The following is a 127,096-nucleotide window of genomic DNA, read 5'->3' as shown; positions in this document are numbered from 1 at the left end:
AACCTTTAAGTTATAAAACTAGTGGTTTTAACATATTCAACATATCTTAATAATATCTTCTAAGCAGTTATAGTTACTTACATAATGTATTGTTAGACAAGTATATTGAACTATTTTCCAAAAAATTTTTAATTGTGGATATTTATTTTATTTTTATTTTTTATTTATTTATTTATTTATTTATTTTTTCCCACTGTACAGCAAGGGGATCAAGTTATCCTTACATGTATAGATTACAATTACATTTTTTTCCCCACCCTTTGTTCTGTTGCAACATGAGTATCTAGAGAAAGTTCTCATTGCTATTCAGCAGGATCTCCTTGTAAATCTATTCTAAGTTGTGTCTGATAAGCCCAAGCTCCTGATCCCTCCCACTCCCTCCCTCTCCCATCAGGCAGCCACAAGTCTTTTCTCCAAGTCCATGATTTTCTTTTCTGAGGAGATGTTCATTTGTGCTGGATATAAGATTCCAGTTATAAGTGATATCATATGGTATTTGTCTTTGTCTTTCTGGCTCATTTCACTCAGTATGAGAGTCTCTAGTTCCATCCATGTTGTTGCAAATAGCATTATGTCATTCTTTTTGATGGCTGAGTAGTATTCCATTGTGTATATATACCACCACATCTTCCGAATCCAATCATCTGTTGATGGACATTTGGGTTGTTTCCATGTCCTGGCTATTGTGAATAGTGCTGCAATGAACATGCAGGTGCATGTGTCTCTTTTAAGTAGAGTTTTGTCCGGATATATGGCCAAGAGTGGGATTGTGGGGTCTATGTATAGAGTTCTAAGTTATCTCCAAACTGTTCTCCATAGTGGCTGTACCAGTTTACATTCCCACCAACAGTGCAGGAGGGTTCCCTTTTCTCCACAGCCCCTCCAGCACTTGTTATTTGTGGATTTATTAATGATGGTCATTCTGACTGGTGTGAGGTGGTATCTCATGGTAGTTTTGATTTGCATTTCTCTTATAATCAGTGATGTTGAGCATTTTTTCATGTGTTTGCTGGCCATCTGTATATCTTCTTTGGAGAAATATCTATTCAGGTCTTTTGCCCATTTTTCCATTGATTGATTGGCTTTTTTGCTGTTGGGTTGTATAAATTGTTTATATATTCTAGAGATTAAGCCCCTGTCGGTTGCATCATTTGAAACTATTTTCTCCCACTCTGTGAGTTGTCTTTTTGTTTTCTTTTTGGTTTCCTTTGCTGTGCAAAAGCTTTTCAGTTTGATTAGGTCCCATTGGTTTACTTTTGCTCTAATTTCTATTGCTTTGGGAGACTGACCTGAAAAAATATTCATGATGTTGATGTCAGAGAGTGTTTTGCTTATGTTTTCTTCTAGGAGTTTGATGGTGTCCTGTCGTATGTTTAAGTCTTTCAGCCATTTGGAGTTTATTTTTGTGCATGGTGTGAGGGTGTGTTCTAGTCTCATTGCTTTGCATGCAGCTGTCCAGGTTTCCCAGCAATGCTTGCTTCTTTTTCCCATTTTATGTTCTTGCCTCCCTTGTCAAAGATTAATTGACCATAGGTGTCCGGGTTTATTTCCGGGTTCTCTATTCTGTTCCATTGATCTGTCTGTCTGTTTTGATACCAGTACCACACTGTTTTGACGACTGTGGCTTTGTAGTATTTCTTGAAGTCTGGGAGAGTTATGCCTCCTGCTTGGTTTTTGTTTCTCAGGATTGCTTTGGCGATTCTGGGTCTTTTGTTGTTCCATGTAAATGTTTGGATTGTTTGTTCTAGTTCTGTGAAAAATGTCATGGGTAATTTGATAGGGATTGCATTGAATCTGGAGATTGCTTTGGGTAGTATGGCCATTTTCACAATATTGATTTTTCCAATCCAGGAACATGGAATATCTTTCCATTTCTTTACATCTTCTTTGATTTCTTTGATTAAAGTTTTATAGTTCTCAGCATATAGGTCCTTTACCTCTTTGGTCAGGTGTATTCCGAGGTATTTGATTTTGTGAGGTGCAATTTTAAAAGGTATCGTATTTTTGTATTCCTTTTCTAATATTTCGTTGCTGGTATACAGAAATGCAACTGACTTCTGAATGTTAATCTTATATCCTGCTACTTTGCTGAATTTATTAATCAGTTCAAGGAGTTTTGGGGTTGAGTCCTTAGGGTTTTCTAGGTATAGTATCATGTCATCTGCATACAGTGACAGTTTGATCTCTTCTCTTCCTATATGGATGCCTTTTATTTCTTTTGTTTGTCTAATTGCTGTGGCTAGGACTTCCAAAACAATGTTGAAGAGCAGTGGTGAGAGTGGGCATCCCTGTCTTGTTCCAGATTTGAGTGAGAAGGCTTTCAGTTTTTCCCCATTGAGTATTATATTTGCTGTGGGTTTATCATAAATGGCTTTGATTATATTCAGGAATGTTCCCTCTATATCCACTTTGGCGAGGGTCTTGGTCATGAATGGATGTTGGACTTTGTCAAATGCTTTTTCTGCATCTATTGAGATGATCATATGATTTTTGACTTTCCTTTTGTTAATGTGGTGTATGATGCTGATTGATTTGCGTATGTTGAACCATCCTTGTGAACCTGGGATGAACCCTACCTGGTCATGGTGTATAATTTTTTTGATATGTTGTTGGATTCGGTTGGCTAAGATTTTATTGAGAATTTTTGCATCTCTATTCATCTAATTGTGGATATTTAAATAAATGTATACTCTTGTTCTATTTTCTAATTTTAATTTTATGGAAAGGTATTACTTTTGTGGATTTCTTTTGTATTTACATATGGTTCTATACTTTTAAAAATTTTATTATTCTCATAGTGTTTAAACACAATATTGCAAATAGCATGTATTGTATTAATACAACTTGGTTGCTATTGCTTGGGGTATGAATTGTTTAAAGGTGTTAGAGGTATTTTCAAATTATTTTTCTTTTTTTTTTTTGGCTACACCCGCAGCATGTGGAAGTCCCGGGCTGGGGATCGAACCAAGCCACAACAGCAACCCCAGCCACTGTAGTGACAACACCAGATCCTTAACCTGCTGATCCACAAGAGAACTCCTTTGAATTATTTTTCAAACATTTTCTGCCACTTTAGTGGTCTCCAGCAATGAATTGACATATTAACTCCATTTAAATTTTCACCAGTACTACACACTATGATTTTCTAAATAATTTAATACAGGAACTTCATTATTGCTTTCATCTGAGATCTTCTACTATGAATGAAGCTGAACAATTTTCAATTTACTTACACACTTTAAGTTACTTTTCTATATTTGTCCATAAGGTAGTGGAAAATATTTTAGCAACCTTTGTGCATTAAATATAATCACCGGACATTTCATTCAGTTAATTTTTTTATCAATGTTTTTAGTAATGTTAATTCTTATTGTGCACTTAGTGTTTACATAGCTTAAAGCTTATGTCCATGAAAAGAGTGGTCATGCCACTTAAGAAAGGAGTGAAAACAAAGTCCTGGACATTTCCTGGTTGGGATGAGCCCCTGAATATGCTGGGTAGGAGGGCTCTTTAACAACCAGCACCTGTTATCAATTCCAGAGCAGGGGCAGAGGGAGAGGGACCATTCTGTTAAAGATCAAACTAAGGGAAAGGAGGCCTCTTGTCTGGAGACACGAAGCTAATCAAACTCAGTTCCTTTCCCTGCCCCACATTTGTTTGCTCATTTAACCAGGCAAAAGCACTTAACCACACAGAAAAAACAGCTTCTACTCTGTGAACATAAACCTCATTTCACCTGACCCACAGATAATGGTTGGGTTGGCAGCCTTTCAAAGGGTACCAGCTCACAACCCCACCATTCCCTTAAAAGAGCACCAGCTCTACATTCAATTTGTGCAATTTTTTTTTTTTTTTTAAAGAACTGAATGCCCCTCCATTTGTTCAGCTGTTTCCACAAAATGGGCTTTTTCTTCAATCTTCTATAAAATCTCATTTTCAGTGTTGGGTCAGAACCCAATTCAAAAATCACAGCTGACAACATGCAAACCCCTGCTTCAGTATGTCATCATCTGTGGTCATGTAATTGGCTCTCAGGTAAATTGGTTCTCATGTCAAAGACCCTCCGCCAAGGTTGAGAGCTGCTCAGCACTCTAGCTGGGGGTAATGTCTGGGGCTTGGCTGTTTCCTGCTGTAGGGACCAGCCTTCAGAAAAGATGGATGATGACATAGTAGTTTGTTTCTCAAAGGACGAGATTTAGGGGGATTATTTTTCTGTTTATTTGCTTGTTTTTGGCAGGAATGCTTACAAGGTATTCTGAAATATACACAAGATTAAAACGATGCAAGTTAAATCTTTTTAAAAAGTAATTTTTCATGTTTGAGGCTTTATTTAAGTGCTGTAAAACACGAAGCCTACCAAATATAAATAGAATGCTGGTGCCTTTGCCAGATCTGGCCCACCTTGAGTAGTTTAGTGTCTTTAACTGTATCCTCTTAACTTCCTCCTTTATGTTCCCATGCAGATGAGAGCACCTCTTTACACACTTCTTTATCCCTACTGCCTGATAACATCCAATACAGGGTTGTTGACTGACTAACTGATGGCTTTTTTCTATTGTTTTGGGAGCTGGTTAGACTGTTAGTAGTAGTAGTGCCACAGTGACCTCTCTTGATGAAACCAGAAAGTGCAGTGAGAGAAACTCCAGATAGGAGTCAAGCTGAGGTTGGAATGTGAGCTATTCCTAGGCTCAAACAGAGAAGGGCCATCAGAGGTGACTAAGGCCAGAGGGAACAATAGAGCTGGGTTCTGCAGCGCTGCCCAGCATATTTCTTAACAACAGCTCTGATTCTGTCTCTCCCTATTGGCCATATGCCCAGAAGCACAAGCTTAAATTCACTCTTTTTTTTTTTTTTTTTTTTTTTTGCTTTTTAGGGCCACACCCACAACATATGGAGGTTCCCAGGCTAGGGGTCGAATCAGAGCTACAGTCACAGGCCTACACTACAGCCATAGCAACGCCACATCTGAGCTGTGTCTTCTTGACCTACACCACAGCTCATGGCAAAGCGGGATCCTTAACTCACTGAGCGAGGCAAGGGATCAAACCTGAAACCTCATGGTTCCTAGTCAGATTCATTTCTGCTATGCCACGATGGGAACTTCATTAAATTCACTCTTTTAAATGATTTTGCTACTTTTTCATCATTCAAAGAATTAAATATTTCATACTGTGCATTGCTTTTTCACAATCCAACCAAGCAAGGTATTCTAATCAAAGCAGTTTATAAAACTCCATGCCATATTTTAGAAGAAAAAGTCATGGTGATTTAGAGTAGTTTTTGAAAAAACTGTTCTTTTAATTTTTATTTGTTCTTATTGCTCGTGTGTAGATGCGTGGAGCCACTGGTCCAACATCACATCCCCTTTTCACTTCCGACATACTCCTATTGCTTGGTGTCAACCGAGGGAAAGAGGAAGTGGAAGAGACAGCCTCTGATGGCATGGTCAAGAGAGCCACACAGTCGAACCCTCACAGGATGAGGGTTTAGGAGTTGCTGACGTGGCTCAGTGGTCAACAAACACTAGCATCCACAAGGATGTGGACTCCATCCCTGGCCTCGCTCAGTGGGTTAAGGATCCAACATTGCTGTGAGCTGTGGTGTCGGTCTCAGATCCCACATTGTTGTGGCTGCAGCTGCAGGGTGTAGACCAGCAGCTGCAGCTCCGATTTGACTCTTAGCCTGGAACCTCCATATGCCACAGATGTGGTGCTAAAAAGACAAAAAAAAAAAAAAAAAAAAAAAAAAAAAAATCCCTGGCTTCACTCAGTGGGTCAAAGAATCCGGTGTTGCAGCAAGCTATAGTGTAGGTCACTGATGAGGCTTGGGTCTGGCATTGCCATGGCTGTGGCATAGGCTGGTAGCTGCAGCTCTGACTGGACCCCCAGCCTGGGAACTTCCATATGCTGCACATTTGGCCCTAAAAAGAAAAAGAGAGAGACACATACACAGTGGAACACTACAAGGTAAAGACTTTTTAAAGGAATTTAGAAATTGCATTAAGAAATTAAATACAAGCAAAGACAAGGAAACAACCTAAATGTCCATCAACAGAGGAATGGATAAAGAAGATGTGGCACATATATACAATGGAATACTATTCAACCACAAAAAAGATTGGAATACTGCCATTTGCTCCTACATGGATGCAACTAGAGATTGTCATACTAAGTGAAGTCAGACAGAGAAAGACAAATATCATATGAGATCGTTTATATGTGGGATCCAAATAGGACACAAATGAACTCATCTACACAAAGAAACAGACTCACAGACATAGAGAACAGACTTGGGGTTGCCAAGAAGGACAGTGGGAGAGGGATGGACCAGGAGTCTGGGATTAGCAGGTGCAAACTGTTATAAATAGGATGGATAAACAGCAAGGTTTTATTGTCTAACACAGGGAACTATATTCAAATCCTGTAATAAACCATAAAGGAAAAAATATGAAAAAAATGCATATATATGTATAACCGAATCACTCTGCAGTACAGCAGGAATTAACAAGACGTCATAAAGTAAGTATACTTCAATAAAATAAATTAAAAAATAAAAATGAAGAAAAGAAATTAAATTCGAGACCCCTTAATCCTATGAAAGAGGTAGAAATGGGAATGCAAATCATAAACCCTTCCGCTATGAGGGAGCAGGCAATAGAGTTAGCCTGGAGACTGGCTCTAAACTCACTGTTCCAATTTTAACCTTTGCACGGACTGAATCCCTTCCCTTTCTGCCCAATTAACTCGACTCTCAGATGGGACCATACATAAAGCATCCCATCTGGACAGCCATCCTAGTTTCTATCTAACACAGAGATACAAAGCCACCGATCTGTAGTATACTGACAACTTCGAGGTTAAAGAGAGACACACAGGAGGTAGGGTATTTATTTGACTGGAAATGAGATATTAATACAAATGTTATTGGAACAAAAGAATGATTTTAGAAAGGGTCACAAAGGACAGAGTATACAAAACACCAGGTGAAGAATTCAAACATTTTAGTTCCCCAAATGGAGATTGGGAGCTTACTGGCTCTTCACACTAGCCCACCTCTGGGGACTCAATCCTGGGGTCCCATTCAAAGGGGGCCATAGCCATAGACCCTCGTCACAGCAATAAATAAATCTTTCACAAAACCATTTTCCGTGGAATTCAAAACAAAGAGTTCCATATCAAATTATCAAACTATTTTTGTAAGACTGCAGTTTTAGTCTCTTTATTTTTCTTCACACACCCTGTCCCCAAGGCTTTTGAAGACTGCTAAAAATGATAGAAAACCTGAGAAAATAACAAGAATAAAGTAGAAACAACAGAAGAAAGGAAACCAAAGATGGGGCCAGAAAATGGAGCCAGAAAAGAAGCTAAAAATATGCACAAACACGGTACTATGTGCCCTCTTATGCTGGTATGGACTATAAATGTGGCTCTAAGCCTTCCAGCAGCTAAAGTCAAGGGCTTCTGTGCAGACTTTCCAAGACTAAAGAAAATGAAATTTACAAAAGACAACCAAGGCTTCCTGGTATTAGGACCAGGAAAAAACAAAAATAAAAAACAAAACCAAAAATTTATGCTTGGGCTCCGTGAAAAAGGAATTACACAGTAGAATAATGTCCTCATATTAATACACAATTTCATAGGGCTTTTCCTTAAATTCCTCCTCAGGATGGGGTGCCCAGTTTAATCTGAATTCCTGATAAGAAAGGGAGAATATTCCCACAAAAAATTATTCCTTGTTTTTCTGTGATACAAAGTTACCTGGGATCCTACATATTATTAGCAAAATCTGGCAACTCTGGGTGAATGTCTCCTGTAGAAATGGCAAGCTCTAAGTCTGTGCATATTTACAATATTGGTCACAGTATATGACCACTTGCAGGGCCTGGAAGCAGGAAGATCAGTGCTAGAGTTTAGACTTTTTTTTTTTTTTTTTTTTTTTTTTTTGTCTTTTTAGGGCCATACCCACAGGCACAGGAAGGCAAGATCTGAGCTGTGTCTGCGACCTACACCACAGCTCACAGGCAACGCCGGATCCTTAACCCACTGAGTGAGGCCGGGGATCGAAACTGTGTCCTCATGGATGCTAGTCAGATTCATTTCCGCTGAGCCACAGTAGGAACTCCTATAGCTTAGAGATCTTGAGCATCAAGGGGAAAAATGCACACACAAACTCAGAAATTAAAACATTTGATGGGGAAATATTTTGGGGATAGTTGAGATTTAGAGGAGATTTTATTTTTAAATGCCTGTAAACCTACTGTTTCGGTCAGTCCTTACTATTCATCTACAATTTGTGGAATGCCAGTGTTTCTGCTTATTTTTTGGTTTTGGTGCCATATAAAATAAATGGACACGGAGGTAGATTAATATCTTAAGATAGAGCTTCCAATCACTATAATGGGGTGTGAGAACCTAGTAAGATATTCCACATGCATTTTCTTTTCTTTTTTTTTCTTTTTTTTTTTTTTTTTGTCGTCTTTATTTTTAGGGCCACATCCGGGGCATATGGAGGTTCCCAGGCTAGGGGTCGAATCTGAACTGTAGCCTCTGGCCTACACACAGCCACAGCAAGGCAGGATCCAAGCCACATCTGTGTCCTGAACCACAGCTCATGGCAATGCTGGATCCTTAACCCACTGAGTGAGGCTGGGGGTGGAACCTGGGTCCTCATGGGTGCTAGTCAGATTCATTTCCACTGTGCCAGGAGGGGAACTCCTCCAAATGCATTTTCAAGCATGATTTGCTGACCAAAAGGTACTTGACACAAATGGCATTGCACACATTTTCTAAGTGTTTTTTAATTTTGAACGCATTAGATCTGACTACATATAACTATTTACATAGTACATTAAACTATTTAGTACCACATTTTAGCTAAATTTAGAGGCTTGGAAAGAAAAGCAAGCACCACAGCACTCAAATAGCTGTCACCAAAGCTATTCGAGTTCCCCTTTTTATTTTTTCTAGATGGAATGCCCATATCATGGTTATTGGTTATTATCAGGAAGAATACATGTTGCTTCTTTATTCACCTAATAATTTATTCTATTAATTTGAGTCTGAAAAAGTCAAGCATGGCATGTTCTCAATGTAACTATTTAAACACATAATCAAAGTGGGGACTGAATTTTCTCTTCTCTTTCAGCTCAGTAAATATACTTAAAGATAGTTTTCAAAATCTGCTTTCTAAAATTTTGTATCCGTACTAATTAAAAGGTACTCCCAATATTTTAGAGTTCAAAATTAATCTCCAATTTGACATTCAAGAATTTTATTGAACTCAGAAAACAAAATTTTGAGTGTAAAATTTCTTGACAGAGTTCCCGTTGTGGCTCTGTGGGTTAAGAACTTGACATCGTCTCTGTGAGGATGTGGGTTTGATCCCTGGCCTTGCTCGGCGTGTTAAGGATCTGGCGTTGCCATGGCTGCAGTGTAAGTGGCTGCTGCAGCTCCAGTTCAATCCTTGGCCCTGGAACATCCCTATGCCACAGGTTCAGTCATAAAAAGGAAAAAAATTCTTGATGTGTATCAGTATGTTGAGACACTGATCAGTGAAGAAGTCTATTCTTTCAGGCTGGTTAGGGCTATATTTCTTTACAAAACTAAGTGAAAATCAGAATATCAATTTGAGGGAAGCAAAACAATTTAATCTAATTAAGTTTGTATTGAATCATAGCAAGAAAAGAAAATTGATCTCTCAGGTCGGTAGTGTCTTGGGACAAAAAGAGGATTAGCAGTCTGCTTAGGGCTCTGCAAAGCCCATGAAAATTCTCAATACACTTTCACTGGTTCTGATGTTTCAATTACTTAACTTCTCTGATTCCCAGTTTTTAAGTTTCTCACATGGCGAGTCCTATTAGTAACATCCTATAGGTATAAAATTTGATTTTGTATACCTAATGTTAAATCTTATAGTTATTATGGATTTTTCAGTAATCTAGGTTGGCTTAAAGATTTTGACTCTTCTTTTACTGATTACTGCAGGTATTTCTTTTAGTAAAAGATAAGTGTTGAGGGAGTTCCTGCTGTGGCAGAGGCTTCAGAATCTGACTGCCTTGGCTCGGGTCACTGAGGAAGCACAGGTTCAGTCCCCTGCCTGGCACAGGGCGTAGAGGATCTGGTGTTGCCACAGTTAAGGCGTAATTTGCAACTGCAGCTCAAATTCAATCCCTGACCTGGGAATTTCCGTATGCCTCGGGTGTGGTCATACCATTTTAAAAAATAGGAGTTCTAGTTGTGGCTCAGCATGTTAAGAACCTGACGAATATCCATGAGGATGTCGGTTCAATCTCTGGATCTGGTGTTGCCACAAGCTGCAGTGTAGGTTGCAGATGCAGCTCAGATCCCGAGTTGCTGTGGCTGTAGTGTAAGCTTTGATTCAACCCCCAGCCTGGGAACTTCCATGTGCTGCAGGTGCAGCTCTGAAAAAAAAAAAAGAAAAAAAAAAAGAAAACTAACTAACTAACTAAATAAATAAATAAAAGTAAACGTTGAGTATTCAGCTTACAAACATATGCAGTGTAAAATCCCTTTGTGCCTTTTATTTAATTGAAAACGTATTACAATTCATGTTTTAAAAACACTAAATATGATTTGTAATAAAAGTTTTCTTTACCTCAAACCTATCGTTCCCTATCCAGAAGCAAAACTGATTGACAGTTTTTTGTGGATCCTTTAGGAAAATGTATGTATATAAGCAGAAATGTTAAATATATGTCTTATCTTATTCGCTCTTTTATTTTTAACATATTTGCTTTAACAAATGTGTACATAGTATGCGTGGTGTTTTATAGCTTGCTTTCGTTAACACAAGAGATCCGTTGGAGAGCTTTCCATATCGACAAAGTTTTTAAAAACAGTATATTGTTTCACTGTTTGGAGGTACCATCATTTACCTGGCAATAGTTCTTTCGATGAACACAGTTTAAGATGTATCATCCTGTAGGTTTCAGCTGCAGCTCTGATGCCCTCCCTAGACCAGGAACTTCCATATGCCACAGGTATGGCCATAAAAATAAGAAATAAAAAAATTGTCTCATCAGTCTTCTACTGTATAAACAATATTGCTAAAATTATCCTTGTAAATCCATTTTGCAGGTATGTGTTAGGATAGCTATAGATAAATCTTAGAGAGTCAACTGTGGATTCAAAGAGATTACACAGCTTTAGGTTTGTTAGAAATTGCCGGTTGCCCCCTAAATAAATTAATTTTTTTCCATGCCAACTCACAGAAGAGGAGACTACTTTCCAGCACCTTTGGTAACAGTACCTCTTAGGGATATTTTAGGGATATCTTATAGGCCTTTTGCCTTATGGGTGAAAGAAATTCTACCTCCATATTGGATGGATTTGAAATTCATCAATTATGGATGAAGTGGTGGTTGGCATTTGTCCATTTGGGGCTGCCCAGCAGCGTCCCTTGTTGTCAGTCCTTTATCACACCTCCCAGTGACTCAAGGCTCGATCTGGAAGAGTGCACCTGCCTGTGTCTTGGGATTAGGAGGTAGAGTCTCCAAACATCTCTTTGCAAACTGTGGGATCCATCATCCCTACTCCCCACACATCAGAGTAGGGAGCCCATGGAGGGGACAGTCCCTTGGGCAGTTAGACCTTCTGCTGGCCCCTGGGACCTAAGGAAATGACTCAAATGCAAGGCAAGGACACTGGTTGAAGCCACAGTCATTGCAGGGGCAGCTACTGTGTGAAGGTCTGGCACCTGCACTGTTACCTTGGCTGTGGTTCTTGCCACATGGTCTTCTGGGGCCCTTACCTGGTTTGGAACATAAGCTGTTATTGCTCTGATACATTTTCAATACGTTCACGACCTCTTGGAGAAAATGAGCACATTCCTTCTGCTTTAACCAGGGACGCGGCCACAATTGCATAGAGGCTCAGGACGATATTTCTCTCAGTGGCGAATCCTTTAAATAGAGTCTTTGCTCTATTTAAACCTATCGTTGGAGATGATCTGACAACCTATTTATCTACAGTTTCCTCAGGAATTCATCTGTAGTGTTAAGTAAAATAATGCTAAATTATAAAGGAAGAATGATTAGAGTGAATCCATCTAGAAGGCAGTGATACCAGCTCTCATTAAGGATTAGGGCATTTTAAACAACTCTATATAAAATATGTGAACAACAAGGACCTACTGTATAGCTCAGGGAGTTATAGTCAGTATCTTGTAATAACTTGTAATGGAAAAATCTGAAAAACCATTGTTATATATAGATATGTGTGTGTGTATATATATGTATATAACTGAATCACTTTGCTGTGCACCTGAAATATTATGTCAACTATAAATCAAGATGAATAAATAAATAATGGATTAGGATTTTTTTTTTTCCACACCTGCTGCATGTGGAAATTTCTGGGCCGGAAATCAAACTTGCACCACAACAGCAACCTGAGCCGCTGCAGTGACTGTGCTGGATGCTTAACCTGCTGCACCACAAGGGAACCCCTGGATTAGGGTATTTTAAACAAAAAAATCACACCATGGTATAAACTGGGAAGGATAAACACACAAACACTCATACACACACACAACCACACACACACACACACACACAATGATGTTCAGGGTTTAGAATCTGGAACAGGGTGATGAGAACTAAACTTTGTTGATCTCTAGGGTCCAAGATGAGTAAAAATAAGAACTTGACCCTAACTATAAATACATTCATTTCACTTTACGAGCTAGTGGAAAGGATCAGAAGACGCCATTCCAAAATGTGCTACTTTGGTACAAGGGCTATTTTGATCTGGAGGCAAATGAGAATCGACAGATGCAGAAAGAAACCTCAGAGCTTCTTCTGTCTGAATAAAAGCAGTAACATCAGAGAATGACAGCCATACCTTCCCTCTCCTGGGGAAGTTTTAAGGCTGTGGAGAAGATGGAGATTTGGCACCAGAAAGATCTGTACAAGCCAGCCTCACTAAGATCATCCATTCATTTCACCGACCTATTTACCTCCCCAATGTTTACAGCCCCTAAAAGCCTAAAAACAATTTTCCTTTATCTTGTCACTTTCCTACACATTTATTTTTCTTTGTTAAGATGCTCTCTCAGTCCAAGTTCTGACCACCCCTTTAAGTTACTCATTACTGAGTGTCTTGCATAGGTCGGTGTACCGCACATATTAATAAAACTCTGTTGTTCTTTGGTTTATTTGCCTTTTTTTTTCAGGCCCCACCTGGAGAACCTAGAATGCAGAGGAAGAAGTCTTTTAATCTCACTTAAGCAAGCAGCAAACAAACTTAGCAAAGACTGTACCAAATAAAAATGTCTGTGTCTGAGTGAGAAGACGCAGCTGCCTAGGGTTTGGTGTCTGACAGGTGCACAGCCTGGTGAAAACTTTCAGTTCAAGAAAACCTGAAATCCTGAGAGTTCTATTAGGCAAGGCAGTGTCCTGTCTGCCTCACATGTCTGCCTACCTGGTGCTACCTTGTGTAGCCATGACTTGTTGTGACAAAATTGCTTTCTATTTTGCTTCCGTGTTCTTCTTCCTATACAGATGGAAACTCCCAGACTAGAGCTTCAGCTACAGTCGGAGCTACAGCTGCTGTCCGACATCAGAGCCACAGCAACACAGGATCTGAGCCGCGTCTATGACCTATAGCACCGTTCATGGCAATGCCAGATCCTTAACCAGCTAGTGAGGCCAGGATTGAACCTGCAACCTCGTGGATCCCAGTTGGGTTCTTCAACCACTGAGCCATGAAAGGAATCCCTATTTCTGCCTTTTTTTTTTTTTTTTTTTTTTTTGCTTTATATAATGCTTTTGAAAGTAATCTGAATGGTTATATGTGTCAGGGATTCATTTCTTTTTACTAAGAAGATTTCCACTATGATTACATTGTAATTTGCTTGTCCCTTCATCTGTTGATGGACATTTGGGTTGTTTCCAGATTAAGGTAATTATGAATAAGGCTCCAATAAACATTCCTCTCTAAGTCTCTTTGTGGACAGATAATCTTTATTTCTGTTGAGGAATACCTAGAAGTGACATTTCTGGGTCATGAGGTGTGTTTATCTTTATGAGAAATGGCAAAAGAGCTCCCCAATGTGGTCAGGCATTTCTGTATTCTTACCAGCAATAGATGAGCTTTCTATTTGTTTCATGTACTCACCAGCATCTGTTTTGTCAGGGTCTGGGGTCATAGCCTCGCTAGTGTGTATGGAATGGTATCTCACTGTGGCTTTAACTTGCATTTCCCTGGTGGCTAAGGATGGTGCGCAACTCCTAGGAAATGTTCATTCCAGGGTGAGGTTTTTTTTGTTTGTTTTGTTTTGTTTTTGCCATTTTAAATTGAACTGTTTGTCTTTTTTATTATTGCTTGCTATGAGTGCTTGATGTATTCTGCACTCAATTCTCTAGTCAGACATATGTATTGTAAATATTTTTTTCTAAAACTTCATGATTTTTTCATGAACAATGGAAAGTATATTTCATAACCATTTTCTGGAATAGGTACACCCAAACATTCAAGTGACAGACATATCAGGCAGTTAGAGCTGCAAGAACTTTGTGTAAAATACTATGCCAAAACTCAAGGCCTTAAAAACCATAAGCCAGGGGGAGGGAGTGGGAGGGATGTAATTGTAATGTATACATGTAAGGATAACCTGACCCCCTTGCTGTACAGTGGGAAAATAATAAAAAATTTAAAAAAATAAAAAAAAAACCATAAGCCTTATACAGCAACCATAGGTCCAGGTCAGTTGGGGTCAGCTGAAGCTTCCAGGCTGGGGTACCTCTGCTCCATGGGTCTCTCCTTGTTCTCAGGGGTCAGTGGGTGAGCATAGCCATAGTCTCCTGACAGAGGTTGAGACACAAAAGAACCAGGAGAAACATGTCAGGTCTCTTGAGCCTTAGACTCAGAAGAACACAGTGTCATCTTCACATCAATCTATTGACTAAAGCATATCTCATGGTCGAAACCAGAGTCAAGGGGTAGGGAAAGCATGCCACAGTTAAAGACCTGTGCAAAATGATGTGACAAATGGCATAGATTCTGGGAGACTCATGATGTGAAGGAATTTTATTTTTACAAAGAAAATGACATCTACCAAACATACAAAGAAGAACTTATATCCGTCCTCCTTAAACTTTTCCAAAAGGTTGAAGAAGGAACACTCCAAAAGACATTCTATGATGCCACCATCAACCCAAATACCAGAACCAGATAAAGATACTACCAAAAAAGAAAATTATAGACCAATATCTTTGATGACTATAGACACAAAAATTCTCAACAAATTTTAGCCAACCGAATCCAGCAACATATAAAAAAGATCACACACAATGACCAAGTGGGATTCATCCCGGGTTCACAAGTATGGTTCAATATACACAAATCAATCAACGCCATACCACATTAACAAAAGAAAAGTCAAAAACCACATGACCAACTCAGTAGATGCATAAAAAGCATTTGAAAAAATCCAACATCCATTCATGATAAAAACTCTTACCAAAGTGGGTATAGAGGGAACATACCTTAACAAAATAAAAGCCATTTATGACAAACCCACAGCAAATATATTACTCAATGGAGAAAAGCTAAAATCCTTCCTGCTAATATCTGGAACAGGACAAGGATGCCCACGCTCACCACTTTTATTCAATATAGTATTGGAAGACGTAGCCACAGCAATCAGACAAACAAAAGAAATAAAATACATCCAAATTGGAAGAGAAGAGGTAAAATTGTCACTATATGCAGATGACCTGATACTGTATATAGAAAACCCTTAGGACTCCACACAAAAACTACTCGAACTGATCAGTGAATTTGGCAAAGTAGCAGGATACAAGATTAACATTCAGAAATTGGTGGCATTTCTATATACTAATAATGGACAGCCACATGTAAATCAATTAAATAGGAACACACCCTTACACCATGCACAAAAATAAACTCAAAATGGCTTAAACACTTAAACATAAGACAAGACACCATCAAAACCCTAGAAGAGAACACAGGCAAAACATTCTCTGACATCAACCTTACAAATGTTTTCTTAGGTTAGTCTCCCAAGGCAACAGAAATAAAAGCAAAAATAAACCAATGGGACTTAATCAAACTGATAAGTTTTTGAACAGCAAAGGAAACCATTAAAAAAAAAAAAGACAACCTACAGAATGGGAGAAAATAGTTTAAAATGATGCAACTGACAAGGGCTTAATCTCTAAAAATACAAACAACTTATATAACTCAACAGCAAAAAAACCAACAACCCAATTGAAAAATGAGCAAAAGACCTGAATATACATTTCTCCAAAGACAGTATATAGATGGCCAACAGGTACGTGAAAAAATGCTCAATATCACTAATTATTAGGGAAACACAAATCAAACCTACTACCTCATAGTAGAATAGCCTGTCAGAATGGCCATCATTTACAAGTCAACAAATAACAAATGCTGGATAGGGTGTGGAGAAAAGGGAACCCTCCTACCCTGTTTGGTAGGAATGTGAATTGGTACAACCACTATGGAAAACAATATGGAGCTACCTCAGAAAACTTAATATAGAACTACCTTATGACACAGTAATACCACTCTTGGGCATATATCGGGACAAAACTTTCCTTTAAAAAATACATTTACCCTTATTTCATTGCAGCACTATTCACAATAGCCAAGATATGAAAACAACCTAAATGTCCATTGACAGATGAATGGATTAAGATATAAATGGATTAAGATATAGATTAGATATATATCATGTGTTATATATATATATATATATTAAAAAGGCAGTATATATACAAAATGGAAATGTAATATATATATACACATATATATATGATGTGGTATATATACACAATGGAATACTATTCATTCATAAAAAAGAGCAATATAATGCCATTTGCAGCAACATGGATGGAACTAGAGACTCTCATACTGAATGAAGTAAGTCAGAAAGACAAAGACAAATACCATATGATATCACATATCTGGAATCTAATATAGGGCGCAAATGAAACTTTCCACAGAAAAGAAACTCATGGACTTGGAGAATAGACTTGTGGTTGCCAAAGGGGAGGCAGAGGGAGTGGGATGGACTGGGACTCTGGGGTTAATAGAGGCAAACTATTGCATTTGGAGCACATAAGCAAGAAGATCCTGTTGTACAGCACAGGGAACTCTATCTAGTCCCTTATGCTAGAACATGATGGAGGATAATGTGAGAAAAAGTATATATATATATATATATATATACATATATGTATGTATGACTGGGTCACTTTGCTGTACAGTAGAAATTGACAGAACACTGTAAATCAACTATAATGGAAAAATAAAAAGCATAAAAAACTTTTAAAAAGAGAAAAAAAAAAGAAAATAAACTAACATCTAAGCTAAAGCCTAGCCGATGAGCATGAATTAGAAAGGCAAAGGTGGAGAAGAGTGTGTTAGCATGCGCAAGAGGTGATGAAGGGCAGGATGACTTGCGGTAGCATAGAGGTTAAGTGGAAAGATCTCCATAGTCACAGAATGGAGAGTGGATCTCAGAATGGAGACACAAGAGGCAGGCATGCTATTACAATGTCTAGGCTAGAGCTGATGGTCCAACAAACAGGTAGATGCAATAGGCATGGAAAGATGTGATTGGACCTCAGTGACAGCTGGAGTCACAGTGAGGAGTCGTGGAGATTGACACTTTGTGAGATTAAAGGGAAGTGAGTGAGAAGTCAAGTAAAACGCCAAAAAATCTTGAGCAATCTACAAGTGATTTTGTATTTAATGAAACAATTAGAGGAAAGATCCTCTTGGATTGATGGGAGGTATAGATAATATATGTTACCCGTGTTAAAAGAAAAACTGAGGCATATTTAATATCTTAAGGGTTGATATGAGCAAACATCGATTTGAATCAAGTAGCATACAATCTATAGCAGGAAGGAGCTCTGTGGAGCTATATGAAGTGGAAGATTTTTATAGCAGAAGGGAGCTGCAATAAGGAAGTTACACCAGGAAAAAAAAAGGGGATTGACCATGACAAGAGTACTTTCCTTTAGGCCGTGAAAGGGTCTATGCAGATGACCTAGTGAGATGATTTCTGATTAACTGGGTTAAGAGTCCATTTCTGGAAGGGCTGAAACTAATTTAGTCTGTTTGGTGACATGGGGCTTAGATAAGTGACTCCATTTGGGACTTGTTGTCTTTAACGCCTGAGAGATATTCCAGAGGCGTTGTCCTGCAGTTAGCAGTGACTGTGACTATGAGTGCCATAGGGAATTTAGGGCTGGCAGATGATTAATGTCTCCCAAGTATTGGCAGATTTGAACACCAGGGGATAGGGTAAAAATGCTCATGGTTTAAAAATACAGGAAAAAGAGGACAGAAGGATGAATGGTATCAGCCAACAGCTGAACCACGAAAGAGCGGACAGATGAGGGCATCTTGCCAGGGAGGCTAAGAAGAGCCTCCAAAACCTCGGGAAGAAGGCTGTGGAGGAAGTGGGGTGCCAGCCTGTGCAGAGGGAGAGGCTGGCTAGCTGGGGCAAGAGATAATCAGTGCAGACTTCTTGGTGAGACCCAAGCGCATGCGATTTGAAGGAGAAAATTTCCATAGGAATTGAGGCCCCCCCTTCAGTAGGGAAAGAAAAGATGAGTATGCAAGCAAATAAATGGTTTATCTGCTGATGGTTTCTCTTTCTTTTCTTTTCTTTCTTTCTTTTTTTTTTGGTCTATTTAGGGTCACACCCATGGCATATGGAGGTTCCCAGGCAAGGGGCTGAATCAAAGCTGTAGCTGCTGGCCTACGCCACAGCCACAGCAATGCCAGCTCCGAGCTGCATCTGTGACCTACACCACAGCTCACGACAACACAGGATGCTTAACCCCCTGAGCGAGGCCAGGGATCGAACCTTCGTCCTCATGGATGCTAGTCAGATTCATTTCTGCTGAGCCATGATGGGAACTCCTAAATGACTATTCTTGTGGAAAGTAGAGGAGGTTTGGAAACAAACAAAACAATGAAAATTGGGAAAGAAAATTAAGAAACCTAGTTGTTGTCCCAATAGCATGAAGGGTCCAGGAGTGGTAAGAGATTGTGAGCTGATGATGTCCAAAATCTTACTGTCTGCTGCTTTCCACCAGTGTTTGGGTGCACGCACAGAGAACCTGGCTTAATCCACATAAAAGTTTGCCAAGTGTAGTGCTTTGAGGACGCTGGATTTATTTTACTCAAAACCAACTCCTTCTTTCATAATTTTAAGTTGTTTTTAGAATTTATTGAAAAATTCAGATTTTTAGTTATGTTGGATGCTTCTCAAAAATAATCAATGGTTTAGTCAATGGTAAAGACATAAAAATAGGTTTTCCCATAACAATGTCTGCTTACTTGATATGCTTATGGTGACTTCAATGGGCACAATGAATTTATGAGTTTTTATTTGTTTTTACTTTTCTAAAGCTTTTTTATTAGTTCCCTTTTATTGTAGTTGATTTACGATGTTGTGCTAATTTCTGTTGTACAACAAAGTGGCTTAGTTATACACATATATACATTCATTTTTATATTCATTTCTATTATGATTTATCCCAGGAAACTGGATATAGTTCCCTATGCTACACAGTAGGACTTCATTGTCTATCCAGTCTAAAGATCCATGGGCAGAATTCCCATTGTAGCTCAGCAGGTTAAGAACCAAACTAGTATCCATAAGGATTCAGGTTCAATCCCTGGCCTTGCTCAGTGGGTTAAGGATCTGGGGTTGCCACAAGTTGTGATGTAGGTCACAGATGCAGCTCAGATCCAGCATTGCTGTGGCTGTGCCATAGGCCAGAAGCTGCAGCTCTGATTTGACCCCTAGCCTGGGAACTTACATATGTTGCAGGTGCGGCTCTAAAAAGGAAAATAAATAAAGATCTACAGGCAAGAAAAACAGATTTGTGGTTGGCAAAGGGAGAGGGGGTGGGGAGAAGGATGGACTAGGAGTTTGGAGGTAGTTTGAGGCAAATTATTAGCTTTTCTTCTTTGCTACGTCCAATACCAAGGGACAAATCCTGAATAGTGATATGCTAATTTACCATGATACTTTCAAATTTTTTGAAAAAAAGTTATATAGATCAACATTTTACATGTTAATACATCTAACTTGAAAATACACTTTAAGTAGGCATCATTTCACTATAGCCTTTTAGCTCCTGGTATAACCATGAGTGATGATATATTTTCACATTTCAAAGAGTTAAATACATCTCAGGATAGAAACACTTTGAACTGTTGGTGGAGAACCTAAGGATGGTAATACATTAAAAGGTTGTGATAGAGCATCCATGACCAAGCCATGAGTTGTTTAAACAGGAGTAATCTAGTTATAAAAGGTGGAACGCAGTTACTAGTAGAAGAATGCAGGTCTATTTACAGAGACAATTACATAATCTAATAAGAAGATTTATAGACATGGGCTCTTGTCTTGTACCAGCCCTAATAGAGGAACTGGTTTCACAGCTTTATTTGATGTCTGTGAATTAAACAACAGCTCTTAAGAACAGGTTTATCAGAACTGGTTCTTAAATAGTAAGAACTGGATTGCACTATAGGCGTATTTTTCAAAAGTAAACTAACTTACTGGGAGTTGAGTATACACAAGGTGAGTGAGCCAAATATTCTATATATTTTGGTTGTCTTCGATATCTATGATTCAGGCCAGGAACCACGATGGTTGTTAAAAATGACTTAAATATAAGCTAAATAATTTGTCCTTGTGAATACAGCTTAATCACTATATTTAAGTCAATGGACATATCCTTTTTTTTTCCCCCTGAAGTCTAATTTCCAGGTTTTCTCGGCCCTTTTAGAAGCCTAAATCCTAGACTATCTCCTCTCTGGGATGATAGCAAATGATGTTAATGAAATGCAGAAGTTGAGAGTCATCAGAAAACATGCTTTGACCATCTGAACTATCATAAAACCCCGGAGCAGTTTAGATTTAGACTGGATTATGAAGAAAAAGAAGCATGCCTCTCTGTTTAGATATGGACAAGTTATGGGGATGGAAATGGGGGGGGATATGATGGATAGATAGATAATTAGATAGATGGATAGATAGACAGAGCAAGCTGGATATTGACATTATCATCAAATGGAATCATTTAATTCTGTACACATGGCTTCAAATTGAAGTATGTATGTATGTGTGTGTGCATGTGTATGTGAGCACAGGTGTGAAAGGAAAGAAATAGAGAGAGGGATGAGGAAGAAGCAGGGAGAAGAGGAAAGAGTAGGAGAAGAAGCGGGGAAGGGAGAGGAAGGTAAAGACAAAACCATGAGAAAAGCCTGCAGAAAGCACAGGGCAGAGTCCCTCACTCCGCTAAAGGATAATTTTAGTTCCCCTTATCCTCTTTTGTGAAAAACACAAAGGGAAAGACAAAACACATAAGACATACAGAATTGACTTAAAAATAAATAAATTTAAGAATATGTGCTGTGTATTTAAATACAATTCACAATATGGACCATATATAAAATGAGAGATTCATATAAGAACAGGGAGTGACAGCCTTTATTAGGGTTCTATCAAAGGTCAGCTCTCCATCAGAAAAACTAAGTGGGAAATAGAACTCACTACACAGGTAATTTAAGGGAGAAAATATAACTGACACAAAAATTTCTTTCCTTTTATTTCATTCTTGCAGATAACTTAAAAATTTTCCACTTGGAGTTCCCATTGTGGCTCAGCAGAAACAAATCTGACTAGTATCTGTGAGGATGCAGGTTCCATCCCTGGCCTTGATCAGTGGGTTAAGGATCCAGTGTTGCCATGAGCTGTGGTGTAGGTCACAGATGTGGCTCAGATCTGGCATTGCTGTGTCTGTGGTATAGGCCTGAAGCTATAGCTCTGATTTAACCTCTAGCTTGGGAACCTCCATATGCCATGGATACAGCCCTAAAAAGATAAAAAATAAGATAAAATAAAATAAATAAAATAAAATGCACAATAGCCAAGACATGGAAACAACCTAAATGTCCATTGGCAGATGAGTGGATTAAGAAGAGGTGGTATATATACAAAAAGGACTACTACTGTGCCATAAAAAAGAAAACTATAATGCCATTTACAGCAACATGGATGGAATTAGAGACTCTTGATACTAAGTGAAATAAGTCAGAAAGAGAAAGACAAACACCATGCCATAGCACTTATATCTGGAATCTAATATACGGCACAAATGAACCTTTCCACATAAAAGAAAATCATGGACTTAAAGAACAGATTTGTGGTTGCTAAGGGGTGGGGGAGGGAGTGGGATGGACTGGGAATCTGGGGTCAACAGATGGGAATTATTGCCTTTGGAGTGGATAAGCAATGAGATCCAGCTGCATAGCCCTGGAAACTACATCTAATCATTTATGATGGAGCATGATAATGTGAGAAAAAAGAATGTATACATGTATTTGGGACTGGGTCACTTGCTGTACAGTAGAAAAATGACCGAACACTGTAAACCAGCTATAATGGAAAAAAAAATCATTAAAATAAAAAAGATAAAATAAATAAAATTTTTCCACTTGTCAGTAGACCTGAAATCTGAAAAATAGGAAAGGCATCATTAAGTGACTAAATACAGGTCAGGGGGAAAAACTGGGGTGAGATTTCTTTTCTAATTTTGTTTCCTTCTCATCAGCTATGGAGAGTCTTATCCCAGCTGACCTTTGTCCCCAGCTTTACTGCATGGGAACTGTTTTGCTTAGTCACTAAAGGCTCCTTTCTGCAGCTGTTTGCTTACGATGGGCAGGCAAGGTTGTGGGCGTCTGGAAAACAGGGTATGAAAGGCAGCAGGTGCTGGTGTCAGTAAATGCCCTGCCTGTCGTGCCTGCTGAGAATCCAGGCCACAGCTGAGCTTCGGGCTGTGCACGGGTCTGTATGTGTGCCTGTTGCAAAATAAAGTTTCTTGAGTTTAGCCTGATTCGGTTTCAACTTCTGAGTAAGCCTGTGTTTTCACAGAAAATCAACAAGAACTTCCCACAACTCTTGTCTTTCTGCAGGTCAGGAGGGTGGACCAGGCTGTTCTGCAAATTTTGAGCCCAGAAAAACCATTTGCATTTCTCTTCTGTCTTAGAAGATGTTTGCATTTCTCTTCTAGCTTCTGTCTTCTCTTTCCTCCTAAATCTCATTTACCTTGATAAAAACATGTTTCAAAACGCCAAGTCTAGGTAATGTGACATCTCATTGTTCAAACAACTTCTGTGATTAAGTTTTATTCATGGAGTATCTTTACTGAAGTCATGCATTCACCTGGAAAATGTCCCAGTCAATTTCAGATCGATACCTGGAAATGTTGGAGGTTCATTAATTTGGGGGGCCATAGAATTAGCAGGATCATTAAACTGAATGGCAAGAGACCAAGCTAGCAAATCAAGAGGTCAGAATTCCTTCCTGGGATGGTACTGGCCTTTATGTCAAGGCATCGTGTGTGTGTGTGTGTGTGTGTGTGTGTGTGTGTGTGTGTGTGTGTGTCTGTGTGTGTGTGTCTGTGTCTGTGTGTGTGTCTGTGTGTGTGAGCTTTCCCCACTGAAGGAAGACCAGTTCTTTCTTGTGCAGCCTCTGCCTTTTCAGTTGAATGCCCAGAGATTCATTCATAAGAGGAGAGGAATTGAACATGCTCTTCCTTAAAACTGGCTCATGGACATTTCTCTTCCTTATTTTCATCTACTCTTTCATATTGTGGATATTGTCACACCTTTCTCCAAGTATGACTGAAAAGGCAGCTGAGCCCTTTGGGCTTCAGGGATTCATTTGGTGCCAGTTTATAAGCCTGCATTATCTGGTTCATGTCCATGGAACTTCAAAGCACGAGCATCTGGGAAATCAGTGTCCCAGGCTCAGTGTCACTCTTCACAGGCTGCAGCCTGCCCCCCACCCCACCCAGGGTGATAGTCCCCACCTGCAGCATATGGAAGTTCCCGAGCTAAAGGTTGGATTGGAGCTGCAGCTGCCAGCCTACGCCACAGCCTCAGCAACATCAGATCCCAGCAGCATCAGTGACCCACACAGCAGCTCATAGCAACGCCAGAACCTTAACTTATTGAGTGGGGCCAGGGATTGAACCTGGATCCTCATGGATGCTGGTGAGGTTCTTAACCCACTGAGCCATAGCAGGAAGTCCAGTTCACGTGTTCTTAATAAAGTATTGTTGGAAGTCCTTTCTGCTCACCATTCACTCCAAGAACTACATGGGGTTCCAGGATAATTGAACCATTAAGCCCTTAGCTCAGTCACTATGTCAGTTTTCAAGTAGTTGGAAATGAATCCAAATAGATTTTATAACTCAAACCTGGATTTAAACCTAAATATACTTGGAATAGAGTGTAGTGGAACTTAAATACATTTTTTATTTTTATAGCCAGTGGAATTTAGCCATTCTTTTTTTTTTAATAAGCAGGTATTTTGTTTTATTTTATTTTACATTTTTAATTAAAGTATAGTTGTGCTGATTTCTGCTATACAGCAAAGTGATCCAGATGTGTGTGTGTGTGTGTGTGTGTGTGTGTGTGTGTGTGTGTGTGTGTATACATTCCTTTTCTTATACTATCTTCCATCATGGTCTATCCTAAGAGATTAAATACAGTTCCCTGTGCTGTACAGTAGGACATCATTGCTTATCCATTCTAAATGCATCAACTACACCCAAACTCCTGGTCCATCCCATTCCTTGTCCCTTTCCCTTGTCAACCACAGGTCTGTTCTCATGAGTGTGAGTATGTTTCTGTTTTGCAGTTAGGAATTTAGCCATTCTTGACACTCCACATACTTACAGAGTCAAAAGTGAAAGGTGGATTTGAGTACATGGTATAGCCCGGTGCTTTGGCCAATTATTCCCTCCACCTCCATTATTTTTTATTATCTTCTTGCTGTTTCTATTTGTGTCTAAGTAGCTGGAAAAATAGAAGTAAGATTACAAGTTAATTTTGAATCAATGACACTTTGTCTCCTGGACCCATAAAGACAGAATTCTAGGCTATCCATACTTGTCAGGGAGTTATATTTCCACCAGTTTAGACTGGCATCTCCAGGAAAGGGAAGCGAGGTCTAGCCTGAATATATATGCTTATGATTCCCTGGGATTCACCTAGGACCAAGTGTCATTGGCCAATATCCAGGGTCATTAGACTTTGCACCATGTGATACAGAGAATCATGGGGATGGGGGCTCTCAGGGGCCATATAGGAAAGACTGTCCACTGCAGTATAGTGTGTACTCTGTGCAGACCTGGGCCAGGTCCTTGCACATACGTCTTCAAAGTCAACCCTGACAGCAGCTCTCCTGAGTGGACGTTATTACTTCAATTGCATCATTGAAGAAATATAGAAATTGAGCCTGGGAAGCTGCAGAGATGTGACCACATGAGGACTCACAGCAATACCAGGCACATTCATGATAACTGCTGTGTTTTCCTTGCCATTCATTCATTTTGTATGCACAAATTACTTTTTTTCTCAACTAATTCTAGGATAAGAAAGACATTCATGCTGATAAAGAACAATCCAAGATAAAAATATGATAAGTACAAGCATCATATTTAAGTTGAATCATCAAAGGAACAATAATAAGCCCTAATAAGTCTAACACTTAGTCAATTATTCCAGAAAACGAAATATTTATAGAAGGATGATGATTTTCCTTTCTCACTGGAATTCTCAGGGAGCCTCACGGTGATGTGAAATTTCATTTCCAGGACAAGCAGTTATGCATATTTGAGTCATTTATGTTGCTGATGCTATTCTGCCTCTCAGGAAGGAATAGCTCTTTGGATGTTTATAGTCTGCCTATTTTATTGGACATATATTTTATAATACAATAGGAAGGTAATATTATTATCATTATTATTATCATCATTATTTCTAATTCATACAAATATATGCATGTTCATTGACCTAAATTATCTCTCAAAAGCTATTGCAATATTTTTCCTGAAATTAAATGTCTTCTAACCTAGCCAAACTTTGAATATATTAAATGCATACCGTAAGATATGCATCTAACAGTATTTTTAGGGAGTAAAACTCTCTTGATCTTTGAAACAATTTGTATACAAGCTATATCCAGTAGCTTTGCATACAATGGATCTGAATAATCTTAATTCTCTAAACCAAGAATAAGCAAATTGGTCTCTCCCTGAGATCATGACATGAACAGGAAACTGTTTTCTAAAAATGTAAAAAAATGAAAAATGTAAATAGTGTATGCATCAAATTGAAAGAAATGTGATTTTGCATTCATTTCCAATTTTCTTTCCTAATGGGAGCACGTGGAGCCCTCAGGGGAGGTGGGAAGAAATGTCTCTGTCCTGGTTTCCTATGATCCTGATTTTATATTTAACAGCTTCATCCATTTCATAATACATTGTCATGGTACACTGACATAATACATTTGGGATCGTAATACTTTTGTCACAATGCATCGTGACATAATAATTTGTCATGATACATCATATATTTGAGATAGAATGTTTACGTATTTAAGACATAAAATACAGGGTTTGCTTTCTCTGGTCCATCTGTGAGAATCCACTATAGTGCGGGTATATCTGACCTGAGAGGCCAAGAGAGCAGCCATGGGACTCCGGTGCCCACAGAGACGTGATTGCAATCACACGTTCATTTTAGAAGGACTAGAGAGGTTACATTTTGAAAACGGTTCATTTTCTGAAGGAAGCCCTGCAACAACTCCTTGGAAAAAGTAACACAAAGCAGGGAGCTGCTCTTGGTATTTACCTGAATTATTGTGTGTAACTGATTTTTACTGCCATTGAGGTTTTTACTACATTGACCTTTTCATTCCCTTTCAATTTAGTCAACTGATATCTTAAACTGGAGTTTTAGTGTCACCTACCTTGGGACAAGAAGAGAAAAGAGGGAAATTATTTCATTCTTTTTTATGGCTGAGAACCCTCAGTGTTTCTTGAGATGACTTTGTTCCTTTGTTCAACAATCAATTTGGGCCATGGGCAAGCTTGGTGACACAGCAAGCAGTGTTGCTTTGAAGAGCCCACTCTATATGACATAGACTTTTATTTTGCTGACGGTATGAAAATGAAAAGAAGGATATTCTAGAAAGCCCATGAATTGCTTGAAGAAGACTGGTTCCCCAGGTCCAGAAGCAGGCCATTTCCCCTCAGGAGCAAAGCCAAGAGTGGAACAGTTATGGTTTACAAGGATGCTCCCAGGACTCATGAGTAGAAAAAAGCCAGTTCCCAGCTAGGACGCATGTATTTTATGGCTCAATTTCCTTTTCTTTATCTGGTTACTTTTCAAGACTAAGAAAAGCATGTATGAAAGTCCAATAGAGCATTTAGACAAATCTGCAAGGAGCAAATATTTGATAGGCAAGAGAGACATGGATTACCTTGTAAGCAACAAATTAAGGGCTGTATAAAGTCATGTGCAAAGATTTTTCTCCTTACAATAGTCCTCAGACTTCCAGAATTGATTAAACTACCACTAAGCATTGTCTAGACCCAGAAAGAGGTAAGTTCCTAGAGGTCAGGGTGATTTTTTTAAAAAAAAACAAAAAACAACCTGGGTGAATTCTAGCTCAAACTGGAAAATATTTGGCAATACTTTATCAAATTCAGCATTACATGGTATTTAAACCTTGTTTGAAATCTATTGTTCTTGAAATTATATGTTCATATTAGGGATAAATTACTATTTGGTACAAATCACACATTTGCTCAAGCACAGAATTCTGAAGAAATCCCAGGCTGTGTTCCTGTGCAAAAACCACTTATGATCTACATTTTTGGTTTATAAATTTGAGCCTCGAAGACCAGTATCTTAATAAGCTGTTCATTCACTTCTATAGTCAGAACTTTCTTTAAACCCGAGTTACTATGTAAGATTTATGCCAACCCATGAGAAAGTGAGCTCCATTAATGAAAACACTTCATGTTGTGCAATTCTGAGTGTCTACTACAAAGCCTTCAGAAATTCAGCTGAATAATCCTGTGTTGAATGAATATTATCAGTGTAAGAACACATTTCACAAATTCTTTTTTTTTTTTTTTTTGGTCTTTTCTAGGGCTGCATCTGCAGCATATGGAGGTTCCCAGGCTAGGGGTTTAATCGGAGCTATAGCTGCCGGCCTATGCCAGAGCCACAGCGACGCGGAATCTGATCCACACCACAGCTCATGGCAATGCTGGATCCTTAACCCACTGAGCAAGGCCAGGGATTGAACCCGCAACCCCATGGGTCCTAGTCAGATACGTTAACCACTGAGCCACGACGGGACCTCCACATTTCACAAATTCTTTATGTTCACATTTTGCAGCTCTTTCCTCATAAACAAAGTGTATATTAAAAGAAACAAATTCAGAAATAAATAAATAAATTCAAGCTGTAAACATTCCACTCTCTTCTCCTCCTTGTTACCTCTTAAAAAAAATTAAACTGTAGCTGCTTTACAATGTTGTATCAATTTCTGCTGTACAGCAGAGTACCCAGTCATTCATACATATATATATATTCTTTTTCTCATATGGTCTTCCATCATGTTTTATCTCCTTATGCTTTGAGCTCATTTCCTCCACTAGCCCACCTGCATTTTTCTTTGACTCTACTAGCATTCGATTCCATTGGTTAACTTACCTACCTCACTTAACTGCCATGGTCTATCTTTATACCACTTCTCTGTACAAGCACACAACCACTTTGCTCCTTCCCATATACTTGGTGAAACCACGATGCAGGTTAAAAGTCATCTCTGCCCAACAGGTGCACAAGAGAAGGTAGGTATAGCAAAACACAACTGAGCTGACTAGTCCCATTTTATAGTCATGGGTCTTATTCTCCAGTGTGCTCTAGCCCTGTTTGGCATCCATAATTTACGTCCCTAGTCATCCTCTTTTCCATTCTCCTTGCCGAATAGTTCATATCTTCATTTTCTCCTCCAACACCTCTCTCCTCATCCTCACTCTCATTGGAAGATGAAAGCGATGAGACCAGGACTTAATACAGCTTCTCTCCTCACAAATGCTCTCCAATCTGCCCATGTGCCCTTCCTTTCCTGTTGCTGGGGATAAACTCCTCTTGCTTCTGGCTAAGCCCAGCCCCTCCACCAGCCTACCAAATACCATCCCTCTCATATAACTGGAAGAGCCCAGCAATTTCCCTTTTCCTTCTCTACATCATTCATTTTCTCCCTTTTCACTAGATCATTCTCATTGCTATGCAAATATGATGTTATTTCTTTGGTCATTACTTTTTTTTTAAAATATCTCTGTCCTCGTGTTTCCTTCTGGCTACTGTCCTATTTATTTCCTTCCCCGTTCAGTAAAATCCCTGTAATAAAAGTTGATATATGTCGTCTCTAATTTCTCTACTTTCCTCTCGAATCCGCTGTCATCAAGATCTGACATCTACTGCTCTACAAAAAGTGCTCTTCCCAAAGACCCCAAACCTCCATGTTTCTGAACCAAAGACCCTGTCTCCATCCTCCTCATACTTGACCCATCAGTGACCTGTGATGCTGCTATTCACTCTTCTGTGAACTTCTCTCTTCATTCCAGGACATTTCAATTCCCATGAGTTTTATTTTCTCAGTCTTTCTCTACTGGTTCTTCATAGCTCCCCAACCTCCTAGTGTTAGAACACCCGATGGCCCAGTTTCTTGGACCTCTTCTTCTCTCCTTCTACTCTCATTCAAGGAGTGATCTCAGGGCTCACCCTGGAAGGGATGCCCAGCTCACTGCCTAAGACTAGTGCTCCCCTTCCCTAGGGTAGAGTTGTTGCTGGAGGAAAAGACTGCCCAGCCAGGGACAGTTTCCAAGTTCTTCTCACATCTAATTGTGAGTGCTAGTCTATTTCTCGCCAATGGAATATGAGCAGAAGTGATCCGTATTCTTTAAAAATTTTCCATGGACATAATTTCTTTTTTCTCCATTTCACTGGGATGGTGCTACCTCCATTAGCCAAGGTCCCCTGAATAACCGTGCGAGCTCTTCATAATCCTTCCTGTTCCCACTGTGGATTGCACTTGAAAAGGAAAAAAGATTTTTTATTAATTTAACTCAGGAAAGCATTGGGTTTGAGTTTCAGCTCTGTCAATTACAGGCTGCGTTGGGAGTTCCCATCGTGGCACAATCGTTAACGAATCCGACTAGGAACCATGAGGTTGTGGGTTCAATTCCTGGCCTTGCTCAGTGGGTTAAGGATCTGGCGTTGCCATAAACTGTGGTGTAGGTTGCAGATGCAGCTCGAATCCCACATTGTTGCTGTGGCTGTGGCTGTGGCCGGCAGCAACAGCTCCAATTAGACCCCTAGCTTGGGAACCTCCATATGCCATGAGAGTGGCCCTAGAAAAGCCGAGAAAAAAAAAAAAATTAGAGGCTGTGTTTTGCTGTAGCAGAAACTTGTATTTCCTTAATTAATGCATCAATTTATTGGCCAATGCCTCACAGATTTATACATCCATTCTGAGCCTCTCCTCTAAACCCCAAATGTGAATCCTCAATTGTCTTTGACATTTCCACTCAGAGGTCTAAGCTCCTTATGCCCACCCTCTCCAAAGTTCCTGGTAAACAGCTTGTTGGACAGCTCCTAACAAACTTCCCTGTCTGTGTTAAAGAAACAGAACTTTCTTGAGGAAACTTCATTCTTCCAGTGGCTCAGAGGAAAAAACAAAAAAAACAAACAAACAAAAAAAAAAACCACAAAAAACAGTTGACAGTTAATTTTCTTTTTCTCTAACATTTTGAATCTGGTCTTTCATAATGTTAGCTCTACCTTCAAAATATATCCAGGATCAAATATAGTCAGAATTCAACCACTTCCTACCACCGTTCCACACTGAATCAAACTAGCATCATTTCTTGTCTGGATTATTATAAAGAGTCTCTTACATTTCCAAGGCTGGAACTGGAGAAATCCTGCTAAATAAAAATCAGGTCATCTCTCTTGTTTCTGCTCCAACCTATTAAAGATATCCCATCATAGTATAAAATGCCAATGTCCTTATCAGGGCCTTGCGAGCCTTCCGTGATACAGCCTGTTTCCTGTGGTTCCTACTTCTGGGTTTCTACAGCCTTTCATATTTATTTTTCTGCATCTTCTATAACATCTGAAGGCCTCTCATGGCCATGGATACACAACCTGTAAGAATGGAAAGCCACTCCTGTTCCAGCTTTAGCTCTGTTACCTAGAAGCTGAATATCTCTTGATAAACTTCCTTAACTTTTCTGAGTATTACATTTCTTATATCAAAACTGGAAGAAATAATACTCATCACAAAAGATGATTGGTTTTGTGTGTGTGTGTGTGTGTGTGTGTGTGTGGTACTGTATTTATTGACCAAAAAATCTGAATCTGCAAATAAGTGGATCTGTGCAGCTCAAAGCTGTATCGTTCAAGGTTTCATTTCATTCAGCTGTAAATGAAAATATTTCCTTGAAAAAGAAAACTTTAAGACCGATTCTGGTTTATTAAGAACCTCAAAGTCAGAAAGATCTCTTTTCTCTCTCCCTTTTTTGCCCTTCTCTCAAAGAAAAAATTAGTTGAATACCATACAAAACTTACGTGAGTAAGAAAGAGACAATTATTGACCTGTTTACTTATTTAAACTGGTTTCTTGTGAGTAAAAAAAAAAAATATGCTAAAGCTCTCAATTTATGTTGATATAATAATTACCATCATCATTCATCACCACCATACACCATCATCATCATCCATCATGATAATTTGCCAGCTCCATTAGTCGCCACTACCCCTGCCACCATCATCACCACTATCACAATCATCATCACCATTTTCACCCTCACTGTCATTGTCACCACATTGTTCTTGTAGCACAGTGTTTAATGGTGTAGTGTCTGGGTTAAATTACCTGTGTGACCTTGGTCATTTTACATAAGTTTTCTGTCTTCAGACATTTATGAAATGGGTACTTACAATATCTGTAATTGTAAAGTATTATGATATTTAATGATATGAACAATATAGTGACTGAAATGAGCTCATCTCATTGCATGTGCTCAGTAAATGTAGCCATTGCTGTCATTCCATCTTTTCTACCATGCTGTGTAGTTCTCAAGGGCAAGACTAATATGGTCCATCATTGTAATTCCTGCAGGAACAGATGCTCATCACATAGTAGTAGGTCCTCAAATAGTTAAATAAATAAATACTTGATGTTTGGTTGTTTGAATGAGAAAATGAATGGGTGGATTGATGAAAACACAAGTCAAAGAGGTTCCCAGGCTAGGGGTCTAATCAGAGCTACAGCTGCCAGCCTACACCAAAGCCACAGCAACACAGGATCCGAGCCATTTCTGCAACCTATACCACAGCTCACAGCAACATCAGATCCTTAACCAACTGAGCGAGGCCAGGGATCAAACCCAAAACCCCATGGTTCCTAGTCAGATTTGTTTCCGCTGTGCCATGACAGGAACATCTTGAATTTTAAACTAATGTCTCTTTAAGCTATTTTCAAGTTTTAAGATTGACCATTAAATCCTAGGAGCTTAAGGACTGTAGGAAGCACAGAGATTCAGAAATACAGACACTTAAGTTTCACTGCTCCCCATTAGGAACATACTAGGAAACCACAGAAACAATCCACTGTGACGGTCTGGGCCAGAGTTCACTTTGGAAGCAACTGATGAGATTTTTCTCAAAATGAAGTCTTATTAAATAAACTCTGCACAAGCATGTTTTTCAGAGTGACCTTCAGACAGATGAATGGAAGCTTAAAAAGCTTTAAAGAATTATTCAAGATCGAAGGGAGTGGGAAGTGAATGAAGATGCTTAGGTGAAGATGCTTAGGCAAAGATGCTTAGATGGAGATTAGTATTTTAAACTCTGGTGCTTTATTCCAGTTTTGGGTTTGGTCAGCTTTCTATTTCCACTATGCTACCCATTGATGAAATTCTAGAACATGAAACAAAATACACATTTGCAAAAGTACTCATTTCCAACTCCTGCTTCTAGAAACATATTTGCCATGATCCTGAAGGGTAGCAACATGCCACCACCAATTTTGCCACTTTGGTTTATGGATTGTTTTTCAGCTGTAGCCACCTGAAAAACAGCCCGTGCAGGGAGCACTTTCTCCGATCCCCCAAAAGGAACTCAGCAATCATCAATCTTCTCCCTGGGAGTTTCCTCATCCAAGAAAGATTGACTCATTACAGGCAAGGAAACGAGAAGTTTGACATCAGACAAACTGAGTCACCAGTTATTTTATCTCCCATCTATTCTTCTAAGGGCCAATTCATTTGTCCTAGAAATTATCAATCCTCCTCCAAGAGGCTCCATCTCCACCTCTCTCTCCCTACATAGGTAATGTTTCATCTCAAATTCTAAGCCACCCTGGAGAGAGACCCTGTTCTCCTGGATCTCTAATGTATACAGATTTACCTGTTAATAAACCTCGACTTTTTTCCTCTGGTTACCCTTTGAGAAGTCTCTGCTAAACCCTCAGAATGCTAGAGGGAAGATTACTTGTCCTCCCCTACAATCCCTGGAAGCACTCTTATTTATTGGGTTTCCAATGATACAAAGAGACTTTCAGTTGCAGGTGCCCAGCAACTGTAGCATCTGTAGCAACTGTACAAGTATATAATGTCTTGATGAATGAGTGTGCCTTACATATAGTAATGGAATAATGGGATACTCTTCAGAAGGACCTCTGGGTTGTCTTTTTTGCTCTCCCCCCCACTTTTTGTGGCCGCACCCACAGCAGGTGGAAGTTCCCAGGCTAGGGGTCAACTCTGAGGTGCATCTGAGACCTACCTTACAGCTTGTGGCAATGCCGGATCCTTAACCCATGGAGTGAGGCCAGGGCTCTAACCCGCATCCTCATGGACACTCTCTCGGACTCTTAACTTGCTGAGCCACAATGGCAACTCCTATCTTTTTGCTTTCTGACTGCACTGCACATTAGATCTCACACACAGTGTGGCAGTTTAAAGGACAAGGAGTCTCTCCTCCCACAGGTGTCATTGCAGTACCTGACGAGGATGAGGTGGGATGTCCATGTGTCCTTTTTACACAGAGGTGTGTTGGAGTCCAGTCTTAGATTTGTAAAGCCTGTTTCCTCTCTCACTTAACAGAGGAAAACCGAGGCCCTGAAAAACCTCCTGGTTGAATATCTGAAGACAGAATCTTATTTTAAACATACTAGAAGACTTTGATATCAAAAGTACCACTCATAAACTTGAATTTGTGGTGACTAGCTTTTTATATAGCAAAGCATTTCTCTGTTAGAATGAAACAAATATCTCTGGCTAAAAAGCAAGAAAAAGCATTTGATTCCATGCATATCAGTCAAACATTTGCAGTTCTACAGGATCCTTAATGTGGTTGCTCTCTAAAAAGAGGGCTCCAGATTTTGGCTGAGAACTTCTTTTTTTAAAAAGAAGCTAGGTCATACTTTAAGACCTTGAATACAACAATAAAATTAAGTCAACGGTACTGCAAGTGCTAACTTTTTATAGGCAACTATTTTGAACTGAGTGTTATTATGAAGATAAAGGTTAGTGGCTGTACAACACAGCTTTCAAAAAAGGAGGAGTTAAGTAAGGTATGAGTATTATAAGAGTGGGTAAAAAAGAGTGTGAAGTAGCTGTTCTATTATCTAACTATTACTATGTGCTCTCGCGACTATTTTACTGGTATCTAATGATGGAGATTTTTCCTATCTCCTGTCTGTTGATCAAGCTCACATGGTGAGCTGGAGACTCAGGGAGCCACTGACCCGTGGAGAGCGTACTGGTGCCCCACAGTGGTGCAGGGGGGCACTGCCACTTAGGAACAAATTCCTTCACTCTGCATCTGAAAAATAGGGATGGAGCAGCTCGCTGGGAGGAGGCAGGCGTGATCTCTGCTTGATCCTTCACACTGAAGTCCCTGGGGGTTCCATATTCAACCACACCCCCAAACTCCAGCCCCTATGTGACAAGAGACACAAAGTTCAATCTCCCGTCCTCCAGAACCTTCCCAGCAGGAGGGTGGATTTAAGACCAGTTTTGCACTGGATGGATGATCTTAAATCTCCTCTGCAGAGCTCACATTTTTTACCTCTCTCTCTTTTTCTTTTTTTTTGTCCCTTGTCCCTCTAGGGCCGAACCTGTGGCACATGGAGGCTCTCAGGCCGGGGGTCGAATCAGAGCTGCAGTTGCCCACCTACACCACAGCCACATCAAGGCCGGATCTTTAACCCACTGAGCAAAGCCAGAGATCGAACCCGCATCCTCATGGATATTAGTTGGGTTCGCTAACCACTGAACCACGATGGGAACTCCACGTTTTTTTTTATTTTTTAAGTTTCACTATCTTTTTAGCTAAATTCCAAATCCTTTATGAGTTTTAGTGGTGTCAGAGATACTGTCCTGCTTCAGAAGAGTGACTGCGGTTAAAGGATTTCATAAAATACATTAATATTCTAAGAGACCACTTTAGGTGGAAGGGCAGAAAAAACCCTTACTAGCTTCTCATAGAAGATTCATATGTTCCTAGTAACAACTTTTATATTTTATTTTCCCTTTGGTGGAGGGGAGCTCTTGACCCAGCCAGCAGTGGACCCAGAGGCCACCGCTGGCTAAGGCCCCTCAGAACACCCCACAGGCTCCCCAGCCCTTTCTGCCCAGCCCCTGCCCACTCGAGGGTTCATCTCAAACCAGGTAATTATTCTGTATGGAAATATTTAGATATCTTGTCATGTGATTGGGTTTTCCCATCCTTTGGGTAGGAAGGGAAAAAGGAGATGTGAGCCCCCAAATATGAGCCAGGGATCATTGGAAGACAACATTTCATGTAGAACTTTCATATCCATCCTGTGACTGATCCAATCAGGAGAAAAGCCAACAGCCCATGTTCCCAAGGCAGGAGAGCTGTCATTCCAGGTCAAATCACACATTTATTCATCCAGCACCTACTTCGTGGACTTACATGCTCTAGGCACTGGGCCAGGAACAAAGGATAAAAGAGTGAACCAAACAGATCATCCTTATCTTTGTGGAGAGTTCAGTCTAGTGGGAGAAAAGGAAAATGATTAAGTACTAAGAAGGAAAGGGGGAACTATCAGAGGGCATAAAAGGGACCCTGATCTGTCCAGGAAGGCATGTGCCAGGTAAGATGTCCTTGAGTCACTTTCCTTTGAGCTGAGATCCTAGGCAGAGGGTGGGGAAGGCTACCTTGCACCGAGACCAGAATATTCAAAGGTCCTGAGGTGAGAGGGAGCCAGGAACACCAGTCAGGGTTCATAGAGCATTGAGGGTGGGAACAGGGAGTGAGGTAGTAGGAGCAAAAGGCATAGGTCAAATCAGATTAAGTCATCATAGGGTGTTAGTCTTTCCAAATGGCACTGAGAAGGCACTGAAGGATTTTAACCTGGAAGAAACGAAACCACACCTTCATTCATTCCATGGCTATAGTCATAGCAGGTGTTATCTCTTTCAGGGGCTGAGCTCCTAGCCCTGGGGCCCTTTGAAGAGATGGCTCCACCCAGTCCTGGTCTGCAAGGGAATGTAAATTAACTCTTTCTCATTTGCTTTAGGGAAAGGTGAAAAGAGTGTTTTTTAAAGTAAGTCCTTCATCTTGCACGTATAAGAATGAATAAAAGAGGTTTTTTCCAAATTAAAGAAAAAACTTGGAGTTCGCATTGTGGCTCAGAGGGTTAAGAACCTGACTAGTATCCATGAGGATTTGGTCCAATCCCAGGCCTTGCTCAGTGGGGTAAGGATCCAGTGTTGCCCAAGCTGTGGCACAGGTTGCAGATTCGATTCGGCTTAGATCTGGCATTGCTGTGACTGTGGCTAGGCTGGCACTTGTAGCTCCAATTTGACCCCTAGCCTAGGAACTTCCACACTCTGCCGATACAGTCCTGAAATGACCAAAAAAAAAAAAAGTTGATAATCTTTACCTACAATACTCTAGAGCTACAAAGTTTAAGAGGTATTGGGGGCCTTCCTGCAATACGGGCAGGAAGGCCCCCAAAATGTAGATTTGTCAATCATCTTCCTGATTCTGAGGCATAATTATTCTTAAAAGTATTGCATGACTCAAACTCCTAGAAATTATCATCTGAATGTGCCCTTGCCCGACCATAATTTCATTCAACGTGTAGAACTGGTCTGATTCGCTTACTGTAAATAAGACTTTGTGCTGCTTTGGCTTTTGTAGATAATTCCTCAATTAACCTCCACTATCCTCTTTGAAAGTGCCCAAGAAAGTGACCTGCTGTTCTGAGGCAACTAGTCACAGGGCAGAGGGTGGGGTGGAACCAGGGCTATAGGGACAGGGCTGAGCTTTAATCCCTTTTAGACCCTTACTTGATGTGTAAACTTGGATAAGTCTGTTCCCTTATTTGTTTTCAAACCTTTCTTTTCTTTTTATTGGCCGCACCTGCGGCATATGGAGGTTCCCAAGCTAGGGGTCCAGTCAGAGCTACAGCTGCTGGCCTATACCACAGCCACAGCAACATCAGATCTGAGCCACGTCTGCAACCTACACCACAGCTCAGGGCAACGCTGAATCCTTAACCCACTGAGCAAGGCCAGGGATTGTACCCGAAACCTTGTGGTTCCTAGTTGGACTCATTTCTGCTGTGCCATGACAGAAACTGTTTTCTAACCTTTCTGCATCTCCGATTCTTCACTTATAAAATTGGTACAAGAATGCCTGTCTGTCTCTTTGGCTTTTATGATGATTAACCGAAAATAAATTAAATAGTAAAATACTTTGCATGGAACTCTCTGTATAGAGACACACATTTTTTTTTAAAGGCAGTTATTATTCGCTGCTTCTTCCTTAATTACAAGGGGATGCAAAACTCATCTCTTTAATACAAATTTCCCGCAGATTTCCAGAAATTTTTCAATAGAGAAGGGAGGCAATTTTTGGGATGACTCCGTGATTTTTTTTTTTTAAAGAAGGTAAGACATCCTCACCTTCTACTCCGTTGCACTTTTAAAAGGGTTATACTTTATGAAGTATTAAGTGAGGTGAACTCTTGCCTAGAACCCACCCATCTTTATTCTGGACTTGTCCCTGCGTTAAGTTCAAGGTCCAAAGATGACTGTTCTTTCTATGCTTCTGTTGAGGTGGAGGATTTTTTTTTTCTTGTATCCTCAGCTGACATTTCACTGATTCCCTAGGTTAGAACTCTGAAAATAAAGTCTATTTTGAACATCCAGGGTGTTTAATAGGAGGAGTTGGGTTTCGACACATTAAAAAAAAAAAAAGAAAGAAAAGAGAAATGTTGTTTTCTAAATATGGAAGGGAAATTGGTTTCAGTTAGTTGAGTAGCAACTGGTCTGCTTTTAGGGTCCCTTCTGTGTCTGGTGATAGAGATGTGGGGACAGTGGATCACAGGAAGGTCTAAGACGCCCCATGAGAAGCTATTCTCTGAATCAGGCTCAGGCTGCGCTGGCGGATGAGGCTCTTTCAGATCCAGAGGAGAACAAGGCTTCCTCTCCTCCCCTCTCCTGACCACAGCCCGTCCTGTAATTTGCGGAGCCGGTCAATCTGAGCTAGGCAAATCAAAGGTTTTCCACGAAATAATGAGGGTTCTGCTGCTCGCGGATATGTACACCTCTGAGCCTGAAAACAGAGACGATGTTTTTCTTTTTTCGTGACCCGGGGCCAGGAGGGGAAAAGTGGAAGCGACAGGGGCACGATAAGTGACACTCGTCCACGGTGGAAAAGAAAAGCATTCGGTGGGAGCGCAGGAACACGCAGTTCTGCACTGGGAGTTTCAGCGCCCAGAGAGCGCGCCTCCCCTGCAACCTGTTAATTCCAGGAAGGGCAACAAGATGAGGCTTTTCTAAACCTTCCCTTCGGGGGCGCAGAGCCCCGCGGCGCGCCCGCTGGGCGCGCCTCTCCTCCCGACCCCGCGCCCTGCGTCCCAGGTTCCCTCTCCGGTGCCGGCCAGCAAAGCGCGAGCCGCGTGGGTCGCGCCGGCCCCGTCCCTGGATGGACGCCCGACGCGGCCTCCGGGGCGGGGACAGCTCAGGCCACCTTGCGCCCGGCTCGGCCAGTCCGCGCAGACCTCGCCGGCTCCGGGCCTGGCGGGTCTCCGCGCGGGGCGTGGGCCCGAGGCAAGAGCAGCCACCGCCCCCACGGCTCCCGGCCCCGCGTCGCCCGTGGGCTCGGCAGGTGCGTCGTGCGCCCGCCCCGGGCCCGTCCTCCCGCCCCGTGGCCCGGGCGTCGCGCCTGCCCCGCCCCGCCCCCGCCCGCGGGCCGCCCGGGGCCGGGCCTGCAGCTGCGGCGGGCGGCGGACGGGACATGGGCCGGCGGCCGGCGGCGGAGGGTGGCTGAGGACGCCGAGGGTCCGCGCCGTGGCCTCGCGTCCTTGCGGGCCCGCCAGGCGCTGCGCCCGCTCGTGGCGAGGACCCGGCCGGTGCACGGCAGACACCCGGCCCCGCGGCAGCCCGGCGGGCGGCGCTGCCCGGGGCGATGCGCTGAGCGCGCCCGGGGCGGAGCGCTGGGGCGAAGGCGGCGCGGGGAGCGGAGCCCATGGAGCCGGCGGGCACCAGGCGGAGCCGCCGGGCGCCGTCGCTGCTGCTGCTGCTGCTGCCGCCGCTGCTCCTGCAGGTGGCGGGGCCGGCGGGCGCCCTGGCCGAGACCCTGCTGGACGCACCGCAGGCCATGGGCACCAGTTCCAGCCCGCCCAGCCCCGCGAGCGTGGTGGCGCCCGGAACGACACCGTTCGAGGAAAGCCGACTGCCAGTGTTCACCCTGGACTACCCTCACGTGCAGATACCCTTCGAGATCACTCTGTGGATCCTGCTGGCCTCCCTGGCCAAGATCGGTGAGCGAGCTGGACCCGCGGGGTGGAGCTGGGGCTACCCTGGGAGGGTGCCCGGGTCGGCAAGTTGACCTCTGGGTCGTGGCCGCCTCCCCGTGGACCAGGGCCGGGGCGACAGAGCAGCTTCATCTAGCCAAAAGAGACCTGGGGAGGAGCAGTTTCATGCTTGGGTCTTAAGTGAACATGGGCCTTGAAATAGCCCCAGAGTTTTAGCCCGTACAAACTTCGCGATTCTTCCTTCTGCCTCCATCCGCCAGGTGTGACAGCCCTCTGCCAAAGTGGAGACCTGTTTACTGAGGAGGCAAGTGGGCTGAAGTTTATGGGTCTCACCTACTGGGGAGAGGGGTGTCTAGCACCAAGGCTAGAGCTATTAAAGCCCTGGATGCTCAGAGAGGGGCACCTTGTTCAGGACACAGTCCCTGCCCTGCACCTGGCTACCAAGGAGCATGGAGGGACCAGGAACACCTGAGTGCTGGTGGCACATCTGGGACACCATCTCCTCCCTTGAGCTGAGGCTGTCACTCTCCAGAAAGCATGTTCTGGATGAAGAAGACCAATGAGGCAACATGCATTTTAAAAATAATTAACCCACTCTTCAAAACTCCTTTAAGTCTCATTTGGAAAGCAGAAGCCTTGGTATATATTTTCTCATCTTCATTTTTTTCCTACCCCCAGTACACTTTTGTTATGATTGCAGTGTTTTACATTATTTTAACTTTATGTCTTAAATGCTTTTAAAATCTTAAAATATGGCAACTACTGTTGTTGTAATGATTCCAAAAAGTTACGGGGTCGACAGAAGGCATGCATTATTGTGTATGTTTTATGCATTTGCCCTGTGCAAGGTCCCTTGCTCTAAGGTCTTCATAACAGATGAAAAGACACATTGCCGGCATCTTCAAGCCTATAGGTTGGTGGGGGAGATGGCAAACACACCAGTGATCATAATAGAGGAAAGTGCTAGGTGGAGTAAGACATTCAGAAAAGATAATAGGCAGTGTAGGGTCAAGGGACTCATTTCCTCATGCCAGGGGGGCATTTAAACTAGGTTTTCAAGGGTGACCAGAATATAGTCAGTTGGAGATGAAATGGAACAACATTCCAGAGAAGAATAAACAAAAGCATAGATGGCGAGGGAAGTGCAAAGCAGGGCTGGTTTATAGAAGGGGGAAGTTGTGGGAAGTAAGCCTGGAGGGAACCTTGGATGTCAGATTAAGTTAACTCGATTCGGTTAATGGTGACCAAAGGAGGCACCTGCTGTTTAATGGCTTTGCAGCCTGTAATTGCCTGGCATTGACATGGCTCTACTAGTTGAGTGTTTTAATTTCACCTGAGAAATGCATAAGGGGAAGTGGACTTCCCCATCTGCGAGGAAGATAGGCACATCAGCGTAAGCTCACTCCCTATAATAGTCAGCTCAGCTGCTGCCTCCTGGTACAGTCCTCCCAAAAACGCTGCCAAGTGGGAAGGGCAGGTATTAATACCCACTTAGTAGAGGTGGAAACTGAAACTCAGAGAGTTTACCTGAGTCGCCCACGGACACACAAAGTAGGCAGCCAAGTGCAGGCTCTGTGCACTTTCTCTCTTTGGGCCTCTCTCACTGGCGGGGTGCTCCCGTGCCCTGTTTCCATGACTGCTTCTCTGTGGCCACTTCTATTCAATTACCACTCTTTCTGCTGTTCTTCACCCCTGATTATTTTAATCTGCTCCATCACACTAATAACAGCCTCAAGTAAGCACTTAAGTTCATTATCTCTAATTTTCGCCACCATCCTGGGCAGGTATGATGACCATGTTTCATGCACAAGGAAACAGATGGGGAGGTTACCTTGCTGCTGGGTGATGAGCCAGAATTCCACCCAGCTCTGCCGAATGGCTCATCTTCCTGTCTACCCTAGAGGCTGGTTTACTGTGAGGATTAAATGAGAGGAGATAGGCATACCCTTATTAGAACAGTGCTGGCCATACAGTGAGTGCTAAATATTGTCACCATCAGTAGCCATGGTGGAAGCCACACAGGGGTTACTCAGGCAGTTTTCTGGCACTATGGTTCCTTTTCCACTGGGCTGGGCTGCCTCCTGCATTTCTCTGCTTCTGTTTTAAGCGCTGCCTTTTCCAAGTGTTACTCTGAGGGTAGCCTCTTTACACTTGCTTTTTTTTACATGAGCTATTCATCTTATGGGACCTTATCACGGTAATTGCATGGCATTTTAATAAAAGGCATTCTTGCTTGTGTGAGTTCAGAGGTGTATTTATCTGCCCGTTGGCACTTTTCTCATCCAAGGGTGTTTGTATTCTCTGGCACCTGCTGTTCTGCCCATCTCTCTGCCTCCCCCAGACTGGAACTTCTCTGGCTACTGTTTGCTCTTTCCTTTCTGCGTTTGGAGTGGCACAGAGATGGGGAAAGATAGATGATCATATCTCCCAGCCAGAGGGTCTGAGTGGAGTGGAGGCCGCCCTGGTGGGGTGAAGGGTATAGTTCTCAAAGCACGTGTAGCTTCCGGGGACCACCGGCGTGGGCCTTTTCTAGGTTCTTCCTGTCCTCCAGGCCTGTCCTCCTGCTGCAGCTCTGTTCCTAGCAGACCTGGGGAATGCCCAGGGATTCCCCCCACACACCCCTCCTGCAGGCCCTAAACTTTTTCTTTGGCCTTGGGGAAGACTGTTCTGGTTCTAAGAGATAACTTTTATATCCCATTGAACAGTCGCCTAGTTCAAATTCTCTTTTAACGTGTGCACTGGAAAAAATTTTACTCTGGCATGATTTATATGACTTAATTTGCTCCTCTTTGGGTAAGGCAATGAATTCAGCAGTATATAGGGGACGGCAAGCTCTGGGGTGACAGGAGTGTCGATGCATGCAAAATGCCCCGGTTTCTATTTGGGACACTTTTATGCTGTGTACCTAGTGTACCTGAACTTATCTGCCCCAGAGAACATGGAGAAACATTTGCTAGTGATTAATCTCAACAGGAATCACAGATTGCCCCAGATGGAGGCTCCTAATAGCATTTGTAGGAGGTTTAAAGCATGCCTGATGGTGAATTCAGAATCTTTTTCTAGATGGCAGCACAGTATAACCTTAGCAATGCTACAGGCAGAAGTGAGAAAATGCATTTTTTGGCAGATTGTTGAATGAGCCACCTTTTCATCATTTTACTTGATTAGCGGAGACAGTTGACATTCTGATTATTTTGTCAAAAAAGGAAGTCCTGTAGTTGAAAAGTTTCCTAAAACGATGACAGTGATGATGTTGCGTATGGGTGTGAGAAGTAGGTTAAATAAACTAAAGAACAGCAAATCCAGTACACCTTTGAAACATTTTGTAAATGTCGGCAAGGAACATCTCCCAATCCATTTTTCATTTAGATCCTCGTGCAGGTGAACTGTTATTGTTCTTTCATTTGAATGTTTATAGTTGGAGTAACTATTGATCTTTTTGAGCAGTTGTACATGCTGGCTTTGCTTAGTCAATCGTGTACTCAGGGATGGAATTCTACAGCCTGGACTAGTAGACAGCCAACGAATTAAGAAGTGAACAAATTTCCTAGAGTGTTTGAAGATTGTCTCCTCTTATTTCCTTGCCCATGAAGTGCATCAGTGGGATTTGTCCTCACCTAGGTGAACTTGGGCAAGTGTTCTGTTCAAGGTCCAGTGACAAAGCAGTGGGTCCCCTGCTGTTGAGAGTAACAAAGCTTAGTGGTGCCCCGGATGCCCCTCCATGTATCTGCAATCTTGTGGAGCTGGCCGGTTTGCCTCTCTCAGGTGTCATAGCTCCTCTGCCCTCTTCACTTGCCCTTAAACTTGGGGTTCAGATGCAGGATTCTTTGCATCCTGTGGTCTTGCAGTTAAATAACTTGTGTTATTATTTTAAAGGAAAGACAAAGCAATGTGGTCTGGGATGTTTTCTCCTCCGGGCTTCAGAGTGTCCTGAATTTAAGATATGAAACCAGAGAGTTTCTTTGGTTAATATCTGCCTGGTTATTGAGATCTTGATCTCTGAAAGAACCTCTCCTTGCCTTTGATCATCATGTTTCTCTTTGTCACTCTTGGTTTTCCTGAAGCGTATCCACTGGCTGCTTGGCCAGTGGGTGAAGCTGATGGTCTCCACTTACTATTTGAACCTCATCTCTCTTTGAACACACTTCTGAGGCCAGGTCCTCCTGATGGCATGTGTTTGTTTCTAAGAAAGCTCAGAGAAGAGGTCTAATTTCTTACTATCAAAGCCTCCATCTTTCTCATTGGGACAACCATACGTTTCCTATCTTCTGTCTGAAGGATGACTTCAAGGACTTTCTTTCTAATAACCATTTCAGGTGCCTTCTAGAATTTTATCACTGCCCTCTACCACAGACAGATTTTTGTTTCTTTAAAAATAATAGCAAGAGGAGTTCCCATTGTGGCACAGCAGAAACGAATCTGACTCGTAACCCTGAGGTTGGGGGTTGGATCCCTGTCCTTGATCAGTGGGTAAAGGATCTGGCATTGCAGTGGGCTGTGATGTAGGTCGCAGACCCGGCTAGGATCCCGAGTTGCTGTGGCTGTGGCATAGGCTGGCAGGCAGCTGTAGCGCTGCTTTGACCCCCTAGCCTGGGAGCCTCCATACACCGTGGGTGTGGCCCTAAAAAAAAAGCAAAAAAACCCCGCAAAGAGTAGCAAGTGATTTTCTACCAAAAATGTTACTCTTTATATCAAGTTTAAAAATGAGAGTAATATTTATCCTCAATGGGATGCTTTATTTTTTACAGATTCTTTCATATACCTTGAAGCCCTAAACAGGTATACAAAGAACCTTTTGTATAAACTTGTTTGTTCCTTGTAGGGTGCTAACAACTCACTGGTTGTTAACCAAATGAACTGGTGGTTTGAATATGGGTAAATTTTCACCAATGATTCAATGGCTTTAAAGTGTATAGTTCTATTTGGCTTATCTATGTCCTCTTAAGTCAACTTTGGTATTTGTATTTTTATTTTTCTAGAAAGTCATTATTTCATTTGAGTTGGTTAATTTTTTTTTTAATTAGAGTATAGCTGATTTACACTGTTGTGTCAATCCCTGCTGCAGAGCATAGTGACCCAGCCATACATATATGCATGATTTATGGGAAGAAAATGATGTTTTTTGATTTTATAAAGTCTCTATTTGTATTTATGTTCTACATATTATTCCTAATATTGTCATTTTTGTCTTTCTTTACTGTGATAAAAATTTGAGGAAGTTTCATTTTATTCTTTTTCAAAGAATTAGATTTTGGTTGGCTTCTAATTTATCGATTTCTGCTCTTTCTTATCAGGTCACTCCTACTTTATTTGGGTGTATTTTCTTTAAATATTGAACTGAAAGCTTAGCTTATTAATTATTGAATTTACTTGTTTTTTCATATGCTGACTCCCACCTTACAAAGGTAATTAATCTCTGAAAAATCACTTATAGTTGAAAACATAATTAACATTACTTTCAATGAAAAATATTTTCATGAATTCCCAAGCTCCAAAGTTGGCATGGTTAAAGTGACATTAGTCTCATTAAAATCGGACAAAATTATTTCAGCAGTTTACTTTAGTTGTTATAAGTCCTAATAAGCCATTTCCCTTCATTGATTTCTCCAAAATATGGCTATTTACTTGTTCTCATTAAATTTAAAGCTATGATAAGTGACGCTTAAGACTATCTTACAAAGAAAACATATTCATGATACTTTTAAGTTTATGTAAATTTATCTTTATTGCAAATTATTATAATAACAATAAAGAGAATGGCAAGAATTCAGGGTGATGATGCAAATGAAATTATGCTTTCCTAATAAATTGTGTGAAATTATTACTGCTATTAACTAGCAAACCATCTGTATTCTGAGGAGAACTTAACACAATATATTAGTGATAAACCTTGAAAGATGACTGCTTGATGTATCAGCCACCAATTTAAAGTCTATAAAATCCAGTTTGGTCTTTATGAATTCAAATAAATGCCTCCTCAGATGAAATAGAAGTATTAAATGAAACTATTCTTAAAGATGAATTCTCATGACCCAAATGGATGTATCTTAGAGGACTGGCAATATATGTATTTAAGACTAGAAATATATCCTTCTGATCTTATTTTAGTTGTATTACGTAGTGTTAATATGTAGTTTTCACTGTTGTTCAGTTCTCAGCATTCTTAAATTTCCTTGTGATTTTTAAATTCTAGCTCAGTGCTTATTTAGAATTGTAGGTTTTAGTTAATAAACATATATAGATGTGTGGTTATTTTTAATTTTATTTATACTTTAGTCCATTTTGGTTATATAGACCTGATGTTGATTTTTGGTGTTAATTGCGATATCTCCTGTAGCTTAATATGTGACTATTTAAAAAACTACATTACAAGGCTTGCTTGGAAAAGATTGTGTATTCTTTGTTTACCGTATGCAAGGTTTTATACAGGCACATGTGCATATATACAGACACACACATATGTATACACACAGAGAGGTCTAGATGAAATTTCTAACTATGGTGTTCAAATATTTAACAGCACTACCCAACATTTGGGCTACTTTATGTGTTAGTTTCCTGGGTACATTAAGATCAACCTCTAAGACTGTGATGCCAATCACTGTAATTTTTTCTTTTTTTTCTTTTTTTTTTGCTTTAGATATTTTGATACTATAGTATTAGGTACATACTAGTTCATTATTGTTATATTTTCTTAGTGATTGCTTCCTTTGCTTATTAAGTTACTTATTAACTTCTCTATTTTAAATAATTTTCTTAGGGCATGAGGTCTGTATTTCCTTATATCTCTGTTGCTGTTCAGAATAGAAGCCATTTTGCACATATGCATTTTTTTTCTGTATCTATGTTTTTCACACACACACACACACACATTTTTTCCACACTAATCTTTTGCCTAACCATTACTTTCAAGTCAACTGGATATTTTTCCTTTAGATGTATCTCATTAAACTGCACGTAGCTGGATTTCGTTATCTTTAATTAAAATTTCAAATATCTGTAGTTTAAAGAGAAGTGAACTTACATTTATCGCAGGTAATGATACATTTGGACTTTGTTATCTGCTGTGCTCATTAAACCACATGCAGCTGGATTTCGTATCTTTAATTAAATTTTCAAATATCTATGGTTTAAGGAGAAGTGTATTTACATTTATTGCATGTAATGATACATTTGGACTTTGTTCTCTGTTTACTGTGCTTTTACTTGGTATCTTTAGTTTTAACTTTTCTTGCCATATTTTGACCTAGTCAAAATTTTCCTTCCTTTTTTTTATACATAATCATACATTTTATTTCTATTTCTTTTGTGGTTATACTTTGGTTTTAATATGATTACCTGATTTAATGGGAGCCAGGTCAGATTGCCTTGGCTCATGTCCCAAGTACATTTTTCTACATATTTTGTATTTGTATGATTTTTGATGCATAGCTTAAATCCTGGGCTCAGCTGCCCAATTGGTAAAATGGGTGAATGTCATAGGCTGTGGTGAAAAGTTAATGTATGTAAAATATTAAAAGTACTTTCTGGAACATAGTATACATAGTATTTGCTATTTTTATTATTTCTTTATTTTCTTCCTGAATGATAGCTAAAATATCTTTACCTGATATCTTCCCATTTCAAGATTCTAATTTTTTGTCTTTCAATATATAGATTATAGTTTTTATTGTGAACTTAGCTCTAGCAGGGGATGTTTACTTGATAGTGGTCTGTTTTCCTCAAATTGTGAAAGGTTCTCACAGAATGATTTTAGTCCTCTTGCTGAAACCCAGGGTTTCAGTGATTGGTTTTCAGCATTAGCTGGACTTTAGCTTGGTTCTTAGTTTGGTTTTCCTATGTGATTCAAGAACTTGGTTTCCTAAATGACTCAAGGGAATTAGATCTTTTCTCTGTAGGTGGTATAGACCTTGAATTTTATACTTCACAGGTGAATTTTCTCTCTGCTCATGGCCATCAGGAGTTGACATGTTTCTTTCCATTTTCCCTGGCTATAGGCATCACTTACTATGTATTTATTTATTTAGGACAGAGTGGCTATCGCAAATTAGGAATTTATGAATGAGTCCTTCCCTTACTAGTGTGAAATCAGACGTCTTGTCTTTGTGTAGGTATTCAAATGCCAGGTCCTATTCAAATAGGGCAGGTATTTTGTCTGGAATCTCCCTAGTTCACTGTGGCTTGAAATCCTACTAAGATGTGTTTGATTTCTCTCCTAATTTCTGGTCTCCTACACATTTTCCTTGATGTGAACGAGTCTCGATATTAATATTGTAGGCTTATAGTGAGAGGATGCTCTATCAATGCCCACACTGTTGGATGGCTTGGTGACCTTTTACATGACACATTCTGAAGAAGTGCTTTCTATATAATATTTAAAATCTGTGGTTATGTTCTGCTTATGAAATATCATAATAGATTCTCTTTCATGTAAGGTGAAAATTATATATACTTTCCTAGTTTTTCTACCTACAGTGTGTGATTATTCTGCCTTTGTTTCATCTGCTGTATTTTCATACTTGGATAGGAGAGAAATAGCTTAGCCATTGAAGAAGGACCTTTCTTCATGAAGAAGGACATTTTGAAAAGATGTCTCCTAATCAGAAGTAAGAAGAGCCTGTTCAGTTGCAGGTCCACCATCAACGTTGTCTTATGACCCTGGCAAGTCTCATCTACTTGGTTCTTACATTTACTTCGTAGAAGTAGGGATCTGTATCTGTGCCGTCTGTTTCACATTCCCATAGGAATAATGTGGAATACTCTGTTGGGAAGGAAAACATTTATAAGAAAGATTTTACTTTTATCACCAGAGAAATTTAAGCAAAGAGAAACACGTGTGCCTTCTATTAAAGTGTTGTGTGGACATGGGCGTCTTGTCATCCTAAATGAGACAGGCACAATTATAGCTTACTCTCCGGCAATTACATCTTTTAAATGTAATGAATCATAATTGATGTACTTCCTGCAACGATCCTGTGCATTGTTCATCACTGTCCAAGGGCTTCCTTTCTCATCTTGATTTTTTTATAGCTCATCCCTGTTTGAAGATGGGTGTATTCCTCTTTCTCTTCCATAATTCCTGGGGAGGGCATGGGGATCCCTCTGAAAGCCCTCCCTGTGGTGGTGACAGCATCACAGTTTAAAGGTGAGTTTCATGTTCTTCCTTAGTGTGGGCATGCAGAGGCTCATGTGTCAAAGGAAAGAAAAATTGGAATTCACAATCATATTTAGCAGTTTCAACGGAAAATGAAACAGATTACACATGCCCACCTTGCATAGAAAGCACTCTCAGGGCATTTAAAGGCTTTTAAACCGTAAAACGTTCCTCATGGAGGCCCAGGGCCCTGAAACACCCTGTTGCCGTATTTCTGTGAGTCTGCTCTGCCAGTTCCACTGCTCCCTGTTCCTGAGCTTGTTTCCTGTGATCACCAGGCTGGGAAACCTGCGTGGTGTCGTGCACCTGAGCAAAGGCTTCTGTTGTGGGGAGGGTGGAATTGGGCGGGACTGGGTGAGCCCTCTATGGTGGCTTCTTTAATAAAATAATAGTAGCTAACAAGGATGACACATTATGCCATGCTAGGTATCTGGGCCAAGGTCTTTACACTCTTTATCTTATTTAATCCTCACAGCGACTCTGGGAGGCAGGCAGCATCGTTAGCCCCAGTTTTAAAAACAATGATGAGGAGGCTGGTTCAGAGCGTTTAGGTGTCTCCTGGGCCGAGGTATCACAGCTATTAAGTGGGAGAGGTGGGTCCACGGCGAGGGTACCTGTCACACTTCTGTGGACAGGCACCCTCCATGCTTCATGGAGAAGGATATCAAGTCCAGGACACCTATTTGCTCTCCAAAGCATCTTTCTATGCCTTGTCTCAGTCGCCCTTAACCTGGACCCAGAAGCTTGCGCTTGAGTGTCCTACTTGAGCCTCCTTGTAACTGGCTCAGCTTTTCACTGTCAAATCAGACAATGGTGAGAATAACATCCTGCCTGCTTCACAGGGTCCCTGTGTGGACCAACCGCAATAAACATGAAAGCAAATTGTGACTGCAAAGGGGAATTAGTGAGGTCTCACAGCCTCTCTGCACACCACTTAGGTCAGAAAACACTGCAAGAAGGCAGAGTAACATTATTCCTAGGAAGGGTCAGAACTAGAATGTGCATCTCAAATTTCTGAATCTTTTTTGTTGTTGTTCTTTCCTTTTCTTTTTATGGTCACACCTGTGGCATATGGAAATTCCCAGGCTAGGGGTCCAATCAGAGCTGTAGCTGAGGCCTATGCCACAGCCACAGCAACGCAGCATCCGAGCTGCATCAGTGACCTACTCCATAACTTGCGGCAATGCTGGATCCTTAACCCACTGATCGAGGCCAGGGATCGAACCCTTATCCTTTCGGACACTATATTGGGTTCTCAAACCGCTGAGCCACAATGAGAACGCCTTGAATTTCTGACTCTTGATCTAGCCTTTTGCGCCCTCCCTAACTGACAGAATGTGAAATTCTAATGCTTTTGAAATATGTGCTTAACAGTTTAAGGAATTCTTAGGTTAAAGGTTCAACCTGTATAACTTGAGCTACCATGTAAATTTTAATTGGACAGGGTTCTATTTCCACAGGTTTACAGGAGAAAAAGGTGTTCAATCTGTTTCACTATTGCACATGCATACACACTTACCGAATTGCACTCACACACACAAATGACATTTTAGGACATACGCTGTATGAGGGAAGAGCCTTTGTTTACTTATTGTCTAGAACAATGCCTGGCACATAGTAGGTACTCCGTAAGGAGTCATTGTGGACATACATTACTAAATCATCTGGAGAAGCACTTTTGGTTTCATCTCACTTTCATCATGTGGTGGTTAAGGTAACCATCCATCCTGGTTTGTCCACAATATCCATGGTTTACTTTTGTTGTCCTAGGACATACCTTTTTTTTTTTTTTTTTTTTTTTTTTTGCCCTTTTTTAAGGGTCACACCTGCGGTATATGCAGGTTCCCAGGCTGGGATCAAATCAGAGCTGTAGCTGCCAGCCTACAGCACAGCCACAGCAATGCCAGATCCAAGCTGTGTCTGTGACCTACACCACAGCTCATGGCAATGCCGGATCCTTAACCCACTGACTGAGGCCAGGGATCGAACCCGTGTCCTCATGGACACTAGTCAGATTCATTTCCTCTGAGCCATGATGGGAACTCCCAGCTACATATTAATACTTAATACTTAATATTAATTACTGTATGGTAATTGACTCGGTCACTCCACTTCCAACTCATCTGCTATTATTGCCCATGCTTGGAGTGGTAACTTAGGCTCTGTTGCCCCAAATCTGAGCTCTGCCATTTACTCTCTGGATTTGGGAGCGAGTTAATAAACCTCTATAAGCTCAGTCATTTCATCTGTAAAACAGGATCATGAGAGCAGCTTCCTGATTAGGTTGTTGCAAGGATGGAGTTAATCTACCTAGAAATCTCTCTCCCCTGGGAGTTTCTGTTGTGGCTCAATGGTAAGAGTAACCTAGTTACTATCCATGTGGATGTGGGTTCAATCCCTGGCCCTGCTCAGTGGGTTAAGGATTTGGCATTGCTGTGGCTGTGGTGTAGGCCAACAGCTATAGCTCTGATTCGACCCCTAGCCTGGGAACATCCGTACGCCACAGGTATGGCCCTAAAGAGCAAATAAAATAAAATAAAATAAAAAGAGATCTCACTCCCTTACAGGCTGTGAAGATTTGCTTAGCCCTTGGATGAGAACAGAGGTCATGCTGCCTTCTCCCAAGCATCATAGCCTCTGTCACAGAAGTCCTTTCTGTCCAGTGGTCCTGTAGCAGCTATTAGATTATCTAGATGTTCTTGTCTCGTGCCGCTGGTGTTATGCATCATCTTTAAATCTCCGTTTCTCAGTTATGCATGTTTCAGTCGCCAGTGTTGCCTAAATTTAAAAATCATCACTCTGCCTTTTTGAGTTGAGGTGCAGTCAAAAAGAAAAGCCTTTGTTTAATCCCAGGTTCCTGTCCTGGACTGGAGGGTGAGGACCCAGCATGGTAGTAAGGGCAGAAGAGAAGGCTCGTGGTCAGGTGTGCCCCTCTCTGCAGGAACAAGCTCTCTTCCTGACCTTCCTCCTGACACCTGCTGAGCTGCTGGGTCTGCTCAGTGTCACTGGGGTCCCCAGACATGTCCACCCACACACGGGCAGGAGGAGTATGTAGTTCAGCAGATGATTTCAAAGTCCTGTTGTACTTTTTATACGCACAGGGTTTTGAACAAACAGGAGTCTGAATGGGAAAGAGCTTTAAAGAAAATGCTACCGAAAGTCACTATTGCTATTTTAAAACTGCCCACCGACCCGCTTTATCGCCAATATTCCAAGGCAGCATCACACTCTGGCTGAGTGGATGTTTTCTCTAACAAAATGCTAGTGTGGTGAGGAGGAAGAAAGACCATGAGAAATCATAGTCCTGCCCCCCCACTTCCTATCCGATAGAAGTTTCCTTTCTGCAGGGTTGAGAAGGATACACTGTTGGTGGCAGCTGATCTTCTTAGGAGAATGGCATCATTCTTGGAACCTTCTCTTGTGAACTATCTGAAAGGTGGGGAAGATGCAGCCTCTGGCTAGAGCTCACATTTTTAGGGGGATTGGAAAATATACATGCATGCATGCAAGAGCTCCAGCCCCAGTCTCTCTGCACCCTGTGCCCAGGCTGACTTTCTGCAGAGCTTTTGTCACTCTGACATGTGACTGTGTAGTTATTAATTGCTGTGGACTCACTGTCCCTCCCTCCTCAAGGAGAGCCTCCGGGGTGGACACCTCGTAGCCTTTGTGTTTGTCTAGCTCTGGGGAGCTGGGGCTGCACAGAAGTAAAACTTGGGAAGTCTGTGCTCCCAACACTGTTTTCTGTTTTCAGTCCTTTCACATCTCTCATCAGTTTTACTTCTCACAAGGGTCTTTATTTTGTCTTGTTTTGTACTTCACCCAGGTTATGTGCAAATGGCTTTGCCTAAGGGATTGGTTGATAAGATAGCTGATTTAGGTATTTAATGACTTCACTCCCCTTGCAGGGATTTTTTTTTTTTCCATTGGTGTTTTTTTTCTTTTCATGTGATATTTTCTTTCTTTCTTTCTTTTTTCCTAAATAAGTACTCCTTTTACTTTTGTTTTCCTTTTTCTTTTTAGGGCCGCACCTGAAGCATATGGAACTTCCTGGGCTAGGGGTCAAATTGGCACTGCAGCTGCAGGCCTGAACCACAGCTTACAGCAACCTTGGATCCTTAACCCACTGAGTGAGGCCAGCGATCAAACTAGAATCTTCAGGACTACTGTGTTGGGTTCTTAACCCACTGAGCCACAACCAAACATCATTTGATGTTTTTACTTTTATTTTTTGAGGTCACTGAAATCAGAGGAGTTGGTATTGTTCTTAAAACTCTGGGAAAATATGCATCATTGCCAGGACTCTAGTCCTCTGTTTTTCCACCAAGCATGTTGGTAGGTTTGACTATGATTTTGATGAAACATAATAAATATGATGAAGGTGGAGCCATAAGAGTCCGCATAAGGATCCTTAAGTTGCATACATCCTGATGTTCTTTGAAACCCCTGGTGGTCTTTGCAATGATCAGTGAATGGGACAACACATGGATGTACAAAGACCACCGAGCTGGTAATCAGAAGCCAGAGAAGAGGCGGGGGTGATGAAAATGTTATGCTTCTAGGAAGTTTGGAAACCAATGTCATTTACTAAATAGGGAAGTTTCTTAGTTTAGCCAGAGGCCATAGCACATAGGTCCCTCTGTGCAAATCACTGGTGCCTACAGTTGAGTATGAGCCACCATTTGATTGAAAAATGAAATCAGGTAGCAATTACTGGCAATTGTGGGTTCCTTTCTTCTACTTTGATCTGCTTATTTTAAGCAAGTGGTCAATTTGTTTAGAAGGCAGGATCTTCAAGAAATAACAACCGAATGGAGACTAAAGCTCTGACAGGAGATGGGTGGTGGGTGGGGCAGGCTTCCTTGATAGCCTTGTATAGCCCAATGGTGACAGGGGGCAAACAACTAAAACCAGCATAAATCATTTACTAGCACATGGGTTGAAAGACACATCCCAGGATGTAACGTCTAACCCGGGGCAATAAAACAAAAATTGCTTTCAACAGTTGGGCTGCACGGAAGGTTTTGAATCTAGGTTTACAGGACTGCAGAGTCTCATCAGCCCTCCGCCAGCCTGGAGTTCCCTCCCTCCCTCCCTCCCTCCCTCTGGGCTTCCTTGCAGCAGGCCCTGCAAAGGGTCTTTTCTGAAACAGTCCCCAGAATTTAAGTGCTGCCTGGATTCTGGAATTCCCTCTCCATGAAGCTTTTCCCTAGAGGGGTAAGTTTTTACCCTCTTGAATGGACTCTTCAAACCTAATCCTTTCTTGATCTGACCCCTTCTGTTACGACAGTGGGAAATAAGGAACACTAAAAAGAAAGAGATGGGGGTCTAGAGCCCCAAGGATCTGAAACTCAGTAAAATTAAAGATGCTTAGCACTGGTTGGTGCTGACGAGGGCTGTGGTATCTGCTACAGAGCATGCCACCTACACTGGCAGGCCGGAGGCAGAGCAAGTCCGGTGACGCCTCTGAACAGCATGTCCACGTCAATGAAACACGAGCCAAAGACTCTTCTAAATAAGAATAGTCAGTGAGAGCCTCATGCTCAGCATTTTACCAGCACAGATTTTGTTTCCCACCTGGCTGTAGGAGCCCTTCACCTGGATCCCTTAATTCGGGAGAGACATACTTCATGCCTAGACAAGAGAGATATACAGAGATACTTGGGAAACTGTCCAGTGTCACTATTATCATTTCCTGGGGTGGGTTGTTCCCTCTGTCGGCTTTGAGGTGCAGCTAAGCCAGCAGTGTTTTCTGGGCTGCCAGGCTGTTGCAGTATCTGGTCCATCTTGGTTGCACGGCACTCGAAGAACGTTTTGCAAAATTTATAGGACACAGACCTCACATTGTTCCTCGGCCGTAGAGACTGAGTGTGCTGATAGCTAGAACTGAACATCCTTGGATTTCATCCCCCTGTCCCCTCCCACCTGTAGCTTCAAAAAGGAGACTGTGCCCCATTCACAGGGTAATCTAACATGGTCTCTTTCCCAGGAAGTAGCCAAGGCAGGAAAGTACATAATTGTTTTTTTTTTTTACATTTTTAAATGATTCTTATTTTTTCCATTATAGTTGGTTTACAGTATTCTATCAGTTTTCTTCTGTACAACAAAGTGACCTAGTCACGCATATATGTATACATTCTTTTTCTCACATTATCCTCCATCATGTGACTAGATATAGTTAGTTCCCAGTGCTAGACAGCAGGATCTCATTGCTTATCTATTCAAAAGGCAATAGTTTACATCTATTAACCCCAGATTCCAAGTCCATCCCACTCCCTCCCCCTTGGCAACCACAAGTCTGTTCTCCAAGTCCATGAATTTCATTTCTGTGGAAATGTTTATTTGTGCCATATATTAGATTCCAGACATGTGTTATCATATGGTATTTGACTTTCTCTTCTGACTTACCTCACTTAGTATGAGAGTCTTCAGTTGCTGCAAACGTCATCATTTTGTTGCTGCAAATATCATCATTTCGTTCTTTTTTTATGGCTGAGTAGTACTCCACTGTGTGTGTGTGTGTGTGTGTGTGTCTATATATATAGACACACACACCACCTCTTTTTTTTTTTTTTTTTTTTGTCTTTTTGCCGTTTCTTGGGCCACTCCCATGGCATATGGAGGTTCCCAGGCTAGGGGTCCAATTGGAGCTGTAGCCACCGGCCTACGCCAGAGCCACAGCAACGCGGGATCCGAGGCGCGTCTGCGACCTACATCACGGCAACGCCGGATCGTTAACCCACTGAGCAGGGGCAGGGATCGAACCTGCAACCTCATGGTTCCTAGTCAGATTTGTTTCTGCTGTGCCAGGACAGAAACTCCATATAATACATATACTTTACACAGATGCTAAATAGCCGGTCTCCTGTATGTGGGTCTCTTGGAAAATTCAGGGACAAAGAATGAGCTTTTGTCCCACAGAGGTAGCCATCTAGAAGATGGGGCCTGCTGCCTGTTCCTTAATTGCAATAGATTTTACAGAGATGTTGGAGGACTCTAGACATTTGGGAGGCACTAGATGGGGGCTGTATCAATGGGTGGTTCATTTTGTAATGTGCTCTCTGGTCTCCTCGCCATGGTTTAGGTCCTTTAACAGCCAGGAGAACTTCGTTCCTAACCGGCCTGCCAGAACTGATTTGGGCAGCAGAAGCCTGGGGGACCCCTGGGCATGCCTGCTGGCCCCCCAGGACCCTTGAGCTCTGAGCCGAGGGACTAGTGCCAGGAGCATCCTTCCAGCCATCCTGCTCCTGCCCAGAGCCTAGTTCCTCCCAGATGCCTCCAAGGGTGGGACTAAAGAATTGTCATTGGAAGGGACAGCTTGTTACTTTGCAATGTGACTTTTCTTGAAATCCAGAGATACAGTCTCCCTCCCCCATATAAAAATTATATTATATAAATTTATAATTATATAAAATACTTTTATATTGAATTTTAAATTTATAAATTATACATTTATTTTAAATTTAAATAATGAATTTATTTATATATTTTGTATATTTTAGCTATATATATATATTTATATAAAATTCCTAAAAGCAGCATCTCCAGCTGCCTCTGCCTTGGCCTCAGCTGATATGTCCTTCTGTATGACAGGAAGCTCTCCATCTGCATTGGATACAGTGTCTTATATGAACACCATGAGCCAGAAGGGTTTATGGATGATTCTTTGTGTGTGTCTGTGTGTCCTTTTCTGCATGTGTTATGCGTACCACCACACACACACACACACACACACACACACACACACACACACACCCCTTTTAAGACTGTCATGAGGCTGCCAGTTAAAAGCTACAGATGAAATTTCTAGTTACTGGTGTTTGCAGAGTCTACTCTTCAGAAGTACCTTCTCTGCTCATTAGATACAAGCTAACCCTCTGCACCCAACTTCTTAGAGAGAGAAAAATATAATAACTGATCTTATCTTGCTGATGGCCTAGGAGCGGAAGTGATAGGTCTGAGATTGAAGGTTTGTTGTGGGAGGCACTGAGGCAAGGCCATGAGTCAGATCTTGTGCCCAGCCTTGGCTCCGGGACCAGGCGAGGCTCCAGCTGTCTCCAGTGGACAGGAAACTCCCTGGCTGGCCGTGTACCCTCAGATGTTCTTTCCTCCCACACACGTGAACTTCACCGACTCCATGGGCTGCCTGGCACCTGGCAGAGAACTCAGCCCTTGGCTGAGGGTCCCTGGCAGAAACCAGCCACAGGGCCCAATGAAGCAGAGAGGCACCGTGGCCCCTCACTCACGTGCTTCAGATATGAGAAGGCAGACCCGCAGGTCACAGAATCTGAGTGCCTATGCTTGCTCTCATTGCCAAGGCTGCGATTTAAAGTGAGGAGTCTGAAAAGAGCAGGGAGAAGGAATAGAATGGAAGGTTTCTCTACCTTCATCTCCATTATAGTCTTTTTTTTTCCCTGCAGCAATTTTATTTATTTTATTTCTATTAGAAACTAGTTGATCTATAGTGTTGAGCCAATTTCTGCTGTTCAGCATAGTGACCCAGTCATATGTATATGTATACACGTTCTTTTTTTCAAACCATCTTCCGTCATGTTCTGTCCTGAAATACTGTATATAGTTCCCTGTGTGAGGCCCATTCCAGTCTTGGTAGCATCTGAAGCCTGGCTTTTGGATTTTAGGTCCAGACAGGGAGCAGCCAGAATGGACTTAGTTGTGCATGAACAAATCCTGTGGGATGCATGTGGGGGGAGGGTGGATGCAGACAGAGCTGGAGAACCAACCTTGGCCTTGGCTAAAGGGGCTTGCCCTTCTGTGCGCACAGGTATGTTTTGGCTTCAGAAGGCCCGGGGTTGCTGAATTTCAAGAGAATTTGTATGTGCAAACCATTTCTGAATATTAGCTCCATATTTAAAAACACCAGATAAACAAAACAAAATAGGCCTGCAGGCCACCATGGCCTGTGACCTGCCAGCATGCAACCTCTGGTCCAGACTTTCTCATGTTACATGAAATTTTGCTTCCAGTATTTATACCTGGTTATACTGAAGGAAGCTGAATCTATTATTTTGGGACACCTATGTACTCAGGATCCACTGGAGTTTGTTGTGGAGTCAAGTCAATAATAATCCAAATGAATGCCATTCTCAGAGTGGGATCATGTTACAAAATGAGAAATCAATAAAAATGGTGACATAATTTTAGCATTGAGGCCGTTACAGAATTTCTAAGAGAGAGACATTCATGCTTTACACCTCAGATAGGAATCTGAGGAGTGGAAGCAGTGATGAGATGGAAATCAGGACATCAGGAGGTGGGCAGCTCCTTCCCACATTGCCTCTGACATTTAGTTCAGTCTCACAGCAGCATCATCATCTGTGACAGGTAAACTCTATGGGTGAATCAAAGTCATCCTGACAGTCTTTGAAATCCTGAGTGAAAGTGTTCCTTACGCTCCTGGAAACGTCTCTGTTCTGTCAGTTTGAACATTTGGGAGTTCCCATTGCAGCTCAGCTGGTTAAGAACCCGATGTAGTTTCCGGGAGGATGTGGGTTTGATCCTTGGCCTCACTCAGTGGATTAAGGATCTGACATTGCCACAATCTGCAGTGTAGGTCACAGGTGCAGCTTGGATCTCGGTTTGCTGTGTCTGTGGTGCAATTCTGATCCAACCCCTAGCCTGGGAACTTCCATATGCCTCTGGTGCAGCCCTAAAAAGAAAAAAAAAAAAATCTGTTCTTTTAACACAACATTGTAAAACAACTATACTTCAGTAAAACTTTAAAAATGAAAAAAAGAATATCTGGTCTTAGAACCTCAGTAGATCCTCAGGTCTCATATAAGCACTTTCCTTTAAAAATATATCCAAAGCAATTCTGAAGAACAAAAACCAAGCAGGAGGGATCTTTCTCCCAGACTTCAGGCAATATTACAAAGCCACAGTCATCAAGACAGTGTGGTACTGGTACCAAAATAGGCAGACAGACCAATGGAACAGAATAGAGAACCCAGAAATAAACCCAGACACCTTTGGTCAATTAATCTTTGACAGAGGAGGCAAGAATATAAAATGGGAAAAAGACAGTCTTTTCAACACGAATTGCTGGGAAACCTGGACAACTGCATGTAAATCAGTGAAACTAGAACACACCCTCTCACCATGCACATTCAAAATGGCTTAAAGACTTAAATATAAGACAAGACACCATCAAACTCCTGGAAGAGAACACAGGCAAAACATTCTCTGACATCAGCCTTACAAATGTCAGTCTCCCAAAGCAACAGAAATAAAAGTGAAAATAAACCAGTGGGACCTAATCAAACTGACAAGCTTTTGCACAGTAAAGGAAACCAAAAGGAAAACAAAAAGACAACTTTCAGAATGGGAGAAAATAGTTTAAAATGATGCAACTGACAAGGGCTTAATCTCTAAAATATACAAACAACTTATATAACTCAACAGCAAAAAAGCCAACAACCCAATTGAAAGATGGGCAAAGGACCTGAATAGACATTTCTCCAAGGAAGATATACAGATGGCCAACAAGCATTTGAAACAATGCTCAACATAACTTATTGTTGGAGAAATGCAAATCAAAACTACCATGAGATACCACCTCACACCGATCAGAATGGCCATCATTAATAAGTCCTCAAATAGCAAATGCTGGAGGGGGTATGGAGAAAAGGGAACCCTCCTGCACTATAGGTGGGAATGTAAGCTGGTATAACCACTATGGAGGTACCTTAGGAAATTATACATATGACCCAGCAATCCCACTCTTGGGCATATATCCGGACAAAATTCTCCTTAAAAAGACACATGCACCCACATGTTCATTGCAGCACTATTCACAATAGCCAAGACATAGAAACAACCCAAATGTCCATTGATATTCCAATGATTAGGATGATGTGGCATATATACACAATGGAATACTACTCAGCCATAAAAAGAACAAAATAATGCCATTTACAGCAACATGGATGGAACTATAGACTCTTATCCTCAATGAAGTAAGACAGAAAAAGACAAATACCATATGATATCATTTATATCTGGAATATAATATATGGCACAAAGGAACCTTTCCACAGAAAAGAAAATCATGGACTTGGAGAATAGACTTGTAGTTGCTAAGGGGGAAGGGGAGGGAGTTGGAGGGACTGGGAGCTTGGGGTAAACAGATGCAGAATGTTGCTTTCGGGATGGATTAGCAATGGGATCCTGCTGTGTAGCACCGGGAATTCTAGTCACTTAGGATGGAACACGTAATGTGAGAAAAAAGAATGTGTACAGGTAAGTGTAACTGGGTCACCATGCTGTACAGTAGAAAAAAAAATACATATAAATGAATGATTAAAAAATAAAATAAAAATATACCTAGGACTAAAACCAATGTATTTAACAGTTTTAAATATAACGAAAATAATAGCATGACTCTTCTTTGTGCTCTTGTTGACTGATCATTATTTTGAATAAATTCATGAAGTACTGATATAATAAATATGTGCAGTAGTAAATTGTTATAGTATGTTAATATGTTATCATTTGCTCAGCCATTTCTCTCTTTTTTGACCTTTTGCTATGAACATTTTTGTAAAAATTACTTGTTTTGCCCTTTGAATTGCAGAAAATTCTGGGTTTTTTGCTTTTTATTTTTGAACAGCCTGGGGTTCGCACCACTCCTCAAGTTGTGTTACGAAGGCCTAGTTCTGAGGCTGTGGATCAGCGGATCACTGAATATTTTGGGTGATCTGCATGGTGATAGTACCTGTCAGCAGGGATCAGTTTTAGGAACATCATCTTTTCATGCTGGTTTGTTTATCAGTGTTTATGCAGATCTGTCAATATTTTGTTTTATTTTGCTGTAATTATTGAATATAAATGAGTAGCAATGGGAAAAATGATGGTGAGCTTTTTTTTCCCACTGTAGTAAAATATATATAACATAAATTGACCATTTTAACCATTTAAAGTGTCTAATTCAGTGATTTAAGTACGTTCCTGGAGTTCCTGTTGCAGCTCAGCAGTAATGAACCGGACCAGGATCCATGAGGACACAGGGTCAATCCCTGGCCTCGCTCGCTCAGTGGGTTAAGGATCTGGCATTGCCATGAGCTGTAGTGTAGGTCACAGACGCAGCTTGGATCTGGCATTGCTGTGGCTGTGGTGTAGGCTGGCAGGTGAAGCTCCGATTCAACCCTTCACCTAGGAACCTCCATATGCCATGAGTGCAGCTCTAAAAAAAAAAGAAAGAAAAAGTACATTCATGATGTTGTGACACCATCACCACCATCCATTTCTAAAACTTTTTCATCTTCTCAAGCAGAAACTCTCCCCGTTAAACAACAATCCCCACCACCCCCTCTCCCATTCCCTGGGAACCTCTAGTCTATTTTCTGTCTCCATAAATTTGACTGCTTTCGATATTTTATGGAGGTAGAATTATGTCATATTTACTCTCTTGTGCTTGGGAAAAGTAAAGATTTTACTTTTATGGTATAGTTCTTTCAATCTTTACGGAATCGAGGTAAAGGTGAAAATCACCAGCAGTGATAAAAGCATCAACCTTTGGTGTAATCTGCTTAAACCAGCTGGCTGTGCCTTCCTTTGGGAAATAAATGAGAAAAATTAAAGTTGAAAGAAGACAGAAAATTTGGAAGTAGGGAAAGGAGAACTGTGATCAAAGGTGAGGTGTACGATTTTTAGTTTCCATCGTTTTGGTGGATTACATGCATATCTGATGCTTTTCCACTGTGTGTCTGTCCGTAACTGTGGAGCAAATTTCCCAGAATCCCTAGAGAAGAGCCAGATGACAGGAACGGTCAAGTGCCCCTGGTGTAGTAAGTGTCCTGCTCAATCCATTGGCACAGTGTTAGCAGGGGCAGAGAGTCACAGTGTTCAACACTGTCCTCTCAAACCGCTCAGCGCTATCATTGGAAAGTGCACCTGTTTCTTCATATTCTTGACCATGTCCACTGTTATTGCTTCCCACTAATTCGGGGGAAACTCACCCTGTGGATGACAAGGCCAAGACTCATCCCCGCCTCCCATGGACCACACTTGGGTCCACACCAGTGAGGTTTGCCTGTGCTGTTCCCTCTGCGAGGAACACCCTCCACTGGTCTTGGCTTCAACCGTTTCTCTTCCTCTTCATTTCTCAGATCGAACTTAATTTCCTTAAGGAGCCCCTCCTCCACTGGGCAGATAAGATTACAGGACCTTAGGGACCTTAGTGACCTTATTTACATAACAAAGGACACTTAGGCGATGCCTGGGGCTTCCAGTGCTCTCTGTCTAGAACTGAGTGTCAAAGACCAAAAATGTATTCTGGAGTTCCCATCGTGGCTCAGTGGTTAAGGAATCTGACTAGGAACCATGTGGTTGAGGGTTCGATCCCTGGCCTTGCTCAGTGGGTTAAGGGTCCAGCATTGCCGTGAGCTGTAGTGTAGGTCACAGATGCAGCTCTGATGCTGCGTTGCTGTGGCTCTGGTGTAGGCTGGCGGCTACAGCTCAGTTTGGACCCCTAGCCTGGGAACCTTCATATACCATAGGAGAGGCCCTAGAAAAGGTAAAAGGACCAAAAAAAAAAAAAAAAAAAAATGTATTTCTTAATACAGATCACGGTGTAACAATACTCATAAAGGATCCTGATCTCTGCTTTTCTCTTTTGCCCTGTCTTTGTTCTTTTATTCATTTTTTCTTTTTTAAATTTTTGGTCACACCCACAGCATGTGCAAGTTCCCAGGCCAGGGATCAAACCTGTGCCATAGCAGTGACCCAAGCCACAGGAGTGACAAAGCCAGATCCTTAATCACTAGGCCACCAGGGAACTCCTGTCCTGTCTTTGGTTTTAATTTCAGCATAATACCAGCTTCATAAGATGAATTGGGAAATGTTTCCTCCTCTTCTGTTTTTTGGGAGAGAGTGTAGAGATTTGATGTTTTGAGGAATTCACTGGTGAAAACTTCTGGTCTATAGACTTCTTTTTTGATGATTTTTAAGTTACAGATTCAATGTATTTTCTGGGGCTATTCAAATTATCTCCGTTTTGGGTAAGTCATGGTCATTTTTGTTTTTCAAGGAATGGGGCCGTTTCATCTAAGGTGCCATTTGTGTGTGGGGCTGTCCATCCTCTTCCCTCACCATCCTTTTGATGTTGGCAGAATCTGTTGGTTCCCCTTTTAAATTCCCAATATTTATAATTTTTGTCTTCTGTTTTCTTGACATTCTTGCTAGATGTTTGTTGATTTTATCTATCTTTAAGAAGATCCAGATTTTTATGTCATTGATTTTTTTTTTTATTTTTCTGTTTTCAGTTTCTCTGATTTCTGCTCTGTCTTGACAGTTTCCTTCTGCCTGTTTACTTTGGGTTTTTTGCTCTTCTTTTTCTGGCTTCTTGAAGTGGAAGGTTAGATCATTGATCTTTTCTTCTTGCCTAATGAATGCTTTTATTGAAGCATTCATTAGAATGCTCTCAGCACTATCTCAGCTGTGTCCCACCTTTTGATATGTTGTATTTTCATATTCATTCAGTCCAAGTTTGTGGTTTCCCTTAAGACTCCCTTTTCGACCTGTGAACTTTTTTGTTTGAATAGTATTATTGAGATGTAATTTACATAGGCTGTATTTCACCCATTTAAAATATACAATTTGATGATCTTCAGTATCTTCACAGTTGTGCAACCATCACTACAACCAAATTTAGAACATTTTCAGCACTCCCAAAAGAAATCACGTATGTTTCAGCTATGGCTATGCAATTTCCTCATCCTGCTGCACCCCAAGGAAATCCCTGGTCTACCTTCTGTCTTTATAGATTTGCTTATTTTTGGACATTTCCTATTAATGGAATCATACAGAATTGGTTTTTTGTGACTGCTTTCTTTCATTTAGCACATTTTCAGGGTTCATCCATGTAAGAAATGTGGTAATAGGCCATCCTTTTTTATGGCCAAGTAGTATTTCATTGTATGATTTTTTTTTTTTTAACCACATTTTGTTTATCCATTTATCAGCTGATGGGCATTTGGGTTGTTTTCACCTCTTGGCTATTATGAATAATGCTGCCATGGACATTTGTATACAAGCTGTTCTGTGGCAAGGTTTTCATATCTTTGTGCTATATACCAGGGTGAAATTTCTTGATCAAATGATAAGTCTTTGTTAAGCTTTTTGTGGACCTGCCAGACTGATTCCCAGAATGGCTGCACAATTTGCATTTCTAACCAGCATGTGAGGGTTCTGATTTCTCTGCATCTAAAAAACATTTATTATTATCTTTTTTTTTTTTTTTTTTTAATTACAGCCACCCTAGTGGATGTGAAGACCCATAGCTTATTTCGAAGTGTGTTGTTGGGTCTTCAAGTTTAGAGTTTTTTTTTTTTTTTTTTTTTGGTCTTTCTATGGCCACACCTCCAGCATATGGAGGTTCTCAGGCTAGGGGTCAAATCCCAGCTGCAGCTGCCAGCCTACACCACAGTCACAGAAATGCCAGATCCAAGTCACGTCTGAGACTTACACTAGAGCTCATGGCAACTCAGGATCCTTAACCTACTGACAGAGGCCAGGGATCAAACCTGTGTCCTCATGGATGCTGGTCAGATACATTTCCCCTGAGCCAGGACGGGAATTCCAAGATTTTCCTGTTTTATCTGTGTTATTGATTTCCAGTTTGACTTCCTTGTGATCAGAGAATATACCCTGTATGATTCCAGTTCGTTTGAGTTTGCTGAGGTTTGTTGTCAAGGCTCAGGATATATTCTATCTTGGTATGTGTTTCTGTGTATTCTTACAAAGAGCATATATTTTGCTGTTACTGGTTGGGATTTTCTATAGAGTTAGATCCTGTGGGTTGATGATCTATTATTTTACCACTTATTGAGAGAGGGGATATTGACGTTTTCATCTATAGTTACATATTTGCTTATTTCTCTTTTCAGTTCCATCAGGTTTTGTTTTGTATATTTTATAGTTCTGTTGTTTGGGGCATACATATTTTGGCTTGCTGTATTTTCTCAGCAGATTAACCCTTTTAGGTTAGGTGATGTCTTCCCCTGTCTTTCATAATTTTTTTTTGCTCTGAAGCTTATGTTTTATAGTATTGGATATTCATATAGCCAATTCCACTTGATTAGTTTTTAAAAATTTATTTATTTATTTATTAAAGTATAGTTGATTTACAGTGTTGTGCCAGTTTCTGCTGTACAGCTTAGTGACCCAAGTCACACATATGTGTGTGTATATGTATATATATATATATATACATATACACATTCCTTTCTTTATACTATTTTCCCTCATATTCTATCTCAAGAGACTGGATATAGTTCCCTGTGCTGTGCAGTAGGACCTCATTGCCCATCTATTCCAAATATCATAGTTTGCATCTTCCAAACTCCCAATCCACCCCACTCTCTCCCCCTGCCCCCTTGGCAAGAACAAGTCTGTTCTCTGTCTGTGATATTTTAATGATGTGACTTTTTCCATTCTTTAATTTTCAACCTTCCTGTATCCTTATATATGAAGTGAATTTTTTTAGATAATGTGTAGTTGGGTCATGCTTTTTAATTGATTCTACTAGGAACTGTCTTTTAATTGATGCATTTAGACAATTTACATTTTTCATAACTATTGATGTGTTTGATGTGTTTAGATTTAAATCTTCATTTTTTGTTTTGTCTTTGTTCTCTGTTTTACACTTCTCTGTTTTCTTTTCCTGTCTTCCTGTGGGTTATTTTTAGAACTCCATTTTCATGTATCAATAGTGTTTTTGAGGGTAACTCTTTGTACGGCTGTTTTAGTTGTTCCTTCAGGCATTACATCATATATATATATATATATATATATATATATATATATATATATATGATTTTATATATATATAGACACACAGACACACATGAGTAATAGCTGTTTTCTTGTGTAGTCATTTACCGGTGTGAGAGAAGTATAGAAACCTTTCCTCCTTTTATGTTTTTAAAATCTCCCCCACCTTATAATATATATTTTCTCCATATACATCGTGAACCACATCAAAGAGTACTATAATTTTGGCTTCAGTGGCCAAGCTTAATTTAGAAAATTCAGGGGGAGGAAGAAAATGTATTGAATTTGCACATTTATTTTTACCCTTTCTGCTTTTCTTTCTTAATTCTCAGGTTGTCACCTGCACTTCTTACTGGCGTTTATTATAAATTGCAGCTCTCGTGGTGCCTTCCTTGGGTTTGATGATTTGCTAGAACAGCTCACAGAACTCAGGGAAATACTTGCTTATATTTGCTGGTTTACTATATAATGAAGCATACAGATGAACAGCTGGAGAGAGAGACATCGAACAAGGTCTGGGAGGGTCTTGAGTGCAGGAGCTTCTGTCCCTGTGGAGCTGGCATGTACCACCCTCCCAGTGAGTTGATTTGTTCATCAGCCCAGGAGCCCTTAGGAACCCATGGTTCAGGGATTTTTACTGAGGCTTCAGCATACTGGTACGATCAATTAGTAACACTATCTCCGGTTTCTCCTGACTGCCCGGGGTGGAGGAAGGGCAGAGCTGAAAGTTCCGGACTTCTACTCAAAGTTTGTCTCTCTGTGATCAGCCTCCATACTGAATCTATCCAGCAGCCCACCAAGAGCTGGCTCATTAGAACAAAAGATGCTCCTGTGACCCAGGAAATTCCAAGGAATGTAAGAGCTCTGTGTCAGAAACTACAGTCAAAGACCAGAGGGTAGAACAAAAGATGATCTTAGCACCCTTAGCAAGTTACTAAGGTTTTTAAGAGCTCTGTCCAGGAGCTGGGGCTGAAGAAGAAAATAGCTATGTGTGTGTGTGTGTGTGTATATATATATATATATTAGTTATATAGTTTTATATATATATATATATATTAGTTATATAGTTTTATATATATATATATTAGTTATATAGTTTTATTTATATATATATATATATATATATATATATATATATATATATATATATATAGTATCTCAGTTTCACACTCACATCCCTCATCCAGGCCCACAACACATTCTCTTGGAACAACTCTCAAAATATATCCAGCATCCCACCTCCTCGCGTACTTACCACGTGGGTTCATGAACACAGCCATCATCTTTCCTGTGTTACTGGAAGACTTTACAAAATTTTTTGATTAAGGTATAGTTGATTTACAATATAGTCGTGGGCTGTAAGTTGTACAATATAGTTGTATAGTTGATTTCTTTATATTCTTTTCTATCACAGTCTATCTCAGGAGATTGGATATACTTCCATGTGCCATAAGTAGGACCTTGTTTTTTTTTAACTCTATTTTATTTTATTTTTTTATTTTAATTTTATTTTTAATTGTTATTTCCCCAATACAATTTTTTTCTACTGTATTTTTAATTAATTAATTAATGTATTTATTTATTTTGCATTTTAGAGCCACACCCGCAGTATATGGAGGTTCCCAGGCTAGGGGTCTAATTGGAGCTACAGCTGCCGGCCTACACCACAGCCACAGCAACTCGGGATCCGAGCCTCATCTGCAACCTATACCACAGCTCACGGCAACGCCAGATCCTTAACCACTATTTTTAAAAACAAATATTTGCTTGCTATGTGAATTGATATACATACAGTCAGCTTTTTTTAGACTTGAATGAAGGTATTTTTCTTAAAAACCAGTTTAATGTATTCCATATTTACCTTTTTTTCTCCAGCCAAAGAGGCATGACTTGGATTAGAATATTCTTTACTTTATATCCAGTGTTGCCCAGAGTTGCTTTGAGAAGGACCAGCCAGGAAAGCTAGTTCTGGGTCTGGCAGCCACAGTGGTTGCCCTCATTGACCTTGTTCCCAAGGGTTCTTGTCCCCTACTTAACAAGGGCTTAGCAAATATTTCTGGACCTAACAATATCATTATTTTTTACGCTCTTTTAGAATATGGAGCGTGAGTTAGAACACGTGTATTTATCTTCACCACCAGTGAGTTTTTCTGCCTGAAGGCATGTCTCTCTTCTCACCTCTGCAGATTTTCACTTTCCCTTGTGGTTGTGCTAATGGTGAATTAGAACTGTATTATTTCTGGAAACATTTTGTGTGGTTTTTGTTGGTGGTGGTAGGAGTGGGGGTGGGTTACTGGGATTCAAATTTTTACATTGTTGCCCTTTTGTAGCTCCTGCTCTCTGGAAGCTTCCTGTGTTCCTGCTCCCTTTGCTCTCTTTCCAGTATTTATCTAATGGCCTATTTCATGTATAATGAGAAAATGCAGTGAATTATTTGCATTGCAGTCTGTTATACCTAGACCTTTTAAACTCAGTTCATTTCCACATCTATATGCAGAGAGAAATTAAGTTAGATTCCCTTCACTTAGAAAACAGCAAAAGACTCACAGACATAGAAAAGATACTTATGGTTACCAAAGGGGACAGGTGGTGGTGGGGGGGGAAATAAATTAGGAGTTTGATATTAGAAGATACACACTACTGTATCTGAAATAGATAACTGGGAGTTCTGGACATGGCTCAGCAGAAATGAATCTGACTAGCATCCATGAGGATGCAGGTTTGAACCCTGGACTCACCTAGTGGGTTAAGGATCTGGCATTACTGGGGCTGTGGTGTAGTTCACAGATAAGGCTCAGATCTGGTGTTGCTGTGGCTGAGGTGTAGGCCAGCAGCTGTAGCTCTGATTAGACCCCTAGCCTGGGAACCTCCATATGCCGTGGGTGCGGTCCTAAAAAAAAGACCAAAAAAATAAAAAAATAAATAAAATAAAATAGATAACCAACAAGGTCCCACTGTCTAGCACAGAAGACTCTATTCAATATCTTGTAATAAACCATAATGGAAAAGAATATGAAAAAGAATACTTTTCATTATTTTGCTATACACCAGCAACTAATACAACATTGTAAATCAGCTATATTTCAATAAAAATTAAAAAATTTTTAAAAAGATAGATTCACTCCAAGAGAGGAAAGTCTTTGTATTTTATATGAGAGCCTAATCTTGTTCCCTTCCCCACCAAATGAATCTCTGTTGCAAGTAAAATAAAATAAACTTTAAAGCATCCATCCTTACAGCAATTTATGTGCTGGTAATAAAAAGTGAATGACACAGAGTTCCCGTTGTGGCTCAGCGAGTTAAGGACTCAACTCTGTGAGGACTCAGGTTCGATCCCTGGCCTTGCTCAGTGGTAAGGATGCAGCCTTGCTGCAAGCTACAGCATAGGTCACAGATGTGGCTGGATCCACTGTTGCCTATTGTCGTTGTGGTGCAGTGAGTTAAGAATCCAGTGTTGCCGAGAGCTGTGGTGTAGATCACAGATGCAGCTCAGATTTGGTGTTGCTGTGGCTGTGGCCTAGGCCAGCAGCTGCAGCTCTGATTTGACTCCTAGCCTTAGAACTTCCGTATGCCGCAGATGTGGCCCTGAAAAAAAAAAAAAAAAAAAAAAAAAGTGAATGACACAAGTATAGTGCCTTAAGCAGTCTAAATAGAAATTAGCAGGAAATACAAAGTACAAACTAAACCTGGGTAGGTAAACCATTGCCTGGGGTCCAAGAGGACCCCTAGCATGGTTGTATGTGGTCTGTGGGGCAAGAATGGCTTTGACACTTTTAAATGGTGAAATAAAATCACAACAAGATTGATATTTGGTGACATATAAAATTGTATTCTAGTTTCAGAGCCCGTAAATAAACTTCCCTTGGAACACACTCACACCCATGCATTTAAGAATTATCTCTGGGTGTTCCCGTCATGGCTCAGCAGAAACGCATCTGACTAGCATCCAGGAGGACGCAGGTTCAACCCCTGGCCTTACTCAGTGGGTTAAGGATCTGGTGTTGCTGTGAACTGTGGTGTAGGTCACAGATATGTCTAGGATCCCGAGTTGCTCTGGCTGTGGTGTAGGCCGGCAGCTGTACCTCCAATTAGACCCCTAGCCTGGGAACCTCCATATACTGTGGGTGCAGCCCTCAAAAGACAAAAGACAAAAAAAAAAAAAAAAAAAAAAAAGAGGTGAAAATTACTGTCTTGCTTACTCCTGAGAGTTTTGATTTTTTTTATTTATTTTATTTATCTTTTATTTTGTTTTTGGCCACTCCTGTAGTGGTGGCATATGGAAGTTCCTGGGCTGGGGATCAAACCTGAGCCACAGCAGTGGCCTGGGTCGCTGCATGACAATGCCTGATCCTTAACCTGCTGAGCCACGGGGGAACTCCCTCCTTAGGGTTTTTATGAGTATGAAACGAGATGTGACATCTGAAAATGTGCTGGGACTCAAGATCTTGCTTCAAGTATAAAATTGCATTGTCTTGTTTAAGAACACTTTATTGGAATTTAGATGAAAGCCAACTCTTTAGATGCTGTGTTTCTGTAGCATTCTACTTCTTTCTTTTTTGGTCTTTTTAGGGCTGCACCTACCGCATATGGAGGTTCCCAGGCTAGAGGTCCAGTCAGAGCTACAGTTGCCGGCCACAGCTGCAGCAGCAAGAATCCGAGCCTCGTCTTCGACCTACACCACAGCTCACAGCTATGCCAGATCCTTAACCCACTGAGCAAGGCCCGGGATCGAATCTGCATCCTCATGGATGCTAGTGAGATTCGTTTCTGCCTGCCCACAACAGGGACTCCCACTACTTCTGATTTAAATCCAAAAGTGTACCTGAATCTGCTCTGTGAATAGTTTCAAGGGGAATCTCTGACTTTTGCTTCCTAATCTTTAAAGCTGGTTGAGAGCCAATTATGTTGACCTGGGAGATTTTGAAACTGGACCTATTGGTTTTGTCAGAGAGAATCAGTTTGCCTTCTCCCTCATTCCTACATAACCCAAGGTTTGTGTCTGTTTGTCCTTTGCCAGGCTTCCATCTGTATCACAAGTTGCCCACCATAGTCCCTGAGAGCTGCCTTCTCATCATGGTTGGCCTGCTGCTTGGGGGGATTATTTTTGGGGTGGATGAGAAGTCCCCCCCGGCCATGAAGACAGATGTGTTCTTCCTGTACCTCCTCCCCCCCATCGTGCTGGATGCAGGCTATTTCATGCCTACCCGCCCGTTCTTTGAAAACATTGGCACCATCTTCTGGTACGCCGTGGTGGGGACGCTCTGGAATTCCATCGGCATCGGGGTGTCTCTGTTCGGGATCTGCCAGATTGAAGCCTTTGGCCTGAGCGACATCACTTTGCTGGAGAATCTGCTCTTCGGCAGCTTAATCTCCGCAGTGGACCCCGTGGCCGTGCTCGCCGTCTTCGAGAACATCCACGTCAATGAGCAGCTCTACATCCTGGTCTTTGGGGAGTCCCTGCTGAACGACGCCGTGACAGTGGTGAGTAACACATTCATGCAACATCACCTCCAGGGATGGGGCCACCCCCACCGAGGCCAGGGGGAGACCCTGCGAGCAGAGCATGCACCTGTGCATGGTCCCCAGCCCTGAACTGCCAAGGGCAATGCCAGGTGTAACGCTCTTTTCTCGATTTCTTCAAAGGCCCAGCAAATTTATTTGTCATGTATTTATAATTCTACAATGGGCCCTCCTCTTCATTTTGCCTGGATCATGCCAGCTGCATGGCTGGTCCCTCTTGCATAGCTCTGCTGCTGCCAGAGGAGCATCATGTGGAACTGTGACCTGGTCACCTCTCTAGCAGCTTCATCAGTGAGGGTCTTTGATCAGAAATGATGCTCTCAGTCTCTGACATGAATAAGGCAAGTACTATGATACTGCTGTTCTCCCTCTAGGGATGGTGTATTTTTTTATTTCCTGGTTTGAGGAAGATTTTTCATCATACCTCTCACTTCCTATTTCGATTCAGCCAGCAGATTCTGAGTCCTCGCCATTTTTCCATAAGTGGATTTTTATTCAGAAAAAGAAAATTATTTTTAATCCTCACCACTTGACACATAATTAGAATCTGAGGCTGCTGTGAGCTTGCCCTTGGCAGGAATTGCCTGCCTCCCGATCTCAGGTAAGAAGCTGCTCCCTTCACCAGAGGAATGTGCAGCCCTCTTCCACCTGTCAAGGATGCTCAGGTGACCCTGCATTGGTTAACCAGTCAGCGGGCATTGGTGATGCTGTTTTACAGTAACCATGATTCTGCATAGTGGTGGTGATGGGAATGATAGCCACCTTTCGTGAATGTTTACCTTGTACTCGGATTTTTTTTTTTTTTTTTTTGTCTTTTTAGGGCCACACCTGCAGCATATGGAGGTTCCCAGGCTAGGGGTCAAATAGAGCTGTAGGCCAGCCTACACCACAGCCACAGCAACATGGGTTCCGAGCTGCATCTGTGACCTACACCACAGCTCACAGTAATGCCGGATTCTTAACCCACTGAGCGAGGCCAGGGTTTGAACCTACATCCTCATGGATCCTAGTCAGATTCATTTCTTCTGAGCCACAATGGGAACTCCCTTGTGTTCGGATTTTTTGCCACAGTCTATGATATATGTGTTCTTACCATTTCGTGGATAAGAAAATTGAGGGAAATATTAAGTAAAGTGTATTTAACTAAAGTACTTTATATTGTCCCCTCCATTAGTCCCTGTAATTAAAAGGTTATTCCTTATTCATTAAAAAGTCAACATAGGGGAGTTCCCATAATGGGTTAAGAATCTGACTTGCAGCAGCTCAGGTCACTGTGGAGAGTTCAATCCCTGGCCCAGTGCAGCGAGTTAAAGAATCCAGCATTGCTGCCGCAGCAGCTGTGGTATTGGTGCAGCTACAGTTCTGATTCAGTCCCTGGCCTGGGAACCTTCATATGCCAAGGGTGCAGCCATAAAAAATAATAATAATAAATAAAATAAAAGTCAGCATAGAAACCAACACAGGCTGTTGGCCTGTGTTCAGGTCCCTGAACTGAATAAAATATCATCTATAAGGATGTCCATTAACCCCATGTGGATATGACTACATAAAAAAAATGGGTTACTGGCAAGGAAATCCCATTTTTTTTTAGAAGAGCTAAGAGCTATTTTAAGACAGCGAAGTTACTTAAGTAACAAAATCCACTTCATTTATTCCATTATTCATTAACAGTGATTAGTCATTAACTCACCAGTATTAAATTTCAACAGGGAAACTGCCGTAACAATGAAGGTGTTTTATAACTCATTCTAATTTCTGGAGGCATCACGTTTTCCATTGTGACTAATGTTTGCTATATATATCTTTACCTTGGTTGAAGGAGACTGTGAAACTTTCATTGTGGCAAGCTTGCATCTGTATTTCTATATTTAAGGTATAGGAAACTTTATAGTTAAATAGTAACACCCTGCTGCATTCCTTCTAGGGCAGGGTGGCAGTGTCAGGTCAGTTTCAGAAGGACCTGCTGTGTCTTTACACTGCTGTCCCTTTTCTGAGGTTTCTCATTCATTCACCTCATCCATTCTTTGATTGTGTCAAGAGTCAGAGCTCAGCAAACTCTCTGGCTAAACTACTGGGCTTTTAATTTTTTTAAATTTATTTTTTATGTTCTTGTAGCATAGTTGATTCACAAGCTTGCATTAATTTCTGCTGTACAGCAAGGTGATTCAGTTATGCGTGTACACACATCCCGATCTGGAGCATGGTTTAAAGTGTGCAAAGATCCAGGCCTTCCAGAGACATATGCTCTGCTTCCTGCCAAGAGGCACGAAGCCATCAAATGTGGTCTGATGGGCAGAGAGGGAGAGCTGACCCAGAACAGGCAGTGGGCCAGCTTGAGGGCCTGCCCTTCCAGAGCAGGAAGGAGGCAAGGACGTAGAAAGGGTATAGCTGCTCTTAGAGCTAGCGGCCCTTGCTGTAAGGACAAAGCCTCTAAATCAGAAGGAATGACATGCTTTCAGATGAAAGGACCACTGTTAGTAGATTATTTACCCACCGCCCCTCAAAGCCACCCCGACAGATATCGGGCGGGGGCTTTGCCCACCTCACACCAAAGCATCATCCATGGCACTGGCTGAATTGTGGGCTGAATTGGCCAGGTGTTAGGAATGATTGGAGCAATGGTGTCAGAAATTATAGTTTTGGAAGTTCCCATTGTGATCAGTGGGTTAAGAACCCAGCTAGTATCCATGAGCATGCGGGTTCAATCCCTGGCCTCGCTCCGTGGGTTAGGGATCTGGTGTTGCTATGAGCTGTGGTGTAGGTCGCAGACCCTGCTCAGATCTGGTGCATTGCTGTGGCTGTGGTGTAGGCCGGCAGCTGTAGCTCTGATTCGACTTCTAGCCTGGAAACTTCCATGTGAGGTAGGTGCGGTCCTAAAAAGAAAAAAATATGTAATTTTTCCTTCTTGTCGGGTGCCCTCAAAGAATAGAAGTAGAGATGTTTTATAGGACATTCTCTGATTCATTCATCTAGTCTTTTTTTTATTTTTTATTTTTTATTTTCCCACTGTACAGCAAGGGGGTCAGGTTATCCTTACATGTATACATTGCAATTACAGTTTTTCCCCCACCCTTTCTTCTGTTGCAACATGAGTATCTAGACATAGTTCTCAATGCTATTCAGCAGGATCTCCTTGTAAATCTATTCTAGGTTGTGTCTGATAAGCCCAAGCTCCGGATCCCTCCCACTCCCTCCCCCTCCCATCAGGCAACCACAAGTCTCTTATCTCTAGCAGAGGATTAAGGAACTCATGGATTAGAGGGAAAGGTAGGAAAAACGTAGACCATGCTGCGTACAGTGGAAAGGATGGTAGGGATTAAACAGAGATAAAGTCAGGTTAAAAATGTAGTCTGGAGGATGAGCGGAATTGTAGGTCGGTGCAATTAACTCCCTCCCCAAATCATGGTAAACTCAGTATTATGCTTAGAAAATTTGAAGGGGAGAAAACCTACCATAAAAATGTCTCGCAGCAGTGAGAAATTGATAATCTGTAAATTGAAGTCCAACTCTTTGTTTGATTATCCGGGACCATGGCATATTGCAATTAACTGGAGAAATGAGATTCAAAAAATAATAATAAAGGTGAGGTTTTTAATAGGACTTTTGTGCTTTCCCTTTTACAAAATATTTTAGGAAAATCCTTCAAAATTCTTGCATGAGGGCAAAGATGTTCAGGTTCTCAGTCATCTGAGAAGTCCTGCTATTTCCATAACAGTTGACAATCAAATGAGTTGGGCTCACACATTAATTTCCAGCATCATTTCTGCGACACATGAATGCAACCACTGAATATTGTAGCACATTTTCCAAGAACACTTAAAGAATTTCCTCAATCTACCCTAATTAGGCTTGGTTAAGGAGAGCTGGTTCACAAATGGCCCAGGTATTTTGTCCTGTGTCATGGAATGTAACTCAGGAAGCTGGAGGGTACCCAGGGACCAGTTGGTACTTAATTTTGCTTTTGCAAGTAGCAGAACAGATTTAAAATTTCCTATGCAAAAGTAATTGTCCTTTGTGTTTCGTATCAGAAAACGTGACCTGAAAACTATTTTTCTGCAACAGAGCTGTTCTGAAAAAGAACTCTGTATTGTCTGTATCCTTGCACCACGTGGTTTCACTGCATTCTTGCACATTTTATATCCAAGGACAAAACAGCTAATATCTAATTGTAATGTATGCAAGTCTTTTAAAAATAATAATAATGAGTAGAAGTATTTGAAAGTACTCAGCTGTCACATTAACCCATTATAGAATTAAGCAAACAGGCACCTCTGATTTTTCAGTTTTCTAAAAATACTGTTGTCAAGTTGAGGTCAACTTTGCACAGATCAACTAAAGATGTAATTATAGCTGTACGCATAATACATATATATATATGCTATATATAAATTATAACTTCCAAAGCCTTTTGATATAGATTCCCTGGTGGTAAACTTAAAGGATTTACCTGGAATGAACTAACCATGGGGTTACAGCCAGTTGTAACTAAAAGAATTTTATCTTGTGCTGATCAGTAAGTATCAGGTTCAGTGTGCAGCAGGTGAGAGGTTATGGAAAGCTTTCTGGTTGTCAAGGCAACATTTCTACCTAAGATATTTCCTCAGAATGTGGCTCCGGCATCTGAAGCAGTAGAATGATCAAATTGGAGTTTCTGCTAGTGTGCTGAAAGGGAAGAGCCTGTGACTCAGCTGGACTCTTTGCAAAACCTAAACAAGGAATATTAAACACAGAAAGTGCCTTGATAGATGTGATGGGTTGAGTTGCCAGGGAAATGACTTGGGAAAGATTTGGATATAGAAAGTTGTTCTTTAGGACGAGTAAGTACCTGGGCTTCTTGTAGAGGCCTCAGAAGTGTGCTGGGTCGGGTGAGGTGGGGGATGAGACAGGAGGAGAAGGTGGCATGGGTTCTGTGCTTGAGGAATGTCACAGGAATGGGACAGTGGTGTATTTATTTATTTTTTTTATTGAAGTATAGTTGATTTATAGTGTTGTGTTAATTTCTGCTACACAGCAAAGTGATTCAGTTTTATTTATATATATATTTATAAATACATATTACAAAATATATAATTTTATAAATTTTGTATTTTATAATCTTAAAATTTTTACAAAATATATAATTTTAAATAAAATTTATATATTTATAAAATATAATTTATAGATATTTGTATATAGTATGAAATATATAAATATATGTATTCTTTTTAAAAATATTCTTTTCCATGATGGTTTATCAAGGATACTGAACATGCTTCCCTGTGCTATATTGTCGGACCTTGTTGTTTATTCATTCAGTATATAATACCTCACATCTACTAACCCCAACCTCTCACTTCATCCTTCACTCCCACCCCACCCCCTTGGCAACCACAAGTCTGTTCTGTATGTCTCTGAGTCTGTTTCTGTTCTGTAGATAAGTTCGTTTATATCATATTTTAGATTCCACACATAAGCAATATCATATGGTATTTGTGTTTCTCTTTCTCATTTACTTCACTTAGTATGATAATCTCTAGTTTCTTCCATGTTGATATAAATGGCATTATTTCATTCCTTTTTATGACTGAGTAATATTCCATTGAGTGTATATGTAGCACATCATCTTTAGCCATCCCTCTGTTGATGGATGTTTAGGTTGCTTCCATGTCTCAGCTACAGTAAATAGTGCTTCAGTGAACATTGGGGTGCATATATCTTTTTGAATTAGAGTTTTGCCTGAAGAAGTAATTTCTAATTTTTCCGAGGAAATGAGGTTGTCATTCAAGTGGCAGCACCAATGACACAAGACGGCACACCACCAAATGCTGAGTGGTTTGGACGATCATCTGTGTTGCAGGAGGGCAGAGGGAAGGTGATTAGCAAGGGCTGTTGGAGCCCAGGGAAGCTGGAGAGGAACAGCTGAGCCATGGGAGATAAAGTTTCCCTCTGCTTAGGGGCTGGGTTTCTGCCAAGGGAAGCCAGGGGCAGGGATGAGTAAATATGGTGTGTTTTGTGACTTGATGATGAGACTCTCTCCTAAACTGAAGGGTGTTGTAAAGCATTAAAAAAAAAAAAAAAGTATCAGGTGTATTGAGCTGCCTTCCCCAAGTCAGGCAGCCAAAGATTTTAAATTTGAGAGTGAGGAATGGAACCACAGTATTTATTTGTTTATTTTCGGCTGCAGCAAGAAACAGCTTGAAGTGGGATCTCAGATCCCAGACCAGGGATTGAACCCGGGCCACATCAGTGAGAGTGCCAAATCCTAGCCACTAGACCACCGGGGAACTCCCAATGGTGATGTTTAAAGGAAGCGAGTCTTTAGGGGCGTTAGAGGAGGGGGTGATGAGACTTGCTGGTCCAGGCTGTAGCTGGGCGATGGGAGTCTGGGGGTGGAGCCCAGAGCCAGAGTGGCCCAGGCAGACTGTCTGGGCAGGGCTTGCACTGGGAAGTCTGTCTCTCTCCCCAGGCAGCAGGTAACTGTCACCTTTTGGCCTCGGCTGTTAGGAGGCCAGGGGTAAATATAGCACATCTCTGATCCGCTCTCAGGAAGCAATTGTGGCCTGTTGATGCTGATGAAATCTGATGTGTGCAGCCGGCTCTGGGGGAAAGTAGGAAGTGGTGCTACTTGACGCCAGTTCTTTTCTGGCAAATGACGATCCTTCAAGATATTTAAGTCCCCGGGCTTGTAAGCTGCTTTTTTCTTTTCTCACTCAAATCATTTCTTGGCGGTCCAGTACTCCATGGCCTTGACTGTTCCATCAACAATCAGGGCAAGGAAAAAGCCCACTGATTTCTAAGTTATAATCCACTGTTTTTTGTTTTTCCAAAATGAATAGATCTTTATTGTCATCTACTAGGCAACGTGGAAGAAGCAAACCATAACACAGGGTGATCCTTAGCTACACGGAGTTTATGATCCAGTAGAAAAGAAGAAAAAGTTACCCGAAATCTGTAACATGTAGGCTATAAAGGACCATAAGTGAGGTTGAGAAGATGAAATGGCTTTTTGCCAGGGCACGCTCTGGTTAGCAGAGTCTCTGACTCATTCTCCTGGTTGAAATTGAACTGACATGGAAGGTCAGGAGACCCGGATCCTGGTGTCGCCCTCAATGCTTTGTGTTCCCCGTGGACAGAGGGCTTCCGTTTCGAGTTGCTCAGACTCCACCCCCCAGGTGGGTGTATCCCGGGCTGTGCTCTGAGAGGCCTTCATCCCAGCGCCCCATCAGAAGGCTTTCCTGGAGGTTCCAGCTGCAAACCTCATAATGAAAAGAAACAGGAGACGTGCCCGACTGGCATCTCCCTTGCTGGTCTTTTGCAAAAAAGAAGTGGTCCAGGAGCGAGCCACCACTTCCCATGTCGGGTGCTCGGTGGTCCTCGGAAACGTGTTTGAAAGCGTCCTGCCCCTCAGGTGTGAATGCCTGACATTTATGAGGACTTGAGGTGAAGATCGTGTATATTTTTCAGGAACCAAGCAAAAGTGCAGTCTTGTCATTTTAGAGGCACAAATATGTATGAAGATACAGCAGGTATACCCATACACATATATACACATATGTGAGTTGCTGCCTCTTTGCTTTAAGAAAGCCTCACCAGGTCTTGTGTTTCACCAGAGGTGCATGTGTGGGTGGGGTGAGGAGGGGGTCTTAGAAGGAAGAAGCCCCCCCACCCCTGGAGGAGACCTGTACTGATGGACAGGACACCTGTACCGATGGACAGGTCATGGTATGACCAACAGGGCCTTAAAGGTCACTAAATCCACAGCCAAGACTGACAAGCTTCCTCTGTGACATACTCCTTCCCCAGCCTTGATTACACAATCGGGTTGTGCTGGAGGGCAGCCAAGCCTTTTAAAATAATCTTTGAGGCTGGATCTAGAAAATGTTTTGGGAATAAGTTATATACATTCAAAGTCTCTCTTATGTGTAGAAATAATTTTCCTGAACTCACACGTCCATCAAAACTTTGTGTTTAAAGCTACTTAAATGCACTGTTTTTCTCCTCTCCCCTCCCCTACCCGTTTCCCTCCCCTCTCTTAGTTTTACTGCTGTACCTGTGGCATATGGAAGGAAGTCCCCAGGCCAGGGGTCAAATCAGAGCGGCAGCTCCCGGCCTATGCCACAGCCATAGCAATATCGTATCTGAGCTACAGCTGCAACCTACACTGCAGCTGATGGCAACTCGGGATGCTTAACCCACTGAGTGAGGCCAGGGATGGAACCTGCATCCTCCACGAGACAATGTCAGGTCCTTTACCCTCTGAGCCACGCGGGAACTCCTGCACTGCTCAAATGTGAGATAAAGTGATGCCCTGATCCCTGCCACTGGTAGTCTGCTCGGGGGCACAGAAAACACATCCTCCTCAGGACGCAGGTGGATTCCTGTGGCTGTGACGATGATGGGGGAGTCAGCGGGTCCTGACGTGTACTCGTTTCTCCCCCAGGTCCTGTACAACCTGTTCAAGTCTTTCTGCCAGATGAAAACCATTGAGACAATTGACGTGTTTGCTGGGATCACCAACTTCTTTGTCGTGGGCATCGGCGGAGTGATGATCGGCATCTTCCTGGGCTTCATAGCGGCGTTTACCACTCGCTTCACACACAATGTCCGCGTGATCGAGCCGCTCTTCGTCTTTCTGTACAGCTACTTGTCCTACATCACAGCTGAGATGTTCCACCTGTCGGGAATCATGGCGTGAGTACCTGAGCTTGGCTGAAAGCCCTCGATGGCCTTTCATGGAATTCACCTTCTCAAGGGACATGTGAATGTTGAATACGTTATGTGAAAGGGTAGGAGTTCTTTTTTTTTTTTTTTTTTTTTTGTCTTTTTGTCTTTTTTGTTGTTGTTATTGTTGCTATTTCTTGGGCCGCTCCCACGGCATATGGAGGTTCCCAGGCTAGGGGTTGAATCGGAGCTGTAGCCACCGCAACAGCTCCGACAGAGCCACAGCAACGCGGGATCCAAGCCGCGTCTGCAACCTACACCACAGCTCACGGCAACGCCAGATCGTTAACCCACTGAGCAAGGGCAGGGATCGAACCCACAACCTCATGGTTCCTAGTTGGATTCGTTAACCACTGCGCCACGATGGGAACTCCAGGGTAGGAGTTTTTGACATGCTCTTAAGAAAAGTTAAAAGTAGATTTTCATTACTCTTTGTTTCAAAGAACTGAAAGTGTGCATCAGCCAGACACACACTAACATGATCCGGTGCGAACAATGGAAAACTACTTAAAAGTGACGTCTGGGGTCTTGTGAAATATGACAGTACAGTGTTGGGATTGATGGTCAGGCGCCAAGAATTTTCTGAGTTTGAGACCCATTCGGTGTTGTCAGGGCAACTATCTCACTGCAGCGAGGTTGCACCGCCCAGCCTGCGCTCAGCATTCTGGAATTGCCTATGTGTATTCATGTGAACAATGTTAGAAGTAGAAAACCTTCACTTTGTGGGATCAATTTAACCTGAAATCCTAGCTTTGCATCATTGAAAGCACCATTCAGTGACTAAGGCATGACATCATGGAACTTGAGTTTAGCTTTTTAAAGAAGGAGGCGTGGTCATAAAGCAAGAAACAGGTGAAGCAAAATGTTTATTTATTAAAGACACAATTAGTGTGTCATTCCCTAGTTGATTTGGAAGGGCGTTCTCGGAGTTCTCTGGCACAGGGGCTTAAGGATCCAGTGTTGTCCCCACAGTGGTTTGGGTTGATGCTGTAGCTCGGGTTCGGTCCCTGGCCTGGGGAACTTCCACAGGCCTTGGGCATAGCGGCCCCCCCCACCCCCGCCACCAAAGGAAGGCTGTTCTCTAAAAGGTCTACAAGTGGCTGAAGAACAGTAGCGTTTGGATCCAATTTTAGCCTTTGGAGGGTCACTGTGAAGGAGGCCACTTGTTGGGTGTGGATGTTTAATGGCTTCCAAAAATAAGCCTATTAAATTATGGTCACACCTTGTATAGGGCCAGTGAGAAATGCTCAGTGATGAAGGGCCTTTAAAAGTTTATATTTTGGAGTTCCCGTTGTGGCTCCAAAGTTAACGAACCTGACTAGTATCCATGAGGATGTGGGTTCCATCCCTAGCCTCGCTCAGTAAGGATCCCAGCGTTGCCGTGAGCTGTGGTGTAGGGTCGAAGATGCAGCTCAGATCTGGCATTGCTGTGGCTGTGGCATAGGCTGGCAGCTACAGCTGTGATTCTACCCATAGCCTGGGAACCTCCATATGCCACAGGTGTGGCCCTTAAAAAAAAAAAAAAGTTTTTTATTTTGATAAATACTTACAGCTTAGTGCATGTGAGGCTCTCCTGGGGCCTGCCGTATATAGTCAGAGTTTTGGTGTTATAAATATAGCTCTAGTTCTTGAAGTTTTCTCTTGCACCTTTGTTTCAGTGATGCTTTGACAAAGAACCATTTTGTTTTCCACTCCAAATCACCATTTTATTACAAAAGCTGATGGGTTTGTGGTGAAGGAAGCCATGCTCCTCTGCACGGGGGCGTGGAAGCCCTGGTAACGACAGCCATGCATTAGAAGGTAGTGTGGTTTTCCGTATCCCAGGGAACCTAAATGAAGCACCGTATTAACCCAGCCTGACCCAGTAATGAAATGTTCTGTGTCTTCCCAGTCGCTATTCACATCATTTGTATGACTTCCCAGTTTCCTCACTGTTCTTTGACTGGTGTCTTTGAAAGTGTCTGATCAGCTGGTGGCAAGGTCTCTGCAAAGACCATGGGGCTAGGGCTCTGGGTTGAGTTTTTCTGCTGCAGTGGTTGATTTAAGAAGCTTGAATGTGTTTCGACCACGTGCCTATGTAAAAGTTCTAGAACACCTGCAGGGTTATCTAAATATGTTTGTCAATTTGCCTGATGTTCAGAGGCAGAAACTGGGGTGGGAAGAAGTGTTGGGTAGGGATGGAGTACTCGTGTGTCTCTGCTTAGAGACGTCCGGGGATTCAGAGTCCATAGAGCTTGGACATCTTTGTGTGTCACATCCCCGACCTCCTGTGAAGGCGGGATCATGGGCTTCCTTGCTCCAGGAGTTAGGACATCAGGGATGAATCGGGCCACATATTCCTGGTAAACAGCACAGGCAATTCCCTGCTGTGGTTTTTTGGTGGATGAAACACATCACCTTTGTCCTCGACTTTATTTATTTATTTATTTATTTATTTATTTTTGCTTTTTAGGGCTGCACCCACAGCATATGGAGGTTCCAGACTAGGGGTCCAATTGGAGCTTCAGCTGCTGGCCTACACCGCAACCACATCAATGCCAGATCTGACCCGTGTCTGAGACCTACACCACAGCTCGTGGCAACGCCAGATCCTTAACCCACTGAGCAAGGCCAAGAATTGAACCTGCGACCTCATGGTTCCTAGTCAGATTCGTTTCCGCTGCACCACAGCAGGGACTCCTGTCCTCAACCTTAAAGTGAACATTGATGGTACAACATTCCATCATACCATCAGAGCACAGAAAATTGCTTAATGACATTTAAATGAACATTGTGGCACACAATGCACTAAAATACTGTAAACCATTCAGCAACATACTCCAGGAGATCTGAACCCTTTCGCATTTTACCACACATCCCAGGAATCCTGGGAGACCAAAGAAAGGGACAGATTTACATCAGAGTGTGTTTGCTCTCAGAAGTCACACCCTGTTTTCTAAAACTTGACCGTGCATGAGGCTGCTGTATGGGCTACATCACAGCTGTGCCACCACCCCCCGCCCTGCCCCGACTCCCCATGGAAGGTGCCTTGTGTGCCCTTCCACACTGGAGGGGACATTGTCCCCTTACTGTCTTTACCTGGGGATGCTGGTCCAGGGGATCTGGTGTAATGATGTAATCAAACTCTCATGTCCATGTACATCTCTTTTATAGAACTCCTAATTTTTTTTTCTATGTTTAACTTGTAATGAGCATGTAGAAATTACTATCATCCTTCAGGCTGATGGCACCTTCTTTTACTGTTTATTTCAAGGCAGGTGTTGTTGGTCAATGGACGGGAAGGCACGTTACTTCTGAGCATGCTCAATAGATGCCCGTGTTGGGATATGAGAAGCAGGAGCTACAGGAACAGGAAGATCAGCAGAGGGGTTAGGCAGCCAGGGAGCCGAGGAAATGGTGAAAGCAGCTCTCTCTCAATTTGTACAATAGCATGGAACGTGAAACCTGGGCTGCCCCAAGTTTGTCCTCCCCTCTTTCCCCCTTTTCCATCCTCCTTGCCTGCTCCCTTCCTCTTCCTAATGCTTTTCAGATCCCGCAGCTCCTTGTACTTCAACTTTGTCTTGGGTAGGCTCTTGGACAGTCAGTCCTAGAAGGAGATTATTTACTGATCAGGTAGTTCATACAAAAGTCTGATGAGAAAGAAACATCTTTCTGTAGAGCAGAAAGCAGGCCTGGATTCCAAGTGTGGTCAGCCTTGTCAGTAGGAAAGCACTGGCAGGATTCCAGCCTCTTCGTTTCTTTGGAAGGATGTTGGCCGCAGCCTACCTTGGGCAAACTTTACACCACAGCCACAGCAGTGCAGGATCCAAGCCGCATCTGCGACCTACACCAGGATCCTTAACCCACTGAGTGAGGCCAGGGGTCGAACCCGCGTCCTTATTGATGCTAGTCGGGTTCCTCAACTGCTGAGCCACCACGGGAACTCCTAGTGAACCTGTTTTCAGGAAGAACCTCGGGATGTAAAACCCCTAGTTACTCCCAGCCAGGGGTCTCTTTTCCCAAGAGCAGCTCACGGCCTTTGTGATGGGAACTCCTGTAGTGGGGGGAGGTGAGGCGTAAGAAGGCTCTGAGCATGCGTGGCTATTGTGCTGGGTCAATCCCTTGCCATGCCAGGCTCTCAGAGTCAGAGCATCCTGTTTATATCAACCCTTTGCATCACGAACAGCAGGAAGGTAGAGTTTGGAGGGAAGGAGAGAGGGGACCACAACACAGCCTGCCATCTCAGCCCTGTGTCCCTTGCTCTGTTCACTGTCTCATTGTTCCTTATGTTGCCTTGGCAAATAAAAGCTTTATTTTTGATAATGGTGTATGCCTTGATAGCTCTGGATGGTCAAGATGGACCTCTTTATTTTATTTTATTTTATTTTGTTTTATTTTATTTTATTTTAACATATACTTGATTTACAATGTTGTACCATTTTCTGTTGCACAGCAAAGTGACGTGTGTGTGTGTGTGTGTGTGTAGATATATATAGGTATATATATAATATATACCCTTTCTTCCGTCATGGTCTATCCCAGGAGATTGGATATAGTTCCCCGTGCTATACATCTACTAACTGCAAACTCCAGGTCCATCCCACTCCCTTCCCGCTTCCCCTTGGCAACCACAAGTCTGTTCTCTATGTCAGTGAGGGCAGACCTCTTTCAAATTTTATGTGACTACCTCAAACACTCAGTGGAGCAGGGTTTGGCATGGGGGTCTGGGAGGAAGGTAGTAAAATGAGGCAGAACTTATTAAATAATAGAAAATCAAACCATTATCTCCATTAATTTTCTGGACACATTCAGGAAACAAGTGAAAATAGAAACAAACCGTGTTATGATTTTTTTTTTTTTTAGGATAATTCCCACATCTTTTATTTTCGTTGGTGTAGTTTTGCCTCACCTGCAGAGCGAGACTAGAATGAGCAGGGAGGAGTTGGAAATTATAAACCTTTTGTTTGTTTGTTTCTTACTTGATTGAGATGTAATTGGCACTCATCACTGTGTGAGTTAACAGATGTAAAACGTGAGGATTAGGTAATAGGTGTATGTTGCCAAATGATCATCACAGTAAAGTTAACTCACACACTCATTGCCTTAAAGAGTTGACCTGCTTTGTGAGAGGAAGGACTTTCAAGACTTATTCTCTTAAAGCGCTTCCAAGTACACAACTCAGTATTGTTAGCTGCCTCTACTGTCGAATACACTGTCTCATCATGGATTGTCCAGTCAACACCATGCTGTCCATCAGATGCCAGGACTTATTCATCTTACAGCTGGAAGTTTGCAGCTTGTGACCACTATCACCTCCTTCCCATACACCCCACCCCCAGCCCCTGGCAGTCAGCAATCTACACTCTGTTTCTATGACTTTCCTTTTTTCCGAGTCTATGTATGAGATTATACAGAATTTTCCCAGCGTGGTGTAAATGTTTTGTGAAGGTATTTTCATTGATGCTTATGGTTTAAACTTGGCGTGAGATAGATGCAGCAGGTCAACTCCAGCTTTTGCTTGGTTTTTGAAGGAAGAACAACATGGGTCAGCTGTTACTTTTTCCCCTGGGTGCTGTCCAGTATGATGGCCATTGGCCACTGGTGGTGTTTGAACACTTAGAGTATGGCCAGTCTAAACTGAGGTGGGGCCTCTAAGTTTAAAAGGTACACCAGATTTTTAAGATTGAGTAGGGAGCTCAATATAGAATAGCTCATTAATGTTTTGATAGTACTTTGCTTGCATATTGAAATAATATATTAGGTCAATTGGGTTAAATACATATATTATGGAAGTTCACGTCACCAGCTTCTCTGCAGTTTCAACCATGACTACTGGGAAATTTAAGATAACACATATGGCTTGTGTTGTATCTCTGTTAGCTTTGTTCCATAGCGTGCGCCATTCATTTTTGCTATTTGGGTATTTGAAGACTGATTGAAACATGTTTTCTTCCCTTTGATAAAGTAAAAGAAAAAATGAGGGCATGAAACAATGGGGAAAATAGAGAACTGACATGCATTATTGCCACAATCAGTGGTAATCATGAGTTTATAAAGAGCCTTTCTTTGAGAGCAAGAAGGTCAGAAAGGAAGGAAAGACTCCATAAAGGGGGAGTGGAAGGTTCCTTTGAGATGGTTTGCGATTGTGAAGATGTCAAATTAAAGCTGTTGTTGAAAAAAAGAAAAGTTACCCCAACCCCACATTTCGGGATTTGGAGATAAACATCCTCTGAACTGAGCTCAGGAGCAAGACTGTCCCTGGGGAAAAGTCACTCCAACAGGGGTGGGCAAAACCCTTTAAAACAGGGTCCCTAAGTTTGGGTATTTCATATTTTTCACTAACTGAAATTGCAAACGTATACAATCCATAATGTTCAAAAATGTATCTTCTCACCCTGGCTTCTTAGAGGTAGGACAACATTTAGAATATGATTTTTAATCTCTGTTTTTGTCTGTATCTGCTCTGCAGACTGAGATCGATTGCACCGTGTATTTTGGGCTACCTGGGAAATATAATTTATGCAGCCTGTGAGTTCTCAATTACATGAGTCTTATATGGTTCTGTTACACAGTTTGTAATTAGGTATTTTAAGTTATGTTAAGAATGCAAAAAGCAGGAGTTCCCGTCGTGGCACAGTGGTTAACGAATCCAACTAGGAAACATGAGGTTGCGGGTTCGGTCCCTGGCCTTGCTCAGGGGGTTAAGGATATGGCATTGCCGTGAGCTGTGGTGTAGGTTGCAGATGTAGCTCAGATCCCGAGTTGCTGTGGCTGTGGCGTATGCCGGCGGCTACAGCTCTGATTGGACCCCTAGCCTGGGAACCTCCATAAGCTGCTGGAGCGGCCCAAGAAATGGCAAAAAGAAAAAAAAATTGCAAAAAGCAGCATATGGGATATTTCATAATAGTCCTTAAAAACACAGGACAAAAATTAAAAATAGCCATCATAATAAATACTACCATAGCCTGTTTCCCTTTGTGAAATGTATTTTATGGGTTTTTATTTAAGACCAAATGAATTAAATGATATAAATTGGGGCATTTCTCACCAAAGGTTTATGGTGGCTTCTGAAGTATGTCCTTTCCAAGCATCTTTATTGAGATAGACTCAAAAGATACTTGATTTTTTTTTTTTTTTTTTTTTTTTTTGTCTTTGTAGGGCCACACCTGCGGCACATAGAGGTTCCCAGGCTGGGGGTCTAATCGGAGCTGCAGATGCCAGATCTGATGCACAATGCCAGATCTGAGCCGCGTCTGTGACTTACACCACAGCTCATGGCAACGCCGAATCGTTAACCCACTGAGCAAGGCTAGGGATTGAACCCGCGTCACCATGGATGCTAGTGGGGTTCATTAACAGCTGAGCTACGATGGGAACTCCAGATACTTGATTTTGATGGAGGCAAAACAAACAAACAAAAAACCCTCGTAAAGTGAAATATCCTATTGCGGAGGTGATCATGGATAGATTTTTTTTTTAAAAAAAGCTTCTCAGTTTCTCCCCATTTCCTAACATGTTCCTGAATCTTTTCTTCTGTTTATCAGTTGTGCTGAAGGGATACTAATTTTAGGTTAAGTGAAACACAGACAGAAAATTTAAATTTTTTAGGAAGAAATGGATCCATACATAATAAGTCCTATAAATGCTTTATTTAACCAGCTTTTGAAAATCTTTTCACTACATTCTCAGAATGATGTTTTCCTAAAAAAGACAATCAATACATTTTTTCGTTGTTCTTTAGGATAAATCATGTCCCTTCTCCTCTCAGTGAGTCTAAATATTAGAGAGATTTTAGGAGGGGGAACCGGGGGTCAGGAATTCCTAGACCAGGAAAATATCAGGTGTTTTCCTGCTAAATTTAAATTTCATGAAAGTGTAACAATTTGCTCCTAAATCAAGAACTGACTCTCTGAGATGGATTTGAAGAATGGAAATTTTCACATAACTGAATAATACTGGTTCTGCCATTACTTTATTTTTATTTTTTACTGTTTCTTGACTGGTCTTTCTCTTTATCTAAACATGATTATATCACTGCTGGCCTGTGTTTCACATGTATTGAAAACAACTTAATTTGATGCTCACGTCATCACTGTATTGCTCTTGGTCCTGAGCTTACAATGTAAAGCGGCATTTCCCTCACCCAGTCTCTCACGTCTAAGAGAATTGCAACAACGAGGCTAAAATTATTTTCTAGCAATATGTAGGCCAAGGTGCAAAACGAGATTATAAAGCAGAAATTAACTATTGTATAATTGCTGAGAGGGAATTACCTTTTCTGTTTTAATGAGAAACACTTTCAGGGAGTTCCTGTTGTGGTGCAGCGGTAACGAACCCGACTAGTATCCATGAGGATTCGGGTTTGCTCCCTGGCCTCAATCAGTGAGTTAAGGATCTGGCATTGCCATGAGCTGTGTGTGTGGGTCACAGACATGGCTCGAATCTTGCGTTGCTGTGACTGTGGGATAGGCCGGCAGCTACAGCTCCAATTTGACCCCTAGCCTGGGAACCTCCATATGCCTCGGGTATGCCCCGTCTCCAAAAACGAAAAAAAAAAAAAAAAAAAAAAAAAAAAAACCAACCACAATAACAACAAAAAACCTTTCAGAAAATCGATCATGAAACAGTGTACAGTAACCTCCCAGCTCTGGACACAAATGCCTAAAACCAAATTTCTCTTCCTTTCCCAAGGGTGTTAAACCAGGGAGCTTAGCAACAGGAGTCACGGTACCCTCATCTTGATGTAACAAACTGTGGTGTGCTTTCCTGCAGTGGGGAGGCTGCCAACCTGGCGAGAACCTAGAGCCTTCCTCTCCTGGTTTCCTGGCCAGAAAAGGCCTTGAGCATTTTGATGCTTGTTCTCCTGCAGGGTTGGTGCATGGCTGTCTCTCTACCAGGTTCTGCCTGCACGCATCACTGCCCGCCAGGCAGTCTCCATCGTCGAGACCTTGGACCAGTCTTCCTGCCCTTGTGGCTTTGTCAACAGCCCCCACCTAGAGTCAGTGGTGGCCCTGGGCCCCTGGATGCCTTGTGGTTCATCACACTGTTGACCATGAGTTGTGATCTCTTAGGTGGCCTTTCCACAAAAAACCCCCAATTGCTTTAGGTGCCAGGAAATGAGGTAGAAACAAAGCATCTAAAGGAGAGAAAGGATGTAGAAAATCACGAAATGGGCAAGACCACATGAATGATGAAGCATCTATAATGGTTTGAATGTATTTCAGTTTTTATATTGCAAGAAAGATGGTTCTGTTGTTGTGCTTGGATGTGCCTTTGAAAAACAATTTTTTTTTTCATTTCCTCATATGTCAAACTGGTTCTCTCTTGGTTGTCAGGTTTCCTGGAAGAGGCAATCTGTTATATAGTAAATTCATGCCCTGGAATAATTAATTTAGCTCACATGAGTGAGTGCTTTATTCTGAGAACATCCAGTGGACCCTGAGTCACCAAATACCTGGCTTTAATCAATACAGAGAAAGCGTCTTAATTGTTCTTCGTCTTTGCTAATGCTCGGCACTGATTAGTGCAGTATGCTTTTTATATTTGGCAATGTCTTTATGAAAAAGACACAAGCACTATCTAGGCTGTGTTTTCCTGCAATGGCATCCATACTTTTTAAGATCCCACACAGGTATGGACTGGGCACAAAAGAATTTTGCAACATTCTTTCTAGCAACTCAGGTCTCATTCTAAACAGTTCGGATTACAGAACAGGTCTCCTATCGTGGGAATCGAAATGGGACAATTGACCACTCTTTAAAAAGAATAGAAGCTCTGGTATTTTTGTAATCTGAATTCACAGTCATGACTACACCAGATGTAAGTAAACACAGGCAAGATATATATGTGTTTTATCTTCACAACCAGAAATCTGCCTTCTCTGCCCACTGCCTGTACAGATGCAGTTCCCTTTGGTTCTGTAGATCCAACTGCCTGATGAAGGGCTCTGGATCTTCACTAAGCTACACTGAGCCAGCATCAGGTGACCAGACACTGGGTACCACTGCAGGCAGGGAGCCAAGCTAGGCATGGGTGAATGGAAGTGAACATCCATAGAAGGCGGGCTTCATTGACAGTCTTGATGGCACCATGGAGTCCTAGCAAAAGAAGTATTTGTTGGAATTTTCTTTTTTTTTTTTTTGTCTTTTTTTGTCTTTTCTGGGGCCGCACGTGAGGCATATGGAGGTTTCCAGGCTAGGGGTCTAATCGGAGCTACAGCTGCTGTCCTACACCAGAGCCACAGCACCTCGGGATCCGAGCCGAGTCTGTGACCCACACCATGGCTCCTGGCAATGCTGGATCCTTAACCCACTAAGCAAAGCCAGGGATCAAACCTTCAACCTCATGGTTCCCAGTCGGATTCATTAACCACTGAGCCATGACGGGAACTCCTGTTGGAATTTTCTATTCAGAGAATAGTCAAATGACCAATGATCTGGCTAGACAGTCTGTTTGAAGTCTGCTGAGATAGTATTAGCTGGCCTGAAGGTTTTCTGTGCTGCATGGAGGGTGATGCTGTGATGAGGAGAACCTCAATTGCCAATGAATATACAAACCACTGAGTTGAGTACTTGAGTTTCTCCACCTCTAAATTGGTGATAGTCACCACACATTTGTGTTAAGCCATAATGCGAGGCAAGATAATAACAAAACAGTATGCACCATGAGTTCTACATCTTTTACCTCCATGTGGTCCCACAGAGTGGAACCTAACCCGTCCAGATGTGGATGTGTTTGGGGTAGTTATGCAGGTGCTGCAATGGATTTTGAAAATGAAATGGTGAACCTCAAACATTTGTGGGAAACAAATGACTCCAGCCTCTAGGTCTTGCCTCTCCAAGTGTGTCCTTCGCATGCCCTTCCGAGTTCTCTTTCTTAAAAGCAAATCTGTTCGCGACGCACCATTCTTCCTATTAACACTATTAACCCTTCATCCAAGGATCCATGTAGTCATTGCTTCAAAACACATCAGTGAGGTACCAGGCCCTGTGCTGAACACTGATGACACTTTCCCCCCATCAAGCTTCCAGGTGGGCTCTGGAGACAAACACGTATTCTAAGGTCAAAGACACCATCTCTCATTTTTCCCTCCAGCCTATAGAATAGATTCCTGAGCATGACATCTAAGATGGTCATGTGTCATTACCTGGCCCCTAACTTCCTCATCCTCATCTGCTAACATTCTCTCCCCCCCCCCCGCCCCCAATTAGCAGAGTCAATTCGGCAGGAAACTGAATGTGCCACCCTGTTTATTTCTCTCACAGCTTGTGCACGCCCTCTTCTTTTCTTGAATCACTTCCCTCCCTCTTCTTCCTGCTCAGGCAGCTCTCACTCACCCTGAAGACTCTGCTCAGAGATAGAGTACTTGAGATTCTCCATCTCTAAATGGGTGATAGTCACCACCTATGTGTGTTAAAGTGAGGCAAGATAATAACAAAGCAGGTGCACCGGGAGTTCTGTACATACCTTACCTCCGTGTGGTCCCTCTCTTGCAGCAGAGGTAGCCATGATCTTGCCAGCACTCCCAGAGGCTCTCCCCCACCTCTGTTTCTGGTACTCCTCATAACTCCTTCTCCTCTTAGACCATGAACTCTTGAACGTAGAAGCTGCTTCTTTGCTGTCATCTTCCTAGATTCCAGCATGGAACTTGAGCTAGGAAGATAAAAATAGGTTGATATTCAATTATTATTCACCATCATATGAACTAAATCAGGAAATTAGGAGAGAGAGACCTGCGTGGACATCGAGGAGAAAGATGATTCAATGACATGAGCTGAGGAGTTCCCATCGTGGCGCAGTGGTTAACGAATCCGACTAGGAACCATGAGGTTGCAGGTTCGATCCCTGCCCTTGCTCAGTGGGTTAACGATCCGGCATGGCTGTGAGCTGTGGTGGAGGTTGCAGACGCAGCTCGGATCCCACGTTGCTGTGGCTCTGGTGTAGGCTGGCAGCTACAGCTCTGATTTGACCCCTAGCCTGGGAACCTCCATATGCCACGGGAGTGGCCCAAGAAAGGCAAAAAGACAAAAAAAAAAAAAAAAAAAATGACGTGAGCTGATAAGTGTTCATCCTGGAAATACTGAAGGCTGATAGTTTTGTCTTAAAGGTGCTTTAGAGTCAAGAAATTCAACTAGAATTTTCTAAAAGGTAATGAGTCTTTCTAGGTTATTATTTTGCCCTAGATATGATTGCCCTGATGTTGAGATGGAGGATGAGAGGCTGTGGACCTCAGCATGAAGGCTTCATGTGTTCCTTTTGGTGGAGAGAGACATTTGCCCCTTTGTATGTGCTTCAATGCTCCTGTGACTTGCTGTTGCTCCTGTGACTTGCGCATGCTCCACACCCGGTAAAGTTGAGGACAGTTAGGCACCACCAGCCTGCACCAATCCCCAGCTCTAGAAGTTTCTCATTATTCTCTTAGAAAAAGGAAGGAGACTCAAATGTATGCTGATGGGTAAGAACCCCAGCTGTAGACGATGACCCAGGGAAGGGGCAGGGAAAGTTTTCTTCTCTTCTCTTCCAGGGAGACCTCCCTCGCTGAAGGGAGACTAGCACATGTGTAGTTTTGTAGATGGAGGATGTTATTAAAGGTGAGGTGGGTTGATGTACATCAGAGCATCCTTCAGCAAGAAAGCACACTTTGCAATGAGATACCTCTTGGCCTTTGCCTGAGAAGCCATATGCATTGAGCTGTAGCAACAGACCAGAACAGGACATTTGGAACATGTCTCCAGCCTGTAGGGTGCTTCTATGTCATAGACATACCCACACTTCCTGATAAGGGCGCTGCCAGGCTCTGGGGCCTCTGATCCCGCTAAAAGCATCCCCCATCCCGGCCCCTAGGATCGCACCTGTGCTGGGTTGACTCAGTGTTGAGTTACAGGGAGGTGTCTGACTGACAGGAGCCTCACTCTGGTGTCATGTTACAGATATGAAGCAATGGAAAATGATCTTGTGAATATTCATGTCAAATTCATTTATTTTTCATTCATACACCGAAATACTTTTTTTTTCAGTAATTTCTGAACAGAGATGTCTATTAAATTGCTCGTTTAATGAACCGAAGGTTACTTTTGGACTGGATGTTGTATATTTTTTCCCAGTGAATGTGGTGGACGTGATCGCAGAGGGAAATAATTAGCACATTCAAAAACAACTTTCTTTAGCCTTTCAAAAACCACTTTGTGAATGAAAACAAACAAACAAAATCCAAATCCGAGAGAGAGAGAGAGGGAAGTAGAGCTAGTACGAGAAACATAGGAGTTTTAACTCAATAGCTGGTGCTTTTATTGTTAAAAATAGAAGTGATTGGAGGGAGTTCCCACTGTGACACAGCCGGTTAAGAACCTGACTGCAGCAGTGCAGGTTCAACCCCCTGCCTGGCCCAGTGGGTGTTGCAACTGTGGCATAGGTCACAAGTGCGGCTCAGATTCAATCCCTGGCCTGGGAACTTCCATATGCTGCCGATGAGTCCATACAAATAAATACATTTTTAAAAAGTGACTGGAAAAAGCTGGACCATGAGTGCTCTGGTGTTTATTAGTCTGCATATGTGTCTCTTAGCTTAAATGCTTTATAGTCAAACCAATTTAATGCATCTTTGCATAGGCTTAAAGAATTCAAGAAATAATGATGGCCATTACTGTTTTCTTTAAAAACTTCCCACCTGGCAACCTTGAAGCAAGGCACATTCATTGGTGTTGCCGTGTTCGTGTTTTTCTTTATAAAAGATGGTGTGGGTCAGATTTTTTTGGCTTTTACCCTCATTACTTAGTATTGGGCAATGTTTACTTTTTAAAGTCTGGTTAGAGAAAAACTGAGCCAGCAGATGAAGGAGGAATGTATTCAGCCATGTCGTTCACCTGCGGTCTGGTCTGTACTCGGGCGGCGCCGGAGTCATGGCCCCTCTGCTCTTCGCCGCGTTTCTGTGCTGGTGGAGGTTCTAGGCTTTCATGTCAAGTGAGTGTGACAGAGCTCCTGCTCACTTCTGTCACTGAGCACCTATGAGCGGCTCTGGCCAGGCCCCCAGGGGACATGTGCTGAGTCGTGGCCACCACACAGGCGAGGGCAATGCCAACGACAGTGTGGTCAGCTGAGCGGCGGTCCCCAGAGTCCCCAGAACTGCCAAATACATCCCCCGACATGCAGAGGGACTTCCCAGAGTGATAAGTCAGGGTCCTGAGATGGGAAGATAACCCCGGGCTGGATGAAACCCAGCATCCTGATGAGAGGGAGGCCTGAGTGTTGGCCAGGGGAGGAGATGTGACCAGAGAGGCAGTGATCAGAATGAGGAGGCTGTGAGCCCAGGGCTGTGAACGCCTCCAGAAACAAGGAAAGGCAAGGAACAGATTCCCCCAGAGCCTCTAGCCCTCTGGGCACCTTTTTTTTTTTTCTTTTCTTTTTTCTTTTTTCTTTTCAGGGCTTCACCCATGGCGTATGGATGCTAGGGATTGAATTGGAACTACAGCTGCCAGCCTACCTCACAGGCACAGCAATGCCAGATCCTCCGATCCGAGCAGTGTCTGTGACCTACACCATAGCTCATGGCAAGGCCAGATCCTTAACCCATGGAGTGAGGCCGGGGATCGAACTGGTGTCCTCATGGATACTCGTCATAGTCGGTTCCATTTCTGCTGTACCACAGAGGGAACTCCCCTCTGGGCACCTTGATTTTATCCCCAGATGAAGAAGAGAGTGAAAGTGACTTTGTACATCTGACCTCTGGATGTGTAAAATGATGAATTTGTGTTATTTATTGTAAGCCGCTGAGTTTTTTTGTGAATTTCTTACCACTGCCATAGAAAATCAGTGAAAGAGGCTTGAGCTTGAGGAAGGGTGCACAAGGGCTTGGCAGGCGAGGCCCCCACTCTCCTTGGAGATAACTGGGCTCACAAGAGCTGGCAAAGAGCAGGGGGTATGTCTCTAGCAGCACTGGCTTTGAGTCAGGTTGCTTAGCTCTTAAAAATCCTCATCACAAGGAAAAAAAGTTGCAACTCTATGTATGGGTATGGATATTAACTAAACTTTTTGTAGTGATCGTTTTGCACATATTTACATATATCAAATCATTGCGTTGTACATCTAAAACCAATAAAATATTACGGGTCAAAAAAAATCTTCGCACCGCTGTTCATTAGTATCGTGATCTTGAGTGGGTGGGCCTCTGTCTGCCTTTGTTCTCTCATCTGTAAAATGGGAACCATAAGAGAACTTGCTTCAGAGGCTTGTGAGGAGGTTTAACTGGTATAATCCATACAAAGCATTTTGCACTGTCCCTGGCACAGAGTAGAGGTTGTGTGGACTTGAACTAGATTAGATAAGCCCTCATCTCTTCCCAGTCTTTGCTTTGTGTGGCTGCTGAATTTTATTAGCCCATTTACTAAGGTTCTCTTTGTTTAGAGAGCCACAGCAATGCTGCATTCCTTGCTCATATAAATCTAAAAGAAATGCCTGCAGATATCCTATGAGATCACTAATATGTGGAATCTAATAAAAATGGTCCAAAAGGATATTCATCAAACAGAAACAGACTCAAAGATTTCAAAACCAACCTTATGGTGACCAAAGAGGAAACATTGGGTGGGGGGAATAAATTAGGAGGTTGGGATTAACAGATATACACTACTATATATAAAGTAGGTGAGTAACATGGACCTGCTGTAAGCACAGGGAGCTCTACTCAATACTCTGTAATAACCTACATGGGAGAAGAATCTGAAAAAGAATGGATATATGTATTTGTATAACTGACTCACTTTTCTGTGAACCTGAAACTAATACAACATCGTAAGTCAACTACATGCCAAGAAAATTTACCAAAAAATTTACAACGGCAAAAAACAACAAAAAAGAAAACACCTGCTCGTTCTTTGGGCAGTGACCATGTAGATCCTTGGCTTGGTGCAGTCTTTGTTTTGTTTTAATGTGAGGCACAAAATATATACATGTTTTCTATGTAAGGAACAGGTCTGTTCCTTGCAAGGAAAGAGGTTCATGGTTACTATTTAGGTCTCAACTCAGAGGGCCCTGAAGTTTGCATTCTTCCACCTCTCCTTATTGCTCACAGAAGGAGGATTTTTTTTTTTTTTCTTTTTAGGGCCACACTCACGGTATATGGAGGTTCCCAGGCTAGGGATCAAATCAGAACTATAGCTGCTGGCCTTCGCCACAGCCACGGCAACATGGGATCTGATCTGAGTCTGTGACCCACACCACAGCTCACAGCAATGCTGGATCCCAGGCCCACAGAGCAAGGCCAGGAATTGAACCCACATTCGCATGGATACTAGTCAGATTTGTCCTCTGTGCCACGATGGGAACTCCCAGGATTTTGTAAAACATCAGACATCTCCGGGAAGGGGATCTATGTGCAGTGGTTGAAGGGAGTGGGGGAGTGCTTGCAGAGTCATGGAAGCTCTAGAGTTCTGAGAATGTGCAAAACCTCCAGATCATGACCAGCCATTGGCTTAAGGCACAATTATCTCTCAGTGGAAGGTGGGCAGCCCACTCAGGCTCTGTTCTGTTTCATGGTAGAGCGCCTGTGGATAATAATGCCCTTTTGGTATTTTCTGGTATCTCTGTCTCCTCAGAAGGAACCTGGTGTGAACTGTTACTGAATTTGCCCTGTGGGTATCATCTGAGTTGGCCAGGGGTGCATTCCAGATGGCAGGGAGTGTGTGTGTGTGTGCTTCTGAGGCAAGAAGACAGCAGAGAGCGGGGCCTGTTTGGGACATTACAGATCGTTGGGCATGTGGCATGTGCTGGTTGGAGAGGGGGTTGTGGGGGGTGGCCTGGAATTGCCACTGAGCCAAGAGTGTGGAAAGCATCCAACCTAGGGATGTGAGCTGCACCCTGAGCCCTTCGTTCCCCAGAGTGTGCAGAGGTGTGGTACTAAGATAAATGTCATGGGGAGGTCCCTTGTGGCTCAGTGGGTTAAGAATCTGACATTGTCTCTGCAGTGGCTCAGGTTGCTGCTATGGCACGGGTTCAACCTCTGATCTTAGAACTTCTGCGTGCTTTGGGCATGGACCAAAAAAAAAAAAAAAAAAAAAAAAAAGATGTGGGAAGGGACATGAAGAGCTCTGTGGTCCCAGAGTTTTGGAAATTCTGGGGAACAAAGCAAAAGAGTTTCTTTCCTTTGGGAATTTTCAGAGTCTTATGAATACATTTTGAATTTCCTGTAGGAGATATGTAGAAACAAGTGAAGATGCCTGGAACTAAGGCATCTGTATAAAAAAGAGTGAGTGGGTCCAAGAGATTCAGGATGAGGGATTGAAAATAATTGGTGACTAATTAGATGGTGATGGGGGCACTGAGGAAGTCCACTGTGACCACAAGTTCAAGAACATTAGCATTTGGGGCCCTAGAGGAGTAGAGAAGATGGAGCTAGTTTTGAGTTTAGTCTGGGCTTGTTTTACTTGCAAGGCGGGCGAGAGAGCTGATGGTGTGGGTGTCCACAGACTGGAAAGCTGGACAGAGCCCAGGAGTTGAAGCCATGGGTATTGATGGGGACCTCCAGAGACAGGAGGATTTCCAGGGATGCAAATCACATGCACTTAGAGAAATCAGCTGGTGACATTGTAGTCACATCAGTGGAAAGGTAGAGCCCCAACTGGGCTGAGTGCTGACTCTTACATTCTGATTAGGACCATTTTCCCATTTAAATGGAAGCCACATCTCTTCTTACAGAATCACTGCTTGTGCAATGACCATGAATAAATATGTGGAAGAAAATGTGTCCCAGAAATCCTACACCACCATCAAGTATTTCATGAAGATGCTGAGCAGCGTCAGCGAGACCCTGATCTTCATCTTCATGGGCGTGTCCACCGTGGGAAAGAACCATGAGTGGCACTGGGCCTTCGTCTGCTTCACCCTGGCCTTCTGCTTGATTTGGAGGGCACTGGGTAAGGCACACATCTCCTCCATGAGCCTTTGGTGTTGGGCACTGAGAGGCTGGCCCTTCCTTCCTGTCCCTCCCCTTTGCCATCCCTGCTATAGCTGCTGCTTTTCTGGTTTGTCTTGGTTTCTCTGTCTTTCTCCTTCCACCAGAATCTCTTTCTTCTCCTCTTCCTCCTTGTCTCCTCACTTCCTGACATCCCCCTTTTGCTCCAGAGTGTTGCCATGTCTTTGCTTTAAGTTGAATTCTTGGCTTCTCTGATTCCACCTTCTCACCTGCTGTCCTGAAACAACAAAGCCCCAAGAGTCCGGTGATGTGAGCAGGGCCTGGGACCCCGGGCAGGATGGTAGGAAAGGGTGTGTCCTGAAATACTTCGCCCTGAATCAGAGGCACAGTAAACGTGTCTTCGTGTTTCTGTGCCTCCGTCTTATGCAGTCCGTTTTCTTGGGTTTTGTTTTTCTTCTCAGGTGTGTTTGTCCTGACTCAGGTCATTAACTGGTTCCGGACGATTCCCCTGACCTTCAAGGACCAGTTCATCATTGCCTACGGCGGGCTCCGCGGGGCCATCTGCTTTGCACTGGTCTTTCTCCTCCCCTCCTCCGTGTTTCCCCGGAAAAAGCTGTTCATCACGGCAGCGATTGTGGTCATATTCTTCACTGTCTTCATCCTGGTGAGTGGGGCTCCTTCTCCCAGCAATGTTTCTCCCTTTCCCAGGAGGAAGCAAGATCTTTTAGACAGTCGTAGGTGCCACGTCTGACGGTGTCTGGAGGCTCGGATCATTAGGACACAAGGGAAAACCGTATTAACTCACATCACTGGCTTGTGGCGGAGCCTCAGAGTCCAGTTTGGCCCCTTGGCGCATGTAAAGGAACTGCTATTTAAGGAAACTCAGCTGCGTGAGCTAAGCTTACTCCTGGCAACTTGGGAGGTGCATTTGCTTGTCCTTGGCATTTGTCTTCCTGACCCAGTGCACATGCCCGGTCAATGCCAGTTGTGTGATGACCTTCCGGCAGCTCTTTGACGTGGATTCACCACCTTGGAATGATGGGAGGGGTGAAGGTGCATTTAATATCGAGAGGCAGAAAGTATGGTGGGGAAGACATGGATCCAAGTCAGGATCCCGTTTTTGAGAGTTAATCAGCTTCTTGAGGTTAAACAAGCCAGCCCTTAGGAGGCTCTATTTTGCAGGTGATCATTTAGTAAATCAGTCTGGGGCTCCTGCTGAGCTCAGGGCACTTAGGATCCAGGAGTGAACAAAGCATAGAAATATTGCCAACCCAGCAAAGCTTCCATTCCAGGAGGACGTGGGCACTGGGCAGTAACATTAGTTAAGAAATTGGAGTATTTTATTGTATTTTTTATTTTTGTCTTCTGTCCTTTTTAGGGCTGTACCAGCAGCATATGAAGGTTCCCAGGCTAGGGGTCTAATCAGGGCTGTGGCTGCCGGCCTACACCACAGCCACAGCAACGTGGGATCCGAGCCGCATCTGCAACCTACACCACAGCTCACAGCAATGCCGGATCCTTAACCCACTGAGCAAGACCAGGGAGTGAACCCACAACCTCATCATTCCTAGTCAGATTTGTTTCCACTGTGCCATGACGGGAACTCCAGAATTGGAGTATTTTCACAGGTGAAAGATGCTGGACAATAAGACATAGGGGACCAGAATTGGTGAGAGTAGGGTGGGAAGAGGGGTTTGGTTCTAGCTTCAGGGTCAGGGCAGGCAACAATGGGAAAGATGACATTTGAGCAAAGGTTTGCAGGGGGTGAAGGGATCGGTTAAGCCAAAGAACATTCCAGGCAAACAGAATTGAAGACAAAGCTCTGAAGGCAGTGTGTTCCGGGCCCACGTGGCTAGAGGGGAGAGTGGTTGGGGCAAAAGAGGTGAGGCAAATTCTGGGGTCTTAGATCTCGAGGGGGTGGACAGGCCAGTGCCTGGACTTGGGCTCTTCCCCCAGTGAAACGGAAGCCATCGGAAGGTTTTGTGCAGAAGCATGATGTGTTTTACTTTGTAAAAGGGTCCCCCGGGTGCTGTAAGAAGGAGCAGTTACGAGGAAAAGGCATACGTGGGAGATGCCATCTGGGGGCCAAGTGGCCATGATCCCAGACAGGGTGGTGGCAGCCAGGTGGCGAGAAGGGTGAGGTCCTGGGGTGGAACCTACAGGGTTCCCTGATAGGTTAGGGGTGTGGTGTGAGGGAAAATGAAGCCACAGAGGAGTGCAGGCTCTGACATCTGAGCTGCCAAAGTGGGGGTTTGCTCTGTGGGAGAAGGGCAAGCTGGGGCTGGGGAGATGGGAATCCACCTTCAAGAATGCGGGGTGGTGGAGGAGCTGTGAGACCTCCAGGTGGGGGTGTGGGACTGGAGCCTGGAGTCAGGGAAGAGCTCAGGCAGCAGTGGAGGGCTGGTACCGAAGCCAGGAAACGAAGTGACGGCCAAGGGGATGAGTATCTCTGTGGAGGAAATCATAGGACCAGTGGGGACTGGGCTCAGAGGCGGCCGAATCTTATGACTCTGGAGAGGAGAGGAGGCAGCCAAGGAGCCCAAGAAGGACTGATAAGTGACAGGGGGAGGTGTTTTGTTTTATTTTACTTTATTTCATTTCATTTTTGTTTACCAGGGTGTCACAGAATGCTTTCCAGGTGCCTTCCTCAGGTGTGAGCATCTTAATTCTTTTTTTTTTTTTTTTATATTTTTAGGGCTGCACCCATGGCATATGGGGGTTCCCAGGCCAGGGGTCAAATCGGAGCTGCAGCTGCTGACCTACATCCACAGCTCATGGCAACACCGGATCCTTAACCCACTGAGTGAGGCCAGGGCTTGAACCTGAGTCCTCATGGATACTAGTCAGGTTCATTAACCACTGAACCATGAAGGGAACTCCCCATCTTATTTCTTGAATCCTCCTCACAGTTCTATGGCACACACTCTAAGAGGAGTCACTGTCGTTGCTCCTATTTAATGGCCAAGGAGACTGAGGCACTGAAACTAAGGTTAGGTTTCCTCAGCCAGGGCAAAGTGGAGCAGGGAGTCGAAGCCCTGTTTGCTCTTAATTCAAATGAGGTGCCGGGCAGAGTGGCTGGTGAGAGTCATGTTGGACCTCGTCCTGCTTTGTCTCCTAGTCAGCTCTGCACCAAGCGCATCGGCCTTTACTTGCTCACACCTGCCCACACTGGGGACAGGGGCTTGTCCCGTCCAAGGGATCCTGGATAAGAGGAACAAGGGCTTTTCCATGTGCATGATCTCATTTCCTCCTCCCAGCAAGCCTCTGGGATGGACACCGGCCGAGGAAACCGAGGCTCAAAGAGGGAAGGCTGGCTGATGAGGGGCACAGCAGGTGAAGCATGGAAGCTGGGGGTGAGTCCATGGCTCTGATGTCACAGACAAGCTCGGACTGTGGGGATCTGCTGACGCCCCTAGAGAAGACCTAGAGTAACCTGTTTACCAGGTTATGGTTTGCAGTGGTTGCAGTTAGAGGCTCACGTCCAAGTTTGCTTCAAGCATCCCAAGTTGGTCTGTGTTTTCTTCCTAAATGTAGGGAGACTTCAGGGAGCTTGTGGGTAGAGAGGAGAAGCTGATCTCTTGTCTTCTTTGTATGGTGTGTTTATGGGAACCTTGAACAAGATGTCAATTAATTAGCTACTCCCACCCTCGGCCTGAGGTGACATTTTGGCCTGAGCCCTTTCTGCCTTGAGCTCTCTAAGCTCTCAGGAGCAGCCCCAGGGCAGAGGACCTGAGGGGAGTGGTCAGATCAGGGAGTCACTCACCACCTCCTCTTAAGCCGGCTGCCCTATCCCTACAGCTGCCCCATCCTTATGACCACAGGAAGCCCGGCCCAGGCTTGGTCAGCACTCTGGACTCCTCTCCATGCTGTCAGAGCTCAAGATGTCACATATGAGTATCAAACACAAAAACAGAACCAGGAGTTCCCATCATGGCTCAGTGATTAACGAATCCAACTAGGAACCATGAGGTTGCGGGTTGGATCCCTGGCCTTGCTCAGTGGGTTGTAGATCTGGCGTTGCCATGAGCTGTGGTGTAGGTTGCAGATGCGACTCGGATCTGGCGTTGCTTTGGCTCTGGTGTAGGCCAGCGGCTACAGCTCCGATTCGACCCCTAGCCTGGGAACCTCCATATGCCGTGGGTGTGGCCCTGAAAAGACAAAAAAAAATCAATAACAATAAAAAAATTGCCTAGGAAAAAATATGAATCAGGTATGCTTTTGTTCATTGAATATGTGGTGGTTAATATAGGGTATCATTATTACACTCCATATTTTGCTTCTCGGGATTGTAACTCAACCGAAAGATGTACGTGAAATTTTGCTTCCCGAATTAAAAGACTGCACATTCACTTTGAATGAGTGCCATGTGCATCAATAGATAACACTAGGAAAGTTCTTAACATGACAAATTAAAAAGAACAGCTCACCAAACAAAATAGTTTAGTTGGATTGGCTGTGTTTGGTATTACAAACATGGAGTTTACCCTTTAGTGTTAGAGATGTTGGGGTGGGGGGGGGTCAGTATTTGGCATCTGCAAGCATACCCCCATCCCAGAGAGTCTTCTGCTCTCATTAGAGGTTTTTTGTTGTTTTTTTGTTTGTTTGTTTGTTTGTTTGTTTTTTGTTTTTTTTTTTTTGCTTTTTAGGGCTTCGCCCATGGCAAATGGAGGTTTCCAGGTAGGGGTCAAATCGGAGCTGTAACTGCTGGCCTACACCACAGCCTTAACAACGCAGGATCTGAGCCATGTCCGTGACCTACACCACAGCTCACGGCAATGCCAGATCCTTAACCCACTGAGCAAGGCCAGGGATTGAACCTGCATCCTCATGGATGCTAGTCAGTTTCATTAACTGCTGAGCCACAACAGAAACTCCCTGCTCTCCTTAGGTTTAAGGATTACCTGGTCCCGTGCCCTGTGATACCCATGGGAAGAGGGATTGCTGTGGTTCCACACCTGCTGTTCCCTTCCCTTCACTGTTTTCTGCTCCATCCCCCCTTTGTGTGCCCAGATCAGAGACCAAGGATGTCACTAGGATCCTTGATTCGACCTCTTTCCTTCCCTCATGTTCTCCTACCTGTTGCTGGTGTTTTGGAGATGATGAACACACATGCAAACACACACACACACACACACACACACACACACACACACACACACGCATGCATGCATGCACATGCACACACATGCACGTGTATCCTTCAGAAAGGATCTTTCTTCTAGAATACATCCATTACTAAGGCGCTCAGGGAAGAGGATCTAGAAGGAGATACTTAATGGGTTACAACACAGTAGAAATAATTCAGTATAATCCATGCATAAAGTTTTGCCTTCTGAAAAAAAATTTGCCTGCCAGTCGAGAGCCATGCATTCTTCCAGTGACAACTTTTATGTTGAGGGATCTATCACTGAACTTTAAAATGGCTTTCCCCCTTATTTTATTTTATTTTAGTCTTTTGAGGGCTGCACCTGAGGGATATGGAGGTTCCCAGTCTAGGGGTCGAATCGAAGCTACAGCTGCCAGCCTGCATCGGCGACTTGGGATCTGAGCAAAGTCTGCAACCTACACCACAGCTCACAGCAATGCCAGATCCTCAACCCACTGAGCGAGGCCAGGGATCGAACCCGTGTCCTCATGGATGCTAGTTGGGTTCATTAACCACTGTGCCACGACGAGAACTCTTCCCCCTTACTTTAATATTTCTTATAGGATAAGCCCTTCTGTCCTGATACTGTTGAGTTAGCACTAGCTTCTAAACAGAATTCCCTTGTGTGACACATGGCTTATTCTTTGATACTCAGGTTTATCATGAGAATTTCTAATGAAAATTTGAATCATGTTGATAATGAGAGCAAGTGGCCTCTTGATGAAGCCCATTAACATATTTTTGGAAATCATCTTGCTTGTAGAAGGAGGAATGAGTGAATAATTCTGATTCCTTGGATGTGTAAATTCATTACACGTTACTTGGATGTGTAAATAAGATTGGTAATGATCTATCAAGTAAAAGCTGTCCCTCTGATTTTAAAATGATATTTAACACTGAGGAGAGGTAGAACCCAGGAGTTGAAAGTGCAGACATTGACATAAGGCTCTTCTGGTTTGGTGTTCTGGTCCAGCTCCTAAAAGGATCTGTGAGCCTCAGTTTACTTTGCTATAAGATCTGGAGAGTGGTGCCTCCCTCCCAGGCAGCAGAGAGGAAATATATACATAAAACACTCTGCTTGATGCAAAGTTTTAACCTGATGATTTGCTGCGTTTTTATTATAACATTAAGTAGAATGACAGTAGGAAAAAAAGAGAAAATTCTTTCAATGTATTTTAGAGCACAATAATTCTTATTCAAGTGGCCCCTGTAATTATAGAGCAGAACCTCAGAATTCTGGAAACCCATTCAGTAGTTATCTCAAAGTCCATCTGGGAGCACGGTTGGCTGGAATTCCCGGGATAGAGTCTCTTTTTTCCTCCATCGTAGATGAGTACAGTAATCTACTCTAAGTCTTTGTCCAAAATGTCTTGAGTCTGATTTTCACTCCACTTACAAGTTAAGTGCCTCCTTGAATACTTTAATGGTTCTCATCCCACTGACCACGCTCTAAAATAAATACTGTAGGTACAACTGGCTCTATGATCTCTGTGCTAAAGCTTGTAAAGTGAGGAGTTCCCAGGTGGGTTAAGGATCCGGCGTTGTCACTGCTGTGGCTCAGGTTGCTGCTGTGGTGCCGGTTCGATCCCTGCCCAGGAACTTCCCCATGCCACAAATTTGGCCAAAAAACAAAAAAGAAAAAAGCTCATAATGTGAGAAGACCCTATATAGGATAGCATAGCAATGATAGTGGTATTTTTTTAATGAATGAAAATAGTTTCTTCAGTTTTTTCTGGAAATTGCCTGCTAAATCGGCAAAGAGCTATGAAACCGTACCCCAACTGCCCCCCCCGCCACCTATTTATCCCAAATTTAATTCCAAAAAAAGAAAAATAAAAGAAATCACTTTCTTCCAAAAAAGCGAAGATTGCTCCTCATTTAATCAGAAGGCAGTTCCTTTTCTTTCTCATTCTGCAGGGAGCAGGAGGATGAGGGTGGGCCGAAAGCCCAGATGGCATGGGGAGAAAACAGATCTCAACTCAGCGTCCTTCTGCCCTTGTAGCCAATTCCCCAGGCCCAGCGCTAAGGGGTCCTGGGTGTTGTGCCAAAGCCACACGAATGGGCGAACACTTAACATGTGCTTTGCAAACATGTTTTTCAGTGGTTTGGTGGAAAACTAAGGGGTTTCTTTAATTTTGTGCCCTACATGGATGTAACAAGCTATTTTTCTAATACTGATCAGGCTGCTCTCAGGTGACCAAAATTAGGAATCTTCCAGCGTGGTAAAATAAGGCACTTTCTCAAAAACATTTCTTGTTGGTGTTGTTTCCTGTCTTCCCAATCAGAGACCCAGTCTCTTAGAATATAACATCCAGCTCGGGGACTTAATAAAACAAACAGATGCCATGTACTATCTATCCAAAATAGATGGATTGAGAAAGGAAGGAAGGAAGGAAGGAAGGAAGGAAGGAAGGAAGAGAAAGGAGGGCAGAACCTCTGGATAAGTTCCTTTTGAGCAGGAAGTGACAACTGCAAATAATTCAAAGCAAGAAGGGGGCTGTTGAAAGGGACTATTTAAGCAAGGACATATTTGTAAAACACAGTAGCAACGTTCCATTGCATATCATCAATACTTGTATTAATTATAAACTTAATTATTATTTTGAGAAAATCGAACTGATCAGAGCCACCCCTGCTTGCTGTAGAAGATCAGTTTTGTTTTGTCTGTGACAGTCCCATTCCTGTCTGGACTGTACGTCTATGGAAGGAATGACTTCCCAGTGACTGGGGCAGACCCCCGGATCCCATCTTTAGCTTTATGTCCTATATTTACAAATATGGGGCACTCATTTATTATTTCCTGGATGAATACTGACAGAAAAAAGCAACTGAAACAAGTCGTGTCCTTAGAACACATTACCTGTTTTTATAAATAGCATTGATTTTGTTGATTTTTTTTTGTTTGTTTGTTTTTTGTTTTTTGTTCCTGGAGCTATTGTCAACCTAGAGGCTTCAGGGAACCTGAAACTCAGTGAGATCACCCATCACCATAAACCATATATTTACGCCTATTTTCGTTTACCTAAGTTAAAAATTACAGAGTATGTGTTGATTGGAAAACTGTTATTACCTCCTATGTTATTTCAAAGTGGCAGACTGAAAATCAGGTAGAACACAAGGTGTGTCTTCTGCCAGGTTTGCGCAAAATCACTCACACTTGAGAAAGTTAAAGTGAGGCTGAAAAATGTCTGAAGCTGGATTGATGGAAAAATTAAAGGCCTTCTTTAAAAAAGTGTGCGTATCATAGTTTATATCATCAGAAGCATTCTTAGAGTCTCAGAGACGTGCGGAGAGGTAAGATAGGAATGAAACGGGTGTCAGAGAGCACTCCTCCACGTATCCCCCTCCCCCCAAACCCTCTAACCCCACTTGGTTGTGATTTCTTCATGCCCAGTGGTGGCAGCCACCTACCAACCAAGCAGGAAACTCAGGGCTCTTTTTTAACCCCACATTCTCACCCCTTCCTCACTTGGCCCATTTTAGTGCCAGTGTCACATCATTTTATTTTATTTCATTTCATTTTTATGGTCACACCTTTGCCATATGAAATTTCCCAGGCTTGAAGTCAAATCTGAGCTGTAGCTGAGGCCTATACCATAGTCACAGCAATGTTGGATCTGAGCCACATCTGCCAACTATGCCGCAGTTTGCTGCAATACTAGATCCTTAATCCATTGAGTGAGGCCAGATATCAAACCTGCATCCTCATGGATACTAATAGGGTTTTTTTTTTTGGTCTTTTTTAGGGCTGCACTCGTGGCATATGGAAGTTCCCATCTAGGGGTCTGATTGGAACTGTTGCTGCCAGCCTACACCAGAGCCACAGCAACGCCAGATCTGAGCTGCATCTGCAACCTACATGACAGCTCATGGCAATGCCGGATCCCTAACCCACTGAGCAAGGCCAGGGATCGAACCTGCAATCTTATATTTCCTAGTGGGATGTGTTTCCGCTGTGCCATGACGGGAACTCCCACTAGTCGGCTTCTTAACCCGCTGAGCCACAACGGCTTAGCATCACATCATTTAAAACATACATGTCTACATCATTTTAAATATATTCGCTGATAGTTTGTTTTGATAGCTGGAAGTTACCCATCATTGTCCTTTCTCTGAATTTTTAATGTTTTAAAAATGGTTTTCCATTTACTCTTCCAAAAGAATTGACAACCTTTTCTTGACTTCCAAGTATTCAAGTCCTGTTAAACATCCTCTGGAATATGTTATTGGAATAGTATTGCAGACACTGAGATTAAATTGGCATCATAATATTATTAAGTAATCCCATCTAGGAACTGTGTGTGTCTTTTTAAGACTCAAATCTTTTTTAATATCCCTTAATTAAGTTTCGTAGTTCTCTTTGTAAAGGTTTTTTGTTCATTACCTGATAGGATTATGTAATATATACATATGTAGAGAGAATATAAAAGTATGTGTGTGTGTATATATATATGTATTTATATGTGTGTGTGTATTTAATATCCATATAGCATAATATATAATATTGGTGTATTATATATCTTTCTCTCTATATATATACATTTTTTTCATTGCTATATTGTAGTTATGATTTTTTTAATTAGCAGATGGGATGGATTCATGTATATTCCCTTTATGTCTAGTTGTGTTACTATACTTTCTTGTTTTTTAAATGAAAAAGTGTTGTACTTTTTTTTTGTTTTATTTATTTTTTTTCTTTTTATGGCTACACCTGCAGCATATGGAAGTTCCAGGGCCAGGGTTTGAATTGGAGCTGCAACTGAGACCTTTGCCACAGCCACAGCAACACTGGATCCAAGCTGAATCTGTGACCTACACCACAGCTTGCAGCAACTCCAGATCCGAAACCCATTGAACAAGGCCAGGGATGGAACCTGCATCCTCACAGAGACAACTTCAGGTCCTTAACACACGGAGCCACAATGGGAACTCCTGTTGTTGTTGGGTTTTTTTTAGGACAAAACCTAGGTCGTCCATGAGCAATAACAACCTTGCCACTCCCTTTTCCAAATTCAGCTTCTCCCTCTGTCTCTTCCTATTTCACTGACCAGGGCAAGCAGAAGGTGTGGACACAACAGGTTGGGAATATCCTTGTGCTGTTCCCAGTTCTGTGGAAATGCTTTTAATGTTTCATTATGAAATCAAATGTTCACTATAATTTTCTGCAGATCTTTTTTACCATCAGGATTTCTCTTCCCTTTCTAGTTTACTAAATAGCTTATGTTTCTCTCCATTTCCCAAGTGCCCCCATGAACATTCCCAAACCCACACAGGGACTTTTCTCACAGCTGGTCCTGTTCTCCTCTTAGGTCTCTGCTAAGATAGGCTTCCAACACTTTCTAAGACTGCGATCCAGGGTTCCCTCTGACCGAGCCTTCCACGACCCTGTGTGTCACTCTCAATCCTTCTCAGCCTACTTTGTGACTGTTTCTGTGTGTAACCTTCTCCCCATAAGACTACAAAGTCCTCCAGCTGAGGTCCTTAATTGTCCATCTGTGTGTCCTAAATGCCCCTGCCCCGACAGGTACGCCATCAAAGCTCCATTCAATTTGTTGTAATAGATGAGCCGATGAATCATCAAAATGCTTTCCATAAATAACACAAGGAGGTGATTCCACTGAACTGGGTAACACTTGATTATTTTTTTTTTTTTGTCTTTTCGCTATTTCTTGGGCCGCTCCCGCGGCATATGGAGGTTCCCAGGCTAGGGGTCGAATCGGAGCTGTAGCCACCGGCCTATGCCAGAGCCACAGCAACGCGGGATCCGAGCCACGTCTGCAACCTACACCACAGCTCACGGCAACGCCGGATCGTTAACCCACTGAGCAAGGGCAGGGATCGAACCCGCAACCTCATGGTTCCTAGTCGGATTCGTTAACCACTGCGCCACGACGGGAACTCCACACTTGATTATTTCTTAGAATTACTTTCGTTGGCTGTTTCCTGTAGAATTCCATTTTCAATTTCTGGCATTTTGTCTACTGTTTCAATTCTAGTAGGAGCTTTGGGGACAAGGCCCTCTGAAAAGATGCTAGCTGTTGAAGAGGAAGGAAAAGTAACGAAATGTTACTGAGGCTGTGTTAAGTCTTGGGAGCAGGGTATCCTTTCCTGGTTATCACAGTTTAGGAGAAGAAAAGGTATCCTTGAATTTTACAAGAAGATTCCCCCCCTCCTCCTTTTTTTTTGTGCAGGGAATAACTATCCGACCACTGGTGGAGTTCCTTGATGTTAAGAGGTCCAATAAGAAACAGCAAGCCGTCAGTGAGGAAATCCACTGTCGGGTAGGTTGAAAGTAGTGTAACAATTTAAATGATAGAAGGGAAAATTATTGGATTAAGCCAGACAGCTTGACAGTGGGGGATGAGGAGGAGGGTTTAGAAAGGCTCGAGCTGGGGGTAGAATGAACACAGCCCGACAGAGCCTACACTCCTACAGGAATACAGGGACAAATGATGCCCTCATCACTTCCTTCAACCCAAAATGTTTCTAATGGACAATCATGACTATATTTCACATCCTCCAAAATCATGAACAGATGGTTGTGAGAGGAAGAATAAGCTAAGGAATCACCTGAGATTGATAGAAGAAACATCCGTGTCCTTGAAGATGAATTATTGTTTTATTTTTGTTTTCAGTTAAAAAAAATTCAAACAAAAAGCAAACTCTATCAGGGCCTTGGATGCGTAAGCTTGACCTCAAGAGAAATTGCTATAATTAGAATTTCTACAAATACAATTTAAAAATACATAGAAACCGTAATGATAATTTCTGTAAATGGAAGTGGCAGTGACTGATTTCTGGTAAAAAGTAATCAATCGGCCTGCTTTTTCTGTTTTAGTTTTTTGATCATGTGAAGACGGGGATTGAAGATGTTTGTGGACACTGGGGTCACAACTTTTGGAGAGACAAGTAAGAAGATCTTAGGGCACTATTTCCTGAGGTGGCTTTGGAGCACGTGGAAGCAGGACAGACTGTCTTGTGTTATTTTGGGGAGTTGCCCATCTTTCCTGTTGTGTCACAGTATGTCCCTTAAGAAGAAGTGCAGCTTGAATAGAGACCTGGAACAATATGATAATTAAGATTCAGTGCCTCTTTTCAAGACCGTATACTTGAAATGAAGAGGTAGACGAGCCAGGCAGAATCAGGTGCATGCTTTAATATATTCTGAAAAGCTGACTTAGGGGCCAAAGAGGCCAGGATTAAGTCAATACCTGGGTTAGGGCATCGGGCAGGGGCCAGCCGCAGGGGTGGATGGGTGGTGGGAGCTGACCACCTGTGTCTATCTACTCCCAGCTCCAAGTTCAGTGCCGTCCATACTGCAGACCTGACCTAGCCATGGTGGGAGGGTACCATGGAACCAACAAATGCTACAGATCAGGGCCTTATTTTTTTTCTTTTTTTTTTCCCATAAAGGAATTTGTTGACATTCACGGGCACATCCCTGGCAGAGAAAAGCTTTTTTTTTTTTTTTTTTTTGTCTTTTTAGGGCCGTGGTGTATGGAAGTTCCCAGGGTACAGGTCCAATTGGAGCTTACAGCGGCCAGTCTACACCACAGCCCCAGAAACATGGGATCTGAGCCACATCTGTAACCTTCACCACAGCTCATGGCAACGCTGGATCCTTAACCCACTGAGCAATGCAAGGGATTGAACCTGTGTCCTCATGGATGCCAGTCGGATTCATTACCGTTGAGCCATGACGGGAACTCCTGGGAAAGGCTTTTGAAGGAGGCATTTCAGCTGGTCCCTGAAGAGAGATGGACAGGTTTCAAACTATATTTGGTGGATCTGTACTGCCTTCTCGTCTTTTCTTTCCTAACTTGCTAACAGATCCCCCACCCCCACCCTGCCTGGTGCTAATTGATGTGATGTTGACCAACCTACTAATTTCTGTGATTTAACATAAGTGCATTTTTGAGTGCTTGCTGTTTGCTCACATGTTCTGACATGACACTGGACAACGAGAAGCACATAAGCCATAGCTTCAGGTATCTGAGATTTTGCAATATTATGAAGGCAATAAAACAGTCACACAGCAAACAGGGGTGTGTGTGTGTGTGTGTGTGTGTGTGTGTGTGTGTGTGTGACATCATTAAGTCATAGCATGAGTTCCAGAGACTATCAGTGCTAGCATGACCTTTATAAGCCTGGCTGCACTGTTTACTAACATAAAAAGTCTCCTTGGACCTGGCCTGTCTTTATAACTAAAGGAAAAAGTATTTTATTTACATGGACAGACTACCTAATTAACCAGATGGAGACACGAAGTACTAAAATAAGGCAAACTAAAATCTCAATTGTAAAAATGTGGAAAAAAAAAAAAAGGCCATTTGTCTTGAGCAGTATTCACTGTTTTGGTGGCAGGAGTAGACCAGAGATCCCCAGCTGCCTGTCTTGTGACTTTCTACGCAACCCTGCCTTATGTCCCTGAGACCTTCCTTGTCTCCGCTGAGCCAGTGATACTGGTTTTTCTGCCTCTTGTTCTTCAGTGTTTTCATAGCCATGCCCTTCTCCATCTCCCATCTCCCTTTCAGCCTAGCCACTCTTCTCTCTCTCCTGCATCCCATCCATCCTTTCCTGAAGTGATGTGTGAGAAGGGGGGAACCCACAGCAGTGTGTTCTTTTCCTCAGTGAAGATTTCACTAAAGATTTGCATCCCTTCTGCCTCCCCAGCAGGGGACAACGTGGGTGTGGCGTAGGGATCAGGCCAACAGGCCCTGGGGCAGCGTTAGGTGATGGATGAGTGTGATCTGCGATCCTATGGCTTTGGTCTGGACCTCAGGTGAGGGAATGAATGGCAGAGAAAGTCTGGCTCTCTCTGTCTTCCAGGCAGAGTCACATTACCTCTGTATGTGGGTCTGCTCCAGGCTAATTGGACTATAAATACTAAAGATGCAGACCCACGGTCGATTCGTGTCTGAAAGGTCTTCTTACATGCCTACCATTTTTCTCTGCAGTCATTCATTCATAAACCCTTACATATTTCCATGCATGAAATTTTCTAGGTAAATATTAAGTCATTTTCTGGGTTGTCAAGCACACTGTGTTTCGCAGGTAGAGCAGGGAAGTTGGTGCGGAGGAATTTGGTGCTGCTACGGGCTGCTTTTAAAATTAGTTCTTGGAGTTCTCACTGTCACACATCAGGTTAAGGATCCTGTGTTTTCTCTGAGGCAGCATGGGTTCGATCCCCGTCCCGGCACAGTGGGTTAAGGATCCGGTGTTGCCGCAGCTATAGCTCAGATTCAATTCCTGGCCCGGGAACTTCCATATGCTGCAGGCTCAGCCATAATAAAATTAAATCTCAGTTCTCATTTCTGTACGTAATTGTTGGTGTTCCTAAAAATGGCATAAAAACCAAGTGATTGTTTTCAGTATGTGGAGTATCTTTTCCTTTCCTCTGAAATCCTTACACTGTGGACTTCTAGTGGTTCTGCTAGAGAATTCTTGAGTCACTGGATCCTTTGAGAATGAAATGAAAGGGTCATGCAGTAGGGAAGTTTCTCACACTTGACAAAAGGCGTCTAATGATAGTGAAAGAAGCTGCCTACTTGTAGCTTGGAAGAGAAGGGCATGGAAATAAAGCAAAGGAAGTCCATACCTGATTCCTCTGCTACCTAGATCAGATGTTATTGTCTTTCATGTTGATTCTTCCTTTTGTAGCTCTCTAGTGAAAAGCTAAGACGACAATAACAACAATGGCAATAATAATAACAATAAAAAGTTTAAGAAAAAAATGTTGTGTTGCTGCCAGGTGTCCTGGTTCAATGAGCTTCACATGAAATGCAAAATAAACTTGGGAAAAAAGCTAGCCCAGTGTTTTGTGTAGTGGCCAGTCAATAGCAAAGCCCTTTCAGGATGACTCTCTGTAATTATTCAGAGCCCTCCAGTATTTGGAACAAAGGACAAGCTCCAAGAACATGGGTCAACCTAGTTTCCTTTCATGGAACAGGTGTGCCTATAATCCTGGGCTTACAGTGGTCACTGTAATACAATCTTTTTTTTTCCTCCACAAATATGTACTGCACGCTGATTCACTTGTATATTGACAGGATAATGTTACATAACAAACCAACCCAATACTCAGCTACTCTAAAGAAGAGTCGCTTGTTATTAAAGTCCTTGAGTCAAGAGGCTGAGAGTCAGCTGATCTGGGCCAGGCTTGGCTGATCTGGCCTGATCTTGCTTCTGTTTGAGAGGGTCGGCCGGTGGTCAGCTGATCCTTGAGGGCCTTCTCTGGTGTAGCCAGGGTGACATAACTCTGCTTCAGGTGACATTCACCTTTCTCCTGGGACTAAGGAGTCACTCCATCCTTCTCATGGTGATGGGGAGCTTCAGTGGGCAAGCCCATTTTTAACTCTCTGCTCCCATGATTGTGGCTGCTAGGAGCCCATTGACCAAAGCGAGTAATATTAATGAGTCCAGTGGCAGGAAGCAGGACAGAGAAGGTCCCCTAGGCCATGGTGGAAGGACATTGCCAAGTAGCATGGCAGGGGGTAGGGATGGAGGATACAGGGAGGAACTGGGACCCAATAATCTAGTCTCCCTACATGGTTATAGTGTGCTAGGCACCATTCCAGGTACTGGTGATATAGGAAAACAACCCAAAACAAAACAAAACTTGATCTGCCCATATGGATCATTCTAGTTCAAGGAGATAGAAAATAAGATAAATAAGTCCATTATATAGCCTATTAGAAAATGATGACTGCTATGGAGGGAAATATATCTGAGAAATAGAACAGGAAGTTCTGGGGGATGCAACTCTCTTTTTTCCCCTTTTTAAAGTTTTATTGAAGTATAGTTGGTTTACAATGTTGTGATAATTTCTGCTGTACAACAGAGTGATTCACTTATACATATACATCCATTCTCTTTCAAATTCTTTTCCCACATAGATGATCACAGAATATCAGGTAGGCTTCCCTGTGCTACACAGCAGGTGTTGCAGTTCTAATGGGATGGATTAGAAAAGGCTCTTTTGAGAAACTGGCTATTGAGGAAAGACCTTAAGGAGGTCTGTGAATGAGCCCTGCAGGTGTGGGGGGAAGAGTGCTCCTAATAGGAGGAATAGTGAGTCTAGAGGCCCAGAAGTGGGACTGCGGCTGGTGCGTTTTGGGGACAGGAAGGACACCAGGGAGGCTGGTTTTGAGTTAGAGCAGCACAGCACTAAGAGGTGCCTGTCCAAACAGTGCAGGGCCTTCAGGTCACTGTACTTTTTCTCAAGCGAGAAGCAGAGGAATTGTGTGGTTTGACTTGCATTTTAACAGGCTCGATCTGGCGCGTATGGATGATGGGCTCCAGGAACACAGTGGTGGAAGCAGGGAGACCGGTTAGGTGCCTGATGAGAGATGGTGATGCTTGGCCCAGGGCAATGGCAGGAGCAAGGGTGAGAAATGGTTCTATCTGGTGTGTATTCTGATGGTGAAACCAACAGAAATTGCTGATAGAGTGGCTATGGAGATTTGCTAGAGATGTTATAACAAAGTACCACACATCAGTGGCTTAAATAGAAATGTCCTCATCGTTCTGGGGGCTCGAAGTCCAAGAACGAAGTGTCTGTAGATTTGGTTTCTTCCAGGGCTGTGAAGGAAGGCTCTGCTGTAGGCTTCCCTCCTTGGTCTGTAAAGGTCCTTCTGTTTTCCTGCCTCTTCACATCGTCTTCCTTTGTCCATGTCTGTGTCCACATTTCCTCTTATAAGACACACTGGTCATATTGGATTCCGGCCCCTGGACCATCCCCTCTGTAAAGACCCTAACTCCAAATAAGTCACCTTCTGAGACACTAACATGGAATGCCATAACATGGAATGTGAAAGACTGTGAAGAATCAACAATGACCTCAGGCTTTTTGCCCTGATGGAGTTGTCACTAACTGGAGTGGAGAGGACTTGGGAGAAGCGTTGTTGAGCAGGTCAAGTTTGGGACACCGACTAGAAGTCCAAGTTGAGATGCCGAGCAGGAGGCTGGTGCTCATTGCTGGGGGTTGAGAGGGAGATTGAAGCTGGAGACACAGATTTGGGAGTCTTGGGCATAGAGATGCTATTAATGATGAGCCCAGACAAGATTTCCAGGAGTGTGAGTGGAGGTGGAGAAGGGGACCAAAGACTGAACCCAGTCCCATTTAAGGGGTCAGAAAAAAGGAAAAGAGCCAACAAAAGAGGCTGAGAAGGTCGTGGGAGGGAACCCAGAGGAGTGTGTGTCCTGCAAGACAGTGTTTTAAGCAGGATAGGGCAGGAATTTATAAATGGCCATTGCATTTATATCCTGGGGCCCTCTGATGACCTCAATACAAATAGCTTCAGTGGACAGTTGGAGGCAAAAGCCTGATCTCTGGAGGTTCAAAAGAGAACTAGAGGAGAGGAATTGGAGATAGGCAGTATTAACAACATTTTTGAATAATTTTGCTAAAGGGGGAATCAGAGACATAGGAAATGTAGAAATATCTGCATTTTTATACATAATTAATGAATATTAGGTATATGTTTGTTGTGGCTATATAAAAAATATACTAATAGGTGCTGCATATATATGTACCTATACATTAATGTACATATACATTTTATATATGTATTCAGGTATGCACATATGCAAATAAATAGGATGATCAGACTAGCTAAACACTGCGACAAATTTCCTTCCCTCCTGGAGCAGTGCGAAATTAATTTGTTGTTGTTAAAAGCAGGTTTTTTTCTTAGTGTCTTATTAATTAATTGAAGTTTTGGTTTTCTTTAATTCTAGGTTTAAGAAGTTTGATGACAAATACCTGCGGAAGCTTTTGATTCGGGAGAACCAACCCAAGTCTAGCATTGTGTCCTTATATAAAAAGCTCGAAATAAAACATGCCATTGAGATGGCAGAGACTGGGATGATAAGCACTGTCCCGTCTTTTGCTTCTCTAAAGTAAGTACTGTTTTGCAAATAAAAGTTAGTATTACCATGTCTTTAGAGATGTTTGCAACCCATAATAGTAATGGATTTGACTTGAGGCCTCAAAGCAGAATGAGATCCTGGCTAAAATGGTGAAAGCCTAGAAGTGTGCATATTATATTGTGTCATATCATGTTATGTCACATCACACCATGTTGTGTTATTTTAGAATCAACTAGTCAGAGAATACTTCATAATGTTTAGGACAATTATGCTTTTGTTACATTTTCTTTGGGCAATTCAGTGTGTTCTGAAAGTAAATCCTCTTTGGCACGTATGTAGAAATAGAATATTTTAAGGTGTGTTATATTTGCCATTATAAATCTGCATGCAATTTTGTATATATTTCCTCATGGATTATTTGCAGAATCATAATTTAAGGCTTGGAAAGAACATTTGTGATCATCTGGTGCTGTGGTTCTCGACCCAGGCTATACGTAAGAAATACTGTTGGTGGAGTTCTCTTGTGGCTCAGTGGGTTAAGGACCTGGCATTGTCACTGCTGTGGCTCAGGTCACTGCTGTGGCACAGTTTTGATCCCTGGCCTGGGAACTTCTGCACACTGTGGATGTGGACAAAACAAAAATATACCATGAGAGCATTTAAATAACACAGGTGCCTGGGTCCCACTCAGACCAATAAAATCAGGTTCTCTGGTGTTGAGGCCCAGAGTATAAGTTTATTTATAAGTTTATTAAATCTATAGAAGTGCCTAATATGCATCCAGGATTGAGTTGTATTGACTGAGTCTGTCACCCTAATTTTAAAAATGAGAAAATAAAGGCCCAGAATGTAAAGCGACTCACATCAAATCTATAGCAGAGCAGTAAATACTGTTAGCAAATTAGCAAATGAGTTTATCATGTAAGCATCATTCCTTCTCTATCACAAAAATGACAAATTACAGGTTACACCGATTTCTTCTTTCACTGATGAGCTCAAGGCTCATTTAAACTAAATATCACCTAAATTAAAATGCTACCTATGGGAGGGTTGAAATGAGAGAGGAAGCTCCAAATCACAGCCAGCCATATCAACTACGATTTTTACTAGGACTACAGCCCCCTATGAAAAAGGATGGTAGTTTACACAATCTAGAATAAAAAGAAGTAGTGGCTAGGATGACTCAAAGCATTATATTTCATTGGACATAGAGATGATTAAGCAGAATGACTGATTTATAGTACTAGTCATGCTGATAACTCACTGTGTGACCTTAAGCCAGCCCGTCTATTTCCCTGAAATTGAGTTTATTAAATTAAAAAAGGAGGTAGCCCGATTCTCAAGATTTACTCAAGCTTTACAATTTATCATCTTTCTTATGCACTGTTCCTTTTGTGGTTGTAGCAAGGGATAATTCAAATGTCTAGCTTCTCAAAAGGGAGCCATTGCCTTTGTGATCATAGAAGAAGGAAATCTCAATTTTACCTCTGTTCACAGTTCATTTTGAAGCCAGTAGAAAGCAGAGTAAAAGCAAAGGCTTTTTAAAGTTATAGAAGTAGGTAACAAAATGAATGGATAGTAGGTTGCAGATGAATGGTATTTAGTTAGATAAATGAATGCCATATTGACCATTCCGCTTCTCCTGAGATATTTTCTTTAGAGGAAAGTAAAGGGAGGCAGTAAGGAATTGTTTTTCTGGCAGTAATGAACTGAGTGCATGCCAGACCACACTATCTTCTGAGAAAACTAGAAAAAAAGGACAAAATGTATTTTAAACATCTGCTTGAAAACTGGAGAATAACCATACAGTAAGTAATGCCTTGACCAAGAGTCAAAAAAAGATGGAAGTTCAAGAAGACAGAACTGGCATTTGTTGCCATTTTCTGCCTGGAATATAGAGAATGTGTCTGTATCAGAGAGTCTAAAAAGGTAAAACAGAGGTTTTGACAGACTAATTGGTCTTACAGAATAAAATTGGAATTCAAGACCTACCAAGAAGGAGGAGCATTTGCACATACCCAGTTATAGGTTGTTACTTCAAAACCTTAACCCTCAAAGGAAAGAAGTCAAGCCTAGAATTATCTCAATTCATGATTGTTTGAACTGTCAGAGATTTAGATTACCTACATCCCGGCTGCTCAAGAGGAGTAAACTTAAATCTTCTCGAGAGGAAAATAAGATTTTAAAGAGCATTAACCTACCTCCATAATTTTTTTCATAAATAATGCCTCATAATCAATCAAAAAGAACCAAGCATATGAGTAGACAAGGAAATGTGACTGAAAATATTGAGGAAAATATAGAGTAAGACAAGAAAACAAAGACTAATAATATGTACAAAAGGGATTGATAATTGTGTTATGACAGGGTCTTAAATTAGAAATAATAATATGTTTAAGGAAAGAAAATGGCATTGACACTTTTGACATCATCATGGAGATTATACAAACAAAAAATATCTAAGTGGAGTATTTGAGCTAAAAATAAAGTAAGTTTAGGATCTCATTTGGTAGGTATAGAAGCAGATTAGACACAGCTGAAGAGAGAATTATTAATTGGATGACAGTACAGTAAGAAATAACCAGAATGAGGCACAGAGTGAAAAAAAAAAAGGATGAAATAGACAGAAACATGTGGGATAATTCCATTTATATATATATAGTGAAAAGCTCAAGAAGGGGATGAGGGAGAAATTGGTGGAAGCAATATTTTAAGAGATAAGGATTGAGAATTTCCCCAAACAGATAAAGGACATGAACTCTGACAACCTCAAGCAAATTAGATAAGAAGAGAACCGAATGTAGGTACATGTTAGTAAAACCACTAAAAATCAAAAATACAAAGAAAAAATCTTAAATATACTCATAGGAAAAAGGAGACCTATTCAAAAGAGAAAAATAAAGATAACTGATGATTCAACGAAACCAGTGGACACCATTGGTATCTTCAAAATTCTGAGGAAGTAAAACAAAACAAAACAAAACTGTAACTGATAACCCAGAGTTCCGTTAAGTTCTGTTCTTGCTAAGATATCCTTCAAAACAAAGTAGACTTAAAAACTTAGGAACTTCTTGCCCTTGGGAACACTAGATAGCACTTCAGAACTATATTTGGGGACCATTTAGAACAGCAAGGAAGGTCACCTGTAAAAAGCACAAAAATGTGAAAAATATGTCACTAAATAGGCCACGAAAAGGACTGAGACAAGGAGGCAAAGCATGGACACATTTGGCCTCATTTGGCAACATGCATGCCTAACAACTTAGATTTTTCTTCACTCCACATGTGTCTGTGAATGACTGGGACAGGGCCATGAGTCTTGATGATGTGTCTTTAAGCAAATAGTAGCAAGTGGATGAATGTTCAAATATGGGATCCTTAAACAATGAGGATCAACTGCATACACATACATGCTGTAAATGGTGTCATTGCAGATATTTCTAATGAGGTGTTTAAAAGAATGGGCCATAGGAGCAAAATACAGCTAATTAAGTTTCTGTTGGAAAAATATTCCAATCATATATTACTTTATTTATGGAGTATTAGAAATAATACAGTGATAGCATTACAAGCTACTCTGGTCTTTTTTCATTAAAAACATAATTGCATGACCAGACTCTGATAACTTGTGCATGATTAAACTTGTGTGAATGATTTTGACACTGAAATTAATGTTTTAGATTTTTTCATTATTTTAAAATAGTAGGAGTTTCCTTAGTGGCTCAGTGGTAATGAACCAGACCTGTATCCATGAGAATGTGGGTTTGATCCCTGGCCTCACTCAGTGAGCTAAGGAGCTATTAGCTGTGGTGTTGCCGCAAGCTGTGGTGTACTTGCAGATGTGGCTCGGATCCTGTGTTGCTGTGGCTGTGGTGTAGACTGGCAGCTGTAGCTCCGATTCTACCCCTAGCCTGGGAACTTCCACATGCCACACTTGAAGCCCTAAAATTATAAAAGAAGAATGGAATGGAATGGAATGGAATGGAGTGGAGTGGAGTGGAATGGAGTGGAGTGGAGTGGAGTAGAGTAGAGTAGAATAGAATAATTCCTAAGTGTTATTCTTTAAGATTCTTCTTAGATAATGAGATTGTATCTCTAAGAAAGCAAATTGATGATTCCAACACTTTTGGAACAGTAAAATATTCTTTTTCCAAACTTTCACAGTGACTGTCGTGAGGAAAAAATAAGGAAGCTCACACCTGGTGAAATGGATGAAATTCGAGAAATTTTATCAAGGAATCTCTATCAAATCCGTCAGCGAGTAAGAATGATTTATTTCACAGATTATGTACTGGCCTTTGGCTGAAAATATGCCTTCTGACTTGATGTTGCCCAGTTATGGTGGCTGTTGCCTCACCATCATGCCACCCTCTTCAGATGCTACACCAGGCATCTTCCTTTCCTCAGACCCACTCCATTTCCTGCTGTTGGGTACCATTCACCTCCTGGACACTTTGGTCAAGTCTGAAGGCTAGAGTCCTGGGGAGCTGGAAATTCTGCTACTCTGGGCTTGAAGATATAAAAAAAAGAAAAATTGTTAACTAATGGTGAAGACAGTAGTCAATTACTCTTTTAAACTTTTCAAAATAAGATAGCTTTATTGCTTAGAACATGTTTAAAAATGTACTTAACCTTCTTCGTTATTCAGAAAGTGCAGTAGTTTCCTCCTTCCCTGTATCTTCTGAGTCCCTTTTTTCAAGCATTTGCCTTGTTAACACGTCATTCTCAGAGTTTGCTAATAATACAGCTGACACTTAGCAAATACAATTTGCCAGGCCCCATTTCAGCACATTATGTGTATTAACTCTTTTAATCCTCCGACAAGTGGTGTGATAAGTTGTCTCCATTTTACAAAGAAACTGAGGCACGGGCCACTCTGCTTGTCAGGGGTCCTGGTCACTCATGTCCAGTCCTTCCTGTAGTTTCTAAGCTGGACTCCCCACAGCCCGTCCCCACTCCATCCAGCATTCCAGCTGTTGCACCATTTTCCTAAAGCCCCTTTTAACACAGCAGCATCCTATTTAAAATGAAGTTCCCACTGTGGTGCAGTGGTTCAAAAAACCCACTGCAGTGGCTCAGGTCACTACAGAGGCATGGGTTTGATCCCTGGCCTGTCACTGTGGGTTGAAGGATCTGGCATTGCCACAGCTGCAGCTCAGATTCAGTGCCTGGCCTGGGAATGTCCATATGCTGCCAGTGTAGCCATAAAAATAAATAAATACATACATATATTTTTAAAATGAAGCAAAACAACAGTTGTGGCTTCCAGGGTAAAGTATTCTTTCACTGTTTGGTATATTTTGTTCTTTCTTTCTTTAATTTTCATTTTTTCAAAATTTTAAATGATTTTTTTCCCCCATTATAGTTGGTTTACAGTGTTCTGTCAGTTTTCTACTATACAGTAAGGTGACTCAGTCACACATACATGCATTCTTTTTTCTCACATTGTCATGTTCTGTCATAGGTGACTAGATATAGGTCCCAGTGCTAGACAGCAGAATCTCATTGCTTATCCATTCCAAAGGCAACAATAGTTTGCATCTATTAACCCCAGATTCCCAGTCCATCCCACTCCCCACTCCCCTGCTTTTTTGGCTGCACTCATTGCATATAGAAGCTCTTGGCCAGAGATTGAATCTAAGCCTCAGCTGTACCATATGCCACAACTGTGGCAATGCCGGCTCCTTGACCCACTGCACCACAGTGGGAACTCCTGGGATCTATTTCTGAGTTCCCCCTTTTCCAGCATCGCTTCCACCTCTCCCTCACCCACCACCCCAGAAACCCATGGAAGGAGGGGCCGGTCTGAATTCATCCCTTGGCTCATGTTGCTCTTTTCTGTGTCTCCACTTGGAATATCCACCCTTTCCTGTCCGTCAGTCCATATTCTCCAATTTTTACAGTTTCTCCAACACCCTCTATGACATCCCCAGCTTATCTCAGAGCTCGTACATACTACGTACATGGAGCACTTCATGATTTCATATTATTTTGTTAGCTTTAAATGCCCAACTAGAACCACACATTCCTCGAGGCAGGAATTGAGTCTCGTTCTGTGCTACTTTGGTTCATCTCTACTAGGTCTGCTAGGGTTCTGAGGATAAGGATGTTCCCAAGAAGTATGCATTCATTCTATCAGAACAGGAACTCAATTGCTAGTTACAATTTATTTTAGGAAACGGATTTCTACATAGCCTACTAAAAACGTAAGCCCTGAACAGCCCTATTTTATACATGGTATGGCTTCAGATGCCAGGACCTGATCATTGCTGGTGGAGGCAGCAGCTTTCTCATTCAAAGAACTGTTCTTAAGTTAAGCAAAGGGACATGGCACCACCAAGTGGCCCAGAGTGGTTGGTTTTTATCCCAGGAATTACTCTCCGTGGGGAATGCATAAAGTGACCTGTGTTTTTCCCTAGCTACTGCTGATGGGTAAATACATACAAGGTGCTTCAAAGTAGTTGAAGGTGCTTTGCTCAATTCACTCATTTTTCTCAACTATCAAGATCACACGTTCCAATGAAACATATTCACTAACTTTTATGAGAACATGAATTCTTACAAAATTTGAAATAATATTAGCTTTTATACTTTTTTCCCCTTTTGGCTCTGCACTATCATTGCTCAGTGCCTACCAGAGGTGCAAAGCCAAAGAAATGGAGTGAAGTTTCAGGTTTCCCAGGCAGTGATCAGTGTTTTGGTAAAACACCACTTGTGCTTTCATTTCAGACTCTGTCCTACAACAGACACAATCTGACCACGGACACAAATGAGAGGCAAGCCAAGGAGATCCTGATCCGCCGAAGGCACAGTCTGCGGGAAAGCATTCGCAAGGACAGCAGCTTGAACCGGGAGCACAGGGTAAGAGGCTGCTTGCCTCTGGGAAGTGGGAGGCTTCCAAGAGCAGAGCCTGCAGCCAGTCTGGAGGGTCTGCTGACAGAATGGCCTTGGGGGGTGAGGGATGATTCACAGGAATCCTGGGATAGAGTTCATCCTCAAGTCTTTCCAGATGTTTCTCCAACACCCATCATGTTCCAGACACCGTCTAGGCCCTTGGAATAAATATGCTGATGAACAAAACTGCAAAGATCCCTTCCCTTGTAGAATCCATGTTCTCGTGGGGGAGAAGGCTGTCAGGAGTGGACAGAATAAGAAAATTGTGTGTTATGTTAGAGGTAATAAGTGCCATGGAAAAAATAAACCATAAAGGGCTGAGGAAGGAGGTTGGGAGGGCAGGGAGGGGTCAGACAGGCTACAGTTTTAAGCTGAATGGAGGGGCCAGGCTTCTTTCCGAGAGTATTATTAGACCTTTCCAGGGAGACGTGCAGCCTGAAGGTGCACCTGCCTGCGTTCTTGGGAACTTTTCTGTTTGTGTGGAGGGAGGAGCGGGGGACGTGGTTCAGATGCAGCATGCTCAGCATTCCACTAGGTCCAGGCTTTGCTGTATTGATGAAGAAGCCACTTTATTTATTTTTTAATCTTTTTTTATTTTATGATGTTTATTTTTTCCATATAGTTGGTTTATTAGTGTTCCATCAATTTCTACTGTATAGCAAAGTGACCCAGTCATATATATATATACACACACACACACACAAACACACACATTCTTTTTCTTACATTATCCTCCATCATGTTCCATCACAAGTGACTGGATATAGTTCCCTGTGCTATACAGCAGGATCTCATTGCTTAGCCACTCCAAATGCAACAGTTTGCACCTGTTGACCACAAACTCCCCATCCATCCCACTCTCTCCCCCTCACTTTAAAATGGTATTCTGGGAGTTTCCATCATGGCTCAGCGGTGATGAACCTGACTAGTATCCATGAGGACTTGTGTTTGATCCCTGACCTCACTCAGTGGGTTAAGGATCCAGTGTTGCCTTGAGCTTCGGTGTAGTTTGCAGATGTGGCTCAGATCTGGCGTTGCTGTGGCTGTGGTGTAGGCTGACAGTAGTGGTAGCTCCAATTTGACCCCTAGACTGGGAACTTCCATATGCTGCAAATACAGCCCTAAAAAGACAAGAAATAAAATGGTATTCTGACAGATTGATGGAACATAACAGAATCTGCATCTTATTTTCAGTAACCTTCTATATTGAATGGTCAGCGAACAAAACTGTTATGTGTGACAGCATCAATTAAAAGTTAAAGAAGCTAGAGACTGTGGTGTTGGAAATGCCAGCAAGAATAGCTATATAATACTACAGTAAAACTGAGCTAGAGTAATACTACTTATTCCATCATTTTCAAGATTTATTAAATACAACATGGTTACTTTTTTTCATATTACTAAATCTTTCTTTAGTAATGCTCTTATAAGTGAATGTTTCCTATAGCTTTTCTTTAAGAAAACCCAGCAGTTTTCGCATCTTGTTTCTAAGGGTCCCACTTCATTTTTGTTTTTATTAGTACTGATTTCCGTTATATTTTATAAGAGGTTTTTACCTAGTGTAAATCAAATAATTATTACTTGGAACATATATGTCTAGTGTAGTCTCCAGTATGTCTATAGTACATAGACATATATATGATATACATAGATATATATAATTTATAACCCAGTCATTTTGGAAACACGAGCTAAAATTTTAATTTTTAGCACTGTTTGCCGTAGAATTTTAAAGTTATAATATACAGTAAGTGACATGTGTGCCATCTAAATAAGGTTTTCTATTTTTTTACAGGCTTCTACTACAACCTCCCGATATTTATCCTTACCGAAAAATACAAAGCTTCCAGAAAAGCTACAAAAGAAAAAGAATATTTCTAGCGCAGGTAATGAATACAGTTGGAGCAAAAAGACCTTAAACTTGTTTACTAATGTTTATAAAAGAGAAAATGTTTATTTTCCTTCTTTACTAATGACAGTGAGCTCAATTGTTTGCAAATCCATCATAGTAATATGGTGATTTTTTTTATCAGCATCACACCCTTTTGGAATGGAGTTCTGTGCACATTATCTGTAATTATTTTCCATGATTCCATTTGATACCACAAAAGCAAATATTGTCACCATGTGGTTAGTAAACAGGTACATAGAAAGTTATAAATCTTTGAAGGTTTTAATTTAATTCTCTAATTCTTACAATGTTGCTAATTCAAATTTTCATAATAATTTTAATATATTTTTGTAAAGGGAACCATATAATTGACTTCCGGCTACCATTATTAAAGCTTTGACAGCAGAGCTAACCTCTTTATTTGATGATAATCTTTATGTAGATTCCAGTCCATTTTCTGTGAACCTCAGAAGAAATATATTAGGGTATCATGTTATTAAAAGGTGAGATGTAACAATAATACCCTTCTCTCTTGTTGCTTAGTTATTTAATTAACCAAGAGGAGGAAAGTCTAATGATGGTTGGTGGTACTGGAGGGTGAAGTGAGAAATGAGAAAGGGGACTCAGTAGGTTAAGGATCCGGCATTGCCGTGAGCTGTGGTGTAGGTCACAGATACGGCTCAGATCTGATGTTATTGTGGCTGAGGTGGAGGCCAGCAGCTATAGCTCCAATTGGACCCCTAGCTTGGGTACCTCCATAAGCCACCGGTGCGACCCTAAAAAGCAAAAACAAAACGAAAAAATTTTAATTTTAAAAAACCGTAAGAAATACATTTTTTAAAAAAGAGACAAAAATCTTCATAACAGCAGCTGATTTTTGGTCTGCTGGTAAACTGAGTGGAGCCCTCCTGGGACTGTTGGGATGGGGCAGGTGAGAGCCCAGCTGCTGCCAGGTGGTCTCAGTTTGGCATCCAGCTCCACCACTTATCTCTTGAACCCCCTATTACTTTGTCTCTATAAGTGGGCAATTGTGAGGATTAGGTAGCTCAATGCATTTAAAAGCACCTAGGACAGTGCCTGCCACTTGGTGAGCTCTTCAGTAGTAGTATAAATACACACTCAAGGACACGGATGCTCCCAGAGCTCCTGCCAATGCCCAGGACTCAGCTGGAGTCAAGGTGAGCTCTCTGGTCTCCCCGCCCCCCCCGGACATCCTCAGGGACCGCCCCACAGGTGCGAGACCCGCGAGTGTGTTGTCCAGTTGCTTGTCATACCCTCTCATTAAAATGCCTGCCTGTGTTATCCTTCTTTTGCTTCCTGGTAGGTGGCAACAGCAGCGACTCAGACCCAGACATGGGGACCACCGTCCTCAATCTGCAGCCCCGAGCGCGGCGCTTCTTGCCGGAACAGTTCTCCAAGAAAGCCCCCCAAGCCTATAAGATGGAATGGAAGAACGAGGTGGACGTTGAGTCTGGGCCAGGTCAGCCCCTCACCTCCCTGGCGGCCCACAGCAAGGAGGGGGGCCTCAAGTCCCCAGGCATGCTCTGCCAGCCCCTCCTCTCCAAAGGCCAGTCTGGCTGCGTGCGCGGGGACAGTGTGAATGAAGGCGTCCGGCCCAAGCCGCCCCCCAGGCTGGTCCGTAGGGCATCAGAACCTGGAAACCAGAAAGGTCGACCCGGGAGTGAGAAGCCTTAATGGAAACGGCCAAAGCGGACCTGGAGGATCGGCCCCTCCCCGCTGGGGCTTGTTCCTCCGCCATCATCACACCACCACCCAATCCACTTAGAACCGTCCATTCATCTATAGCCTGCCTTTGGATAGTATTCACGCCCCTGGTCTGTGCCGCGGCTGCTCATCCCAAGAAAAAGAAAAATCAAAGGAAAAAAAAACCCATAAAGTGTCTTTTATGACTTGTTGCTATCAGTCCTATTCTTTGTGCAAGGCTGAAGAAAAAAAAACAAAATCACATGTGCCTTTGTTGAACTTGAAGGACAGAACTTGAAATTTTTAACACACCCTTGTTGGTGAAAGTTTTAATATATACATATATGCCTCAGATTTTATTTATGAAAAAATGTGTATACCTGAATTAGTTTTTCAGTGAATGGCACTAAAAATACTCAGAACACCTTTCCCCGGTGTCAAGGGCAGCTCCTGAAGGGGGGGGCGCCATCTGTGGGGATGGGGGCCTTTTCCCATCCTGAGTTGCTGGCCAGTTGTTTAAGGAAAAGCAGGGCAGGTTTAGAGAACCTAAGGCCTGCAACAGCCAGAGCATCTGGGCAGAGAAGGTGGACTAGTCCCCAGAGTGTGGCTCCTGTGAAAGTTTGAGAGTCAGTTGGTTTCCACTTTGTTCCGCATTCTGCTATGTGTATGTGGGTGATACATTGAGTCCGTCTCCCCTTCCTGTTTAAATGGTACAAAGAGAGGTTGTGTGGGTGAAACTACCTTACGCTGTATGACAGACCCAGTGCCAGCTTGTGA

The 127,096-nt window shown here is 42.3% G+C and overlaps 1 protein-coding gene across 1 annotated transcript; it reads left to right on the top strand.

Moving 5' to 3' along the window:
* Window positions 1-39,249: 39,249 nt before the first annotated feature.
* SLC9A2 (solute carrier family 9 member A2) lies at window positions 39,250-126,477 on the top strand. The gene is given in 12 exon segments (NM_001100189.1): window positions 39,250-39,777; window positions 70,728-71,191; window positions 79,650-79,900; window positions 97,598-97,815; window positions 98,276-98,478; window positions 109,152-109,241; window positions 109,799-109,869; window positions 115,699-115,860; window positions 119,995-120,091; window positions 122,560-122,691; window positions 124,520-124,610; window positions 125,940-126,477. Coding segments are annotated over 12 exon segments (2,445 nt in total). The 5' UTR covers window positions 39,250-39,482; the 3' UTR covers window positions 126,311-126,477.
* Window positions 126,478-127,096: the final 619 nt, after the last annotated feature.

This window comes from Sus scrofa, chromosome 3, assembly GCF_054392235.1.
Source record: "Sus scrofa isolate SSC_HxYL_T2T_F1_AM1 chromosome 3, Sscrofa_HxYL_maternal_Yorkshire_Landrace_v2.0, whole genome shotgun sequence".
In the NCBI taxonomy this organism is placed as follows: Eukaryota; Metazoa; Chordata; class Mammalia; order Artiodactyla; family Suidae; genus Sus; species Sus scrofa.
Note: the sequence above shows the minus strand (reverse complement) of the source record. Positions and strands in the feature narration are given on the sequence as shown.